Source organism: Hetaerina americana, unplaced genomic scaffold (genome assembly GCF_022747635.1).
Source record: "Hetaerina americana unplaced genomic scaffold, ioHetAmer1.1.p SCAF_12, whole genome shotgun sequence".
In the NCBI taxonomy this organism is placed as follows: Eukaryota; Metazoa; Arthropoda; class Insecta; order Odonata; family Calopterygidae; genus Hetaerina; species Hetaerina americana.
The window spans coordinates 1107404-1242343 of record NW_027286292.1 but is presented as its reverse complement, the minus strand read 5'-3'; the positions used below and the strand labels follow the sequence as shown (position 1 = coordinate 1242343).

The following is a 134940-nucleotide window of genomic DNA, read 5'->3' as shown; positions in this document are numbered from 1 at the left end:
GAACGGCTGAACCGATAATCATGATGTTTGGTTTTTTGATACGACTCATTCCAGAAGAGCAGAATAACCATTAAAATATCGTAAAAGTATGGCATCGTAAAATTTCGTATCGTATCGTCCATTTTAACTATATATGGTATTTTGGATTCATCTCACCCCAGAATAGCAGAATAACCATTACAATATCGTAAAAGTATCGTATCGTAATATCGTACCGTCGATTTCACTATTTGGTTTTTTGGATTCGTTTCAACCCAGAATAGCAGAATGACCATTTAAATATCGTTAAAGTATCGTATCTAAATACCGTATCGTAAAATATCTAATCGTATCGCTTCATCGAAGAAATTATAACGTCGGAGGGAAGGCGACGCGCTTCCTGTCATTTGGGACACGGCAATGGCTGAAGTAACTATTTCTGCATCTCCAAGTCAGATACACACATTATTTGCTATCATCCTTTCGACATGCTCCCCATCCAATCCACGTGACCCGCCAGAAGACATTTTACATCGAATTCGTATAAGTTCAAGAAATCTTGGTATGGAGGTAATGAGGAGATGCATAACCAGGCTTTGCTCTTGATTAAAGACGTGTTACCTCATGAGCGGGAGTTTATTAGTGAAGTTAGAATGGATGCACCGATTTCAATGATATTTTGTTTTTTGGATTCGTCTCAGCCCAGAATAGCAGAATAACTATTAAAATATCGTAAAAGTATCGTAAAAGTATCGTATCGTAATATCGTATCAATGATTTGTTTTGTTTATAGCAATTTAATGACTGAGCTTCGGAACAATATTAAAAACATTGAGAGAATTGTTGAGAATTCAACTCGAATAAATTCGAGCTAAGCCCAGCTCGAGTTGACACGTCACCATAGTGTCTGATCACAGACAACAAGCAAACATTTAGGTTACCGGTCAATTTTTTTGCTTCATATTATTATGCCGCGACGCAGAAGATCTAACCTTGCCCAACAAACCCGCAATGCAATTAGGCTTCGGAACATAATCAGCTCAAACATATGAACCCCTGCTGAACCCCCAACAGATGGAAGTATATGATACATTAATGACGGCAAGTGATCATGGAAATGGTGGCTTATTTTTCCTGGATGCCCCTGGTGGAACTGGGAGAACATTCCTCATATCATTGCTTTTGAACACTGATCTTGCGAGATCGGACATTATGGTAGTAGTTGCTTCTTCTGGCATAGTGGCCACAATGTTGGAAGGATGCTGTACGGCTCATTCAGCGTTAAAGTTGCCGTTAAACCTACAAAATTACTCTCAAAATACTCTAATCACTTGAGCTACCGAGGAAACGCATTGTAACCTGCGGGGGATAAATGCAACCAAGTGCCTTCCTTTCTTACTTCCCGATAAGGATTTAACTTTGCTGTACAGCGCACCAATTTCACCCTTCCTCTGCAAACTTTCCATATCCTCACACTGCGTCTTCCACCATGCTTCTTTTGCTTTATTTGTTGCCCGCCTCAATTTATTGTTCAACTCTTTGTACTTCATTTTGCCTAACTCTATATTTACATTTTTCCATTTTCTCCTCTCATCCACCTTTGTAATCATCTCATCCGTAATCCATGGTTTCCTAGTCCTTTTAGCGTTAACGGTTCCAATAGTGTCTTTTGCGGCTTTCGATAACCCTTTTTTGATACTTTCCCATTTTTCTTCTATAGTACTTAGCTCTTTACCATCCTCCATGATTTCCTCTACCGCCTGTTTGTATTCCTTCCTTTTCAAACCATTTAATGCTTCTACATTCCATTTTCTAACTCGCTGTCCCTGCCTTATCTTTCTGAAACGGACGCTTCATTTCATAACAACTAAATTTTAGTCAGAGTCCGCATCCGCTCCCGGGAAGCTGTGCGAATTTATAACACTGTTCCTAAACCTGTATCTAACCAGGATATAATCTATCTGATACCTTTCTGAGTCACCTGGCATTTTCCATGTGTACCTGCGTCTTTTGTGGTGTCTAAACCAAGTATTGGTGATGACTAACCCCTGTCTCCTGCAGAACTCAACTGCTTTCTCCCCGCGGTCATTCATCGTGCCTAAACCGTAGTCCCCACCTCATCACCATCTCTTCCTTCGCCTACCGTCGCATTCCAATCCCCCATCATTATCAAATGTTTCCCTCCGGGAACACACGCGATTATGTCCTCTAACTGTTCGTATATCCTATCGCCCTCTTCCTTTGAATGGTTGCTCGGTGGCATGTATACCTGAATAATAACCAAGTTCGACGGTTCTGCTTTTATCTCTACTAGTAGTATTCTATCCGTTACCTGCTCTATGTTGACTACGCTTCTTCCTAACTCTTCATTTAATACTATGGCAACCCCTCGTTGGCTCTCGTCCCCGCCGCTGTATATTATTCTATAATTATCACTCCAGTAATCCCCGCTATCTTTCCATTTCACCTCGCATAAACCTAAGATGCCTATTTTTCCCCTTTCCATCTCTCGTTTAACATTCTCCAATTTCCCTGTCCTCATCATTGCCCTAACATTCCACGTTTCTATTCTAACTAATTTGGTCTTCTTCTCCTGCGTCTTCTATCCTGCTGCTTCCGGTTTTCCCTTGCAAAGGTTTCGTGGGATGACGACCTTAGGATGACGACCGTGGAATGCGGACTCTGACCACAATTTGGTTAAAATGAAGTGTTGTATCCATTTCAAGAAGATAAGCCAGGGGCCGCGGTTAAGGAAATGGACTTTAGAAACATTAAATGGATTGATAAAACAGGCTGGCTTGCTATGTAGGCCGTAGAGAAAATCATGGATGAAGGAAATTAGCTGAGCACTCTCAAAGAAAAGTAGGAATACGTCAAAAAAGGGACATCGAAAGCCGCAAATAAAACTACAGGAACCATTAATGGGAAAAGGACAAGGAAAACATAGGTCACGGGCGAGATGATTAGAAAGCTAATTGAGAGAAGAAAATTGAAGAGAAAATTGACAGAACTAGGCAGAAGGAAGTGCAAAGAGTTAAACAATAATTTGAGACGGTCAACAAATGAAGCAAAAGAAGCATGGTGGAAAACGCAGGGGGAGGATATGGAAAATTTGCAGAGGAAGTGTGAAATCGGTGCGCTGAACAGTAAGGTTAAATTTCTATCGGGAAGTAAGAAGGGAAGATCTATGTTAAGAGTTAGAGAAAAGGGCGGAAAGATAATAGTTGACACAGAAAGGATTCATGCGAGATGGAAGGAATATATAGTAGAATTGCATGGTAAAGAACTTAAGCCAACAAGGTTTAATAAAGAAAGAGAATATGACGTAGAAGACGATAGCTTAGGTCCAGACATACTCGACGATGTGATAGAAAGGGCATTAAGGGAGATGAAATCAAATAAAGTCGTGGGGTGGACAACATTCCTACGGAACTACTAAAAGGTTTAGGAAAATTTGGTAGGAAGAGACTATATGGACTGATTCTTAGCATCTACGAGAAAGATATCTGGCTGGAAAACTTTATGAGAGCAGTGCTGGTTTCTAATACGAAAAAGATAAAGGCTACATCATGTGAGGACTACAGAACAATAAGTTTAATTTCCCATGCAGCTGAAGTGGTTCTCAGAACCATCAGCAAATACATGGAGAGCAAGGCAAATGATTACTTCGGGGATTATCATTTTGAGGTTAGAAAGGGGAGAGGCACGCGGGATGCCGTTGAAGTAATGAGGTCACTAATCGAGAGGAATACAGAAATCAGGATGTATTTGCCTGTTTCGTAGATTTCGAAAAGGCGTTTAATTGAGTTGATTGGGACAAATTGATGAGTATATTGCAGAAAATAGGAATATTTTGCAGAGACAGGAGGCTAATCCGCAATCTGTAGATGTCTCAGATTTCTCAGATTCAAGTGGGGAACGGGGAGTCCGGATGGGCAGTGTTAGGAAGAGCTGTTTTGTGAAAATTTATGTATACTACTCAATTTACTCGTGAAGACGCAATATTTCCAGTTTTCATTTTATTCAAAGAATTATTGTGAAAATTACCCATTGTTTGAAAAAAAGATATGCTTCGAGGAAATGCAAAATGCTAGAAAACTCGTGACTTAGATCCATGAACCGGGAATTAATTTAATTGATATCTGGCTGGCAAAGGGAAAGTTCAATCGTACGTATACAATGTATGAGGGAAAAGGTCCTCTTTTTGAACTCTCTATTAATATTTCATGAAAACATAAGCAATATACCGGCCGCATATTTTCGTAATATACTTCACCATCATAAAATAATACAAAAAATTATATACTAGTAAAATGACAGAAATTATATCATGCGATGAATGAAAAATAGCTTATAAATTGCCTTGATGATGTCGTCGGAACCGAATGGTTTGGAAAATAATTATCCAGGTAAATATTTGATAAAAAACCACCGCATATAATTATCAGATGGGCTGATTCCTCTCTGGATTCACACCCGTTTTATTCACACCGAACCTTACTGCCGAAGTACTCAGTGTCGTGGAATTGTGCCAACAATAGACCAAATGAGATTAAACCCATTCAAATATTTTCCTTTCCCCCTTACATCGGTATTTTCTTGAAAGGGAGAAAAAACGAAAAGAGTTCGCTCGAGTCTGGAGAGGGAACGGCAGAGCGCCTTCCCATCCAGGGGCCGACACAACCCCGCCGATCGCGCTGATTGCGAACTCCGGCCCGCACCTCCGTCGCCGCTGGTCATGGGTTTGCCCGCCGAGGGATTTCAATGGAGAACCCTGGCGGGGAAGGGAGAAGGGAAACCTGGCACTGGCATAGGCGCTCGGGCCCCCAAAAGTCTAAGAATTCACCAGTGGTTCGTGCTTCCTGATGTTCTCAACAGACTCTCCATCAAAATTTGAAAAAAACGATGTGGTCAAATTTAGATTCGTATGAGAGTATTTCGTTCTATGACTCTGCGATATGATATGCACGTATAAATTATAGTTTTGAATCTTAGTACGAAAAAAAGAATTACAATTTAATATTTCCATTGCCATTATTCGCGGAGCAAGGGAAAAAGTGAAGTGAGGATTATTAGAAGTTTTTGATAATGTTATTACCTTATTGATTGAGTTTCATGACTCGAGAGTTGATCAAATATGAAAAATACTTATGTACCTGTGGGATTCACTGAAAAAGAGTAAGTAATTTTTGTTCAGAAACTAGCTCCGTTCACTAAACCTTTATCTTCGCCAAATCTAACCTACCTCATCAGCACTGACATCTCCCTACAATACCTTCTCCAAACCGATAAAATCATGAATGGCATCCTCTCTGTCCCTTCGCATGTACCACAACCTTGATGTGACGGGCTTAAAATACATGTACTGAGTGAGCAAGCAGTTATGAGGCTTATGCACTGTGATGATCCATAGATCTGTGCTGGTTGGAGTAATGATAATTTCTCCTGGTAAGGTCACCGGTTTCTGACCCTACCAGGTGGAAGGGTTCGAGCCAATCTTAATATTGGTACACGAAGCGTTTTTTCTCTGGGATGCGGCTACAAAAAAGCGTCTGGTCCCTGAGGGTCGAATATTTTAATTATGATGCCACGTTAAAAAACATGCATTCATTTTGAAAACACTTTTGAGGACTGCAGCGGGAAACCACCTCACTCGCGTTTAAACATCCAAGCGAGTATAATGAGCCAAATATGAAAATGAGTCCTGGCACCCGGGGCATAGTGTAGTGCCCGGACGCGGAGTTTAAGTGCCTCGTGTGATAACTGGGGCTGTGAAACACTTCGATATATCGCGGGGCTGATGATATTGACTTTGATATCAAACGTTTGACACTGACTTAAGGTGTCGTCGAGATATTGTGGGCGATATTGATGCCGAAGTTGACATTGATATGGTCATCGATGTGAACATGCAAAGATCTTCCGTGACAAAACATTTAATAAATGTGAAAAAGAAACAAACGGAGAAATATGACATATATATTACAAATTTACGAATTATGCATTAGAATTGAGGGATTTCACGTCCGTCAATTATAACTCCTAATGTCTGCCAAGTATATTAAAGGAAATCATACAGAAATATGGTATTTTTGGGTTTAAAGAGTTCTTCTTCCGTCCAATCTAATTCTGCCTGAGTAATTATTTTGGGGTGAATTCCGACTGGTACGCTATTCGAAGCTAAATTTTCTGCGATGGGTGTAATGAGGTGATTTAACAGATGAGACGAAACGGAGACTGTATAGTGTCAACGCGACAGTTGATGTCAACCTTGACATTGCCGATATTTGCTATTCCTTCATCAACATGGCTTCTGATATCGTTTATATTGACATATCGAAGAAGGGCCGACATGGCACTGTTATCAAAAGGGTCGACATCGTGTCGCAACATCAAAAAGCTGACATCGCACTGCTCAAGCGAAGACCTCCGTGATGATTATCACGAAAAATCCTCTTTCATCCAGGAAAAGAAGGCAGAGGAACACTTAAAAGTAAAAAAATGCAATTGGAATATTAGGACGATACTGAGGCGTGGGAATTAGGAAAATATCAGGCAAGAGATGGAGATTGGTTATAACATATACATGGTAGGTCTGTACGACGTAATTTATAGATTAACGTATTTATTCGGGCGAAATTGAGACCACAAGGTCCCTTCTTCAAGTGCATAACAACAACAATAATAATAAGAGGAAATATAAAGCGTTATCAAAAAAGAAAAAATTGTAAAAGCATATAATAAATAAAAGAAATAAGCACAAGAAGTAATTTTGTGGGAAAAACCTTCAAGGGAGTTCAGACATGAAGACCCTAGTAAAATCTCACGGAGGAAAATACCCAAAAAGAAGAGGGGTGTGAAAAACCTGCGACAACCATGCAAGATAGTAAAAAAATTAAAGAAAAAAATAGATAAAGTACAATACATATATAACAGTGTGTCGTACAGAACAAAAAATATGGTAATACACATACAATACGGTATACAATGGAGTACAGAACAATAAATATGCATGAATATGCAGACATACATAATAAAGTAAAAAAGGATAACTATTCTTAGAGCAAGTTAAAGTTGATGGTCATTAATGGTGCAGGTAAAGAGGAATTGAGATGATATATGTATACCTGCATAGGAGTAGATCTATAAAGACGTGTTTTCGTCTTGTGGAATCATTTTAGTGTACCCGTTTTTGAATGAAGTGAGTGACCGACGATTTTTAATGTCCTTAGGCAAAGTGTTCCCGAGTCTACCGGCTGTTACATCAAAGGTTTGCTGTAAATTACTGTGTAATTTCGAGGTATTATGTAGCTATTATTTCCCCTGATGTTGGCTTTATGCATACTGTTAATGAAGACAAGTTTATCAGATAAGTACTTAGAGAGATATTTATTTTTGTTATGAAAGAGAAGTGAGATATATATACTAGTGGCTAGGCGATCAAGGACCAACTTCGTGCCCCATTTCCCAGTGAAGGAGTGTCGCCCCTGACGATTAGAGGGCCGTCTCTCGGGGTAAAGGGAAGGTAACGCTGCGGCGTGGATTGGACGCTGCGTAGGCAGTTCCTGTTCCCGTCTCCAATAGGTATCAGGTGCTGTCGGAGAGAGTTCTAGCGTATCCGCAGCCACTGCCCATACTCCGCGGGCGCTGCCTGCCGTAAGACCTCAGCGGATGGTAGAGTAGGGAAATTTAGTGTTAGGTAGTTCAAAAGCCCGCCATGTGATGGTCCCGTTGAGGGAAAGGGCGCGCCGCGTGGGCGTCGATCAACGGGTGACCACCTGGTGTATACCAGGCGAAGGAGTTCCTTAGGTGACGAAGGCAAATCGAGGCGACGGTCAGGGGCGCCGAAGTGCTCTCGGCTGCAGGTTGTGGCCCTTGTGGGCACCAACGACGTCACGGACTCCGAGATGAAGAATGTTCAGGGCGTGGGGGTGTACGCCTGGGTTTAACGGTCTGTAGCATTGTTCCGTGGGATGATGGCCGGTCTCTGGTTTGGAGCCGAGTGGAAGGCATAAACCAGAGACTTTGGCGATTATGCTCGGACATAGGAGCCTCCTTCGTCGACCTAAGGCCAACCCTCCGATCGTGCAGGACTCCCCTGAACCGATCTGGGGTCCATTAGACGGCGGAAGAGGCGAGTAAGGTAGCGGATAGGATACTTGACCACTGTAAGCCTTTTTAAGGATAGAGAGCAGGGCATTTAGTGGGTCGCTAATATTCAGGGCTAGTTCCATTAAATCATTCATAACCAAATAAAAGTAACGGGCAACACTGGTTTTAATACAGAAAGACATTTAACACGCACTTCTCCACGAACGCGTGCTAAATTGCCGCCAGAAATAATTACGGGTGTCATTCAAATAAAAATAATCTACCTATCCTTGTGCTAAATTGCAGAAGCCTCAAAAATAAAACTGCGGACCTCGAGCATATAATCCAAAGGAATGAAGACGAGATAGCCGAGGCCATAAACTTGATTGGCACTAAGTTTTAAAGGGGGGGATAAAACAAAGTTATAAGAAGGGAAAGAACAAAGAACACACACTAGGTCACTTGGGTGTGTTTAAGGAACAGTGACCCACTTATACCTCAATTACACAAAAAAGGCAAAATAAATAATAGTAAAAGAAACACACAGCCACTCGATCACTAGGGTGTGTTGAGTCACTCTCGTGAATCGCATTCACACCCACACACTCAGGGATACATAAGGATCCCTCATGCCAGTGGCCCGTCAATCACACAGATGAATGCAAAATTATAAGACGGATGTAAGGAAGCAGACAAGACTTACGTAAATAAGCAATCGCTCAATCACTCGGGTGTATCAGACGTTTGTGAATCTCACACAATCACTCGCTCAGGGCTTTCAAGGATTCCTCCTAAGCCAGGGACCCGTCAATCACACAAACACAAACAAAAAATTAGGAAATAAATATCGGGGGTAGGTATGTGCCAAGAGGAAGAGCGGGAACAGAGGGCAGTCCTTGACGGACTCGAGGCTAGTTCCGACAGCGTACGAGTGACCTCGGGGGTACCTCAGGGATGTGTAATCCTGATGCCGTTTCTTTTCTTAATTTTTGTTTACAATTTGAACTGCGAAGTGAAAAGTAAGATTTGGATGTTCACGGATGACACGGTGCTTTATCGGGAGATAATCTGGGGATGAGGATCGTTTAATTCTAGCATAGGATCTAGATTGCACCTCGAGATGGTGTTCAAAATGGGGATTGTGCTGAATAAATGTTCCGGGCTGCATTTCTTTAAAAAAATCAACGGGATTTATTTACAAATTAGCTCGAGTTGACCTAGAAGTAGTTGATACGGTAAAATATCTGGGTTTTACAATCACAAACTTGGGGGAACCCACATGCGTAAAATCTTCGGGAAAGCATATAAAAAAACTGAGATTTATTATACACATTGTTGGCAGAAGTGACTCCAAGGTCAAGGAGCGTTGTTACCACGCTCTTGAAAGGCCTCATTTAGAATATGCATGCTGTGTATGGAATCCGAGTGAAAAAGGCCTCATTTGAGATATTGAGAAAGTTCAACACGGGCCGCTCTTTTCTTTGAAAACTCCCGCGATAAAACGAAAAGCGTCACTGAAATGCTTCTGGAGATGGGGTGTGAATATTTAGAAGAAAGGCGACTCAATGCTATTATGCACTTGCTAAATAAATTCATATCCGCATGTTTCAGCGCCGGGGTCTCGCAAATTAATTGCACTCAAACATACATGGGTCGCTTGGATCATGTAAATAAAATTCGGGAAATACCTGTAGATGCCAGAACTAGCTAACTCAAGGACCCCTTCTTCCCACGGACAATACGGGATAGCAATTGTAGGGTTATAGATAGCAAAAATTCCGCTTGCCATCCAAAGTGTTTAGGGAATAATTATTTCTACCCAATTGCATGCACTTGCACTAGCCTCGTGTGTTTTTTTGTCGGAGCCTTTCCCACATGACCGTATCATAATGCCATTGAATAGTGTGGTGCTCTTAACATTATTGCTTGATCTGCTTTGTCCGTATTTAATTTTCCCCTTTCAACCCTTGTCCCTCTCCGCGGGGGGACCCTCCCGCTACCTACGGCGTTGCGTCACATTCCCTACCTGTGTCCTTAGGGGTGAGGGAGACCATTGTATGTTGCATGTCCAGGAGATAGTGGAATTTCGCCTTGTTAATTTTCAAATTCTAGCTTGCACGTTATTGGATACACTTTTGCTACATTCTAAGATGCATGTGTTTGTTAGTTGATATTTTATGTATTTGCATGCGTGTAAGTTGAAAGGGTTTTTGCCTGAATGTATACGCCACTGTGGCCGTAGTTTTCATGGATGTGTTGATTTTGCATGTGGTTTTGTTCTCATTTACGGGTGGTGACCTAGCACCCCCCGCCACACGCCCTTGCAGCGGCTTGAGGGGCATTATGTAGATGAGATGTAAATGAAAACCATCGGGGAGAACTGGGAGTAATAAGTAGGAGAACACTTAGGAAAAAGGTTGGCCCTAAGGAAAGACACTAAAGATAATTGAAATATTTGGGGATATATGATAAAATATGGGAAGAGAGCGAGGATAACTGGAGCGATATTTATAGAGCAATATACGTAGAGTCGCAGCAGATTTAGGAGTGTGTGTTGAACGTGGGAAGGAACCATTCATACTCCCGCACACTCATCCATACACAGTGTCCCATAAGTTTTAAGACTGTGGCTATCAACTCGGTACTACTTGCGCCATCTTCATAAAATTTTGGAAACTAGTTACTACAGACTTTCTCTCCCCCCATGCAAAGTTACAAGTACATCGGATTACATGCAGCTGCTCAGTAGCAGTTAGTGTGGTAGTAATAAAGTGGTCGCGATCATAATTTCACGATACATGAAAATAACTAACAGCGTGCCGTGATTACGTTTTGCTCTAAAGCTGGTAAAAGTGCGACGGAAACGTTCGAAATGTTGAAATTGGCTTATGGTGAATCTGTTTATATCTCGTGTTCCTGTTTTTCGGTGGTATAACCCCTTTGCGGAGGGTAGGGAGTTGGTTGAACAATACCAAAGGCCATACGTCAAGATGAGTAACGAAAACATCACAAAGGTCGCGGCTGTGTTATAGGACCCCCGTAATTCGAACTTTAGGTTGTAAGAAGAACTAAATGGAATACCAAAAACCAACATAAAACGCATTACTACGAACGATTTGAAGAAAAAAATCTGTGCGCGGGTACCGCGGCGATTAACCCTCAATTTTTGGTCAATAAAATGGTTCCTGTGTTCAGTCACCCACCGCACTCGCTTGATTTGAGTCCCTCTGACTAATTCCTTTTCCCCAAATTAAAGATGGACTTGAAAGGGAACCATTTTCCGTCAATAGACGAGATACAAGCCGGGACAGTAAAGTTAAACAGTATTTCAAAAGAGGAGCTTTAGAAAGGAATGAAAAGGCTGAAAGATCCTGCCAACATGTGAATTACTTCTAATGGAGACTATTTTGAATAAAACATTTGTTGACAACATTTTCGTAGTTTTTTGCATCTTTTAAAGCCACAGTCTTAACACTTACGGTGCACACTGTATACGCACACACTCGCAACTACAGAGGAAAATGCAACAACACACGTGCTCAAATCTACATTTATATAGTATAATACCCTGCAAGCCTTAGGGAAGGTTTGTAGTTGTGGGTGTATTCACACAGGACATACACAGCACACTAACAGACTAAGTCACGCGCCATGCATAAAAAATAACATAAAATGAACTAGTAAACACTTATCAGACTCAATAAAAATGGACATGGTACCACCAGCATTCCTAGTAAAGTCATGCAACAAGAATAATACGTTTCTTATTAAATATAGTCTCCACCACTTTAAATATACATATGTACGTATATATGCGTATGCGAAGGGGGACCCAAAAATAACAGGAATGTTGTAATAGATTCTTTAGTTCTCAATATAATTACATTATATTTTGTTCACCTTCAAAGTAAACCCCATTGACCACAATACACTTCTCAAAACGATGCTTCCATTGTTCGAAACATTTCTGAAACTCAATTATCGGGATGTCCTTTAGGCCTTCTAGCGATTTTTGTTTTACCTCCTCCACAGTGTCAAAACGCTGTCCTTTCATGCCCCTTTTGAGCCTAGGGAACAAAAAGAAGTTATAGGGAGCTAAATCCGGTGAGTAGCGGGGGGGTGGACAATCGATTGCATGCCGTTTTTTGTCAAAAACTGCATCACGAAGAGGGCGGTATGAGCCAGCGCGTTGTCATGATGGAAGAACCAGTCACCTGTGTGCCAAAGATCTGCTCTTTTCTTCCGGATATCTCCTTCAATCTCTTCGAAACCTCCAGGTAAAACTTCTGGTCGACAGTTTGACCCGGGGGAACGAACTCCGAGTGCACAATACCTCTGCAATCGAAGAAACAAATGAGCATTGTCTTGATTTTTGATTTCACTTGGTTCGCTCAACGCTCAAGCATCATCATCAGGTACCTGATGTTAAAATAATTGTATGTAAACAAAGGACAGTGGACAGATACATTGTATTCTTCATTTAATACCAACATCCTTATTCAACGTCCCTGTCATTAACTCCCTCCTCCTTATGAAAGCCTTTTTGACTAGTTCAATTCTTCTCTTTATGTCCCGAATACTTTGACCATTTCGGTGCAAGCACTTCCGAGCAGCAACAACCGCTATAGATTTTGCCCTCCTATTTTAATGATTAACTTAGCTTTTATCCTTCTCAAAAACCACATAACCTTTGCATAATTTTCAAAAATCACACTACCTTCCCAATGCACTCGGCATACTTGCAAACCCTTGGCTGACTGAAAACCTGCGTGCTAGTTAAGCGAACCTAACTGATTCTACGAATTCCCCGCCGACTTTCATTCCTACCTCCAGTTCTTCTCATGCCTCTTGAATCATTTCCTCCGCATATACGTCGATCACCGCCGGTGATAATGAACAACCCTGCCTTACACCTCTTTCTAACACTGCCCATCCAGTCTCTCTATCCCCAACTCGCACCTGAGCAGTCTGAGACATGTACAGGTTGTGGATTAGCCTCCTGTCACTCAAATCTATTCCTATTTTCTGCAATATACTCATTAGTTTTCCCAATTCACTTAATCAAACGCCTTTTCGAAATCTACGAAACAGGCAAATATGTCCTGATTGTATTCTTTATTCCCTTCGATAAGTGATTTTATAACTGCAAAGGCATTGTGCGTGCCTAGAGGAGCTAGGTTTGGAATCGCTCACGGAGCGAAGGTTAAATTACAAATTAAAGCTCTTGCATCAATTGGATAGAGGTCTCTTTAGCAGTGATGTTGAAAATGTATTACGTAGTACCCCCATCGCACAACGGTAGGAGTGATCATGTTAATAAAATTAGAGAGATTTAGAGTAAAACAGATTTAAGAAGTCATTTTCCCACGAACGATAGGGGATCATAATAACATTGTTGGACCGGTAGGGTGATTTCCGGGTAAAATTATTCTGGTGTACATTCTCCCCCCGCCAGTCACCCTTGCGGAAGCTGCCAGGTTATATAAATAGATAAATTAATTAATTAATAAAACTATAGAAAATTTCTAAACCCAAACTGATTATCCGCTAAGTAACCATTTACCCTAGTCTCCATCCTTTTGTTGATGATCGTGAGAAAAACTTGAGCTGCATGGGGAATCAAACTTATTGTCCTGTAGTCCTCACATGGTGTAGCCTTAACCTTTTTTTGAATAGGAACTGACGCTGATCTCACTAAGTCTTCCAGCCAGATTCATTCCCCAAAGATTTTACGAATTAGTCCATTTAGACTCTTCCTCACACCTTTCATTAGTTCCGCAGGAATGTTGTCTACCCCCACATCCTTATTTGATTCCATTTCCCCTAAACCCCTTTCTATCTCATCGTCGAGTATGCTTGGACCTGAGCTATCTTAATCGACGTCTTGCTATCTTTCTATTTTTAAGCTTCTATCTCTCTTGGATTTTTTCTGTTCAACTATTATCTTACCCGATTTATCTCTAACTGTTAACACAGAACTTCCCGATAGTGTTTTAATTTTCTTTTATAGCGCACCAATTTCATCCGTCCTCTGCAAACTTCCCATAATCTCGCACTGTCTTCCACCCACCAACCCTTTGTTACCCGTCGCAATGCATTATTTAACTCTTTGTATTTCCTTTTGCTAACTCTGTTTACATCCTTCCATTTCCTTGTCTCATCTATCTTTGTAATCATGTCGGAAAAACTAAAAATCAACACTCCCTACCTGCTGACATTTCTCCAGACGACCTAAACCGTATATTCACAACCCCACCGACGGAAGTCGACTTTAATGCAAAAAATGAATACTTATACAGTTTGCATAATTCTGAAACAACTTCAGTTTCTGCTGGAAGCTCATTCAAAATTTCTCCCGTCACACAAATGGAAGTCCTCCAGGCCCTCAAAAAAATCAAGTCCTCCTCAGATGGACCTGACGGAATTTCAGCTCTTCTCATACAAAAGTTACTTCCCATTGTACTTCCTGTTTTAACTCATATCTTTAATTGGTCTATTCTGACTGGAACATATCCCTTACTCTGGAAACGTGTCCTCGTCCGTCCCATCCCCAAAAAATCCACACCCACTAACATTGCTGAATACAGACCAATCAGCATTTTGCCTCCTTTATCAAAAGCATTCGAGAGACTCATTCACGAACAAATTTCAAAGTTTCTGAATGAAAATAACTTAATTGATCCTCTACAATCAGGCTTTCGGTCCTCTCACAGCACAGCTACCGCTCTCCTTAAAATAACAGATGACATCCGACTATCCTTGGATCGCAAAGAGGTGACAATAATGACTCTCCTAGACTTTACCAAAGCCTTCGACTCTATTGACAAAGATATTCTCTTAGCAAAACTTCAAAACCTGAATTTTTCTTCCTCGTCTTTACTGTGGATTCGCTCATACCTAAGTAACCGATTCGAAAGAGTCATTACACCTAATTCATCCTCTTACTGGCTTCAAATACTCAGGGGTGTTCCACAAGGATCTTGGACCCTTGCTTTTTTCCCTGTATATAAACGATATTAGTAAATGCATTTTAAATTGCAATCATCACCTTTATGCCGATGATTTACAAATATATCATCATTCCCGCCTTCAAGACCTACCTACAATTATAAACGAAATTAATGCAGATCTAGCTGCTTTGTCACCATGGGGAATAAAAAATGTATTGAAAATAAACCCAATCAAAAGTCAGTCCATTATAATCGGATACCATAAACTACATTCTAAAATAAGTATTGATAAACTACCACCACTAAAATTGCAAGGATCTATCATACCATACCTAAGGACAGTAAATAATTTAGGCTTAACCATAAATGAAACATTATCTTGGACTGATCATGCAATTGCTAACTGCAGAAAAATTAACCCATCCCTGCATTCACTGAAAAGGTTAAAGCACATTGCTCCCCCCTCCTTAAAGATGCTTCTTGGGTCATCTCTTCCCATGCCCCACTTTGATTACTGTGATGCAGTATACCAAGACCTTTCAGGCAAACTGAAAACCAGACTCCAGAGAACCCATAATTCCCGTGTGCGATTCATCTGTGATTTTAGGAAATACGATCATATTTCCGACTCATTTAATAGAATATCCTGGTTAAAGCTAGAGGGCCGCAGGCATTTACATATTCTTTCCATTTTCTACGGAATACTTTTAAACCACACACCCAAATATTTATACAAAAATTTCCTCTTCATCAGCTCAATCCACAACAGAAATACTAGGGGTAATAATCAACTTCTGTCCCACACCATCGCACGGAAATCTATCACAAATATTTTCATGTTACAGCATGCCGTCTGTTGAACTCTCTCCCAGATGACATAAAAAACTCTTCATCAACAACAACATTTAGAAGAGCACTTCACAAGTTCATTTTCCTCAGGTACTTAACTTAACCAGTACACCCTCCGTTATTCCACTCAGCTGTTATACAGATCACTGTGTCTACTTTTTTTCCCTGCTTTTTTGTTTTGTCATCTCAAGCGGTAGGAGTTTGCATAATTATTTTTAGAAATATCACACTTCTCATTACTCCGCATGTGTTGTCAATGTATTTAATTTCTCCAATTCAATTTCAGTAACTTAATAATATGTATACTGTGTAAAAATGATTGTTACCATGTACATGTATCTTTCCTCTAATTAATAGGGTTTTCGCAGGTTTTTCACACACCCCTTCTCTTCGTGGGTGTTTTTCCTGCGTGGGTTTTTACTAGTTGAGCAATGCCACGCTCTCCCTAGCTTTTCCCACAAACCTCATCCTTTGCTTAGACTTTTCTCATTTTATTGTACTCTATCTTCACTGTCATTTAATTTGAGTATATGTAGGTGTATTCTTAATTTATATATGTATATGTATGTATTTATGGGTGTATATGTGCGTAATTATTTATGTATGTGCATGCATGCATGTATGTATGTTTATGTGTGTATGTGTATATGTATGTATGTGTGGATATGTATGTATATGTGTAGGTATGTGTATGCATATATGTATGTATGTGTGTGTGTATATTTATATATATACTTTTTTCTTTTCGATGTGCAAAACTGTGCTAAATGAATTGGTCTGTCTATATGTATTTATGTGTACATATGAATCTAACTTTAAGTTTAATGCCTAATATAATATGTATACGACGATGGGTTAAATGGAAGAAGGGACCATTTGGTCTCAATTTCGCCCAAATTAAGACCTCTATCTATCTATCCGTGATCCATGTTTTTCCTGTCCTTTTCCAATTAACGGTTCCTTCATAGTATTCAGCTCTTTTCCCTCATTCATGATTTTTTCTAGCCTGCTGGAACTCCCTTGTGAATCCTGTTAATGCTTCTACATTCTATTTCCTAACCCGCCGCACCTGCCATATCTTTGTGAAACGGACGCTACACTTCATTACGACTAAATTGAGGTCAGAGTCCGCACCTGCTCTCGGGAAGTTGTGCAAATCGATCACGCTCTTCCTAAATCTGTCCTTAGCCATAATAATCTTACTGCTACATTTCTGAGTCACCTGGAATTTTTCATGTGTAGCTACGCCTTTCGTGGTGTCTAAATCAAGTGTTGTTGATGGCTAACTCCCGTCCCCAGCAGAATTAAATTTCTTTCTTCGGGCGGTCATTCTTCGTACCAAAACAGAAGTACCCCACCTCATCACCACATATTCCTTTGCCTGCCGTCGCACTCCAGTTCCCCATCGCTATCAAATGTTGTCCTGCAGGAACACATCTAATTATGTCCTCGAACAGATCGTATTCCTTATGATTGCTTCGCGGCAAAGCTTAGCGTCCCCCCCACCTACCCCATGTGATTCCGACCAATAGAAGCGGCGCGGGAAATTAAATTGCATTACTTCATGAACGCACCCTGTATACCTGAACAATGACCAAGTTCATCGGTTCAGCTTTTATACCTACAAGCAATATTCTATCCGTTGCTTGCTCTATGTTGAATACGCTTCTCCCTAACTTTTTATTGAATATTATGGCAACCCTCGTGTGATCTCGTTCCCTCCACTGTACATTACTCCATAACAACCACTCCAGTCATCCCCGCTATCCTTTCCTCTTTCCATCTCTCGCTTTATATTCTCTATTGTTCCTGTCCTCAACGATACCCTAATACTCCAACTTCCTATTCCAACTACTTCGGTCGTCTTCTTCTGCATATTCTGTTCTGCTGCTGTCGGTTTTCCTTTGCAAGGTTTTTGTGAGATGACGACCGCAAAGGCCTTGCCTCTCCCGCTGCCGGGAACGACACACAGTCGATTTGGCCGAGTACCGTGAGTTGGTTTCTCGTTGCTTTCTTCAATAGTGTTTTTAACGTGACACCGTCACTCAATGGCCGCCCCACTCGGGTCAGACGCCTATGCAGCCGCCTCACTGAGGAATAGCCGCTGGGTGGACTACCTTTCGTCTGGCTTTTAATCTTCGACCTATCTGGCATGGATGACCCTACTAGGAATCGAATATGTAAATGAAATGAAAATTTTAAGAAAAAACTACCGAATGAATACTTGTCACCTCAGAATTTCGTGAAAAGTTTAACATGATTTTTACAGCTATACAAAATCTCCTCAAAAGCCATCTCAATCGTCCAAGTGTTTATATTTGCACATCATCCATTAACTTCTTATTCATAGCTATATAGATGGCATCACTACTGCGTAGTGTGTCCAAAATCAAGCTACCTCATCAATATATCCGTATTAATGACAACCATACTTCCCTCATATTTCGGCTTATTTGATTGTCCATGCATCATCATGCATGCCTTAGCACAGATAAACAAGAGTTTACTGTATTTTTTGATAATTACTGTCACTTCAGAACGACACAGGTTTATGTTCTGATGGATGGTAGTTACAATTGAGTGTGATAGCACCACTAGCCTCCCATGGACCCGAGTGGTTAGCTGAGGGACTGGGACCCAGCCGGGGGAATTTATAAATACCATTTTCACAAAACTGGGCCCTCTCAATGGAGTGCAGTGGATTTATTGCACCCTCTGCACTTAGCCTCAGAACTGGACACTTAATTCAACCTTGATTGAATGGACAAGGGAGAGAATAAGAATTAAATAAACCGAAACACCATGGAAGGGCCAGTTGGCACTAACGCAAATACAGAGAATCCAGACTTTATGTGAGACCATTATTTGGTTGGAAAAAATTGATTTATTATGGTGTGGTAATAATGAATTATTACTTGATGTTGATCACTGCCTAAGTATTATTTTGTCTACAAGATGATGTTACCAAACAAGCATTAACTGGCCGTGTAATTTACAAGTAATTTATTTTAATATAGATGGTGTACATTCACTGCATAAAACATGCTCAATCTGAGACTAAATTACAAAAAAATAATAGGCTAATGTAAACAACTTATTTACAGAGATATAACAAACATATTTTGATTTAAAACAAAATTTAATTTAAAATTTGCTGCTGCCCACATTTAGGAAAGTTTCGCTTTTCCTACGTTGGGTTCAACTTGAAAAAATACACCAGGTTGTGATTATAAGTTTACAATTTGTAATGAAAATTGCACAAGTTATATTGAACCACAAAAATTCCAGCAAAAATAATAAAGCCTCCGCTAAATTTTTAAAAATTTTTCTAATAACTACAAAACTTTATTTAGAATTCAACAACAGCTGAATAGCCTGGTCAAAATTGGTAACAATAAATACAATCCAACATTTGTGGAACCCATTAACTTCCCTAACATCATGAGATGGCTAAGTATCACAAAGATTAGATTCCTGTTTCTCTAAATGGGCATTTGACAGTGCCACTTTTATGTTGTCAGAAAATAAAAAGTCAACATTCTGTGAGTATTGTACAATATAAACTGTACAATCAATTAGCACATGGCATTAATAATGCACATTGAAATATTACACCAAGCATTCTTGAATGCAGCACAGCCTTTTTTCAATTGAGTGAAGGAATTGGCGATCTGAGGAAATGGCTCAAATAGAAAAGTGAGAATTAAACATGGATAGTGGCATGAATAAATATGCTGCATATCTAAAAGATACTATGGAATTTTTTTGGGTTTAAATCGAGAGCAGTGCAATTATTACATCCATTATTCAGTAAAACCCACCAACCAGAAATTTGTCACATAGCTAAGGTTTTCTCTAACAGTAAAAATCTTAAAAAACTTAGCCACCTCACTTATAAACAGTAAATGAATGCTTTTAAAGATCTATGGGTGTCCAAAAATGAGCTTAAATGCTACAACACCAATTTCTTTAAACAACAATGTCCACTCCTTTTATTCTGGGTATAAAACTTTTCACAATGTCATCATTTTATGCATAATTATTGCATCACCATTTCTTATCAACATACAAAAGAGGAGTATGCAGCTGTGGGCTCCTTTTTCAGCTTTTGTACACAACACAGCACAAAGTAAATATGCAGACATTTCCTATTAACATGAGTCCATCCAAAATTTCAGAAGTCTTTATTCCCAAGGCATGATGAAATCTCTAGATGATTGCTTCATAAATATTTGGGCAGATAGTCAAGAAGCTACTGGTTTTTGGGGTTTTATGCTACAGAGATAGTTACCAATGACCACAATCCTTCACTAAATATTATTTAGATGCACAGCCTTTTTAAAGTTGCTTGTTGCATACAGCTACGCAACACTAAATCCTTATTATTCAAAGACCCTTGAAAAAAATCATTGAAGACTTAATAGAAGGATTGGTGAACTTTGAGTTGTATCACACTCCATTTGGTAAGCCTGGCGGCTGCAAAAGGTCGGAATACTGGAGCAATGCTTCCCGCAAGGAATGTGACACCTGTGATGAAGCGGTAGCCGTGCAATCCACCAAATAGGGGTACAAGCCGATGAGTTGCTCCCATGCTGACCTATCCACTGAGGTTTTAAAAAAAAAAAACAAAAACAAAAGACGTTAAAGGAACTTCGAGTAAAACTTCAAAAAATGCATACAATAAAAAATTTAAACCAACTTCAAAGGCTCAATAGGTGTCAAAGTTCAATTCTTCCCAAAGTCAAATGTTTTTAAAATTCCTGTATCAATGTGGGTACTAAGACCCCCCCCCCAGACTCCAAATAAAGATTTTTCACAAGTCGTACTTCCCCAGAGCAAACTAAGGAACAACTTGGGATTGCATATGGCGACAGATATCCATTCCTTCCGAGATCAGAGATGATACCAACCTCCAAGTGTTTCTCCTCTGAGTTAATAAACACCACCAAATAAATGAATTTCTGTACGGTGTGGACTGAAGCATGGATGCCTGTCTCATAATAAACAACTAAAATCCTAAGATCTGTTGCCTGGTATTTTAGAAAATCCTATCGCTTTGGATCCATCAACAATTTTCCCCAAAGATTTTAATGAAATATTTGAAAGATGGCACAAGCATAATCGTGTTCCTTAGTTTTATGTTTTTCTTTAAAAAACACGTTTTAACATGCTCGGTACCAAAGCACTTCCTCTTCTTCAACAGCTCTACTAAACAGTATCTTAAGGAGGAATATTGCACGGAGTGTGAAATGGTATTTTCTCATGCACCTTCTCCAATGTATGCTGTTCTTTTCCAGAACAGCAGAATAGTTTCCTGAGGCAGAAGAAGCCTTTCCCTTAACTAATTTTCCATTTCTTTCTCAGCAGAGGTAATTAGATTAGATACATTTTTTAAATAAAATTTACTATAAAATTAACACAACCCATACATGAAGTATGCACTTTGGCCATTTGTCATTAGAACCTATGATGAGAAAGATGAGTCATGATTTCCTTTCTTAGTTTATCTCTATGTTTGAGTTTTCCTCTCTTGTGAAGGGAACTTCAAAAGGGGGGACGGGGGCAAGGCCTCCTCAGTTGTTATCTCATGAAAATCTTGCAAAGCAAAATCAACAGCAGAAGCACCAAAGATGGAATCCGTAAGACGAAGGACTTGCAAAGCTAGGGCTTTGCTGAGAAGAGGAATATAAAGCCAGAGATGAAATGAGGAAATATGGATATTCTAGGTCTATGTGAGGTGAGATGGAAGGATAGCGGGGATCACTTAAGTGATAGCTCTAGAGTAATATATAAGGGAGGGGACGAGAGCCAATGAGGGGTTGCCATAATACTGAATACAAAGGAAGGAAGAAGCATAGTCAACATAGAGCAAGCAATGGATAGAATATTACTGGTAGAGATAAAAGCAGAACCGAAGAACTTGGCCACTGTTCAAGTATAGATGACACCATAGATGCTGATGTGATGGGGGACTACAGTTTAGGTACAAGGAATGACCGCTGGAAGAAAGCAATTGAATTCAGTGGGAGATGGAGGTTAGTGATCACCAAAACTTGGTTTAGACACCACAAAAGGCATAGATACACATGGAAAATGCCAGGTGACTTGGAAAGGTTTCAGTTAGATTACACTATGGTTAAGCACAGATTTGGGAACAGTGTGATCAATCAACACAGTTTCCCGGGAGTGGATGTGGACTCTGGCCACAATTTAATTGTTCTGAAGTGTAGCGTTCGTTTCAAAAAGACAAAGCAGGGGAGGCAGGTTAGGAAATGGAATTTAGAAGCATTTACTGTATTGACCAGAAAAGAGTTCCAGCAGGCTGTAGAGAAAATCATGAGGGAGGAAATGGAGCTGAATACTATCAAAGTAAAGTGGTAATAAATCAAAATAAGAAAAGGACACGGAAGTCATGGGTTATGGATGAGATGATTAGAAAGATAGATGAGAGAAGGAAATTAAAGAATACCAAAACAGAGTTAGGTAGATGGACATACAAAAGGTTATATTACGCATTGAAATGCGTAACAAATACAGAAAATTAGCCTGGTGGAAAATGGAGTGCAAAAATACGAAAAGTTGGCAGAGGGAGGATAACATTGGCGCACTATGAAATAAAGTTAAAACATCATCAGGAAGTAAGAAAAGAAAATCTACATTAACAGTTAAGAGAAAAGCCAGGCAAAATAAAAGTTGACACTGAGAAGATCCAAAAGATATGGAGGGAATACATAGAAGAACTGTCTGGTAAAGAACTTAGGCCAACAAGGTTAGACATAGAGAGAGCATGATGTAGATAAAGATAGCTGAGGTCCAGGCATACTCGACGTGGAGATAGTAAGCATTAAGGAAAGCATTAGAATGCATTAAGAGAGATGAAATTAAGTAAGACCATAGAGGTAGGCAAAATTCCTGCGGAAGGTTAAAGAAAATGTGGCAGGAAGAGTCTATATGGACTGATTCATGGCATCTATGAGAAAATTATCTGGTGGGATGACTTTGTTCGCTCAGTGTTAGTTCCTATTCCAAAAGAGGTAAATGGCAATATCATATGAAAACTAAAGAACAATGAGTTTGATTAAATATGCAGTAAGTGGTTCTCAGAATCATCAACAATAGGATGGAGTGCAAGGCAAATGATTACTAAGGGGATGATTAGTTTGGGTTCTCGAGAAGGAGAGGCGCACACGTGATGCCATAGCAATAATGAGGTCACTAATAGAGAGGAACATTCAATACAATCAGGATGCATTTGCCTGTTTTCTAAATTTCGTTCGTAAAAAGTCATTTGATAGAGTGAATGGGGAATAACTAATGAACGTTTGGCATAAAATAGGAATAGACAGGAGGGATAAGAGACATATTCCCCACCTGTATGTGTCTCAGACTACTCAGTAGCGAGTAGGATATGGAGAGACTGAATGGGCAGTTTTATGAAGGGGAGTAAGGCAGGGTTGTTTATTATCACCAGTGCTGTTTGACAACAATGTGACTCGAATGACTCAAGAGACATGGGAAGAACTGGAGATGGAAGTCGGCAGAGAATTTGTAAAATCAGTTAGGCTTGCTGATGCCCAAGCTTTAGTTTGTCAGTCGGCCAAGGGTTTGCAAGTATGCTGAGTGCATTGGGAAGGTATTGCGATTTTTGCAAATGATGCAAAGGTTATGTGGTTTTTGAGAAAGAGAAAAGCTAAGTTAATAGTCAAAATAGGAGGGCAAAAACTAGAGCAGTTGCTACATCTCAGAAGTGTTTTGAAACAGAATGGTCATAGTAGAAGAGGCGTAAGGAGAAGAATCGCACAAAGCAAAAAGGCTTTATGACAGGAAGGTTGAGCAAGGATGTTAAGAAAAGGCTTGTCAAAACTTTGATAGGGAGCATAGTTATGTATGGTGCGGAATCATGGTCACTGAAGCAGGAGGATAGACATGGGTTGCAGGGGATTGTTTGGAGAAATCATATGGAGGCAGGAAAAATGCATGAAGGGCATATTGATTGGCAGTGGGATGTTGAAGACTGTGATAGAGGGGAGAATGTTAGTTAGAAGGGAAAAAGGCAGGAATGGGATGGGATGTTGGATGAAATGAAGAGAAGGAAGTATATGGAGTTGATGAGGGGCTTATTGCACATTAGAATGTTGGGTTCGTGTTTTGTTAAAAGAAACAAAATATTTATTTGGTAGTAGTGTCCCTTCAAAACCTACGTTAACAGTTACATTACCTAATAATTCTTTTCTACCAAAATACCTCAACTCCCACACGCCCCAATAAGCATAACTCTACTACCACTCTAAGTGAAATTCATGGGATTTGAGGGTCTAAAGTTTTTGCAGTCCTATTCCCTCTAAATATAATGCATAATGGGTTAAAAGAATGGGTACCTTAATTGAACTTGAATTATTTTGCCAAAATATCACTTAACAGCTTGAAATACAATACAGGGTGCGGCAGCATAATTTGCTGATTTGAATTCAAATACTCTTCAGATCACAGTGTTATGCTGCTGTACCCTGTATAATTAAGTTCATGGTACGTAGTGACACTTTTGAATTATATCAACTTTAAAATAAAAAATGGACAAATGGACGTACTATGGAAATCCTTTGTCCTCAAGACTGAGGTGAGTGATTCATTCAGTTAGAATATTGGCCAACTCTTTTGCATCTTTAGGATTTTTCAGAAACATGTCCAAGCATAAATAATTTACCCTAAAACTTTCTACGTCATATGAAATTGAAAACTTGTCATAGTTTTCTCCAGACACCACCTTCACTGCCCATTTGATTGCATCATCTGACTCCCCAGGCAATGCATGTTATTTATTTAATTCCTTGTATATTAATCCTGATCTTTTGTGAATGAAACTGCTCATTGAAAATTTTCAGGCTAAAAAAGGAGGAGCAGCCATTTCATCACTGCACATGATAACTCTGATTTGCTGGCTTCAAAGTTGCCACCCACATTCCACCATTTTAGGCTAAAACAATTTACTCCCCATGACATCTTATAAATCAATATTTCAGCTCCAGCACTAAGAGACTACAAAAAATAAGTATGGCCTATTAACATCGATTAGCTCCAGAGTAAAATATAAAATCAAAAGTTAATGAGAGGGATATGGCAGTTACAAGGGCAAGCAAGTGGTGTGGGACAAGAGGGATGATCAAGCCCACGAGGTTGATCGGAGTAAAACACGAACCTTTGCTGGAAGGTGCTTTCTTTAAGGACACAACAAGCGTGGCAACTGCTTTCAGCACAAATGATATTTCTGACAGCCTGTACCTAAAACAATTGAAATATATTAATTTTTTACTTTTCTAATGTTAACTTTATTACGTTCATACTAGAGCTATGAGCAATTAGACTCGAGACAAATAAGTCTCAACATCAGGAATGAAGCATGCATTACAGCTCAGAGGCTAAAGCTGACTGGCATCTAACAGCATACTTTGCTCTCATGCAATATAGGAAGAAGTTTTCATGCATGACAAAAAATTTAAATAAAATGTATTTTGATATTATGACAAGTCTTTTTCATAAATTCTAAACATAGACAGAAATTCAATTTAGAGAATATGATCAAAAATATTTAACTATGTACACTAAAACTAAACAAAACATTTACTATTACAGATATTAGCTGACTGTCATTTGTCAAATATGCCATGAGGAAAAATTAATTAATTGGCTGGCACTTCAGTGCTTCCTCACATGCTTTGAGAAACAAAGTTAACCCACAGACTACTAGCAGAATATGCACCACTGAGTTTTAGATGAAACATTCGGTACCTTGGCAGGGGACATCTCCCGCTGAGACGCTCATCAGCTACATACTGTCTCAAAACTTCTTGGAATCGGTGGAGTAGCGCCGTGACAGCTAAACGACCAGCTAATCCACCTTCGATTGCACCTAAGTCACCCGGCTCAACACCATCCAGCAGGGAAAACTGCAGGAGGGTCTCAAAACAGGTCTTGGCAAACTCTTCACGCAACTTTTGCTCGGAGCTGTAGTCTATAAAACAAGGAGGAGGATCACTACATCTAAATGACCATTTGGAGCAAGAGAGGGTGAGCATGGCCATTTGAGCTGTGACTCACCCTGGGCTGTGGAGCCCTTTGCTTTTTCTTTAAAATTACAAATAAATCTCAGCCAGACTCTCATCTACCCTCATCTGTACCATATCTGCTTGTAAATGGTCATTGTACAGCCAACACATCATATTCAGTTTCAGATAAAAGAGCCATGATGATGATATCCAAGTTTCACCTCAATCGGCCCATACCTTCACTTAAAATGAATTGGTTGATGCTTCAGCACCACGGTGAATTTTCAATAAATAATCTTAAAATGTTACCTCCTAATAGTACTTGTAAGGCATCTTACAACATTACAAATAGGTCAACTCGAGAGTCACAACAATCTCAAATGTGTGCCACCCAGGGTTATAAAACATTTTTCTGAAACTGCTACACATTTCTTAACAACAGAGTCCGTTTCTTTGGCCTCGTTTCACACAAATGTAATAGTTTTTAAATGGAAGTGTCCTCAAAATGCAAACTTTTGTGTTTTTTTCCCTTTAAATTAAAGAGCATGCATTGTCAATTGCTGAGATAACCTTTTGAAATACTATGGAGAAGAGAATAAACTCTGCCGCACAGGCATGCAGAAGAGTAAAAATCAATGGTACAATAAGCCATGCAAACATTTATCAAGGAGGAAAAGTCTATTTGTCATTAACATTCATGTGCAACAAGCCAAAGTGAAGATATACAGTAACAGCAAAGAGTGGAGAAGAGAAGGAGAGTAAATAATTTACTTCAATAGCTATAAAATATCTTGCCTACTGTTACTCTATCAATGTACTTTTTTAAAAGGCTCTGCTCCAAGGAGAATTAATGGGTAGAAGATATTTACAAAATCATTGGGCAAAACCCATTCAAAACATACGTCTAAGGATTTATTACGGGAGCTATTCCAAAGCCTTCAATTTGAATTCTTTCAAGATTTTTCTTTATAACACTTAAATCATGATTATTAAATAATATACACTATGCATTAAGAGATCTTACCAAATCATCAAATAACAAACAGAAAAGCAACTCTCCAAATATTGAAGAGACAATTGTTTAATATTTGGTGTTTCCCTTGGGCACAATCGCAGTGGTCTTAGTGGGTTTTCCACTGGACCAGGGTGCGGGGAGCTGACGTTTCAATGACTAACTCAGCGTTCATACCAGATCATCCACAGGCTTCTATTCCTGACTGAGCCATATCTTGGCTCAAGACACAGAGACATACTTTAACCGAGACGCAGGGCAAGCACTCATGCAGGAGTGGCAGTAAGGAGAAAGAGTGCGGGCAGCCACCAATCATGAGTGACCTCAACCCAAGGGGAGGATATAAATGGACGGCAAAAATGATGACCCCATATCAATGCCCAGAGGATGATGATGAAATAAGTCATCAAAACATTGGCAGCTTACAACCTGACCCCATGGAAAACTAGCAAAGATATCAGTGCAAGTGACAATTAATTTATTTTTTGTGGAAGAGATGGGAGATGGCACTAACGGCATCAGAAAAGGTTTGCTACTAATAAACTTTATCTCTCACTAGTCTTCTGTAAAGTTTCAGCTATATCCATCACGTGGCTTCATTTTCATAGTTGATTGAAGCAACAAACTTCAGTTTATTGAAATGAAATGAAATAATTTACTTTGTAATTCCACACACGTTAGTATTTACTTTGTAATGGAATTACAAAGTAAATTATTTCATTTCATTTCAATATGTTATGCAAACTCCATAAAGTTAAGCCTCAGTCAACAAATTTTTTAAACTTCAGTTTATTTAGATAAAATGAAAAAAAATTAGTTTTGTGCACAGATTAATACAGTTCAATTTAAAAGGCTTACTTAAGGAAACAGATCAAGTTGAGCTGTATGAAGTCTATGGCACATCTGCTCCTGTATTTGCAACTGTTCAAAATTGGGTAAATGAGTTTTAGCGTGGCCATACATCCACAAATCCAAACATACAACACTTCCACTGGATGTCCTGAAAATTGTTCGGGACATCCAGTGGAAGTGACTTCCTCTGAAACGATTGACAAAATCTACAATATAGTCTTGAGTGGTTCAAGTATTAAAGTTAGCAAAACAGTCGAGGCCACATGGATACCATGTCAAATACGAGGTTGGTTTTGCACTTTTCCAAAGCAACCCTGGCAAGTTTCCGCATTGATACACGAGTATGGATGAAACATGGATACTGCACTCAAAAGACAAAGGAACAGTTGTAACAGTGGGTTTCTAAGGGCAATATGTTCCGAAGAAGGCTAAGAGAGTGAAATCAGCCAACGAGGTGACAGCCACAGTTTTTGGGATGCAGGCAGAATCATCTACATCGACTCCAAGCACAAGGGAAAAAGAATAAATGGAGAGCACTATGCCTTGTTAATGCACTGATTGAGCTGAGAAATCAAGGAAAAAAAGTACTCATGTAACAAAGAAAAAGTTCTCTTCAATCAAGACAATTCATGGATGCACACTGGCGAAATTTTATGGTGAAAATTATGGAATTAGCGCTCGAATTCTTAAAACATCCACCAAATTCACCAGATTTTGCCCCCCGGTGAAAGTACCTGTTCTCAACAAAAAGCTGCTCAACCTTAAAAAATAACATGATTTATTCCGTAAATGTGTACGTGCGAATATGCACCATATCTCTGAAAAAATAAATCAACTATTATTCTCGGCAAGTACAGATATGTGGTCTAAAAATTGCGGCATACTTTTTTATATTATTTATTTCATTATTATTTTTTATTTCCTCACTTGACAAAAGAACATCTTGGTGGAAAATGACTCGCATCGAACGAGGTGGTCAACACTAACATGCCTCTCTTGAAGGCCTTCCTATTGTGAAAAATAGAGAGATGTGCTTCAGAAGATTTGGCATAGTGCAACTATATACTAGCAGTGCATTCCGTCAAATGACTTCAGTGCATTGGGAAAAGCTATTCTGGCAGATCAAATGTCATAAGCTGAAAGTGGAAAAGGGGAGGAGGTGGAAGGAAATGAAGCGGCTCTGGGGCAACCAAAGAATGACTCAAACATTGCATAGTCGGGCATTATGGGGTTTACTGCAAATAATACCGCCTCAATTTCATCCCATCTTATCTTCCTATGGAGTGCTTTTTAATTGCTGGCCATTTGTACTTAAACTGCTAGCTGGCCTTTGCACCAACAGACTTAACAGATGGCAGAGAGTCACAACCATTTTGCTGAGGTAATGATATTCATGGGTTTCAAACACTGCCTTTTCTTGAGGTACTTAGAAAATAAATCTAAAGCAGAACTAAAAATAAGGGAGAATTTTAAACTACAATTACTGTCTCATTTACTTGATATGTACCTAATACAACAAGCACAATTTAATATGCACAGGTAAGATAAGCATTTGGTGATTGAGCGCCAAGGCAAGATTATCAAGGAAATGATGCCGATCAGTGAAATATCACATAACTACATTAGATAAATGAAAGAGATTAAAATATAACTCTTCACTGTGCTTTTGAGGTTTGATATTGTCACACTATCAGTGCTCAACTTAATTTCTGAGTTTGGAACAGTTCCTTGCAGTGATAATGGGACAAGATCCTTCAGTCAGCAAAAATCCTTAGCTTTGAAGCAAATAAATCCCATTCTATGCCTAGGAAAATCAAAGTAAAGAGGTCAGGGTAGTGTGAAAATTAATGCCAATGTAAATCTCTACATATTACTTAACTAACTAAATGAATTTAAAATTAATAACTGCTTTTGTTAGATGAAGTCAATTGATGCATTTTTGTTGAGTGAAAATTGAGAATAATTGTTTAATAGTCAAACATAAATGAAATGAAGTGACAACATGATGCAGGTATATCAGAGTGAATGTAATTACGCATGCTTAAGAGAAGGTACGAGGGAAGTGATGGAAAGTGAAGTGGGAGGGAGCCGAATCTTCACTGCAAGACATTTTCATGAGACTGCTACAGGATGCAATACTAATGGAGATCTAAAAGGTTTGGTCTTCTCAATCACATCTTTATAATTAGAAATCGCCTCATTGCTAAGTGCCTACCCATTCCACTCACTCATCCATTGGGCATCACGCATTCAAAAACGGTTCTAATTCTAAATTTATTCTTGCTAACTCTCATTCTTGGTTCCACTGGCTAGTTTATTAATACCTCAACGCTCATTTATCAATTGGCTGTTGCATCCATACAGGATATCTAATAAATTTCCACTCATTACCATAATATTCCCAACTACTTTCAAACAATCAGTCTCTTTCAACATCAACATCACTTCAATGTGACAACTGGTTTCATTACTAATCGGCTCATGCTTTTCACCCATTCCATTGGCATTTGAACCTTTCACGTTCTCAATTTTCAGCAACTACATTTGCGAACCCATATTTTACTCACAAATCCTGGAAAAAAACTAAATTGCCTTCCAGAACAACCGACTACGAATTAAATTAAAACGATTTTAATATGTGGCCGGGAATGTAATCAAACATTCATTCAACTCAACTCTGATTTCCTGTCCTGACAATAAGTGCAAAATAAGCAAGCAGAGTGCATATCAATTATTTTTAACATCAGCATTATTTATAACAAAGAACTTTTGAAAGATAAAAGAATACCATTAAATGCCCTTCTCAAAATTAACTATCCATCAATTTTCATTAAGTTAAATGATAGAAAATTAAACTTTGTGTCCCCAGTTCAAATATTGTTTGATTCATTACAAAAGACATTTGTTTACTAGTGAACTTGAAAGAACATATTTGTCAACATAGAATATCACCACCAAGGGAATACATAGATAGATAGTGGTCTTTATTTGGGCGAACATACTGGTTTGATAAATGGTTATGAAGCTATGTCTACAACCCAAAGCTGCATTATCACTTTATGATAACTTTTTAACTTTTCCACACATTTGCTATTGTTAGAAATTTTCACTTTGGCATGCTACATCATTTTTCCCTCAAATAGCAATCATTTACAACTCAAAAAGTGATATTTTTTAGATTGGACCAGAGACCAACTCCCAAAAACATAATAATGGGATTATCATGGGCAAATAGGACTTGTGCCGAATGAGTTAAGAATAAGAACAAACAATTCTAATGCGAGGTGTACATGAGGGCCATAGGCAGTGAGAGTCACCCAATAAGATTATTACGGGAATCGGTGAGGAGGCATGGGGAACTGCCATCACCTGTAGCCAATTCACCACCCTCATGTTGTCCTGGGGCATTGTCCGTCACAGTGACACCTTTAGTAGCTTGCTCTTCCACTTCACCCTGGGAGTGCTTTGCTAGTCCTTATGTATGCAAAAGAAAATGCTTTCTTTTAGAAGATGGAGACCACATGATAGTGAGGCACAACCTCAAGTGAAACAGGTAAATAGTTATTAAGCAAACGAACGAAGCAGAGAATGTGCAGTGAGAGGACCACACGGTGATACAATAAGTTATTTGATAGTATCTCAGGCGGGAAGTTCATTGCTCAGAACCTCAGATTCCATCATTTCAATGACCATTAATTCAATCACTGACTTGAGGTACTGCAAAATGATGCTGTGATATCATTTGGCACGAGCATTTTAATTTTAATACTGCATGGCATCAATGCATTGTCCTGTCCTGGAATGAAGTACATACATAATTTACTTTAGTAGTGCACTTTCTTGTTAAACACATTAAGGCCCAATCCTTTAATGCGGACTTTATAATAGCTTTAAGAGAGGAAAACAAGTCTATCATCATGTAAACACACACCACCCAACCAAGTCTGGAACTGACTGTAGTGCCAATTTCAGTGCACCCAATCGGAAAAGGGTGCACTGACACCAAGGATACCTGCAAAAGCTTACAGGAGCCTACGAAATATTTTAACCTCACAAATATACTTCGCAAGACTATTAACACAGACAGGTTTTCAAGCATAGTAGACAAAAAATAGATTCACTCATACTTTTATGAATGTTTTTCAGTCATCCGGCTCAATTTGTTTGCATGGAAGTGTGAAATTGCAAGTATACATTTGTACTTTGTGCTGAATTTTATTAAGTTCCTTGCTCAACTTTTACATATTATTCTATTACATCTGACTATGCTCCTCAAACTGAGTATGAGTTATGTATGACTAATTATTTGAGCTGACGCTTCATCGAATTCCTGAGGGACATGAATTCACATTTTCTCAGCAGATTGGATTGACTGTGGTCACCAAGGTAATGATGGTCGCACCTACTCCCTAGCAATGGCCTTGGCTGGCTTAGGCATACGTCATCCTGGAAGGTCTTCTCGCTTCACTCACTAGGTACGCAAGAATGGTTTGGTTGATCATTGATACTGAGTACTTCTCATGCATCTGACTGCAGCACTTGTGTAATTGTTCTGAAGGGCATTCAGGATTATTTGTCACAGATACATTAAATAAGCTATATTTACTCCTTCATGTTTAACAATCAATTAAAATATAAGCATTTCCACTGATGCAGTATACATATTCAAGTAAACATCCTCTTTGAGATGGCAGGACGATGGTTAACAGATCATTTAGTGTTTGGGAGAGCAGGGTAACACTCATTAAAAACATAACCATAAAATATGAAAATGTGTGCTGGCAAGTGTCACAAGGCTTACAAAGTTTCTTCTGAAATTTATATCAATAATTATAAAAAGGTTACAATTTGGATTATTTCTTTGTTATACCTGTACTTCCTCACTGGCTTGAATCCAGATCCATAAAAAGCCGTGGAGCTAGTTTTTTTCTGATAATATCTCAATTAGTCACACATTTTCCATGCCAACATTCCAATATCCTTAATTTTCAGATGCACAATCACTATTGCAGCATCCATTTTAGGCAAGCAAGTACTTAAATTCAATAGATGAGAAAAGGCCTCTAATATGAATTAGGGTGGATGCTTCACAACCCAGTCAACCAGCAGAGGATGCTCTTAACTTTCATCTACATGAATCCAACAAAAATATAGCATAATTCGACTTTTTTCTAATTAAAATTAAATTAAAAATCTGCTGTTGCTCTGTTTCACTGAATGATAAAAAGAACATTTTCCAGGAGATTAGAGCAACTGCCATTAAGATTAGAACGCACTATTTATTTTAACTATTTGATTACACTTTCTCTATTCTTTAACAATCTAAAGGCATTCTTGATCACCTAATAACAACATAGAAAGGATACAAGGGAAATATCATAAAGACAAACGGGAATATGTCCGTGCAGAGAAATGACTTGGTGAAACTAGTCTCTAAACTGGGACTATCATTTGCTCCATGGTATTCAGCAAAAAGGAAAAAAGCCCAAATTGACTCGGTGAGTTAGCCAAGAGGAATAACATGCGAGTGAAGAGAAGGAGTGCCGACCCATGGAGTCCTTGACATTTAGGCCAAAACAAACACACCACTTATTTAAAGTATTCCAAATCTTAATTTTTTCTCAATTTAGCAAACCTTTTGCCAATTTTCACCAGTTCCAGTACGTGTGCTCACCAGCGGTATACATTAACTGACCTCACAACAAAAAAAACCATTGTTTCCATAATGAGTTCCCAATTTTAGGTCATATTTTCCGACTCGCATTTCAAAATCACAAACTTTACCAATTTTTTCCTGATTTTGTGGAGCGATTGAGTTCTTGGTTGAATTCGCACCTACAACCCAAATTTCCTGACTTGAGTTGCCACCATGAAAAACAGTGCAGTCTCAGTTCAAACATTATATGTTTAAAAGTAAATTAAAATCACTTGCTGTGATTTTTTTTGTACAATTCAATGACAAAGAGTAAATGCAATTAGCATTAGCCATTTTAAAATATTTTGACAGATAACATTCGTTACACACGAAGAAAGAATCAAAAACTTTACGTTTCACAGGAAAGAATTTATTGCTATTGATTAGTTTCGCTACACTGTGGTATCAATCAGTCCAATTGATGCCATAATGTAGCAAAATGAGTCAACACAATAAATTCTTTCCTGTGGCTAGGGTAAGTCTTTGATTTTTCTTCTTGCTTTATTTTAAAAAGTCATTGTGACCTTCAAAATTAGTAATTCACTTACGACCTTAGCCATGTATTACATGAGGGGTGTAACCTGAAAACTTAAATCAGAAAAAAGAAGCTAGAAAAACATACTCAAAAAGTTTACGACACAGTTTATAACACAATAAAATCTATAGCAAATTTTTGGAATTCTTGACATATTTACTGAGATTACCCACCCAACAGCTCTAAAAGCTGCCTTCACTGGTACATGCTTCCCATACTTGAATAAAGTTCCTTGGTTTGGTCAACTTCTCACCCCAGTACTTCAACACTCGTGCACCCTTTTAATTCTGTCAACTCAATCGTCTACCACCACTTTCCACACCTCTGTTATTCTTTCTGTTACGTAATTACTTTCATGTCTAGGCCTTTCCTCTGCTTCAACACTCCAAACTATTCAACACCTGCAATACTTCCATTCTTCCATCAATGGTGACTGGCAATTTTAGACCTAGGCTCCATGACCCTAGGAGTCATCGGTTTTCTAAATCTAATAAAACCAACAAAAGAGAAGGATTTATAATCTAACGCAAGTCAACTTGAGCCATGATTGAGGGAGTAGTTTTGTTCTATCATCACTGTGCTATCAAAAGCTACTCCTTTTGGGAACTTCTGGTAGTTTTTGCGTTACACGAGTTTTTCAATAATTCCTTGGAAAATCCAAGACATGACCATTGTCATATCAGAAAAGGTTTGCTTTTGGTAAGCCTAATTTCTCACAACATTAATGTTGAAGTTTCAGCTATATCCACTGTGTGATTTAATTTGCATGGTCAATTGAAGCAAATTACTTTTGTTCACTTAGAAAAATTGGAAAAAATTAGTTTTGTGTGGGGAACATTGTTCAGGAAAAGGAAGTGACTTCCTCCAAAATGATTGACAAAATCCACAACATGGTTTTGAGTGATTGAAGAATCAAAGTTTGCAAAGTAGTCGAGGCCACAGGCATATAGTGTTTCCAATCTCCCAAGAAAAATTTGGTGTGAAAAAAACCTCGTCAAGATAAGTGCTACATTTGCTCTCAGTGAAGAATAAATGCAATTGTGTGATTGATTTTGAGGCTGGTTTGGTGCTTTTCCATCACAATCCTGCTGTGTTTCTGCATTGATACATGAGTGAGGATGAAACATACACTCCTACATGCCAGAGACAAAGAAACATTCAAAACAGTGGACAATCAACAAGGTGATGGTCACAGTTTTTTAAAGAGTTTCATGAAATATTTGTTTAAAATATTATGACAGGAATATTATTGGAATTAGTTTTAGGGATGCTTAATGAAATTTGCAAAACATTCTATCATCCTTTCCAAAGAGTATGACAGAATATGCAACTAAGGATGTACAACTACCCCAAAGGAAATATTACCTATGCTATTTTCAATATTTTTGGGCGATTAAGATGATTTTTAATTATCATTTGGTGTCCCTGTCAGGTGCAATTAACCACGTTTCAATTCGCATGCATTCACTCAGGTCACTTGACTGCTTTTTAATTAAAAATTAAACATTAGCCCAAATCACCTTCATGAACATCCGTGCAGCTTATGTAGTAGTGCTCATAACGTATTGGATACTGTAAATAGGATGAATTGTCTGTGTGTCCTGGAATTGGGGTCCGAAATGTACTGGTGATCATTTTTATGCAGTTCTTTCTTTGCTTATATATGGTTCCCGATTGCCTTACTTTGTCGAGACTTCTAGTGAATTGTTTTATTTTCATTTTACCTAACAAAATGAATCTTTTTCAAAAAGCATTTCACTATCACTGATGCCTCACCCCCACCAATTTCAGTCTTTGACTAAATTTTCTGATGCACACTGACTCTCAATCATTTTTCAAGAAATGCAAAAAATAAAAGTCTATTGGTGAATACTCTCCATTACAAATAGTAAATAGGGGTTCAAAAACCATCAATACAGAAATACAATGAAGAACTGATCAAAGCAAAATCAAAGCATTAGAAATGATATAGGAAATGCCAAAATAGCCTTATGTCGACTAGAGCAATTTCAAGCAAGATGTTAAAATAAAACTAAATTTTTTCATGCCACAATAAAATAAAATATAATTTAATTTAAAATTGTAGTTTTCAAACAAAATTAATGGCAAACTAAGATTAATTAATGAAATAACATTTTTCACCTAATAGGGGTGATCAGGGCACATGAATTAGTCAAATACCAAGAAAGCTTCAATTCCATATGAACTAATTTCAGTAATTTCTGGAGAATTTTGGAAAATGTAAGGTAACTTCTTAATTTTAAATAATCTCATTTTCTTAGGCATCCCCGCCATAATTTTAGTACAATCAAACAATTGTTTTAAGAATGCAACTGCGCAATATTGTACAAGTAGCACACTCCAGCCTACCATATTGTGGAGAAAAAAAATGAATTCTCTCAAATTCATTAATAGGTTTTACTGAATGAAAATGAGAGTGATAACCGAATTTAAGTCTGATATTTTCAAGCATAGTAAATGAGCTTAAGGCAGTGAATCACGTAATGGTTACACAAATAAGTCTTGCTAATGGATAACATTTACAAGAGTTAGTTGAGTACAAGTAATGAGAACCAGCGCATTGAACCAAAGCAAAGGAAGCCATACAAATTTTAATTAGCCATTAAAACAGTATATATGATTTTTAATTAAGCTGATGTATGAAAATGGACATAAGGGAATACTTCAAAACATCTTGAGGGAGTGCTAAAGGATAAAAAGAAGTCTCCCGACACAATCCCTCACCCAAACCAGACGACCCGGAGGCGGAGTGAATGGAGCCTTTGTTGAGAAGCACTATCAATTGCAGCACAAAGTCCTTGGGGATTGAATTGGAGTGGGGCATCACTTCATCCCTGAGAAGCTCAATTACTTCACAGTCAATCTCTTCGTCAGCACGAGTGTCCTCTGGAACTCGATCAGCCGGAGGTGAGCTGGTGCAAACATGTAATGCAAGTGAAGCACCATCAATAACACAGAGTCCAGCGAAATGAGCCCAAACAATTCAATGGTGTTTCAATTGGAGGCCTTAAATAGCTATTCTGGCTATTAATTCACAAATGATAGAGAAAATAATACCAAAAGATATCTTCTTCACCTTAATCAAAATTTTATACTTCAATGTCTTGGCTATGCAAAGAGTCAAAATGGAACACCATATGAAAGTTATTTTTGGATGCCAATTTCAACTACCAGGCACATATTCATCATTTAGCCAACAAATGAGTTCACTCTGCTACATGCTCAGATGTTTAAAGCAAACTGTTAATCAAATGGTGCTAATGCCCAAGCATCTTGGTGGATCTTATCCACATGTCACTTATGTTATCCTTTTTTGGGGTTCCTTTACACGTGCACTTAAGAATTTTCAAGGCACGGAAACCAGCTGTCAGCATTCCTGCAAGACAATACCCTCACACATCTTTTCTGAATCTCTCAAGCCATCCCTTACTCTGTATATTTTGTGAACAATAGTTTTAATCTAGGAAACCTGTATATCTCAATCCCTAAAAAATATGCTATGCATAATTACTCAATAATTATGGAAAATGACTCGATCCACGTTCAAATTGACCTAAGAAAAGAGTTAATCGACCAAAAGAGATGGTTGGAGACTTTTATTAACTTGCTAAGTCTGTAAATGATTCTAACAGCATTATATTCCTCTAATGCAACTTGCTAGTATCTCAAATACCATTGTATATTTTATGCACTATCTGTATTCACACATTTTTGTAGTTTTTAGACTTTTTATTTTTCATTTACATGTTGACATGAGATGAAAAAATATTATCATAATACTGTTTCCCAGCATTTCGGAGAGTCCAGAAGAAAGGGCTAAATGTGATTTGCTTTTTTGCAAATCAAATCCACATTCAAGCTTGGTTCATTCTGTGATATAAAAAAATGAAGATGATTCATGATGTTTAACAATGTAAATATAATTTTCTTTGAGTGAAGCAAATGCATAAATCTTTCAGTATTGGTTTCGGCATGATATTGCATTTTCATAAATCAAATTAATTTATATGGAAAAAATTGTTATGCCCAATGTATGTTTTGCATTGCTAGTAAGAGTCTGGAAGGAGTTAAGTTTATTAAGTGAGGTTCCACGGCACATTTAAGTCAACTACTTGAATGGCACCAGCATTAATTCTCACTTAATGAGCTCGTCTCCTTGCACGACCATGAATGAATTTCAGACTTCATTGAGAACCTGAAAAAAGACTAGCAGGAGACACGACAGGAGGTGAATGGTGCAGTGAAAAGCATACGTTTCAAAATTATCACTCTAAAATTATTAAGAGATTGTTCAAGAGAGAGGCTACAATGCCTCCTTCCAAAGTCTCTTCAAGCTTCACCATGTGATCTCGGTGTGTTATCTTGAATTATTGGCTTACAAAGACGGCGATTCACCGGTCTCTTATAATATTTTTTTGCAACCTCGTTTTGGAGTATAAATGTCAGATAGATTCACAATTTGCTATTTATTGGTTTTATGTTTTCTTAATACATATTCCAATGCTGTTTTATGTTGCAAGTCTTATTTTATTCTTGAATATAATCAATGGTTTCAAAGTATTTTCATCGCGCCATCTTCATTTATCGTGAAACCAATGCACATTTAGCGCTGGCTTATTTTGTCCCCTTACTCTCATACCCTCCCCTCCAGTTTGATAAAGTATTGCCGAGGCACCCACAGGGTCAACTACAAAAGTCATGTGCATTCTCTGGGAAAAATAGATTTATTGATCGTGCTAATAGAAATGCTTTAAGTTCTTCAAAATACTCTCCCCCTGCATCTTGCGAAGACGTGTCTGCCACACCCGGAAGGCACCCTGAACACCTCGAAGGGAATGCCTCTCAAGAACATTGTAACATGCTTTTGGATGTTTTCCACAGTCTCCAATGGTTTCCTTTCAGCTCTCTCTTCAGTCGGGGAAACAAAAAATATTCGCACGGAGCCAAGTCGAGACTGTAAGGGGACTGGGGGACCGCTGGGATGGTACTCTGGGACAGGAAGTCGGTAATGATGAAGGAGGTGTGGCTGGGGCATTGCCATGGTGGACCTTGATAGTGGCATCAACCATCTATCCAAAGCAGGGACATCTACTATCATGTGACGGTAAAATTTAGTTATGGTGGCTTGCATGCTCAAGATAATAATTTTGTTGGTTAAACACTTGTGAACACGAGTTTCACTAATTGTTTCCAATCATTACACTTCCCAGAACTCAATGAGGAAAGAAAATACACTCACAGCTCATAAAAAAAACAAGTTGAAGAAATTATGAACAGTAATAATGAAGTAACAATTAACTTCAAACACATACTTACTCCATTGCTACCTGTCTATCACTATTTTCTATGACAAAGACAAACGTGAGATTTATAAACTTAGCTCTAACCACAAGATTTTTCATTCCAAATCCTATTCATCTTGAACCAGACAGATCTTTTTTTGGTATTTTTCTTTTCTAGAGATGTGCTTTACCATGCAACTTATAAGTCATTAACTATCAACACTGCATCGGTATTATATGATGCATATGAATCTGGATCAGTGATCCTTTGTCAATATTTGTCCTTTGTCAGTCACTTGTTTTTTACTGGCTACACGCAAGGTTTATCTTTCCGAGCAGAATATTTTCCGCTATTCAATACTATGGACCATTGTTTCACAAGAAGCATTAGTTCCACCCCCGTAAAAATGGGCTAAAAGCAGTCAAAATGTACGTATTTCCCACAAATAAAAAATGTAAATTAAGCACAAGGAATGAAAAACGAGTCTCTTGGTACACATCTGTCTAGAGCATGTCCATGTTTCCCTTATTTTATATATGCGTCTATCGATTATCAGTGCTTAATCATGCATCCATTGTCACATTGATAACCAAGAATTTGCCATATACTCTTGCCAATCGGAGGAAATTAATCAACTTATGCTCTCCATGATCAAATCACATATTCATTACGTTAAAGTAACTGACTAAACTTTAAAGGGAAAAACATAATAGCCAAGGCTGAAAACTTGAGTTCATTTCACTTATTTTGTTTTCCCATTTTTTCATGGCCGTAGGTATGTTTGTTTTATGTTTATTGACTAATCTTTAACAGAAACTATGGAATAAATTTCTTTCTTTATATATTTACCTCTTAGGGAAAAGGAAATGATCCAAGGTTGATGCCAACTCAGGCCACATTCCAAGGAAGTGCTCAGGTTGTTTTCTTGCTAGAGGTAAACCGGTTAATAATACTGTAAGAAGGCTGTTTACAGCTAACTTCCAAGTTGAAGGTGATGGACAGCTGTACTTCATTCCCATTGGTACGTGTAGTGCCTGAAAATACAATAATAATCTTATTTTATTGGAACTGGGGTTTAAATAAACCTTATGTGGCTATGAATACATGCATGAGCACAACTAATGATGTCATTGGGAGCAAAGCTTTAGTACAGTTACATTTCAAAAATCATTCACATACAGGCAGTAGGTTGAAAAAATATTAGAGATAATTAATTCTTGAGTTGTGTAAAAATATTAAATGTTAGGTTAGATTAGATATCTGTCACAGAAGCGCTTAGTCACATGGCAAGAATATGCCCTGCTTGCCTCTTCTCCCGATATGAGCATTCTAATACCATGATCAAAGTGATCAGAGAATTTGACAGGGAGTAAAGAAAGAGTTTGATGTGTCCCCATGGTATGATCAAGCAGAATCATTGACATCGAACAACAAAAAATGACAAACTAACAACAAATGGTGAGTGTTATACATTGTTGAAGCACCAGTTTAGATAAGAAAACAATTCACAACAAATGAAGTCATCACCAACACAAGTGCCTATTTTAAGAACTTCCGAAATCCTTTCTGAACTGCTTGAAAAAATTGAAGAAATGCCGAGTAAAGTGCATCAAGCTAAAAGCAGATTATGTTGAAAAACAAATTAAAATCTACCCAAAACATTTGGTTTCCATTTTTTCCTAAGGACTTAATGAACTTATCAATATATTAGTCTTCATGCTCAATCTTTAGTAAATTCACTCATGATGGATTTTCCAACCTCAGTGGCAACAGGTTAATGTTTTTGAATGCTAATCCAGAGGTCTTAGGTTTGATTCCTGCCTACTACTATTTTTCTCTACTCAGGGCATGGTTGTTTTGTCTTTGTTGTAGTTTCTGGGAAAAAGTGCTGCAAAAGTCAACGTGGTTGTTTTCAGCAGAGTGGTTAAATTTTCAATGAATTGTGGAACCATAATTGATGACAGAAGAGTGAGATTATGGCTATTTAATAGTGAAATTCCTAGTGCAATCTACAATCTAAATAAAGGGAACATTACAATTCTTGGCCATTAATGAAAAGAGTTTCAACACGAGCATAATTTTAAATGTACATATGGAAGACATTTGTACGCAAGTAAAGCACCAAGTCATATTAAGTCATATTTAACTAGTAATTACTATGCAGAGTATCACAATATATAATTACCTGAATTATTTCTTTAAGGATGTCACCCTCGATAACCGGCATTTCCTGAGCTGTTTTTTGGTACAAGCTGACTGTCATGCTTAAAGACTTCTCACCAAACGGTACATAATTCATTGTAATCCATTCAGCCTGGAAAATATATCATAAGAAAGACAAAAACATGTTCTTTTAGATACATAATTCTTCCATAGCTTACTGGTAAACTAAAGTAATCAATATTACATTTATTGCATAATTAAAATGAAGCATGCATAGAATGGTTTAAGGCATCACTTTGTGGAAGCAATTCATATCGGAAAAGAAATATTTAGTTATTCCACGTATATGTAAGAAATAACTAAGAATTTCTTTTCTGATATGAAGCATGCATATTTATAAGTAAAGCAGACTGAGGTTATTAATGTGTTTGCGGAGCCTGGTTCTATCATCTCACATTTCACTCTCTCCCTCCCATCCCTCAATTGATAAAAAGTTTTTGAGGCAAGTAGATATTACCTTTACAAAGGCAAAATATTTGTATTCTAAAGGAAAATACGATAAAATTAACCAGAGTACGGGAATATCAAAATAGCCATGTCTAGTAAAAACAAGTCATTTATAAAATAAATATAATGGACAAAATATATTTAATTTTTTTGCATCTCTCTTGCAGTGGAGTGTCCAAATGTAATGCATCAGAGATAATGAGTACATATTACATGCATAGCATACACTTGCACATTATATGTATGCATTATAAAAATACAAACATGGTACATACATAGAGATATATTAGATTACACTTATAAAAAATTACACAGCATAAAAAATTGATTTATCAGTCGGGGAGAGAATCACCACAGTCTCTCGAGTGCATTGATTATGAAATGCTGTTACCTATGAAAGCTATTCCTATTAAATTGAAGTTATGGCTCCCAAATCAAAAAATGTTTCCCAGATTTAGAGACAGTGATAATTCTTGAGACAAGAGAATGAAATGGGTTTTTCCTACCCAGGATTCACTTGAATACACCGTACTTCCCGGCCCAAAAGATGCACTTTTTTTACTTCGTAAGTACATTAATGCATCTTATGGACCAAGGGCACTTGGGCATAACTTTGATATATAAGTGCCAGCTGATTTGACCAGGCAAGTACTTATATTCAGTATTTTTCCCAGTGACAAAGTTGTAATGGCAATCATAAACAATGGTTACCTTCATTACAAATTTCAATAATATCACTGTTTTGAGATAGCAGTAAGCAACAGAGTTTTAAAGTTTCAAGTTAGTACTTCCTAAAAGAATTTCCGTATAATTCATAAATTTATACATTGCAATGTTTAGTTACATCTCATTTGTGGTTCTGCCGCAAAAATAAATACGCATATGGCTGATAGGGATGTCAGCCCCCCCTGATACTTCATACATACATGCTCTCTCTCCCCATAAACTTGGGAGTCTACAGGAATTGAACCTTAAGCATTATGACAGATCAGAGGGTTATAAAGGCATAGAAAATGGTTGCTTTTGATACAAATGTCGATAATATCAAAATAACAAACTAAGCGGTGCAGGAAATGTTAAATGATAATAACCTCATGGGATCTTTTGAGAGGAGATTCTAATACGGGATTGCATTTTAACTTGAATTAGTGAATTCCCCTTCAGAACCCGGAAAAAAGTCAGCAGAAAGGGGTTTTGGCCCACCTCTGACAGAGAAGATGAAATGAGAATAGAGGGAGAGGAAGGCGGATTTAATAAATGCAAAGATATAAGTAAAAAGAATTACATCCATGCGCTCCCTAAATGGTCAAAGCTTCCACAGAAAGGGTCAATTGAATACGAACGAAAGGCTATGAGGTGCCAACTCCCAATGGTATACTGATGGGAAGAATGAAACGGCCATCAATTTCTAGAGTTTGCGATCGAAAAAGTCCTGGCGAAATTTAAAAGTGAGACTATCATAATGTCTCTTTAAAAATGTGAAATCAACAATGCGCTGCATGCAAGTGGAGATGACATATGCGTGTGGGGATAATGTCGACCCCAGTGAAAATAACTTCAGATATTATTTAGTGGCAGTGATGACAAATTTCTTGGATTTTATGATGGACAAATGTTGATATACGTGTAGCTGCTAAATTTTAAATACACATTTTCCGTTTTCTTCATATTAAATGTTCACATCAAATAGTTTGATCCTTTTTGTACAATACAAGTATTTTTCATTAACTCTAACCTGAAAAATCAGGATTCTTCTAATGCACTGATGCATCTTTTGGGCTGAGAATTACAGTACTTGAGATCTCACAATATTCAGGAGCCCCTTATATTTAGGCCAAAGCAGTAATTTTGTTTTTTTCAATTGATAAAAGAACAAGACATATGCCCATAATGTACAGGCACAACTAGTCATGTGAATTATGCAAGTGGTCTTTGTGTCAGTTCATTTCAATGACAAGTTGACAAATTTTATACTTTTATTAGTTTCATACTTACTGATGCACCTTTAATCTGCATGATATTTTTTGTTTCCATCTTCCCATAGGGCGGAGCTTGACAAGAAAACTTGCTGAAGAGGAGTAGCTGCCTGAAAATTGCAGTTATTGTATTTTCCATGCTATCAGGGCTAGAAAAGGCTTCCTGTAAAAAAATATCAAGAAATTATACATGATGTCACAAAAAACAGTAACATGGATGCATTGAGCAACATAAAATTAATGCTCACATCATCCACGCAAATACAGAACTGCACTACGTTAACCACTCATTTACATTCGTGATCACTGTGCTCTAAAGCAATGGCCTACGTTCGTCAGGAGAGGGTAGTTTCTTAATTAGATTTACACATTACCCACAACACATTTTATCAAAATTCAACAGTCTTGACATCAGGCTGTGGGATTAAAAAGGATATTAAGGCATGGGTGTTAAGCCATGAATAAAACTTCCCCTGTATCATCACATATGCTTAGGATTGGGCTGGTCCTGTAAGCACTGATGGCCACCGTAAGCCCGGCATTGTGGATTCCGGTCAAAGGTCGCCAAAAGGACTCTCTCCCTGAAGAGTATACATTAGGGTCATAGTCTTCTAAAATGCATCTTATGGGCCAAGGGTATATGGGTGTGACTTCGCCCTACAAGATACAAGCCAATTCACCAGGACAGATACTATCAAGTATTTTTTCCTGCATTAGGCATAAAAATGGTTGTCTTGATTTCAAACATTTGGTAACAACACTGCTTGGAGCCAGTACAAAGCAAAAGAGCTCTAATATTTCCTTGAGAGTACTTCCTAAAAAAATTACCAAATAAATCATAAATGTATACAATGTAAGATCTTTAGTTTCATCTCACATATGGCGCTGCTGCTGAACTTAGACTAAGTGTTGCATATAAAATTAAATTAGAATAACCTAATGGGATCTAAAGAGAGAAGATTGTCATCTGGTACAGCATTTAAACTTGAAGCCATGAATTACCCTTCAGAACATGCAAACAGGGCAGCTGAAAAGCATTTTGGCCTGCCTCCAACTAATAAGGTGATACGAGAACAGAGGAAGCAGAAGATGAATTTAACAAATGTAGAAATAAGTAAAAAAACTGAACATTCATGTGCTCCTAACTGCCCAAATCCTGAGGAATATCTGAAGAACGGGATTATAAATCACAGGAAGAATGGGAATTACTGTTCAAACAAAAATGATTTTATGAAGTGAAAAAATTAGTGATAGGTATGCTCATTTAAGATTTTGCAAACACTTGAGTGGATCGCAGTCCAGATGGCATGGCCACACACAGACAGTAGATCAACGGGACAGTCCAGTCCAGGGGACAGACAGACAGTAGATCCAGACAGTAGTTCAGCTCACTGAGGGTTAGTTATGGGGGTTGTCCTTTTGGTTTCCTTTCATGACTAGCAGGGACACTGCAGGAGTATTCTCTATCCCCCTACTCACGGGGATAGGCACGAAATATCTCACCCAAGTCGTGGAAGAGTAGAATATCTCCTCAGACCATCATCAATAGAATAGAAGAGTAGGATAAGAGCAAGCCAAAATATATGCAGAGAAATAAAAGCTGAATAATAAGGAAACAGACGTTAACTTCCTGTATGCATACCACACTTGTGGTATTGGCGAGTTTTTCTGCCACCTTATCCATTTCTTATGGCTTGAGTACAAGTTTTCTGCCTAGGAGAATTTTTCCATATTAATGATTTTATTCCCATATGATTCATTTAAAAGGGATGAAATTTATTCTTTGCAAATCAATACAATTTATTTGGATCATCAATTGCTGTAATGCCGTTGGCCATAAGCCACTGGTCAAACTAGTTATTATATTCCCCAGGTATTTGGTTTTATTTTTTCACCTACTTAATATGAAACTAATTAAATTATAACAATTTTTCCAAGATTCATTCAAGCAACTGCGACATAATTCTTAAAATTTGTCGATTGAACTTATCATGGCAGGCATTTTCAATGGTTATGGTACATAAAAGTTTTGATTCTGAAATCAAGGTCACTCGAAACAAAATTGCACTTTAAGCATTCCATTTCTAACAATATTTTAGAGCTATGTCTTACCTTTTGAAGGAGTTCCATGCTAGTCAAAACACCCTCTTGAAGAGGCGTTAAAGATATGTCATTAACTGAAGGCAAAATAAATGGAGAAGATTCACCATGGATAGGAACTGTCACAGAATTTTGAAGAACTTGACAAAGTTTTTGTAGATCAGTAGTAAAAAACCTGAAATGCAAAGAGGAGTAAATCAACAACAGTAATACAACTAAGAACTACACACATTTACTACACCCTTCAGGTCACTTCTTTTAGAATAATAACACATTGGTGATCTGAAAACAGGTACTCCATCTAAACCAACATATACTCCAAATATTTTATGCAAGAAACTATTTCCAGGGCTACTTGCATGTGCTTGTCCACGTGCTATGGTAGTAACCAAATGTATTAGTGCACATGACTTTTCCTTGTCAATATTATTTCACATATGAGACAAGCAGGCAATTATTTGGAATGAGAAATGAAGACATAAGAGAGTACTTCTGGGTAATGGATGAAACTTATCTAAAGTAAAGGAGGATTTTGTAAAAACTATTTTGTCACTCTTCAATTACAGAATTCTTGCATTATGTATGAATTATATCTGAAATAAAGAATGCATTACAATAAACAAAAATCCTGCATGACACAGCTGAAGTGAGCCTAACCGGATCCTTGGAAGTATAAGCGTTCAACTGAGAGGAGTAAGACCAACTCTATTGAATAACATTTCCTTAAGTCATATAGGATTGAGTAATAGGAGTAAGTTTCATTAGGTGAAACCAATATCAATCAATATTTTAATGAAATAATATGCTATACTACTGCCATTCAACATCTGCGTAGCTACTTTAAGTGATTTAAAAAAAATCACCTGAAACAGTAAATCACAATGATATTTGCACAGTTCAGATTAAGTAGCATTTTTCTCTGGTAATCAATTAAAAAACTGATGAAAGCTTACCCTTAGATCAATCAGGCAACAAAGATAAGAAAACAAAAATTACAGTAATACACAAAAATATGTAACAAATATAGAATAAAAGGTTGGTCTAAAAAATATCTAACCTTTGGTTAGGATGAAATGTTACATTTGTGATAGGTTTGAGAAAATAATCCCTTACAAAGAAGGCCACCCTAAGCACCTGCACATACTTTCAAATTCGAACCATCTTTTCTCTGCATGTTCCGTCATCTTGTACAACTGGAAATCTCATGGACACATAGTATATTAGCTCATGCAATCGCTAACAATCTGTGACTGGCACACACAGCAGTGGAGGGAAAATTCAGCCATTCTAACCAAGGAACCAATGCAGAGAGTGACACTGCCCTACCCTCATTACATGGGACAGGAAATTTTAAGGCCGATTCTTTTTAGGCAGGCCTATTAAATTCAATCCTTATCTCCAAGAGGTAGGGAGATTCTGTTCGTAAAAGCATTTAGATTTTTACTCCACCAATATGGATGTACATTCAGACTCATTAAATTACACAATTCCAGGTTTAAGGCATGCAAATCCAAAGTTTCACTGCATACACTTATAGACTTTGTCATTTTTAGCAGTCTGGAGACATGACTTCAACTCGCACTGGAGTTTGAAGGATAAAATAAGTAAGTGGCAGTCACTGAAATACATTGATGACATCATACTGGAATTAAATGAAGGAAAAACAGCATTTGCAAAACTCACTTTCCAAGAAAAATGTGAAATTTCAGAGGACGCATGCAATCATAATGTGCATTTCAAACTACACCTAGCCATGAGCTAGCTCTTAACAGTGCCTCTAACGTGAATTAATTGTGATGCGAACCCATCATAAAATGGAGACCCACTGTAATATTCTCTTGTATACAAATGCCGTATAGAACCACATGATTTATCACTGCAATTCAGCATGCCACTCACACTGGGTGGGCGAGATCGCATACAAACCTATTCTTGATGTGCTGGAACACAGCTGGAAACATCTGAATGAGAGCAGTAAGGAATGCTTGCGATGGAATATAAAGCTCCTCTCTCATGTCATTATCACTGGGTGGTGACGTACTTTCGGCACCAATGCTCAGCCATGCCCGCCATGCCACACCCCAAATGTCACCCTCCTCGGGATCAGGAACAGGGCACCCACTGCCCTCAGCACCCTTGTTCAAGTACAGGATCTCTTGGAATGACTTGAGGGCTGCCAGGGACACCTTGCAGTGAGGACAAGCAATTCATGTGAGCACTGGAGCAGTTTCTCATTCGGATCCTCCCCATATAGATAATAGATAGCTTCCTGAGCTAAGTATGTACATACACAGAGGTGTACTGACAAAAGGAATCAGTTTATCTTTTGAATTTTACCATAGATGTTTAGAATTACAATAATAAATGACAAGTTTTTTAACGTCTAAACAAATTTATGGCATATAAATTTTCCTACCTCATTGTTTTTACTGAGGGCAGAATTCTCAATGAATTCAAGAAGAAGAGACCATGCCCGAGGGAAGTCACCCAAATTTTGCAATAGTAGTCTTTTAGTGTTGAACACCCTGGCCACACCAGAAAGAGTCAAAACCTGCAAGCAAAGTCACACATGAAACACAAAACTCAATCAATTTGTCAAACAATATATGCACGATTAAGAGAGAGGCCTTACCTGAGTTTCAGCCCATTGCTTCTGGGCTGTGTTCCTTGAGTGATGTATCAAAATATTCCCTCCGGTATCAACCTTTTCACTGCTTGCAGAATTGGATAAGCTACGGACTTTGTCGAGTAAAGGAAAGAGAACCTGCATGGCAATGAGGAAAAGACAAAAATTATGGCATGCAATGAGATTTCATGTTAGACGACGATGCAAAAAAACAAATGTATGTACACAAATTCAACTCTAAATATTTAGGCGACAACATACAACAAATAAAATATAATGAATAATATAAAAGAACCAGTGGCAGAAGCATGAAATGAGAGAGAAATATAAATCAAAACAAACTTAACAATAATTTAGCAAAATCACTGCTCCCAGCATAAAGGGTGCTCTTAAAACATTGCATACACTTGGAAACATATAAAACTAACAAAAATTAGCCTTCTTTTTTACAAATAAAAGGAAAAAACTCTTGGCTTTCATACTGTAATTCATACCACCATGAAACGTTTTTAGTTTTTCGGCACTTTCATAGGTACTTAACCAAATGATGGCATCACCAACCACTTACTCATCAAAATAATGTCATTCACTGCTAAAATAAGTTTACTCCTAATACTCCTAAATTTCCGTGACATTTCCAAAGCTTTATATATATTAATGGGAAAACCTTTGCTTCATTTTTCCATCACAACATGGTAAATAAATGGTAATGACCTCAAATCATCCTTTTGAAGACCCTCTAAACACTTCGCTGATTGAATGAACACATTTATTTTTTTTATTTATTACTTCATTTATTTCATTTATTACTACATTTGAGTCTATCAAAATACTTCTGCCATAAAAATACAGTTGCTTCTGGAGCACCATACTTTTTTGAAGCATGGATATAATTATTATTTCCTGCTTCTTGAACTGCAAGAATTTTCAAATTTATATCTTAAATAATTAGGATTTCTTTGTGATGAGGGTAATAAAGAAACTTAACACTTCCACAATAAATTTATTGTGGTAGTGTAAAGTTTCTTTTTTACCCTCATCATGAAAGAATTCCACAAAAATAAACCTGAAACTGTTATGTTTAGGATTTTTTGGTTTACTTGGGATTTGGAGAAGTGTTTTTCTCAACATGATCAATATCCTTTTCTCTATCCTATTCTCTACCATTAATTTATCAAAGAGTAAATGTTCAGAAGTTATAAATACAAAAACACACTGGTGTAAGAGCTAATGCCACCAAAACACGAGACAAATTAAGAACCACAAGACAACGCATGTAAAAGAAAACTCAGGTATGACAATATGTTTGCTAAGCTATACAATTTAGCTTAGATCAATTTTCAATGTACTCCTCAAGATGCTTTTGGAGAATATTTGCACAATGCAGCATCCTAGCCAAAATGTCAAATTAATTTGCAATGGTGCGTTTACATAAATATATGACCTAATATGCAAGCAGAGATGTGCAATAACATAGTTCTGAGCTTACAGTACTCATCAGGTTATGATAATGATCAACACCGAAACCTGGGCCATGTTCTAAATAAAGTGCGTGGAACTACAAAGTCAATTATTTCATTTCAATATGTTATGTAAATTACATTAAGTTACGCCAGAGACAACAAATACTCATACATAGCATGAATGTCACATTAAAATGGATTGGAGAATAAAAATCACATTATACCTGGGCCAATATGGTAAGTACCAACATGGTGAATGAACACAGCATTTCATGGTGGGATTCCGTGATATCCAAATGCATGATGTTTGCAATCATGGAATGGTTTTACATGTTCTTGTATATTAACTATTTCTAATCTTCACTCCGGCAATTTTTAATCACGGACTACACACCTCTGTATATATTATGAGGAAACATTTTTGTCAATGGCAGAAGTTTTATAGCTCAAGAATTGATGCCATCCAATGCTCAGTGGTCATGAACCCACTCACCATTCCATTCAAAAAGTTTCAGTTATCAATTCCAAAGGACAAGCAATAACAAGGTGTTTACCAAATTAATAATGCAAGTTAGAAATGCATCAAGATGGTGTGATGTAAAACGAGAGGTACAAAGCATTCAGAATGAATGCTAATTACAACAACATCTTAACAATGGCTGGTGCTGTGAAAGCACATACAAGTTGAATAAATGCAACCTAGTCACCTGCCACAACACAGCCTGCCAAGTTGGCTGATGAAGCAACGCCCCATGAGCAGAAATGGTGGAAAAGAGTGTTTGGCCGGCAGATTTCCTCACAGCAGGGCGAGAGTCCACACAAAGATCTCCTAAAATTTAATCACAAGCATTAATTCCCTTCTATATATCTCATCTACAATTTATTATTTTGAGCGGAGGAATTATGAAACCTCTCTAAAATATCGGATAAAACATTAATTTGTCAACTAGTTGAAGGTTTTATCATAATATATCTACAGCCAAAACCTTAGGATGCTTCAGTCAAGGTGATTGCTGATCCTTATAAGGTCAACTCTGCATTTAAAACCTACTCCAACCTAAATAATAAAAATTAATAAGAGTTTGTGCCACTGTGATAAAGTTTACATCAAATGTTAAAAAAGAATGATTATTTATTAATTAATAATGCATGTAAAATTCAATACCTTGATTGAACCTTGCAAAAATATACATACATCTGTGGACTTTTTACTTATCAATCACCACTAGTATGATACTAATAGATCCATAAATACTGTTAAGACCCTCAAGGTAGTGATTAAAATTTGAAAACATGTGCTTTGTCAAGATAAATGAGGCTTTCAAGGACAACTCAAGACTTGAGGATACCTCAAGTGAAGGATAAAAAGAATGCCTATGGTGCCATAAAACATTTTGCATATCTGTGCACACTTTCCAATTAATCAATGCCTCCTAAACAACAAACTACAGCATATGCAGAGCACAGCCTTTGACAGGAATTCCACATTTTGAATTCCCTCACCTGGTGAATCCATTATCTCCTATACATACACACACACACACACCCTCTCTCTCTCTTGTCATATTACGTAAATTAAAGGTTTCACCTAAATTTCCACTAGCGTACTAAATAGGACCATATGGACTGAATTCCATATTCTAGTCTTTTTAATTTTTTAGACACTCAAACCCATGTCGATGTTTCTGTGAAATATGCTTTGTGATTTATGAAAACATTGTATTGGCACACAATATGATACCAGCACAGAGTATTAATTATTGGTAATATTCCATCATTCATTACATATCAATTTATTCTGCCATTTTAACATCAATCATCAATTCAATTTTGAAATTGTCAAATACATATTCTGACCGATGATGATCAATTTCCACTTATCAAAGATGATAGCAACCAAAGCATCAACACTTACATCCTCCATTACATTTAAGTGTTTTCCATACACCACAGACACCAATTAAAATTAAATTAAGGATTTTATGTCATTTTCAATATTTAATAGGACATGCATATTTACGGTTAATTTTGTTACTTTTCAATCAACATAATTTTTAATCCCAGTGTGTGTCATTAAGAATAAAGCAATTCACCATGGAGCAGAAAACAGCCATTCAAAAAGACAATAGGATGATGGTTAGGGGTATTTCCAAGAACTACAAAACATCCCCACCAACACATTCAACAATTCTGAAAAATAGAGAAGGTACCCAACAGCAAGCCAGCCACAGCCATAAATCCAACAAGAAAATGATTATGATGTACAATTAATGAGAAAGTTGACGAAGTCACACCCAAAAGGTTTTCACAGTCACCAAATTTCCACTCCCTGGCCAACTCCTATGTCTGAGACTCGAGCATTTTGCCCCGAGTCTTGGTGAAGACAGGTTTTCTGGATTTAAAAGTTAGCTGGAGAGTTTAGAGAGCACCATCACACATTCTATAAGAGGATATCCCGAAATAGTTATTAGTCTCTGCAGATGCCATTACCCTGCGGTAGAGAGAAAAATTAAAGCCACAAATGAAATGGATTACCACTGACTCATGACAGAGGGCTAAAGAGAGAGGTACTCAATATGAGAGCACAGTGGAGGCCTTAGTTTTCATTCACTTATATTTTAATTCATTTTTCTCAACTCCATATTGTCTACTGGATGCCTATTCTATCATTTATAACATGGCAATGGTCTCCATTGAAGTACTTGTTACACTTCCTTACTGCTATGAAGCTGAATTTACAACCGTTTTGTTGAGATAACATTCCCAACCAAGAATACAATTACTAAGTCCATATAGCTTACTTTTATTAATAGGACATGGATTGCATTTAAGTTTTAAAAAATCTCAAGGAATGTTATTAAATATATTATTAGTTTACAAAAAGGGAATGATGTGTTGCAGACAATTGAAGTTATGTTTTCAAGTAATCATAAGAACGGCATAATTATAGGTTTAATAATACATTGTGGCACATATTCCAATAATGCCACATCAAAAATGTCTACTAAAATTTAATAGAAATATATATTTTTCATATTGCACTGAGTGAAATTGAATTAAGAGAGTAAATTATGAAAGTTTTTGCATTTCATCCTGTCATAAGTTATTTTTGTGCATTAGAACTGGTCGACCCTATTACACGGTGGCCTCTCTGTACAACAATTTTTTACCTGAGTCCCGAGAAGTTTGTTACGCAGAGGCTTCGTTGTATTTGATTTAAAAGACTTATGCACCATTTTAAATCACAACTTTATACCATGAAAAATTTCCTCATTATGAGTGAAACAAATAATACTCAGAAACAAACAAGCAGCTCATCTCAGAAAACAAACATAGGAATTGATTCAGGATTAGAAATAATTGTTCATTTACATCTCAATAAAAACTTAATTGTAAAAAAATGTCCTTACCAAGTCTAGCATACAAGCACATCCATAGTTTATCAAATGGAGGCATGTTTGGAGTTCCTGGGAAGTCAGGAAAGACGTTTGAATCACCAGACAAGGAATGGCACAGCTTTTCTTGATTCTGATAAAAATAATCTGAAATATTCCACTGGAAAGAAATTCAATTCACATTGTACATTAATCAGCAAAAACATTGATTCAAAGTTCAGAATATACAAGTAAGGTACACATTCAAATAATACTAACAATTTCAGTCACTTTTATGACTGCTCATTGATATTGATACATAAGGATTACTTTAACACCATTTTTAACATATACATTCAACCCCCCGACATTCACTATTACTGGAGAGGATAAAATGGCATTCAGCAGAAGGGGGAAGCTGGCTTAGGGAAGGCGGCATAAGTCTCTCACAATGCTTGGTAAAGGACTTTCATTCAGAAATTCAAGTGGAATCTGCAAAGTCAGTCTCATTTAAGCCTGCTGGCACAATACCCTACTGCAAATTTTAACTTCCTCAATGTAATGAAATTGCTAAGTGACCATTTTTTCCATTCATTTTAGTGACTGATGAAGTTTTTGGCAATAGAACCATGATGAAATTTCCAATCCTCTAGTTTTTGCTTAAAATAATGATTTTTTACATTTCTAATGATATTTCATCCAAATAATCCTTGAGATTTGCCATTTGACAAAAGTCTAAGGCGAAAGATGGATGCACCAACACAATCACACACACAATGCATTGATACACACAGAACAAATTGAAAAACAGCATAGGCACTATATTTTAGAGATTTTCCACAGTTAAAGGGCAAATGTAGAGCTGTTTATACTCTTGGGAAACTCAAGCAGAGTATTAGAGAACTTATAAATCAAAGAATACATTTTATTTACGTTCAGAATATACACGAGCAAATGTAAGCTATGCACAAATATATTCTGGCCACTGGATTACCATAAATTGTGCCCAATTATCTTTAGCAAAAGGAAAATGAAAAAATAATAATTAAACCATCCTTCACTGCAAAAGAAAGCTCTCCAGGTTTACGTAGGTTTGTACATCTTATGCACACACTCTAAAATCATCTGATAAACAATAGGCGACTGATGAATTATCAACGCATCTTTAAATTTGTTATGAATTCATTACATCAGATAGGCATTAAATAATCTGGGTAACTCTTTAAAGTACAAGAGAAGCAAAAATTCACCCTTTGCAAGTAAGGAATTGATAGAAAACAGGATTCTCAAAACTCACACAGTTTAGGGATCATTTTCCAAATTTTACTAAGATGCCGTAATCATGAACTTGAATGTCCCATTATTAGTAATATTTAATATCATCATTAGAAGGTAAAGCTGAAAAATTGTCATTTTTGAATTAATTTTTCTATGCTTTTTTTGGAGTTTTGTATTTTTTACATTTCCATACCACCTAATCCTCATTGAACATATCATTAACAAAAGAAATGGCCATGCCACCATGCTGAAAATCTGGGAAATTGATTTTTACAGCTACAGTAAAAAACCAACCATTACATACAAGATTATACAGCACGTGTTGCAGCGCTCTGCAAATAGCTCCTTTTAAAGAACACTCGCTGGGTATGCAGGGAGAAAAAATTAGTCCAGTCACCTAATGGCAGATTGTTCTAATGAAATAAACCATGGCGATGGAAATTTTCTAGGGGCCAGTCCATATTTCAAATATGTGGCTATGAGGTCTGACTCACTCTTTTCACCGATGATGACAAAATTAATGACCAAGTTTTAAACATGCATTCAGTTTACCCTCCCTTCAAATGACACCGTGGGACAAGATGCATCAAGCTTCTTTTTATTTGAATTTTTCCTCAGATAAAATACACTTGTTCATTCCCAAAAAAGGCTTATATGTATAGCGAGTTTCACTGTACTGTGTGCTGCTCACTGGAGATGTTATTGGAAGTTCCGACTACAAATATACTTCCATTTAGGGCTCACAGGGACTTTATAAACAATTTTTGCCAAGCAATTTTTACTCACCATTAGGCCCACTGCAGTAAGAGAAATGTTTAATTCCTGAGTCTGAGATCCAAATTTGGCAGCAGTGTCTACACAATGTGGTAGACAACGCCAAGGCATTACAGGCAAAAAATCTGTGACAACCAGCTGAAGGCATTGAAAAGCAATACGAATGAGGTTTTCCCTGAAAAAAGATGTAAAATTTTAATGACAGAAAACTAAAGGGAATTAGAACCAGAATTAAATGGTCTCAAAAATTTCAACCAATTATACATTAAACCACAGCATGATCAGGCATTGTCTGGTCTTACTGTTAATGAGACAATGCTTTCAAGTCAGAGGCAGAAGACAACTAGGAATTAGACTAGAGGAATGCTATTAAGTTATTATTAAAAATCCATGAACAGTGAAGCCTCATAATAATGAACCCCAAATTAGCATAAAATTTATAAATTATTTCATAATCAAGACCTCTCCCCATAAATCAATGCATTGAAAACCTCTTAATTTACAAGGGATTTCAGGAAAGTCCATAATGAGAGTATCCATCAAATCACATCAAAGACCAATAGTAAATTCATAAAGTCTACTCTCTATAACTTTATATATATATATATATATATATATATATATATATATATATATATATATATATATATATATATATATATATATATATATATATATATATATATATATATATATACATATACATATACATATATATATATATATACATATATATACATATATATATATATACATATATATATACATATATATATAGATATATATATACATATATATATAGATATATATATACATATACATATATACATATACATATATATATACATATACATATACATATATATATAGATATATATATACATATATATATATATATATATATATATATATATATATATATATATATATATATATATATATATATATATATATACTCTATAATGTTTTCTAGGTTCAACCTCTCCAGTATGGAATGAGGGGTGACAAGCCGATTCGTGGGGAGTTATACTTACTGTTAAGTATATTTTCCCTCATCTGGCATACAAAATACTTGTCACTATTACAAATTTTGATAAGAACATTGCTTTAAGCCAGCAGTAAGCAAAACATGTTCTTGACAGTACTTCCTAAAAACATTCTCAAATAAATCATGCAATGGAGCATCTTTAGATTCATCTCACATGTGGAGCTGCTGCAAAACGTATACACACTAGGCTAGTGGGGATGTTGCCCTCTCTGCTCAAACAATGCCTCTCTCATGGTTAACTCAGAGTTTGCAGGCACTCTACCAAATGTACGCAGTATGATAGCATTGTTCAGTTTATAAGATATTCCTCTCTATTTAGTGTGCTTTAATTGCTTATATGCACAAAAACTAAACGTTGAATAAAAATTTAAAATTAGAATAACCTAACGGGATTTAAAGAGAGGAGATGCTCATATGGCATTCAAACTTGTAGTCGTGAATTACACTTCAGAACATGGAAGCAAGGCAGATTAAAGGTGTTCTGGCCCACTACCAACTGAGAAGGTGATACAGAAATGGAAGAAGCTGAAGATTGATTTAAGGAATGCTGACATATGATTGCAATTTAAGCGAGAAAATTAGCAAGAGACATGTCTATTGCCAATTCGGATGGGACAACATCATGGTGCGAGGGATTCATAAGGAGAAATGATCTGGGCTAGCAGAGTCGCACTAAAATAGGACAAAAACTGCCTCATGAATACAAAAGAGAGGCGATAAAATTCCATAAATGCAGGTGGTCTTCTGAGGAGTTCTTCTTTGTTAGTGTGCAATCAGCTTGAGGTCCAGAAAACGGAGTTGGCAAAAATCCTTGCCACTTAACAGAATGTGCATCTTGCTTTGATTCTGGTGTATTATCTTTGAAGCAAAGATTAAATTAAAGATTGAAGCTCATAAATGAAAAAGAAACACTTTGTTCCAATCCACCACTTTATTACAGGTACGACTAGTTTCGACGCTACGGCGTCATCCTCAGGTACAAAGTGTTTCTTTTTCATTTATTAAAATGAACTTCCACAAAGTTGAGGCTGAAACTATTGAACTAATTGAAGCTCATGCATAAATTGGAAGGGCATCTCTTTGGCAGAGACGTTGAAAATGTATCATTGCCCTCATCGTACTACGATTGGAGAGATCATGCCAATAAAATTAGAGATTAACAATAGCACAGATAAATTTAAGATGTAATTTTTTCCACAAATGATTAGGGATCATAATGGCGTTATCCGACAGCGGTAGGGTCATATTGGGGTAAAAATTAGTCTGGTGTGTATTCACCCCCTGCCACACACCCCAGCGGTGGCTGGCAGGGCACATAAATAAATAAATAACTTCTCAATTGCAGCCTCTGGACATTTCAATCAATTAACTGCTCGAGAATATGTTTGTGTTTCATAGTGGATTAAGTGGATGGAGGCAACAACTCTTGACATCACACACACAGGAAGAATGAAACAGCTGTTGATTATGAGTTCATGTGTCGGTGAAAGTTAAAAATGACATTGTATGAGGAAAGTGGCAACTTCTGCGAAAATAACTGCATACATGATTTTGGCAGCAGCGATGTAGAATATCTGAGATTCTACGGTGAATAGATGTTGATATGCTTTCAGTTATCAATTTTTACAACGTAACTATTCAATTTTCTTCTAAAATTACTAACATAAAAGAACTTGGATCCTTCTCTGTGTTTTCCAAGAATTTTTCACAAACTACTCCATAAATATAAAGACATAACAGATATAATTCTGCTAAAAAGACAACGAAAAACATCCCTAACTACGAAACATTACTTCAGTGTGTCTAAATTTATTGATGACAAACATGACAAGTACAAGCAAAATTCAGCCTATGTAAATATGATGTGTGTGCATAAATATGATAAATATGTGTATTTTTTCTCTGCCTATGAATGCTTTGCTGAATTCTTATTTTTTTTAATGATGTGCCCTCTATTGCTGTTGTTCGCCAATCCTTGGACTAGTTATTTTTATCATCATAATTACCAACTGTTAACTAATGGATAAAAAAGGAGATACTTACCCGTGATGATCAGAAACAGCACCAATTATACCAAGAACTATTGGCCACCCATGAGACAAAGTCTCACCAGCTCCATGAAGCACTTGTAGCACACACTCCAACTGGCGCTGCCGAACATCGCCATGAGGCACAGTCGACAGCTCTGACAATGGGCCAAGTAACAAAGTTTGAAGTTTCTGTGGGGAGAGCAAAATGAGAGTATTCCAATGAATTTGATAGCCACTAGTATTTTATACTGCCATATGGAGAAAATCAACAAGGACTTAATTCGCTAACCCATTCAACCCATTGGTATCAGCTGGATATGACCTCTCATTTCCTAGGGGTCAATTGCTTCACATTTCACATTTTACTAAATTGATTTTAAAAAACTCTGCCGTCAAGCTTCGAGGACATTAAGTGACTAAGACACTCAACTCACAAAATTACACTACAGGATTAAATTCCATTCGTTGAATGTTATATTGGATGATGATTGGAGGAAAAGGGTAGCAAATCATGAAAAAAAATTATGTCCCAATACTTATTGAATACAAAAAGGCCATTTCAAATTTTCTTCTCAATTGTTTAACTGCAAATGGTAAAACCATAGGTTTGCTCTTTGTGAAAAAAAACCAGAGTGGAGAAATATTTCTATTCTGATCACATTAGAGTTGAGATTGAATTTTCTGTCCTTGCCAAAGAAATGCAATTCTGAGGGTAGAGTGAATTCTTCTCTTACCCAAGAGTGGCTGCAGTGAAAAAAATAAAATGCATCTATTAGGTATTCAATGACCTGCACTGTAAAAACCAGAGATACTTGTGCCACAAAAAAACCTCAATTTTGCAGTTAACTGCCACATTTTATGGTACCTCTGGTGTAAAAAAAAAAGATAAAGTGGGCAAAGGCTAGTCAAGTCACCTGGTTTTCTCGCAAGGGAGGTTGATATTTGTGCTGGAGGGCGGCTTTGACCAAATAAGTGACCGCTTCCACTCCCCACTCCCTCATGCGTATGTGAGGGTGCTGGCAAACCTCGAGGAGGTGGTTGGTGAGAGGACGCCACAAAACTTCAACCCTCGGCAAATTAACCAATCCAGTTTCGAGCAGCTTGGCAACGGCAAAAAGTGACGGCTCCTGCAGCAAAAGAACGAGCATATTCTAAGGAATAGCAAGAAGTCAACGCTGCAATGGTGAAATTTACCATTGGAAAATCACATAGTTGCTAATGCTGCAGGCTGACAATCCTGCACTTTCACAAATTGAAGAATACCCTCTTTATTATTAACTAATATTGGCCCATATTTACAGAATAAGAATTTGAACACACAGGCCTATTTCTTTAGAAATGGAATCTTGTCGTGTTGCCTGGCATATTTTTCGTTCATTTGTATCGCAAATATTCCACTATGAAGGGTCTGACCTGATAAATACTTTTTCAACAGGCACTTTGTATTCGTATTCATTCAGGAAGCAAGTTATTTATGGTTACTTACAATTTAACTCCAAACAGTGCCACATGCATTATCACACGTAATAGAATGGACCCACAACCAAATTGAGAGTAAAATAATTTACGTGGAGTTTTAAAGTTTATAAATGGCAATGCTGAATTTTAAATTACTACCATATTTCAATCAACCACTGAAGATTTTCATGAATACATACCCTATTGGAATACGCCAGCTCCATAGCTTCATGTGAAAGTTTACAAAGGGCATCAATCAAATGATGAAGGGCAACATCATCCAAGTATTGACTAGACTCAAAGAGGCGGCTCAGCATGGCAGAGAGAACAGGCAGGTCTGCCATTACTGCAGTTGTGATCACAGCATTGGCATCTGCAGTCGTTCTTCCAGCTTTGAGACTTCCCCCCGTTGACGGTTTCAAGCCCAAAATCCACACGAGGTGCTAAAACAACGGAAATAGTTTCATGAGCAAACACAAACATGTGACTCCTGAATGTAAATCCCTGAGACAAATGCATATAGATGGGTAACATCACATTTCATGAATAGAGGCTGATGCTCGATTTTTTTAGAGACCATAATCATCCATGACTTTTGAGAGAGAAGTATTTCTACGCTATGAATATGCAATACATATTAGCCCTTATATGTTAGCCATAGGCCACCTCGACAAAACTCCTAGTTGAGGGGGTTCGGAAGGGTACTTGAGGAACTGATAATGCGATTCTGCATATTATCAATTTCAACACAATTTAGTTGTCAGTTGATTACTTCAATGCTTACCATACTCATGAGCGTAAGTTTTTGGACATCAAAATAATGCGAAGTCACACAATTTCAGCAAAATAACATGGAAAATACACAAATACATTTATATCAGGATACAAATTGAATGGGCAAGTCTCTTGTTAGAAACCTTATCAAAAATTCCCACCCAGTTGGTCTGGACAGAGCTTGGCCATGTAGAGCAAGTAATTAATTCAGGGGCCATGAAATGGCAATATTACTGTCTCTAGTAAAGCTGGACCCCAAATTATGATCAACATGTAGGTCAATGCCATTGCAGGACTAATGGCAGATTACTCTTCTCTGCAGCATACTGTAAACCCTCACTGGACTCGGTTGATCCGGACCCGACCCAAATAACCCTGATAACCATGCTGTGGAGGTGGTTTATTAAAGGGTTATGAGAGGCAGTACTGATGCAGAACTCTGCCAAAAAAATTTTAATGTGTTTGCAATTTCCTATGAATGCAGTCAAAAATAATAACAATATTCCACTCGTCTATTTTAAATAAATTTTCAACCATAATTTTGGATTTTGGTAATATGTGAGATGCATTCACAGTACTCATGCGATAATTATTTATCTACGTCAAAATTAAAGTCATCAAGCACCTATTAATAACAACCCTAAGTGGTCACTGTCAAAAAAATTTCAGGTAATGCCAAGGGTTTCCTTTTAAACCATACGTGGCCAAAATGTCAAAATGGAAAGCGTGCAAATGTAATACCTCGCTGCTTGATTAAGAACTGGAAGGCAAGGGAGCAAATAGTAAGGGGATCTCAGCCTTTGAACAACTTTATTATAACACTGGTTTCTGAAGAGCTACAAAAGATATTATCCATAAACTTTTCACATGCTTCATCCGGCACCAAGAACATATCCACAACATAATCTTCCCACGACACTAGCATTCTTTCATGGCTGAAAGGTATTCACGCATTCACTACTCCTGATGAGAGTAAAAAACTGAAATTCGATACTACTCTAGATAAACATGAGCCTGTTGTGTATGGAAATGAGATTTTTTAATTCATCAGAATTCAAGGAAATGCAAGGGCCACTACACGGCAGGTAATGACCCTGACCGAAGGGGCATGCACAATTGGCTTAGTGTGAGGAAATAGATACACTGTGAGATCTGAGAAAATGAGGTCCTTTCCTCAAGAGTGTAAGGGGGAAAGTACGACAGTAGTAAACAGGGAATAACATGCTTCTTTCAGTAAAAAGATGTAAGCAAGTGGAAGAGAGAAAAAGAGAAAGTTTGTCCAGAGCTCACTACAGGGAGATGGAAAAGGTGCGCTCTTAAAACAGGAGAGAACATGCTTTTCATCTAGAAAAAGAGTGCATCAATTTTCCTAGCATAAATTTGTTGACGGGGATTCGATCCCAGATCCCTTGATGTCCAGCCAAGTGCTTTTGCAAGTCAAGCTACCTTAAGAGTCATCCGAGATTTCAGAATGTAAGAGGACACCTATGTACATGATTTTTTGGTTTTGAAAATTGTTCTATTATTATGTGCATTAGTGGACAAGCCCGTTAAATCTTGCCGTTGTGGCATCCCCAGCAGTTTCTTTGAATTTCATCTAATGTAAGGAGCAAAAAGTAAGCCCATTGCTTCAGGAGCAGCATAACAATAGTGTCACTATGGCCTAATAAAAAACAAAAAACTTGGTAAAAATAAAATGATAGAAACTTAACATTTCCTTAAAAATTCCTGATTATCTTTCCACACAGCAGGCAATTAATGTTGTTTCCTCAAGGTTTTGTCATTAAAATCAATATTTTAGACTCCCTCTGAGTCTAATGTCTCCTTCCTTATCAGACATATGGCATACAGTGCTGAGCAGCCTTTTACTGTAAGCAATTGTAGGTGGAACACACAGATACTTTATTGCCAAATGTGTAAGCCACTAAAGAGGCTCATAGAATAGAGTTAAAGCCTACATTTTCCTCTTAAATGAAATTTGAATAGTATGAAATTTAACCTGAAGCAGAGGCATGATTCTCTTTCCTGAAACTATTAATCAAAGACTGATAAATCCCAGATATCAGTGCATGACATTGAACATCCATTTCATCACAATTCAGGTCGCTGAACAATCTTACCATAATGCTGTAATAGTGTCTAGGCTTGATCAAGTACTGGACCTGAAAGTAGGACCAGGTTCATTGGACAACAAATTACTAGGGACAGGAGAAGGAATTCTGACAAGATAACATTTTAATGACCATGATTCTTGTGACCCAAGGAAGAACCAGTGAGATGCTCAGCTCCTTTGAAATGTAATTTTAAAATAACCCTATTCGAGTTGGTAGCACACTTTTCCCACATTTGGGCATTGTAAGATGTTTTCTTAGGTTTGAGGGGGTGGACCACAAATTATATGTTTAGTGCACAGAGTGTATCATCAACATCTATTGTGAAATTCCTCCTAGCATTTGAAGACCCTTCATTTGCATGTGACAATTTTTACTGAGAAAAAAAATAAATCCAGGGCGGCAAAACAGAACTTAAAATTCATTCAGGATCACAGAACATGAGGGCGGACCGGCACCGTCGCCTGCCCTATAAATGGTTGTGGTTCATTTTTATTCTCTCCTTTTTTGCATAGCAAAGAATTATTTTATTGGGAGAAATTAACACTTGAACCCTTGTTTTGCACCAGGACTTCTGCTAGCATGCATATAAAGTTGCAAATTGGTTTCCAAGCAAATAATTTTTCCCTTCCACTCCTCCCTTAACCCATCCAACCTGGTGCTTCTACCCCCTGCCACACACCTTTTTGGTGGATTTTGGAGTATTTAAGTAGATGTAGATATGAACACATGGAGTGGGAATTTGCTCAGAGGACTTCACAGCAGGTAGTGGTTGGTTATGGCGGACATAGTCAAAAGATATTAAATTTTTTTAAAAGAATATTTAAGCGACAATGCATTTAATTATCTTAATAATTGCATTGCTATTAAAATTTTGATATGCTTGGAATAGAGAATAGCCCAGATGATCTGTACGTGGACAATCAAGAGTTTACTGTATTTTGAATTGCATTCACAATCATGTCATTGATGGCATCATTAGTCATTACATTAGTCAAGTGGATGCTACGTATTTGAGTTCAATGGACTGAAATTTTGACCCGCTATTCCAACCAAATGATTAAACCAACAAGCAAATAAAAGACTCCTGAACACTAACGAAAAGCTGTTTGTGCAGATGGTAATGGTAGCCACAAGACAAGTTGAAGAGTGTGTGGCAGGGGGAGCATTTTGACAAACTAGAAATCTGAAGAGGCTAATAATGGAGGCTATAGAAGTGACGCTCCGTGTATTCCAAAAGGAAAAAATATAGGTGCTTCTAATTTTGATAATGCCCCTCACATCTTGGCATTGAAACTTCGTGCAGTGAATGAAAAATAGTAACTTTGTGATTCAACTGATTTTTCAGTGGAATCACAGGGTTACCATTTTTCATTTCCAATATGAATCCATTCCATAAAGTTATGCCAGAAGCCATCAATTATATTCATGCAGTAAGATTTAGTGCTTTTCCACCATGCAATTCCATCATTGTTTCACCCAATGGATCAAGGGATGGCTATTGGCTGAAAGAGGCTGTGCGATTAAATTTTTTAAGTGAATTTCATACTAACTAGAGTAAAACTCCTAAATTATTAATTTGAATCAAAATGCTCCATCACAAAAATCACCAACAAATCCTCTCCTTTTGCTATTCATTTGTCAACAACTGATTAACAGAATGCATTGATTAGAATATCCATAATATTTCAGTAACAACAAAAAAAACAAAAGCGCATATTGTAACTGTGGATGGCAATAAGAATGACATGTGGACAACAATGACCATGCACTCCATAATTACAACAAAATAAGAAAACCGGAGCTTTTTCCTGAAGTTTAATTAAAATTTAATTTAATTTTATCTAAATTAAATTTAGCGACTCATAAGTTTGACATTAATGCATGAAAATAGATCAAATGAATGGGATAATATCATTGTTTAAACAAGTACAAATTACCCGTGTTTTAATCACTGTTAATGAGAATTATTGGTGACTTAATTTTTTGGAGAAATATGCAATATATTTTTTATTAATTTAAAAAAAAATATTAATTCATTTTCAATTGAGATTATTTTTTATGCTCAGCAAGTCTAATGCAGCATGCAGAATCACCTGAAGTCACTGATCAAGGGCACACACAATAGCAGAGGGAAATACTCAACAGCCGTGCTCACATATGACATCAAGAGCCAACATTTTTTCTTACGCAGACTATCACATGCCCTACATAGAACGGATCAGTGATGCACAAAACCAAGATTTCTAATGATTAGCAAACCAAAAATTGGCATCATAACTGCATACATGAATGGAATGTTTGGAAAACCAGAATGAACTGAATGAGACTCATGACGGCTAAACCCCGGATTAAGTAAGAACATACTTGCAGAGTAGTGAGAACTAAATGCCAAGCTGATCCCAATATGCTTCCATGACAGTGGGCTAGACTTAGCAAGGCACGCATACACTGGAGGTTTTTTGCTGTCAGCATCACAGGTCCCTGCTGGGCTCCTAAGGAAAAAAGAAATTTTTCCATCAAGTTGTGCTCCATCATTATTGTATAAAAATTACTGAAAATATTTTCCATCATTTTTCTTAATCTTCAGATACAAGGGTGAAATAAAGACATTTAAGTTAGATTTTTAAAAAATAATTAAATGTGATTCAGAATGCAATGCGTAAATGAACCTAACACACAAATACATGGACTTGTATAAATCAGAATGATGTTATTTATCTTATTAATCTTTTGACTCTGCTGAACGGATCATGAAAAATTGGAATGTAATTTTAATGCATTCTCCTCGAAATACCATTGATGCACTTGAAAAACGACAACATGAAACATGTCTTTCGCCAGAAGGGCATTTTTAAAGGGGAAGGCAAAGCTCACCCAGTGACATATGCATTCAGGTTACCATTCCGGTTAGCATTCAGGTTGTGGTTGAGCTCATGACAGTTTGATCACCCATGCCCGGAGTCTTGAATGACCCATTACAATGGAAAGTTCCCACCACACGGAATCACATTTTGTAACCTTAAGTGAGAGTTCTAATCAAGTCAACACTGATGCTCACATGATTCCACGCAATTGAAGGAAATATACATTTTCTGGTGTCGAGGTAATCATTGTCTGCCATCAATAGAGGTAACGTATGCCACATGTATAATCATTCCAACAGGGTCGGATGAATAACTGGAGCGGTTATGAGTCAAGCTGGATCCCATGGGCACTCAGGGTGACACCAACAGTGTGCGAACATCATGCATTTAGGGGAGGGGGGCTCATTTCTTTAACTGGGCTGAATATGGAGTCCCGTTGAATTCCAGCAACCAGAAAATCACATCCCTTGGATGTCTGCTGGGGGTGTACAATTGTACTCATACCGAATTTGTACCCAGGAGCTTCTAAGTAGATCCAAAATGCTCTATTACAAACTGAATTTGGATTTAGCTCTGCAGATTGCTGCTTTTGTTAGGTACCACTCCACTAGAATGATATTTAACATGATTGAACTGAACAATCCCAATACAGCTTGAAAACATGGGGGTTTCCAGAAAATTTTTATGACTTTTAATTTGATAAGTGAAGAATAATCTCCATATGGTTCATATTCTTGGGAAAATGAAATGTTTGTTGCTGAGAGGCATTCTGCTTCACTTATACTCGTCTCCAAAACATTTTCTGCGTAGTGGCAGAGACATATTTAAAACCCCCAAAAAAATATTTTGTGATATTCCCATAAATTCTATAAGTCAAGTAGTAGTAGTTTTTAGGGTGGGCGAGTGACTGCTGAGGTCATTTGCACCATTGGGGATGGACAGGAAAGGATGAAGGGTGGAGAGAAACCTGGCGTCGCCATTAGCCTACTCTTTACGAAAGGCGCCAAGGGGTCCGCAGTTTAACGTCCCATCCAACGGACGGCGTACTCAATCAAAGTGCCCTCCACAAAGCACAAGTAGGGATCGAGATACCTCTGAAAAATATTCAACACCGCCGGGATTTGAACCTGCATCCTCTGGGTTCTATAAGTCAATTTCTTTATGATAGATAGATAGAGGTCTTTATTTGAGAGAAATTGAGACCAAATGGACCCTTCTTCTATTTTCTTGGAGCAAATACAAAAAACATACGTGCTCTTTTCATGCTTTTGAGCACTGTGATCTGACACTTTTTCATTTTCTAATTTGTAAAAAAAAATTAAATTTTTATGTGTTCCAAGAGTCACTAATTAGATTCCAGTATAGCATTGGTGGCTACCATTGCAAGGTGACACACATTCAATACATTTTTCATCCACCTTCAAGTCAAATGGATTTTTACAATTTGAAATTGTTGCATTGCAATACGCATTACAGGATAGCCCCGTTAAAAGTTGCTGCCACAAAATCTACTGCAGTTTCTTTGAACAGTTGGTTTTCGCCCACTTCTGAGGAAGACGCTTTTTGCAGTCGACAACACACAATCGTGTGGAAAATATCTACGCTACTTTTATTTAAAAATATGGAATCTGATATATTATGAAGTTCACCCTCCGAATAGTGCCCAAACTAGAGCAACTACTGAAGTAACACCAGCCAGAAAATTTATGATGCACCCATTTTAGGTCACCTCATTGAAGCAAATGTTATGGCGGAATGGCTGAGCAAACAAAGTATTTATGTGAGGATGGAAGTTACTCAGGATAGATTGGGAGAGAGGAAGTGAGGATTCCCTCACCATCCCTTGCTGAGATAGACCTTGAAGGACCATCCTTACAAGGGGCACAAGAATTTTAAATCCAAGGAAAAATCAGGATACGCACCAATAGGTAAGGAGGCAGTGGGTAATGGAGTCCCAACGGCTACAACCTGCTGTCGATAGTCATTATCTCCATAGGCACTAAGATTGTACTGAGAGGTCATGTCCTGGCTATTGGTGCGTGAATGCCCTGAAATGGTGGAAATGTACACAATTAAAATATTTACCAAAAGGGCATACTAGTTCAAGAGTCGGTGTGTTACTTCGGTAGGATACTTGCCTCTCCCTGAACCTGCTCCTTGAGGCATTGCATTCAACACAGTCAACGCGTAATGTGGTGGGAGGGAGGCTTTACAAATGGCTGTTATGAATGCATCCCTGGGAATTTGCAATTCCAGACGACCACAAAGACTAGCAAACGTTTGGATGGCTTTTAACACATTTTCTGAGGCTGATTCATCCGTGCTGAAAAGACAAAAAATCATATATATCCATATGGTACGAGTGGTGCAGATATGAGTGGCTACTGTAGCAACAAATTAAAAATGGAACCGCCAGGCAACTCGATCATTCCAAGACTAAATCACACACCAATGCCACCAACACTTTAATGAGAAAGGAGCACCTATAAACAATTATTTACATTACCATGCATAAGTAATGTTTCTTCGTAATACATAAGTCTGAAAATTAATTTGCTTGCCTGGTTGGGAACACACCAAGCAAGACAATACGGAGTTTCTTTTCTCTTATAATTGTTTGTATAATTAGGGTAACAACACACTAAGTAACATAGGTGAGGTCCAACTTGGATTACTATTCAGAAAATTATGAGCTTGGATGAGCATGGATAGCACTCCATGCATTTAAATATTTGCATCAGCTTTGTGAGATTTTGTTTCAGGTAAAGCATCAGATATTTTCTCCACACAGTGGAACAATGCGACTGCTTTGATTTCCCTAGGCTAACTGGCATTTTTATTGGCTGTTTCTATATGGGGGGGTGACATGGTATGCTCTGGCTCCATCTATTCACCTGCCCCTCTGCAAGGACCAGAACAGACTTCCCACAGTCATTTGAGATCAACCTCGAAAACTGCTAACATTTCCACCATACAGCAATAAATATTATAAAAATCATGTAAACCCACAAAATGTGCACTAAATCATAAATAATGTTTTCCCGGATATATTATGAAATCCATCACGTAAAATTCCCACAGCAATGGCTACACCAAAGTAAAAGTCATAGGGATCAGCTAATAATTTATTAGAAAATCACCATTACTAATAATGAAAGACTGATATAGTGAGAAGTTTTTAGGGATAATTGGCACTTGTTTGAAGATCTCACAGTGGTTAATTCCAAAAATTTTTATTCCTCACCAATGATGATGGAATGAACAAAATTTGGATATTTAAATACTCAAGGCATGAAACTGCAAAACACAGAAATGAGGTGATACATATCCTGGTTTCTCATTGGAGTTTAAAAAACTTGAACATGTCGACCAAATCAAAAACACAGCATAATACGGCTGCCTTTACAGCTAACTATTTCAATGTTCTTTCCTTGATTTTGTGAACTATTGATTGTGGGCGAATAAAATTATGGAATACATAGGATGTAGAAGTACAGAACATTGATCTATTATTATTGTATATTTGCACTTAGAATGTGGGTCGCGCTAGTCCAGGGGTGAAGCATTAAAACACTGACCGGAGGGCCCAACTTTGATTCCCAAGCAAGCCTCTCTGGGCACCCTCAGCTCCACTCAAGCTGTGTGATTTTCCGGGTCACAGATCTTCCTGGGAAACCATAACTGGCACAGGGAAAGGAGCTGGCCCCCCTACTCTGGTGTGTGAATTTCACATGCCGTCGGGCTTAGTACTGTGTGAATTCCACCATCACCTACCAAACTGAACTTCTGGTTGAAAGACCGATGACAAAATTTATTTGTGCTACCTGAGAGCTACTACATCATGAGATAAAAAGAGCAAGACTATTGACCAAGGCTCAAACTTGACCGAGCTTACTTTCCATTGTTTCCAATGGAGTTTCATTAAGGAGTTTCTCGAAGTAATGCCATCCAACATCACAGCCAGGAATAAAAATGTTTTCTTTCACACTCCTCCTACCTAAGTTTTTCTGTTCTGTCCTCCATCTTCTGAAAATCCCTATATCTGTATCATCCTTCCGTGCAGTGCAAGCAGCACTTTATCTTGTGAAGGCTTTTTTATTGTCTTTGGGGTACCCCTCACCAACTATAATATGCCTAAGCATAATGATGAATAAATTGAAGCTCTTCATGGAGCTGTGTATTAAAAATGATGGCAGTACCCAGTGAAATGATTCAACCCAATGCTGTTCCCAAGGTGGTTTCCATATAGAAAGTCAAAGCACAGCACATCTTCACTCTGGATGAACAAATATCCCCAATAAATACTTCTTCTCACAAATAGCTATGAATAAGGGCTGCCTGTTGCTAGGTTAGAGTTTGCCAAACTATGTTTCATAAAATACAGATTATACTGCATTTAACAAGTATATATATATTTTATAATTGGGCCCAAATTCACAACTCCATCAAAAAAAAACATTAATAACATACCTATATACATATATTTAATGTGGAACTTCAACAATGAAAATTATCAAAAATGTTTCTTGTTACATATCACATATTTTTAACTGAAATTCTAAACTAATGATTGATAGAAAAACTAAAATATACTACCTTGCATCAATTAGGGGACTCAGAGCAGCCAACAGCCCACACCAACTGGAATTTATTAGTTGGCAGTGCAATCGATTCTCCTCGTCTGTGGCAATATATTCTATTTGAGTGGGCTGCCCATCACCGCTGGGTAGAACACATTCAATTGTAATTGAAATGGACCTTATGATATCCAACAGACATGCATATGCGATGGATATTCCATATCCATCTGGAATGCAAGGGGGTTCAATCTTATCCAGCATCTCAAGGCTGAAATTATGAAACCAAAGTAAAAGGAATAAATTAAAGATTTATCCTTATATTTAACAAGATTGCATGCAATTTATCTAACAGGATAACTCAGAAAACCAACATAAAATTACATAAAAACTGCTAATGAATACTTTATGCATTTACTATATGCACTTTCTTAGTATTCAGTCAAATACTAATACAATATGTATCAACCAAAAGCAATGGTGTGCAACAATAGCTTACACACACAATGAATTTCAACATTTGATGAAACAGGGCGAGTCAGCATTACCTGATGGTTACTCCCTGAGTCAAAAATGTCAGGCAATGCTGACTCACTTTTTATGATAAAATGGGTGGTGCAGAAAAAGTAAATGCTCCAAATAGCAATCTGTACAATAAAATCTATATAATTCATGAATAAGTTAGTACACAACAATCGCAATATTTTAATTGTACATGATTTAGGATTAAGTAAACTCTCAATTATCTGTACTGTTATCTCTTCCCAGTACTTAGAAATTTTAATGAAATTAAAATCATTAAGATAATTACATTTTTTGAAATTTTGATACACTTTACGAAAAATACAAGTTTGAAATGCCTAGGCTTTCTTAAAAGCTTTTAATCTCCCAAAATCAAAATTTGTCAATAGCATTTAATATTTTAATTTACATTTGTGCAGTATCTATACTTTCCCATAATCACTTTCCTCGCATTCATAAGCACTGGAAATCCCATATTCTCCTCTAAGGCAAGCAAGTATATGGCTTCAATAGGCAACAAATACATCATCAACTATCTACAATGCATCATTTTAATTGGTACCATATAATTAATATGAATCTGAATTAGGAATACTTTCTCAATTCATCATTAGCCAGTATTTGTGTTTTTCTGGCTCTCTTAAAAATAGCCCATGTTTTATTGACCTTCAATTCAGGAAGGCAAAGACTTTGGCTTGGAGGCAAACACTGGCTCATTTCTATTTACTGAAATGGATTTGAATGGATCACACTCTTCTACATCACTCTTCCCACTCCTTCCTCCCTCATTATACTCCCAAAATGAGAGAACACCCCATGGGCTTGTGCACTCAACGTGAATGCTCAAACTGTTCGGGTGAATGATATAAGAAGCAAATTTCAGGGGAAATTTTACTTTTGTTAAGTTCACATTCTCTCTCCGAAAAAAATGTCCTTTATAGCTTAAAGAGTAAGATGAAATTTGAGAACTTCTTTTGAGAATATCAGGAACTAAGTGGCATTCATGGAAAACAATGGTAAGCAGATTTCTGAAGTCATAATTTCCTGTGAATTGCATGCTATTTCCCATCTTCCTTTTCATCGACAATCACAAACTCCAGGAAATTTGGACCTCTTTCAAAAAATCAATGAAATATTAAAACAATTGGTTTCCATTGCAAATATGAAAACGGTTTAAATTAAAAAAAAACAAACAGTGGGGGTAAATTCTGTGGGCATACATTTTAAGGTTTCACTGCAAGCACTTGCAAGAAATATCTTGTTTAACATGATGATGACGATAAATGTCAACTGTCAAAATATGTCAACTGAAAAGCGGCAACTTTTAAACATGGCTTTAGCGGTGGTTTTTGTAGTAATAAACAGAACATGAGCAGATTTTCCCATCTCTTTGCTCAGCTGTAATCAATAATGACTTGCATGCATAGAGTGAGTAACAGTGTGAACTTGTAGCACACCCATGCTCTTTTGGAGTCTCGACACTCACTATGTAGCCTTGGCCTGGCCACAGGGGAAAGTGGTGACCAGAGGCAGCCACACGCCACGGGAGAAGAAGCCCGGCTGAGGAGAGACACCAGGTCCCACTGGCATGCCAGCCAACAATGCTGGCGGTTGACCCTGGGCCACACTGGAAGACCCTGCAACAAACACCTTGTCACTTCAGTCTGTGGGCCAACAATGGGTGCAGGGTTGCCAGGGGAGTAGCTGCAAGCTCTTGAATAATTCAGCTGATTTACATTATGACCTGCAAGCAGCCAAAAGGGTGTACTTTGCTTCTAAACATGAGGAAGATGTAAATATTTGGGTTCCACATTTGAATTTCTTCACTCAAACACTGCTTCCTAATCAAATTAAAAAAAAAATTATTGCTAAAATGTTTTGTGTGAACAGTTTCATATTATTTTGCCATATTGTATTACTGGAATAACAAAATCAACACTATGCAATAACACCGACTAGGCTTTCAATCCATTAATGTACTTGAAGGTACATTTCAGCATCACAGTTATGTAGTTTACCTCTGTGAAGATTAAGGAAAACAACTTCCAACTTGTCTTCAACACACTCCCCCACAGAGCATATCACTAATTTCATATTTAAAGAAGCAGTAGTTTTTATGGGAGGCGACCGACAGCTAAGGTCATTTGCACTAATAGGGATGGATGTGAAAGGAAGGGTGGAGAGAAACCCGGTGTTGGCATTAGCCTACTCTTGTCAAAAGGCGCCAAGGAGTCCGCAGTTTATCATCCCATCCGACGGACATCGTACTCCCTCAAAGTGCTCTCCGCAAAGCACCTGAAGTAGGGATTGGGAAACCATTGTTAAACATTTGCTGTCCCCAGGATTTGAACCTGGGCCCTCTTGGCGAGAAGCCTGTATGTTAACCACTGCAACATCCCAAACCCCCATATTAAAAGAAATATTATAGCAGTCTCAATTATAACTATCCATCAGGACTTTTTCTACCACAAACATAAGAAATAACGGCCGTTTCATTCTTCCCGTAACACAAAAGAAATGCTTGACTGCCATTGTAAGGAACTCATGACAGAATATCGACGCATCAGTATTCTGTCACAATTTGGCACCTTACAACCTTCCTTTCCCATTCCAGTGACAGTTACAGTGGAAGTTTCAACCACTTCAGAGCACATGAACTAATTTTTACTCATATCTGCATTCACTTGATCCACATTCTGCTCCCTCTATTCTCGTACCATATTTCCTCCTAAATCATATTTTCATTTCACCTCTCCTTTCACCTAAATTCCAGTCCCCCACCACTATCAAATGTTTCCTTCCATGATATTTCCAATCATTTTGCCCATTTGATCAAATACGCCATCTACTTTTTCCACTCTATGACTGCTTGTGGGCATATCCACCTGGAATACCACTAGATTGGCTGGGTCTGCTTCTGTTCCTACAAATAATAATCCATCATTAACTAGCTAAATATACTTATCTCCAGGTTCCTATGAATCACTATGGCTACCATATGTTGACTCTCCGGCCCTCTGCTTTGTATTAATCAATAATTATCACTACCATATTGGCCACACCCTTCCCTCTTATTTTGCACAGGGCCCACCACGTCTATACTTCCTCTATCATCCTGTTCCCTAACTTCCCCGCCCTCAGCATCCCCCTAACGTTCAAAGCCCATATTTTCAAGATGGTATTCCTCATGTGTCTTCTTTTTTGATGCTATCCACTTTCACGTGATATGGTATCATTTGAGCACAGATTTAGGCATAAGACTAAAACAGATTGACTACAAGTCAACTGTCACTAATTTACACTACTTTGCTATCACACCAACAAAGTTATAATGACTTTATTATTGTACTTCATGGCAATTTTTCCCTCTCCTCATTACTGTCCTTAACACCAAAAGTTACCATTTACTTATAATGACAAGTCATTTTTTTTGACTTGGCACAAAATTTTGCACATCCTGATGGAACTAATTTTTCACTGAAAATGACAGCTAAGCTAAAATTTAGTTTCTTAGATGGTTAACTATGTAGATTTAAAAGGAATAAAAAGATATTGACCACAAACACCATAAAACTTACATTAATCCATAATTTATACTTATTTCCCTTATCTCCCGAAACAACCCGAGGAAATTTAACGGTACGTATTCACAGCCATTCATTCTTGAAGGAATAGGTACTTCAAAAGGTATGTTAAATCTTTACATAGAGGCCCTCACACCCCATTGTTTTTCTTTCTGGGCTTTATTCCTGCTTCAAACCTGGGAGACTCAAAGAGATCCATTTTGAAAAGCATATGCCTACCCTGAGAAGACCAGTAGAAACTGACCAAAATCCTAATGGATATCAACAATATTGCCCCACCAAGTTTAACTTAAGGTCCTGCTCTTCTCCCTCAAGTAATGTTAGTCCAAGAAGTACAAATTCAGCCCTTACCTGAGCTACCTGGCTGACCCAGCAATTGTGGATTCACAAAAAGTGACTGCACGTAAGCTCCCAGGGAGTTTACAATATCTTGGAATATGTTAGTGGCATGTGCTTTGAGGTCATAACATTCACAAAATGACTTAAGGAGTTCTGGCTGGACTGTCATTTTATGTAGCACCTCTAATGCCAATGACCGCTGCCAAACAGGTTTGTCTGGATCCAAAAATTTCACTATCAGTGACAAAAATATTTCACACTCCGTAACCTGGAATTGGAAAATATGTACAAATCAGAATGATACAGAATCATGAACAAGAATGTCCTTTCAAGATTTCAATGCAATGCAGGAGTTACAATCTAAATGAACATTTCTTGAGTGACACCGCTTAGGTCAAGTGACCAATGGGAATTAATGCACAGCAGGTTTTCATTCCAAGATTGCCAAGTTACTTAGAGAATAAAATTAATAAATATTCTTCAGATACTGAATCACTTCACGTTAAATAAATGACCACTCAGGAAAAGAGCAATTGTACATAGTCTAAACTACTGGAAGTAGACAGCGAACATTTTCACAAAATTTGACCATGCTGGGATATTGTCACAGAATTCAATGCTGATCTTTAAAGAAAAATTTGGATTTTCCTATGAATGCCGGTAATGTGGAATTTACAAAGTTAAAATGAGGAATTTCTAAAAAAAAAGTGGTTGATAAATGAAGTATATATCAATAAAATACTTTAAATACTAATATTTCCTACTTGTCAAAGCCATTGGTTGCCAGTTTTTTCAGAATATACTTCCTAAAATTAGGAGACTTGTTCAAATGAATAAATAAGCTATTTTCCCAACAAAAATATACTTCCAATTTATACATCGTACTAATGCTCACACTGCGTTTACGAAAATTCCCTATGTAATCTTTAAAAGAGATGAAACTGCTACACTAGCATTTCATACATTCACTTTTAGGGCTCTCACTACTATATAGTCCCCCCGAATTCACATCTGAAGCATTTCCCGCCCAAATACCGATTCGTAGAGATTAAACATTAAGTTCTGAGTACCCATATGAAGCACCCATGGATAGTCAGAACTGCAGGCTGACATTTCCCCTCATGAACAGAGTCCCACCTTTGGAAGTTCTATGGATAAGAAGTGGGTGTGTCACCAAATATCACCATCTGGCCTGTCTCCTCTTTCACTCTTGCCCTACTAAGCCATGTCCCCTTATGGCTTCTCCCTCACTTTTCACTCTCTACAGAGCCAGCCCCAAAAATATGGATCACTATGCTCATGGTCTTTTCCAACTCAAAAGGTCTTATTCATGAAGTGTGTGCCTCAGGGACAGTGTGAATGGTGTATTTTAAGTTGGAGTCCTTGAAAAGCAGCAGAAAAGAGTACACAGCATCAGAAAGGGGATCTTTGCCAACTGGAGGCTGCACCAATACAACACACACTGCCTTCCTCGTGATTGAGTACCTGGCCAGGTGCAAGGTGGCAACATTACCCTGGCTACTCTACAGCCCCAATGTGGCACTGCCATATTTTTTGTTCCCAAGAACTAAAAGGAGCCTGAAAGGAAACCATTTTGGAACAATGGATAACGTCCAAGAATACCCACAAAAGTTGCCAACTTTTTTGGATTGAAGTAACTTTTGAAGATTTTATTCTGAAACATTTCAGACATGTACGAGCAATCAAAATTACAATAAATGTTGCAATTTTGCATGGGTAACAGGAGAAAGAGTGTTAACTATGATCATATGTTTTTTAAAAAAAATTAACTTTACATACTCTCATTGCCCAAACCTGAGGAAGCTCGAGGATCAAATGTCACTTCATTTGCAATAAAAATGTAATGCACAACATGCCAATCAGTCTCTGAGACCATCTACACATTTTTTGCTTATCAAAATGACCGGTTGTACAGAACATCTATTTACCAACTTTGTATTTTGCATAGCTCACTTTTGAATTATTGTGAAGGTCAAACCAAATTAAATAAAAAGCTTGTATTTCTAAATCAGTAGGGCTACAAAGAAAAGAGATATAGAGAATAATACTTAGTCCCATTTTAGCTAGATTCACTAAACAAACAAGAAATAAATTTGATTCTAAAAGTTTATTATGCAGCCAACATTTTTGAAAAATTACAATTTTAACTAACAGAAAAATTGAAGAAAATGTGAAGCAGTAGATCTGAAAGACTAAAATTGACCTGAAAACTAACATTCAACTTTATTCCTTTTTGATACAATGCAAAATTGAAAAGTTTTTCTTAGGCTTGAATTTAAGCCAACAGTTGGTTTTTTCAATTGTAAATTGTGACAAAAAACATAGGCATATTCAGGAAAATAAGGTAATAAGGCAAATGGTAAAAATATAAATTATGTAAAGCATGTAAAATAATATTAACCTAGGCATCTCAAACTCATATTGGTGCTATAAAATAAATGGGCAGTAAATGTTTTTATCAATTTTGTGCAAATGGGAAAGCTGAATAAAGTACAACCAGATGTGTCAGAGGAGTCAATGAAAAGACCTGTAGGCATCCTTCAATGTAATGCATTAAGTGTTTCAAGGAAATGACAGAAAAATCTATATGCTCAGTAATCTGCTGAAGTTTACACATATTAAACCTGAAGATGGGTGAAGCAGCCTGAGAAGTCTGATTTGGGCCACTGAATGAACCTATCACCTCTTGGAACCAACTTAACAGGGTGGGAGGGAGAAGCTAAATGATTATGGAGTGCAGAATCACGCAGACCAAGGAATGTAGAAGACCAGATCATGAAGATTCAAATATTATGCTTAAAAAATAATAAGAGTAAATACACGGAAGATGTAAGAAGACATATTCTAGTGAACTTAATTCATTAGAGACAGGGATTACTGGGTAAGCAGTGATCCAAAAAAAATGCCAAGCATTGCCCCTGCAAAAAGCAACACAAGAAAAACACCATAAGATTACTATTGAGATTCTTATGAACATAAAAATGGCCATGTTGGATTGGTTGCATAAAAGTCTTTAGGTTTATGCTACTGATGGGTTTAAGAACTTAATTTATATCCTGTTACAGCAACTGCTTTCACATTTATATTTATGTGTAGTACATTACTTATGGTACAGCAACTATCTCTGGAGAATTGCTGGAGACATTCTGCAACTTTGGCTAACACCAAGCCAAACAGCCAAACAAGACCCATTATACCCATCCGCAAAGTAGTATTCACCCAACTTCTCTCCAGGGCAAAAATTACCAAAAAAAAAACATTTCAGGATTTACAGAAAAGTCCACTAAAAGGTATTTCATAAATTGACCATTGTTAAGCTCATGACTTCAATATAGACACCCACAACAGAAAATACACAACTGCATGATTTTCTGACTTAATATTTACCACAACCACAGTGAAAAAGCAGAGCCCATGCAACATAGTTCCCCAAGCTCTCTCTGCATTCTACTGGCTTTAAAAGCTCTAGCATTATATACTGCGTGTGACACATGTGCTCCATCAGCAACCTAGGAGCCACTATGGAGAATTTTGCAGGCATTTTTCGGTGACAACTGAATTAAAGTTAGTAATTTATTCATTTGACTGCACCTGAAAAATTTTGCAACCCCTTCCTTGGAAATCACATTCCAGTTGGGTCGGCCACCCCTTCATTTAATAAGTTTACATAGGGTCTTTCCCATACTTAGAAATGTGATGAAATTTCCAAAGGAGCCCACTTACGTTTTCTTATTTATTGCTACCTGATGGACTGCATGCAAGTCAAATTTCCCCAGCAACTGCCAGTCAAAATTTTCATAGTTTCCCTAAGAGCAATAGCAAAACTGGATCGGCACTTTCATTCCAGAATGACTAGCACGAAGAGAAATAATAAAAGAACTAAAAGAAGGTGAATGATATACACCACATAGTGATGGAAAATAAAATATTCATTGAACTTTCTTAACTGGTTGCAGGAAGGGGTTGGGATATCGAAAGCTTCTGGGCAGATAAGAGCCTTGGAACAAGGTGAAGCTCTTGAACAAGCGATAAGTAGCAGACCGTGGCTAATCAAAGGCATCAACAATTAATATATGCACCTAAATTAAAGTATTTTGAAAAGTTGAGGGATGACACCAATGGGGACTATTAGTGTTATCTTCACTTAGTAGATCTCTTGAAGAAATAAAAAACACAAAATTTATACCTGATCAGTGATACTCTTCCTCTGTGTTCATTAATTTTATGAATCAAGCAAATCAAGTGATTTAAAAAAATGGATAAAAGAAAACTCAGTGCTGATCACACATTACTTTCTAAAAGGCAAGTCACCTCAAGAGACGAAAATGCCATAAAATCGATAAACATTGTGGTGAATGCATGCCTTTGATTCAAAGGTTTATAAGTGGCTACAAAGTTTTTGGATCAGCACAAGTGTTGCAGACCATTCTGGATGGCCTGTTGACGCTTCTACTCCAGCAATCATCGACCAAATCAATTATATGGCAATGGATGATAGAAGATAGAAGGTGCGGGACATTAATGCCACAACGCATCTCCAAACCATGAGGAAGCAATACACAAGATGGGTTCTACGACCACTGACAGTTGTCTAAAAACAAAATTGAGTGACTTGTCCCAAGGCTGGTTTGCAGCCGTTTCAGCAAAATCCACAGGACTTTCATCATTATTTCATCACTGCGGACAAAGCATAGATACAACACTGCATCCAGGGAACAGTCCATGAAATAGGTGGCCAGTGGGGAGCCTGCACCAAAAAAGGCAAAGACTTCCTTCAGCTGCGAAGGCTATGACAACTACTTTTGTTTGGATTTTCAATGAATAATCTCTAATGGCTATTTGGGAAAGGGTTAAAATATAACAGGTTTCTATTATTAATGGTTATTAGATAATTTGAAAACTGAGCCATAGGAAAAACGCCCACGATTGGCCCACAAAGAAATCCCTTCCCATCATGACAATGTACACACTAAATCCAGCGCAGCTGCGGCCATAAAACTAAAAAAGGTGATGATTCCAACTCATTTCCGATCCCACCTATTCTCCAGATTTGGCTGCCTTTGACCACTCGATTTGGCAGGGAACTCTTCTCCATTACGAAGAGATGGCTGGCAGTAAGGGAATTTATTTAAACGAGGTGAATGCGAAAATTAATGCAGGCTTGGCAGGGCTGGAACAATCATACTATTTGGAAGGATCAACACATTGGAGAAGCACTGGACTAAATTTTGAGTCCTCACAAGGAGCTATACTGATAAATAAAAAGGCTTTTCCCAAAAAAATTTACTTCTTTTCATTTTTTCATCGAATTTCAAAAACAGCTTGGTAACTATGTAACAGTGCATAACAGGCGCCATAAATATATAATTTAATCAGTAATGGTCATGCTGCCTTGTGCTTATCTTAGATGACCATTAGCAAGACTCCAGAAAAGAAGAAAATCTACACGACTTTTGTCATGAAGCAAATTCACAACATAATGTCCACAGACTTTAGTCACACTGTATTTCATGTTACCGAGGGCTGTCATATTGTGGAGTGAATTTCCCCCATGTTGATGAAAGTTTCAGCAACGTAATGAGTCATGTGCTATGCCTGGCCTCTTTTTTTCTGGAGAAGATAACAGCCTGTACCATAATGCCTTTTTCACAGCAATAGTGCACTCAAATTTATGCAAATAAACCACACTATAAATCATTTGAGAGATTTACGGCTAGCTTAGTAGGCAGACACTGCCTTGCTTTAATAACCCATGTAATTTCAGGGAAAAGTATTTCCTTAACCTGTAACATGCCACTTGTCAGTGAAAAAGCCCCAAATGATAAAGTGAAAATTTAAAAGTAAGTAATTTTTTGAGAAAACATGACTACTTTGCAATTACACTTACCAAAAGACTGTGGTATTTCTGAATTAAAATGGACACTACTCGAAGAAGCCTCATACTAATTGGAAAATATGGCTTGTCCAAAGGCGTTGCTGGCTGAAGATTTGCAGGAACAGTATTACGGTATTTAATATTGGGTGAAAATAATTTGATAACAAGTGCACACACACGCTCCTTCAGTAAAAAACAGAATTCAGGATGCTGAAAAATAAACAAATAACACAGTATTAAAAAATATCATTTGTTATTTGAAAGCAAAGAAACTAAGCATCCTAAAAATGTATGGTATATTTACTTTTTCATCAACACTAATTCTACCAATACCCCTCTCTTACTGTTCCACAATTGATAAGAAAATTAAGGGCCACTGACACAGGTTACAACCATCGGCTTTGCAGCCTGCAGCACTTGAGTCAAAATTCTTTTGATTGAGCGCTCTTCAATAGTTGAGGAAATGCCATAAAAGTGGCCCACTAGTTTTTATTGTACATGGAAAATACACTACAGAGCACAGGCAAAAAGGAGTCCAGGAGTCCATACCTCAAAAAATACAGATGAAAAACTGGTCAAGACTGACTCCAGCAGTTCAAGCCCAAAGGTGCGTGTCATTTCAGTCATGCCAATGAGCCAATACGGCTGATCAGCATTCACCAGCTGAACTAAATCCTGTTCAAAATAAAAGGAGTCACGACATGAATATAAATTCAAGTCCACACAAAGCAATGCTCATGACAACCTGCTTACCCAATGTCCACCTAACCAAAACAAAACAATTTTCAATTTATCGTATTTTCAAATATTATCATTCAATTATGACGAATTCTGAATTTAATTTCCCCAAATTTATTTTCATTTGCTGCACTGAATTGCTCCTTAAGTTTTCACAGCTTTTTACCCTACTTCATTATATTTTTTTTATAATTTCATTTCATTGCAAAGGAAGAGCATCAATATTTTTGAGTGATGCATGAAACAATCACATTCTCTCGGCAGAAAATGCTACAAATTTTTTCGGAAGAGATGCAAGGGATGACAGCAATTCTCAAAATATTTTAGCCCTTACATCTCCCATTCATTGGATTTCCTCTGATTTATGTCCAAAAATAGACTTTTAGAACTTAAAACTAACATCAGCATTTAATTTCAATTATGTTTGCGTGGGCCTCAAATAAAAGCTCCCCAATTTTCAGATTTGTTTCTTAATACACTGGACATGGTCCTTAAAAGGTAATTGCATATCAAGGGACAATTGAAAGTACACTAAATGAACGCCATGTAATGTACCAGAGGCCTTGCCACTCCACCATTCAATACAAAAAACTGTACACTCGGCAGTTAAAAGATATCTTTAAACAGCATAAAAATGAGGGCATGCACATCCACAAAAATCACAGCTTGAGGCCGTATTTCATGCCTGAAGGTATATACAGAATAATTGATTTGAAAACCAGTAAAGACAGTCCCTTTAAAGGCCAAACTAATACCAATATTTTGATCAGTTAAAAAAAAGACCTAATATGAACCTTCAATGCTTTTGCCAGGTTTCATTCATTTCAGAGGCAACAAAAGATTTGCCCATTGACAATTGCACATCAATATTACAATAAAGTTTTCTACATGCCGAGCAATCTTTCATCGTATCATAGCGATTAGATTCAGCAATAATGTTGGCAGTGAGAAAGAACTTTTTATCAGTAACCAACTATATATATAAACTGTTCATCAATAACCAATAAAAACCATCAAGAGCTCTCCAAACAGAATTATTCCCAAATTACTACTTCATTTCTGTAAATAATGAGAAGATATGCACAATTAATCAATGCTATTGAAATTTATCAAAATTTTCTCAGGCAGATTTTGAAATGATGAGAGCCCAAATTCAAATTATAGAATGTTTTCACTAATAGTAATCATCATGATTTCTTTCAATTATTGTTCAAATGAAATGATCAACTAATCTGGTGATACCAAAAAAGTCCATTTGCAACAATGTAACTATTTTCTTTCAAACTTTTATAAATGAGAGAATAGGAGTTATCCGATGATGGCAATCTGTTTTTAAACAGTTGGCATAAATTAATTCAATTGGATAGCATACCAGTGTTCACAAAAACATCTCCACCTTGCCCAAAATGTGACGACCACCTAAGTTCTAACGTTAAAGATATTTAATGTACAACAGAACAAACATGTACAAAGACAACTCAACAACATTCACCTGAAACATCAAATATGCATCGGCAGCACATGGCCTCAATCCTTTTGGGGCGACATTACTTGGAATTTTAAGTTCTTCTAACTGGACATCACGTTGAACTGTATCCTTCTCGTGGAAATAGTTGTCTTCTGCAACTACCCGTTCAAATACGAGTGAAACAAGCTGCCTCACAGTTGCACCAGCTGTGTTGATAGTGGTTGAGTCCTTAGTGAAATGCAAACGAAAGCAAAGGACCAAATTCTGGAATACAAAGTGAAGTACGCATTGAGATGTAATTAGAACATGACAAAAAACTACTCACACTCAAGCAAATGGAGTTTACAAGGTAAATTTTGCAACTCTGAACTAACTGCTTCAAACAACCCTAATTTATCATCACCTCCTCAATCTTATAAACAAATCAAGATTTTCTTGTCCTTCAATGGCCTCAAGCTCCAAGGCAATTGCTTCCTGGCAAGATGACGATCAAAGCATTCAAGTAAAACATGGATCTCAACTTTGGGAAATATAACTCATTTTGCTCTGATTGATGATGCTTGCGGCCCTAATGCCCCTGGGGTGTCCTTCCTTTACGTCTTTTATGGGTTATATCAGCCGAGTGAATACAGAATCCAGGACAGAGGCATGGCTAAAAAATCGCAAACCTTGCATCGGCATGATGCACTTGGCTGCTAACTAAACAACCCAACAGAGAAAAATCATTCATCAAATGCTAACTCTTCAAATCTCCTGAACCAGTTGATGCTATGAAGGCTGTCCCTAAAGATGAAGTCTCCCTTGCCAGCAAAACTCTTGATTGCCATTCCTCCTTTAAATATTTTATAGTTGATGTGTTATCCCACATTAGATACATCTGCTTCAATGTTCCATTAATGAAATATCTAATGGCCCTCTCACTACTTGCTGTAACCTCCACTTGTGCTCATTTAACATCAGTTGTTCCACAATAAACCCACTTAATCACTTAAATTAAACCAGTCAACATATTAATATTATTGTGCAAATGCCTCACCAGTACTGCACACTTTTTTAACACTTCCAAACAGCACAAGCATATGCTCTTAAACTTGACCATATAAAAAATACAATTTAATTTTCCGGTTGAAAGAGTGTATAACGAACAATCATTAGAACCCCTGCAACAACAAATGTAGGTGAAATATGGCACATTTTGATCAGACATTCTACTCTTTAGTATATAAATGAAGACTAGAAGTACAGTTGTAAGGAGCTAATCAGGGAGGGCCTGTGACACCAAGATTAAAATCACTCTCTGGTTCACCAAACCTAACTATACACAGTCCATGAGATTTTACATACACCAGTTTCAATTGGGAAACCATAATCACTCATAAGGGACACTACCACCCCGAATGCCATATAGGCTTCACAACAGAGTTGCTAATTATAACCTTAAGTGCCTTTTTATAATCGTCACTGGTTACCATACACGAAACTAATTTTAGGGGCCGACATCTCCGAAAGGAGCTTAACTTGATGAGTTTTTCTTCGCTAAACAGTCTCAGATTAATGACTGACAGTTTATAAATATACCTTCAACTTACCCGCGCTAAAGTATCCCCATGCACTATTGTGTTCGTAGTTAGGAGTAAGGTGACTGTCTGCAAAACTTTTACCTCTTCCACGCCTGACTCCATTAGTATCCACAAGGTATCAGTTATGTAACGGGCTCCTTTTTGATCAACAGTTTGTTGCATCATGAGCCGCTGAATGATGCCCAAACATAACTGCAACAAAATCAGGAATGATGTCATGTTAAGGGTTAAACTAATCACAAGAACGCCCCCATTCATAGAGCACCACTCTCAGAACTTACTCGAACGATTTTAGTATCCTTGGTTTCACACCCTTGCACCAGTGGGTACAATATTTGGTTAACTATGTAAAACACAGGGGTTTGGGGATTGGCAGCGGCATTCCTTAATTTAACAATTCCTTCTTCGCACGACTGCCGATTTAAAAAGAAATAAGTGAAGAACAATTAAGACAGGATATGATTGATGGGCTACAACTAGTAAATTTCAACTGCCGCTCTATGATATCAATTGGAAAAATTTCATTCCCTAATATATTATGTATGCGGTTCCTTAAGGTGTACTCCGGTCTCATTGCAAGTACTTCCCACAGAAAAACAATGGGTCGTGTCAATTCACACTCATGACACAATCGCTACACTTAAGCTAATAGCATACATTTAGATATGATATAGGCTTTAATTTACAATACCAAAGGTTTAAAAACCGATAATCTTTCGTTTTACATTTAAACTAGCATCAGTTCGCGGAAGAAACAGCAGCCGTAAATGACAACACACAGAGAATCATCGCGAAAAGTTTGAATGAAACTAAGAACAACATACCTCCTTTATTTGAGGATACTTTTTCTTAGTTTCTAATGACACATTTTTTAAGTCGTTTTGCAATGCATCCAGAAATTTTTGAGCAACATCGCTCCCTGTCGTTCCGCCCACAAACGCCATCGTCTCTGAAGAATTTTCGGGTAATGTAACACCTTCTCCCTCCTTAAAAAATTACTTAATATGCTTAAAGGAGCTATGCCATTATACACTTTTAGGTTCGCAGGCAACAAATAAACATTCTTCCACATTCCAACCCCATAACGTAGGATTCGGGTGAGTTGGCACCATGGATAATAAACCTGTGCCAATGGTACAGTTGAGTACGTTGAGATCGTTGAGACACACAACGTTTAAATACGTAAACAGATTAACAGATGACGATCGCTTGATACGATCGCCGCGACTTTGCGGAGTACGCTAAAAACTAAGGGCCACCATTAGTTTTAGTATATATGCTAATAAAAAGAAGGCTTTTACAATAGAGGTCCTGCCTTTAAGTGACCGACTCAATAAATGGGTGTAATGTTTTAGTTATTGCACTAAAAGTTGGCAGTTGTCCATTAGCATCCCTAGGCAACGGTCCGAGTTGTGCGAACACCACTCTGGCGCTGAAACACCAGGTCAGAATAGTGAATTTGTTCAAGCCGAGACCGCTGCCGTTTCGATACGTCATTTGCTCATGCGCGGACAGCAAAACCGCCACAATCAAATGGACTTTGACGCAAGAGCATTGTTGGGGTGCGCTTTCCTAATCGATAGTTATCAGGACAAGGTAGTTGTAGTGATGAGGATGGATTTTTCTTCATCAAAAAGGGATGAAAATGATGAATTTTGTTATATTCGCTGTAATAGTTGCAAGTAAAGTACCTGTCGCACGTTCAGAAATCAACACTATTTCCTGCATACATGACTATGTCGGTAGAGTAATTCCGCAAGAGTCCTCGCAGAAGTTAAACTGAATTTATAGTAAACATTTTTATTTGCTTATTGTGCTATTATTGAGGACTGCGTATTAGCGTGGTATATCCAGTAAACGAAGCCTCTTCTCAAGTATTTATGAGGCAGATGAGCTAGAAAATTTTACGATATGCAATTGATTGAATTCACCTGGGTAATAAATAGGTTAAATTTACATACTAAAGGCCTAAGTTTTATGTGACCTTTGCAATTTAATCGATTTTTTGCGTCCATGCCCTTCATAAATAAATAACCAGAAAGATTTAAAAACATATTAATAAATCTTGGACTCATCAGAGAAAATTTGCATTAATGTGTACATACATTCATTATTTGATATCATTGGTTATGTTGACTAAATAAGAGCAAGTTATATATGTTTCAAAATCAACTGAGCTGTACTCCTTGCAGGTGAGAGATGAGGTAAGTTTGGCAGCGCTGATCCGAAATGTAATCAAGGAACTATGACAGTTCTTTTAGTCCGACGAATGGGGAGGGAAAGATTCAAGCGATCGAGACCACACAGCAAGAATGCATTACACCTTTTTCAAAGGATTATTGAAATGGTAAGAAGCACTTGTTGTGGCAAAGGTTGCGAAAGCCACATTTGTTTTTATAAACTGTGCGAATTTCCTAGACAGGGAAGTTTGAGCATAATTGCAGACCTATGTAAATATATATAGGTATATGTATAATCTAATTCACACATTCTGTAAAAGGAAGTTTCCATTTCAGCCCAAAGTTATTGCAGCTATGTACTTTATTTTATGAATTTCAAATGTATTTCTGTAAAATAGTTTATGCGTACTAAGAATATCTATATTGACAGCTTTAAGAAAACATATAAATGGCTACACCATACAATGCTAAAATGTTATTTGATTGACTATTATAGTTGTAATAAGGGTGGCATGGTTTAGCTAAAAATATTTGGACCCTATTAGTGAATAAAGAATAAGTATACATTTGCACATAAATTGCATGATAGAGGAAGGGTGAAGGGATAAAAATGTAGATGGGAGGGAAAGGGAAGTACAGCTTTCAGGGTCAATCGTTGGCTGTTGGGGTTTGTTATGGTAAGGGGGGATCCCCCTCTGTGGGGATCACTGGATATGAAAGAGTAGCATACATATAGGAGGTCGGAGTGGGAGGAATACAAAATATCATTAGCAAGTGCATCCTTGCCATGGACACAAAACTTCCTACTCGCTCCAATGCATCAAGTCTGTGGCCTTTACTTTCACAATGGAGAATTTCAATCTCAAAGTCACTTTTGTGGTCTTTTGAGTTTGATAAGGTGCTTTGCAAAAAGGGATATTATGTTCCTATCATCTACAAATCTTAGAAGCTCCCTAATTATTTCTTTGAATTTCCATCCCATTTGCCTAATTTATTTAGTGGAATATTCCAAGCTCTTCAATTCATTATTCAACTGCATTCCACTCTACTTGTCTTAGGGAACTTTGTCTTTAGCGTGTGAGATTAGGTTCTTAAGGCATGAATTTTTGTAAAAGGCAAATTTAATTTTATCTTTTGGTAATTTATTCATTGCTTTTTGAAAAATATTCCCTAGATAGAGAATTTGTTGCCATTTGGCAGTAGGATCTTTTATATATTCAGGGATCTAAATGTTGTTTACTGCTATTTTAGTAAGTTTCTTGCAATAAAGTTTATTTATTAGTTCTTCTTTATAGCCATTACTAACTGCTTTCGATTTAATTAAGTTAAGTTTCCTATTTATATTTGAATCTGACATAGGAATAGAGGCTAATTGGTGGTTCATTGCATGAAATGCCAGAAGCTTTTAGGCAAAGCAATGCCTTGAAATAGAAATAATTATTTGGTTCGCATGCATTTTCTTCCAAAAAATGGAGAACACCAATCCATCTTTGTCTTTGGAAAGGGATTGGTGGAGGAAATATGGGGAAACTTTTATCTCTTTTTCACATGTGAATTGCGCATTAGAGTGGAGAGAATTTATATGTACAAAAAACTTTCCTATCTGCCTTTTGAAACTGTCTATGCACAAAAAATGTCTATGCATCATCGATATATTTTAACCAATAAAATACAGTATTAATGAGAGTGTGAACTGAGGGAAACAAAACTATTTCAAAATGGTCCATATTAATATTGGCCAGGAATGATGTCAAGGTAAGTCCATGGCTAAATCAATGGGTTGTTGGAAATATGTACCATTAAAAATTAAATAATTTAGGGAAAAACTCATCTTTAGTAATTAACAGAGTTCACTAATAACAGGCACTGGGATGAATTTCCAGAAGATGATGTCCTTGGTGAGGATCGTAGCTGCCATGGGATGAACAGTGGCAAAAATGTCTTGGCATTAGCCAGGAAATCCTTGATCATTCAAATGATGACTGAAACTTTTAAACAACAATCATCACAGGCAATGGAACCTGCACCCATAGTTATGATACAGAAAACAAAGCCCAGGCTTCACAGTGGAAGGGACCATCTTCTCCATGACCCAAAAAAGCTTAGATGATCGAATGTGAAGGTGATGCTGATGTTATCTTCGATTGCAAAGGGAATATTTATTATTAATATGTCCTCAAAGAACAAAAAGTGAATGGGCAGCACTATATAAAGGTTATGACAAGGTTAAGACATGCCATGTTGTAAAAGATACCACTAATGTGGAAAAATAAGTCTTGGTGGTGGCAACATGACAATGCACTATTGCACACATCATTGGTTGTTAATGAGTTTTTGGCCAATAATAATAGTACATCAGTGATCCCCAGCCATCCTAATTCCTGGATTTTGCTCCAGTAGCCTTTTTCCTATTTCCTAATTTGAAATCCACCTTAAAAGGATGTCATATTGAAACTACTGAAGACATCTGATAAAATTGCCGTGCAAAATTAGAGGCTATCCCAAAAGAAGCTTGCTGGACAGCATTAGAAAGCTGAAAAAATTATTGGTAGAGTCGAATTGGCAGCCAAGGGCTGTATTTTGAAGGTATTAAGCATGCTTAATTATTTAGGTAGCTTATAGAATCAAGTATTTATTCAAACAGTCTCATCTATTTTGAACAGACCCTGTAATTTCCATTATCAACATCATCCTAACTTTCATTGTCATTCCCATTTTTAACTAAATCAGTCATCATCTGCCTTCTCTACTGTGGTTATTGATTTTCAAGGATTGTATGGGTACATTACTGCAGAAGCCTCACTTCTCTTGGTGCTGGGAATGACATCTGGCCCATCTGGTCAAGTCCCATAGGACCAGGACCCAATGTGAGAATAGTTTCCATTAAAACAATTTTTGGATAAATAATTTAGATGGCTTCCTGTAGACTTCTTTATTGGTGTTTTTAAATGAAATCATCATCCCACTCATATGCCTTTGCAACCACCTTTTTGAGGACAGACACTGTATGGAACACCTTCAAATTTCTCATACTCTTCAACCTATCTGGAATGGTTGAGCATATTGTTTTTCCTGTCAGAAAAGCTCTGGGGGTCATCAGAATCAACAAACCATTCCTGCCCATTAAGGTTGTAATAATTAGGTTAATAAATAGAATTTATTAGGTATTATCTTCCTCTCCTTTGAATATTGTCATTCAATTTCTTGAAATGTTCAAAGCATTTTACCAAATTTTCTTTGACTATCTCAATTTTTCACCATTCTTCCAATTTTGGATTTTTTTCATATGATTGAAATCACTCATGTTTCCTAATTATTCACAATCAGGTACCATTTTAGGTTTTTCTTTGAAGTGAGTTTCCACATGTACAATAAAACTTGTTTAGAGAGCCCAGAAAAAACTGTACAATGCAGGACAATGCCAATAGCAGAAAAAGGAAAATTTTTCTATGAAAAACGTTTCCATTTTACCTTGTCTTTCCATTGTAAAGCCAGATAATATTCCCAAGCAATCCATGATTTTAATGCTGAAAACATCATTCATCAAAATACTCCTTCACATGCACAATGCTTGAATAAATTTCAGTCAGCATTCAACCTTCTATCACAAAGAATTTTATGACTGCACAGTATTAACTTTTTTCCATTTTTAACAACACACACAACAACTGAAACAACAATTTCCTGCAGCAAACTGCTTGAAATTTCACATGGCATCTACTCACAGCCCTGCCCAAATGAGAGAAAAAAATCATGTTAGTAGTGATGATATACATGAGATTGACTAGAACAAGAACTTTTCAAGGCACCTTAAAGGGCATTATTACGCATATTAATAGTGTTGACCTCTTTTTCAAAATAAATATTATCTCTTCAGGAAGACATGATATCATTGCGATTGAAGAATAGGGCTAAAATATGTAAATGGTAGCTGAAAAATGAATGAAGGTAGGTTCAGGGCAGCAAAAAAATAGCAAGAGGCACGCATTGAATTTTGGGACTGTGGCAAATCCAGAGCATCATATGTGACAAATAAAAAGGCAATGATACTTATTGCAATGTTGTCCTGCCTGAAGAATGCTAAACCGGGAGAACACATTCTTCTATGGCTGGGATTGTTCCATAGCCCAGCTGGAAATTGTGACTCAGGAAAACCACATATTCTCAGACTCAGTATCTGTGATTCACTATTTCTCTTTTATGGCATATTTTGAGTTGATTCTGAAGATAATATAAGAAGGAAATATTAAACTGTTGAAACTCACTTGCTGATTATACTGCATTCTCCATTCTCACTTTTAAAGTGAATCAATTATAAAATGAATCAATTTTTCCCACATAAATTAATGTTGAATTTGATTATATATCTCATAACCAAAAATAATATATGCAAAAGGTTTATTCAAATTCAATTTTATACACTTAGAATGGCTCTTTATCTTCATCTTTTTTTCATGCGCGGGATAAACTAACCTGGAATACATTTTCAATTCATAGACTTGAAATAATTAATTTATGATGTATGATACATATCCAAACCTTTCCAATTAGAAATCCCTCGGGAGATATTTGTTTTTGGTAATACTGGAATATTTTGTTCAAAAATAACTTAAAAAAGATCAATCTCATTAAAGTTAAAACCTTTTATGGCAGGTCACCCTTAGAATTAAGTAACAAGCCTCAGTTACAAGCTTCTTCAATTCATGGTCTACTCTGTTTCAGGAATCATATACTAATGCATTCTAAACTCTCTATTGGATGTCTCATAGTCCAGCAAAACCCAATCACTTCACTAAGACTTTTGCCTTACCTTTACTGCAATCAACTATTGGATTATTATGTACTTAAATAACTTGAGTCATTTGGCAATTTTTACTTGCACAATAGGAAAAACAAGACCTCCTCTGAGTGCTGACAGCTAATATAGCATAAAGCACAGGATTGGATACCTTTCTTCTCAGTGACCTCCTTCTTTAGGATAGAGCTGGCTTGTATCCTCACTGAATGAAGAGAGCAGATGTATCTTTTGCCAATATTAATGACATTTTTTATTATTTTATATTTATTGTGTTATTGTCTTCTGTCAAATGTCATTTAGTAATTGGGTGAACTCATTAAAAATAAAATAATATTTTATAAAGGTTATGTATATAAGGGATCTTCATCAATATTACATGAATAAGTATTAATATAAGTATAATAAAATATTAAATAAGATTGTAGTCATTAAATTTTTTAATTTATTTTTTCCTTGAATTATGTGACTTATTTTACATGAGGATAAATATACTCTGGAGCACATAACTGAAAGAAAATAGGTTTCAAAGTTCAGGTAATAACTTCAAGCCCATTAAAAAAAACATGAACACAGTAATCAACCCAAAGGTCGGTTTGGTAGGTGATGGTAGAATTCACCCAATACTAAGCCTGACGGCGAGTGAAACTCACACATCAGGGTAGGGGGCCAGTTCCATTCCCTATGCCGGTTATGGTTTCCCAGAAGGATCTGGTACCCAAAATATCATATAGCTTGCGTGGAGCTGCAGGTGCCCAGAGTGCCTTGCCCAGGAAATGAACCCAGGCCCCTCCGGTCAGCAGTCCAACGCTCCACCCCCTGGACTACCACTACCCACCATTAGTGAAATTAATTAATGGTGGGTTGCAGTATCAATTAACCCACCATTTATAAAAAATAATGGCCAATAAATATTTTTGAAATAATTTAAACTATTTTGACATATTCATTGATGCATTTTTTCTATCTATTAAATAATTATAAATAAATTATATCTAGAGCAAAATTGTTTTTCAATTTACTTTATTTTCCTCTAAATGAAAATATTTTAAAATGTATTTGGTCCGTAAAATAATGTGACTTCCATTCTTTGGATTCACTTACTGCCCAGAAGAATGGAACTACTTCTGAAAAACTTGAGCATGAAATATATTTATTAAATGACTAAATTTTGACTAAATGAGCAATATTTTACCAACAGAAGAATAGTACAAACAATTAATGCTGTTTCAAAACTACTTTCCTTAAACCAAAGAAAAAATATCTTTCTTCATATTTAATGAAATAATATTAAATGTCCAAATTTCAGGTTTTGTAGATTTTATAGTATTTGTCAAATAAGCATCTAAAAATACCTGTAATTACATTTGATGCAAAAACTGTATCCACTTATAATGGATCAAAATCACTCTTTTCTATTATTTATATAAAAATAATTTTTATTACAGTTCCTTTCTTTGGGCCACATGAAGGCATTGGAGCTGGCTCTGAATTTACTGCTACCTGAATGGAATGATAGGAACATTGATTTTGGCATGAATATGCACAGATTAACCTTTGACACAATTTAACTGTGACTCATGTATGGTGATTGGTTGATTGCCTTTGTGGAGATTTACACCACATTCCATTACATCCTCTAGAGAGCTGGGTAAGGAATAAAATTCCGACAACTATACTTTCAGGTGGTCTTCTTTACCAATACTCTTGCTCAACATTGGGAGGGCTGCTGGTTATATATTGTGGAGTACCTATCCTGCAGACATAAAATCTACTAGATCATATCCATGTAGTTATATTATAATTATTAAATTAAAATCATTTTCAGTTAATAAAACAAGATTAGAAAAGGAATGGTATGGGTGAAAAATGAGGACTTCAAAAATGTTGAATGGAATAGTAATTCAGTTTAATGAAAGATTAATTAATTATTGGGTGGTAAGGGATTTAATTTTTGGGATGTAAAACAGGTTCCCACCCAAATAATCCCTCAAAAATATGCTACCAAAAATGTAAAATATTTGTAAAGCAGAAGAAGTGTCACAAAAGAATACTAATAGAGGAGTTATTTTCTTTAATTAATTTCTTGAGTTAATTTATTCTGATGGGATGAAAATGAAATTATGACAACATGCAAGGTTTGTAAAAAGTATCAGTTATAATTTTTTCCTGACATGTGTGAAGTGCTGAATTCAGACCATTGTTAAAGTATGTAAATTATTGCAGACAGTATTGATTTCAATAAGATGACAGTGCACACCATTACAACTGAAAATCTGCACTAAACTCATCCCAAAGATCTTGATAAATTAGCAATAGCAGAGTCAAGTGTCTGCTTGTAAAGACCTTCTGCAATGGCATTGCAATAATTTCTCAATCTCCTTACAGCCCTGACTTGGCACCAGCAGCTTAGCACATAAGTGCTGTCAAAGAAGCTTGCTTGCATACCCTTAAGGACCTTCCGGAATCTGTCTACCCAGGAGCCTTTGATTCTTGGAAAGCCTCGGCAAACGTGTGCCAATACTTATGGGATGTACTTTGAAGAATTTTAAGGCAGCTAACAATATTTTAACTAAATCTATTTTTCTGATACTTTTCCCAAAGCTTCATAAACAAAGCATGTTATACATAATAATCTGTAAATCTAACAAAAAAGTATCTATACAAGAACCAACACATATAAACATAATGGAATTTACCATGTAGCTTTAAATAGTACTCATGCAACAAATATCCAAAAAATATTTCATTTCATTTTATAGGTCTATTTGTAATAAGTGACATTTGAGAATTAATAACCATATTTTCCATCCTATTAATCACTCTACCTCTCCATGATGAGGTTCAAGTAAAATTTGGTTGATGGTTACTTTAAATTTTGAATTACACGGAATTCATACAGAACTCCCAGTGGTTAGCTGCTAACATCTTCTATGCCCAAATAGTGAGGTAACAATGAATTCAAGTTTCTTCAGCTAATGCTAGATTAAGTTTTGGCCAAAGGTCAGCTGATTTACTTGGTGCCTGTGGACAAGATCCTGAGGGAAAAAAATGATGTCAGTATCATAATTCATGAGCTTTGAAATGCTTCAGAGCTTTCTAAAATTTTTAATCGATAGATTTTCAAAGCAACAAAATATATCCTCATGCATGCCATGATTTTCATAGAATCCAGCTTCATTTCAAAATATTGCTTTATTTCTTGTTTTTATAAAAAACCACATTTTTTCCTATTTGGCTGACAAAATATCCCGTCAAATATTTAGAAAGTTTAGAGGCTACAATAATTTTTACATCAAATTGCATAGTGTGCCTAGCCCCCGCGTGAGCCGGTGGCCGACGCCTGCGGTGTCGGTCCCCCACCCCCATTGAGCCGTAATGGCCATGCTTGGGTGGGAACTAGTATCCGAGTCGAGTCACTTGTAAGCCTTGCGTGCCTGCTCACTGGGCAGTACAGTGAAAACGAGCATAGGTCGGCGGTACGAACTTCCGAGCACCCCAGTCGGGGAGTGTGGTTCAGGTCACACGTTGACTCCAGAGATAGTCCGGGGGTTCGTTCATTCCGAGTTCGTTCCTTGTAAGCCATTGAGGCCGGTTTTCTGGGGGAATGGCGGAACTAGGACCGTCGTACCGTCGTAGAACCCCACTGGGGCCTGCGGCCCTGGTGTTCGTCGTACCTATGACTCTCTTAAGGTAGCCAAATGCCTCGTCATCCAATTAGTGACGCGCATGAATTGATTAACGAGATTCCCACTGTCCCTATCTACTATCTAGCGAAACCACAGCCAAGGGAATGGGCTTGGAAGAATCAGCGGGGAAAGAAGACCCTGTTGAGCTTGACTCTAGTCTGGCACTGTAAGGAGACATGAGAGGTGTAGCATAAGTGGGACCTGTAGTTCCCTCGGGGACCGCAGTCGACGGTGAAATACCACTACTTTGATAGTTTCTTTACTTACTCGATTCGTCGGGACCGCGTCACGGTGTTCTCGTTCCAAGGGTGTCAGGGTCGCGGGCGATACTGGGACGCAGGCTGTCGCGGGACGGTCGTCCAGGCCGGGGGGTGACCTTCGGCCTGCGGCGTCGTCTGTCAAGAATTTTCTCCAGGATTATATACCAAAGAAAATCACCACCTTGAACTTGTATGCTACTATTTTATGAAATTTTATCAGGAATTGCATTTATCATATTTTTAGTTTTTCTGAATAATATCGTACTTTTTTAATTTAGTTTGTGAGCATTCATTTTTATTAAGAAATAAAGAAATATATTTTGGATGATTTAGAAATACTGGAGGATAACAAATAGTTTCAAATGACCATTACTCCCCTTCAGTTGAATGATCCACATGGTAATGTTTTCACCAATCCTACAAATATATCATCACTACTTTATAGTCATTTTAACAGTAAATAAATCAGATCTAATGCCTGAAAGAATAAAACTTCCTACAGGGTTCGTCCGGAAAATAAGTGTACTGAGCTCAGGAAAAAAAATTTATTACACTTTTACATATCTTAAGCTAATATTCCTCAAAATAGGACCCTTGTGAGTCGATACACTTGTTCCTGGAACGCTCCCGCGAAGGCATCATCGGGAACCTCTCGAAGACACGTCGTCACGGCCTCTTTGACGGCGTCCAAAGTCCCGTATCGCGTTCCTTTCAAACTCCTCTTTATCTTCGGGAACAGAAAGAAGTCCGGTGGCGCCAAGTCCGGGCTGTAGGGCGGGTGCGGCAGCGTTGCCACGCCGTGCTTGGCCAAGAAGTCCGACAAGACAAGCGCGGTGTGAGACGGCGCATTGTCGTGATGCAGCCGCCAGATGTTTTTGATCTGTAATTGCTCCCTAATAATCTCGTGCACTATTGTTTTTGGCACATTACACTGCTCTGCTATCATCCGAACACTAAGACGACGATCAGAGTTCAGTATATCGCGAACTTTTCGCACATTTTCGTTGGTGAGTGTCGTTGATGGGCGTCCAGGCCGTGGTTCGTCGTCAACCTCTTCTCTGCCCTCCACGAACATCTTGTGCCGCCGAAAGATCATGTTTCTGGACATGGCTGACTCCCCGTAAGCCTGGTTAATCATACCGACAGTTTCGGTAGACGATTTCCCAAGCTTTACCGCAAATTTGATGGAATAACGCTGCTCCAAAAACTTCGGCATCGCGTTCCGTGACGTGGGTCGAGCGTGGAGGTTCGCGATAACAGAGCTCCTCACTACACCACAGCTCAGAGCCGACTGCCTTTTTCAGCGTCGCTTGCCAACATACCCCCCTCCAATCGCAGCCCGTCAGAGCGGTGCTGGGCGCGCCTGGAGCGGCGGGAAAAAATCAGTACACTTATTTTCCGGACGAACCCTGTATAGTATCCCAAACAGTAATAGGTTTCATCTTATATCTTGCCAGGGAAAAGAGTTGGGGACTACAGTAAATAAACTATTTACAAGCTGCTGTCCTGGAGAAGATGAAGTCCTAAGTTCTGTGACTAAATTCTTTTGTCCTTTCATCAAAGAACCCATACTCTATTTAATTAATGAATTTCTATCCCAAGATATTTTCCTAAAACCTCTCAAGAGTTTGAAAGTTATTCCTATCTATAACAATAAAGGAAGCCATAACAACCCTAATAAATAAAGACCAATTGCTATGCAGTCAGTGTTCCCTAAAATATTTGAAAAAAAGATTTTGAAACAGACTTACAGTCAATTTCAGTAAAAAGAATTTATCAACAAGTTCTCAATATGTATTCATGAAAAACAGGTGTACCATTTGAGCCACATGTGAGGCCATAAATGTCATTTTGACCTCTCTTGATAGTAAGAAGGAGGTAACCAGCCTTTTCTTAGATTTAACCAAAGCCTTTGACTCAATTGATCATAGCATTCTTGCTAAAAATTACAGTGCCATGGAATAATAGGGGTACCAAGGCAGTGGATCAAGTTATATTGAAAACATTTTGGGAATACAGTCACTATAATAGTCAGTGGCTATGAATACTTTACCAAAAGCCAATCCAAAGCTATAGGAGTGCATCAGGGTTCCATTCTTGGGCCAGTACTTTTCTTAATTTATATTAACGATCTACACTCACTTTTAATTAGAGTAAGCGGGATTGAATGAATTCTATTTTCTGATGATACCAGCATATTAGTTTCTGCACCCTTCATCAATAATTGAACTTTAAAGAGTGATTCAGGAATGCAGCTTAGACTGGTGCTAAGAAAGTAGATTGAAACTGTACAATGAAAAATCCCAGGCCCCACATTTTCCTCTAATTCTATTCTAACCCAGTCCTTCATTACCAGACCGGATCCCCTATTGACTGGGCATTTGCCCTCAGTTTTAACGCTGCTTCGGTGTGACAACGTCCACCCCTTCAGCGGCAGTGTATGTGCAATTCGCACAGGGAAAACAATGGCGATCGAATGTGTAAGTGACGAACGTGTACCTTTCCAGTATTAGTGAAGGAGAAATTGAAAGAAAGACCTCTAGTGGGTTGGCAATTGGCCTTAACTTAAAGGAAGAACTAAAATTAGCTTAATTCTAAGGGCCGAGACATTTTGCCCAAAAACTCGTCAACAGGACGGAAAAACATTTATTAATCTAAAAACTTAAAATTAACTTAAGACTCTGGTCTAATTATTGTCTATATAAGATATTTTTTTTCTCTTTTGTTCTGTTTTTTTTTAAATATTGTTTTTTTTCCATTGGATACATATATTATTTTCTTTTTATCCTTTTTTTTTCTTTACTTTTCTTTTCAAAAGAAAACTCTTTTTTTTTAACATACAATGAAAACAAAATGGCAGTTACACAATGCCTTGAACATAAAACATTAACCCTAGTTCAAATACATTTTTAATTTTTGAAACATATAAGAAAGAAAGTCATAGGAAAGAATTCGGTAATGTTACCGAAATAGAATTTCTTTTGGCAGTCTGTAGCTCGGACGGCGTTTTCTATGTAGGGAGTAATCCCATATGTTTTTTGTAAACGTGTTTTGTGGAAGGGACCTCTCGAGTCGTTCAGCTTGCGCTCGAATGAATTCGTGTATTTTAGGTATTTTGTGTGCGTTTCTGATCTCTTGTATTGGGACGAGTTTACTCTGGTTTGTGAGGTAGCGAAGTATTTTATTCTGGAATGTTTCTAAGCGTATTCTGTCTGTTTTTGTCGGGTTCCCGAAAATTTCGCAACCGTACAGCATCCTGGGACGGATATATGAAAGGTACAATCTGATTTTAGTTTGGTGCGTGAGGCGCGATTTGGAGCACAAGAGTGGAGACAGAAGTGCTCTTGTGCCCTGAGCAATATGTAAGGCATGCTGTACGTGCGTGGCCCATGTCAGTCTGTAGTCGAAGTGTATCCCTAAGAATTTGGTGAGAATTTCGTCGGAATACGCACGGATTGAAAGGTTAAAGGTTTTTTGGGAGATAGTTTCGTTTCCTCCGAAAGTCGACAACAACACTTTTTTCGGCATTTATTGTGACCTTGGAGTCTACGGTCCACTTTTCAAGTAAAGAGAGGTGGTTTTGTATTTTTCGGAAGGCACACGTGCCGCTCCAAGATCTCGCCGCGATAGCAGTATCGTCGGCGAACATGAAAGTTTGAGTTTGTGGAGAAGAAGGAAGATCATTGACATAGCAGTTGAAGAGAGTAGGAGATAATATGGCGCCCTGCGGGACGCCACAGTTTATCTGTTTCCCGGCTGACAGAGCTCCGTTTTCGGCGACATGTATGACTCGTGAAGCGAGAAAACTTTGAAACATCTTGATGAGATGTAATGGCACCCCGATTTTAATTAATTTCAGAAGCAATCCATCATGCCAGACTTGATCGAATGCCTTGGCCACATCCAAGAACAACACTGCAATGTGTTGGTTGTTCTGCATGCCGTGGCTGATAAACTCCGCCAGTCTGAGTATTTGAAGGGAAGTAGAATGTCCTTCCCGGAATCCCATTTGTTCTGGCCTAATTACGTCATTGGTCCGTAGGAAGAGGTCTAGACGGGCTTTTAAAATTGATTCAAACAGCTTAGAGATAGATGAAAGTAAGGAAATAGGTTTAAAGGAATTGCCGGGTCTTTGTCTGGCTTGGGAAGCAGGCACACTTTTGCTATTTTCCAGGAATCTGGAAAGTAGCAAGAGGAAAGACAGTTATTAAATAAGCCCAGTAGGTGACGAACGGCCGGCAGTGGCGCGTTCTTCAATTGCCTGTTTGAAATGTCATCAATACCCGGGGCTTTTTTCGGGTTTAAGTACTTTATTGTCATTCTAAGCTCCGTCTCAGTGATCGGTTGGAACGGAGGAGTCGGAAGGAGACCTAAGCTACTTACAGCAGCCTCGGCCTCTTCGTCCTCCTGCGTCCTCGGCCAGTAGGTTTTAAGAGTCATGGTTAACATTGTATAGCATATATAAACAGTATAAAATATACAAACTCCGATGTAGATTTTTAGTAGTGTAGTGGCTGTGGTGCGTATGTATTAGCTTTCCGATCTCTGAAAATTCCCACCCTTAACCACCATCTTTAATTTCCCTCCCAGGATTCCCTGATCCACACTTCCCCTCCCCGCCCATACCCCTTTCCACTCGCATGAATATTTTCAGTCTTACTTGAAGAAGGTCTCGGAGAAGGCCGACAGCTCAAACAATTTACCGCATGAGTGTCCTATTAAATTTTGCTATTTTATTTCTGTTCTATTGTGACGTCCCAGTGTTGTCCTGCTCGTGTGAGTGTTTCCGGATAATCCATATATATATATATATATTTATATTTATATATATATATATATATATATATGTATATATATAAATAAATAAATATATATGTATAAATAAATAAATATATATATATATATATATATATATGAATATATAAATGTGTGTGTGTATATATATATTATTGTTATTATTATTATTAGGTAATCTACCGGTTAACGTAGGTTTTTGGGTGGACAAAATTACTAATTCAACAATTCATGACCCCAAGTAAAACACAACATCCCCCCCTACCTCAGGTCCCTCTTCAGCTCTGAGTACTTTCTTCCTCCCTTCATCCGGTCCAACATCCCTATTCTGTTCCTTCCCTTTCCTCGTTTTCCTAACATTCTCCCATCAATTGCAGTCTTCAACATCCCGCTGCCGGTCAATATCCCCTTCAGGCACTTTTCCTGTCTCCATGGGATTGCCTTTTTATTTCTAGAAAACAGCATAACCATTGTATAATTAAATTCATTCTCATCCCCAAATCTGTCGGACTCAATTTCCAATTCACTCAGCAATGCTTGCAACCCCTTGGCTGACTTGGATGACAAACTAAAGCTTGGTCATCAGCAAACCTAACTGATTTTACGAATTCCCCGCCCACTTTCATTCCTACCTCCAGTTCTTCCCATGCCTCTTTGATCATTGCCTCTGCATACAGGTTGAACAGCAACGGTGACAATGGGCAACCCTGCCTTACACCCCTTCCTAACACTGCCCAGCCGGACTCCCCGTTTCCAACCGACACCTGAGCAGTCTGAGACATGAACAGGGTGTGGATTAGCCTCCTTTCCCTCCCATCTATTCCTATTTTTTGCAGAATACTCATTAGTTATTCCCAATTCACTCTATCAAACGCTTTTTCGAAATCTACGAAACAGGCAAATAACTCCTGGTTGTGCTCTATATTCCTCTCGATTAATAATCTCATTATTGCAATGGCATCACGCGTGCCTCTCCTCTTCCTAAACCCAAACTGATCATCGCCTAAGTAAACATTTGCCCTTCTCTCTATCCTTTTGTTTATGATCCTGAGCACAACCTTGGCTGCGTGGGATATCAAACTTAGCGTCCTGTAGTCCTCACATGATTTAGCCTTTAAATGTTTCGGAATGGGAACTAAAAGCAATCTCACAAAGTCTTCCGGCCAGATTCCTTCCTCATAAATACTACGAATTAGCCCATATAGCCTCTTCCTCCTACATTTCCCTAAACATTTCAATAGTTCCGCGGGAATGTTATCCACCCCAACGGCCTTATTTAGTTTCATCTCCCTTAATGCCCTTTCTACCTCATCGTCGAGTATGCCTGGACTTAAGCTTACTCCCTCTACGTCATGTTACTTTTCTGTGTCTAACTTTATTGGTCTAAGCTCTTTACTATACAGTTCTTCTATATATTCCTTCCATCACTCTTGGATCTTCCCTGCGTCAACTATTACCTTACCCGTTGATCTCCCTTTCTTACTTCCCGATAAAGATTTAACCTTGCTGTACAGCGCACCGATAATACCCTTCCTCTGTAGACTTTCCATATCCTCGCACTACGTCTTCCACCATGCTTCTTTTGCTTTATTTGTTGTCCGCCTCAATTTATTGTTTAATTCTTTGTACTTAATTTTGCCTAACTCCGTGTGTACATTATTCCATTTTCGCCGGTGCATCTTTGTAATCATCTCATCCGTGATCCATGGTTTCCTAGTCCTTTCGGAGTTAAATGTTCCAATAGTGTCTTTTGCGGCTTAGGACAACCCTTTCTTGATACTTTCCCATATTTCTTCGATAGTACTTAGCTCTTTACCATCCTCCATGATTTCCTCTGCCGCCTGTTGGTACTCTTTCCTTTTGAAATCATTTGCTGCTTCTACATTTCATTTTCTAACTCGCCGCCCCTGATTTATCTTTTTGAAACGGTTACTACATTTCATAACAACTAAATTGTGGTCAGAGTCCGCATCCGCTCCCGGGAAGCTGTGCGAATTTATCACACTGTTCCTAAACCTGTGTCTAACCAGAGTATAGTCTAGCTGATGCCTTTCTGAGTCATCTGGCATTTTCCATGTATACCTGCGTCTTTTGTGGTGTCTGAACCAAGTTTTGGTGATAACTAACCCCTGTCTCCTGCAGAACTCAACTGCTTTCTCCCCGCGGTCATTCCTCGTGCCTAAACCGTAGTCCCCCACCTCATCACCATCTCTTCCCTCGCCTACCGTCGCATTCCAATCCCCCATCACTATCAAATGTTTCCCTGCAGGAACACACGCGATTATGTCCTCTAACTGATCGCATATCCTATCGACCTCTTCTTCCTTATGGTTGCTCGGTGGCATGTATACCAGAATAATAACCAAGTTCGTCGGTTCTGCTTTTGTGTCTATTAGTAAGTATCTCTCCGTTGTTTGCTCAATGTTAACTACGCTTCTTCCTACCTCTTCATTTAATACTATGGCACCCCTCGTTGGTTCTCGTCCCCGCCGGTGTATATTATTCTATACTGATTACTCCAGTAATCCCCGCTATCTTTCCATCTTACCTCCCATAGACCTAAAATATCTATATTTCCCCTTTCCATCTCCCGCTTTATATTCTTCCATTTCCCCTTCCTCAATATTGTCCTAACATTCTACGTTCCTATTCTAACTAATGTGGTCTTCTTCTTCTGAGTCTTCTATCCTGCTGCTGCTGGTTTTCCCTTGCAAGGGTTTCGCAGGATGAGGACCGCGGAAGCCTTGCCTCCCCCGCTGCCGGGCATGGCACACGGCCGATTGGGCCGAGCCCCGTAGTTGCCAGGACTCAAAATCTCTGTATTGTCCATCATCTAAATCTTGTGAATGATAATTGAGGTGGTTTCCCGTTGCCTTCCTCAATAGTGTTTTTAATGTGACACCATCACTTACTGGCCGCCCCACTGGGGTCAGACGCCATTGCAGCCGCCTCACTGAGGAACAGACGCTGCGCGAACTACCTTTCTTCTGGCTCCTTACCTTCGACCTATCTGGCATGGGTGACCCTACCAGGAGCAAATATTATTACTCCGGCCAGCCCAGCTCTAGGGGTCACCACCACGGCCAGGTTGAAGTCCGGGGAGGGGATATATATATACATATAAATATATATATATATATGTGTATGAAGAACATAGGGTTTGGGGAGATCATATATATATATATATATATATATATATATATATAAATATATACAAACATATATATATATATATTTATAAATATATACAAACATATATATATATATTTATAAATATATACAAACATATATATATATATATATATATATATATATATATATATATATATATATGTGTGTGTGTGTGTGTGTTATTGTGTGTTTGTATATGTAATTTCAATGTCCCATCTTTCGACTCGAGCACATATAGTTTTGAAACGGGGGATAAAGACAAATATATCTGCGAATCGCTATTGAATTCTTTTATGTTGAACTCCTTGAATCAACTTACCATTTCACTAACTATGGGTGGTAAAATCTTATTTTTTTAACAGCAAATATTCCCGAAAAAGTCTTGACTATAGAAACTATAAAAGGAATTAATGACTACAGGGCAGTAAATGCTAAGTTTTTGCTACATGGGGTACGAAATAAAAAGCCTAAAAGAAAACATTTCCTTTAATGCTCAAGGTTAATGGAAGACGCATCGTTATCCCTGAAGAAATCATGTAACCTTTTTAATGCCTTGCACTTGGCTCGAGATCTGCGGTCTACGGTCAATCCTGGGGATGAGGCTGCGCGATGGAGAGCATCGCATCAACCCCCTCGACTCAACCCACCCGCTTTACGCCTGAGTTCAATTCCCCGAAGGAATCCAGAAAATTTTCAGATCCACAGTCCGCGGCATCGTCCGCGCCAAAATGAGCCACGACCCGCATCCTGGAACACTTAATGCACGCAACCGCCGCTTTAATCACCTGCGTTGCATGGGGAACGCCGCCACTATAGATGCACCAGGCCGTTACGCGCTGGGTCACACCCTCGTGGTCTCTTTCACGAAATGGGTCCATTTATCGTCTTACTTTAATTTTTCATACCAGTAGAAACCCCCTTCCCTACTTTCACGGTTTCTCCAGGGTTTGTTATCTTAGGAGCAGGAGTAGGAGCTGCAGATACAGCATCTGATACCTGTTGGAAAAGGGAATGAGGTTTGCCTGCACATCTCTCATCCCTCGCCGTAGCGTTAAACTTTACCCGCTATTGCGCCACACAACCTTCATATCAACCGGTTTCTGGAATGACACCTCTCCCACAAATATAGTCGGAATCCGGGCAGCCTTTCGATTACTCCGCCGCATGTTGCATTCGGGCGAACCCGTGCGGCCGCATTGCCGCGGCGAGTTTTCGGCTCTCTACCAAGAGTCTATCTCTTCTGCGAAAGAGGAGCTTTCCCGCCAACCTTAGATGGAAGCTCAGTAACGATAACCTGCAACGCGGATTCATCATGTCATCCAGAATGGGAAAGAAGAGGCGGACGTATCGGCTGTGTGCTCCGTGCCGTGAGAGTTTTGGGTTGGGTTAACATTTTAATAGTGAATAATTTATTCGTCAGAATTTTAAGAAATGTTCTGTGTGCTTTGGTGAAAGTATCCTGCTACTATTTTGTGCTAGTAAAGTGTCTATCCTTATTTTTGCAAGCTCGGTAGAGTTACAGGAATTTGGTAGGAATCTGTTTTGGATCTGTGTGAATTTGGTGCCCATCAGAGATTTATTTTCGAAAACTGGAACACAAGGTTCTAACCGAAAGTTCCCTTTTTATGACTGCGCTGTCATTGCTTAAGTCGATTATTTTAACGATTAATCCTTGATTATTTATGAACGAGCACCTTTAGTGTGATTTTATTTATGTGACGCGGAACATTGTAACCGTTACCTTCAGGCATGATTGACAACCCACTCTCTTCAACTGGGGATGCGTACCTTTCACGCATAAGTAACGAATCCAGTACTGTAAGTGATACCTTTCGCTGCATAGTTGGTAACGAGAAAATTAGTTCATCAAAGAAAGGTGAAATTACGAAAGAAATTAAAAAGCTCGTAAATTTGTTGTCTCAGGCGTAACTTTGTGGAATTTGCATAACATATTGAAATATAATGAAATAATTGACTTTGTAATTCCACACACTTCATTTAAAAACACGACCCAGGTTTCGACGTTGAACGTCATCATCAATAAATTTGTTCAGGAAATTAATGGACACGGATCAAAGGACGTTAGGTAAACTAGAAGCCAATGAGATCCATATCAGAAATAATTATGACTATTTAGGGGTATTATTTGAGAGAAATTAGATTCATGCCTCCCCAAATCATTAGGAACCTAGTTATTTCCCAGCATTACAGCCACCCAGAAAAGAGAGAAAAACGATAAAGTAACACTTCCAGGCGGGAAAAAATACCGCACAATACCGCACAGAAGTTGTGATCTACCCATTCGAGGACAACATAATCTTAGACACCCGTGAGAATATTATGGAGATCATGAAGTTAATAGACCCCAGTATTTCAGGAAAAAAATAAAAAAATCAGTTGGATAAAAGATAAAGTGATAACTGAGAATCCTGACGTGGAAAAAAGTTGTAACAGTTCCCTTGCATTAGGGAAAACAAACTAAAAATACAGAAAGAGGAAAAGAATAAACCGAGAATGTGCTTAATGGGCGTCAAAACATCTGTTACCGATGAAAACCTAGTCAACTGCATCAAAAAACAAAATAGCCTCACCGAGACTGCCCAAAACACTTTTTTAGTTTGGAAAACCAGAGAGTGATGGAATAAACTGTGTCATAGAAGTTGATCACATTTTTAGAAAAATTCTAAATAGCCTTAAATGAATATATATTGGCTACAACTCACATAGGATCAGTTTACTCACATTAGGCTCACAAATTGTTACAAATGCCAAAAGTTTGGTCATATTTTCAAAGCTTGTAATGCCTCTACCTCAGTATGTCAGCATTGCTCTGGAGACCATATTCTAAGGACTGCACAAATTTAGATTACACACCCACTTGTGCCAATTGCCAGCTGGAGTAAATTGAAGATACATCCCAAAAAGCAAACAACTATGCATGCAGTGTCTACCAGAGACGACTTCGGAATTTAATTGAGACCATCGACTATGGAATCGACTGAAAACTGCTTTAATATAGCTCAAATAAATCTCCATCGGGCTAAAACACCAACTGATTAAATCAGAGTGATAAGGGAGTAACTATCCGTCGACATATTCCTGGTCCTCATAGGTGCATGCGCAAACCAACCAAGAACCACTGGATCCTTCCGGGACAAGAAATGAAGACGAAGATCATTCCTGCAAGACCCATATCAAGAGCCTTTGCCACAATAATTGTGTTCAACGAAGACTTGGATCTTTTAGAAAAAGGCTGCTTCATTGACGAGTACATAGCGGTAGGTCAAACTGATAATACTTAATCCTTGTAAGTGCCTACATCCCACCAAGCCAAGATATCCCACCATTCCTAACCCAAATCCAAGCTATAGTTTAAAACCTTAAACAAAAACATATCATTGTATCCATGGACTCAAATGCGAAGAGCGGAACCTGATACAACCAACTTCAGAGAAAACAAACTTGAAGACCTCTTGTCATCATCCAACTTATTTATATTAAATGAACCCGGCGAACCGCTCAGCTTACAGCTTAAACGGATGCTCTAACATCGACTTAACTCTGATCACCGCATCATTACTAGAAGAAGTCAGAGCATGAAAGGTCATAGGAAACCAGATCACTACTGACCACAGACTAATCACCTTTAATATTATAAACAATAAAAACACACCAAATACTAAGATTAGATTCAACTTTGGAAGCACAAATAGGGAAAATTCAATGGAAAATTCTTAAATAAATAAGCTATTATCAATAGAGATTTACTCTGAACCCCAAAAATTGAGCATTTTGACCTCCGCATAGACAGATCAACCACAGCAATTACAGAAACCATGAACGAAAACATACCAAAATACACTAAAACAGAAAAGTAAAAACCCTGGTGGACCGTGAAGCTGGAACACTTGAAAATGAAGGTCAATAAACTTCGTTCCAAATATCAGGAGTAGGGGGAAAATGTTTGTCCTGGCGCAGGTTTGACCTTGACATTCCAACCCGGAACTATCGGTCGCAGAGAAAAACAAATGACGTCACGTGAAAGAGGGGGGCATTTGTCCTTCACAGGCAATATAATTGCATCACGTCAACCCAACCCACGCAGGAAAAATCATCCTGGCGCAAGTTTCACCTTGAAACTCAAACCCGGATACATCAACAACTATCGGTCGCAGAGAAAAACAAATAACGTCACGTGAAAGAGGGGGGGGCATTTTTCCTTCATATGCAATCTAGTTGTACGACGTCAACACAACCCATGCAGGAAAAATCATGACCCAAGGCCATCGCCTCTTATATCTCCAGAACTATCGATTGTAGAGTACGACAAACGGTGCCAAGTGAAAGAAGAGGTAATTATACTTCAGATTAATGCCTTAAAGTGTCCCCTTTAAATTGAAAAATATATAGATTTCATCAATTATCTCGTTTATTTCCTATCAAATACCCTAGTGCTGCAAATTACAATTGGCGGATAAAAACATAGGATACACACCATCACCTCTGTCCTATCGATAACCATTCCAGCATCCAGTATAGGACCCGCCTTCTAGAAAATCCAAGATGGCGTGTTTCAGGAACGGCTTCTCGTATCTACTACCCTAGTGCTGCCATATCCCATTTGCAGTTACCAAGATCTTAACAAGTGAGGTTGCAACGTGACTCCTCCTCCCACTTATGTATATAACTAACCTCTTCCGAAAAGAAGCTCATTCTCCGTCAACATGAGCGTGAAAATTGACTTTTTATGTGCTCGCTTGGGTGACGCATATCTGCGCATGAAGCGAATAGAAGATGAGGATGCGTACTCAATATGCATCCCGAGAGAAAGAATTGAAAATACCGATTTTATGCTATCAGTTTCTTTCCTAACTACGTACTACTGTGTGTTCCGACACCAGAACCGTGAGTTTGATGTCGTCGGGCAAAAAGTGAAATTTTCCGGCTTTCAAGATGGAAGTGGGAGAGTCGTGAGATTCAACATCACCCAGGCATCTGACATCTCCGATCCTGAGAAGCGTCTAAAGGCCGAGGAGCAGCTTCCCTTCATTTGGCTGGACGTGTACGAAGCACATCGCCCGCAATCGAGAGTAAATGGAGGAAAATATGTTCTAGAGCGTCGAGGAAGAACTGAGTTTGACGGTGGATCGCAATTTGTTAGCAAAGGAGATCGCGTGGAAGTTGACGGAGTGAAGCCAGTTTGCTACACGGACCATAAAGAATCGAAAGTGCGATACTGTACCACGGACCATATCCGAGGCACCCGCCTGAGAGTGATCAAATTTGTACTCAAATTTGAAGATGAAATGTTTGTATATTAAAGTAAATAAAAGTTTATTATTGAACATTTTTTTTATTACTCATTTTATGGGATATAAGGTTAGAAATAAAACACGGATACGGGTTTTACATAATTTATTAAAGCATACATACATTTTTTTACTGGTTTTCATTACAATTATAATAATTTTTGCATTTTTTATTTACAAATTTTATTTTGAATACACCATTCAGCCAACTTGAAACAGTTTTTTCTTGCACATTGTGTGGTATTCTGGTGTGCAGGTAACAAGCATCCCTCATGTGTAGTTAATTTCTTGAGCGAGGGACAGCCGTACAGTTCGAGATTAGCAACACAAATTCCCTCGGGAAGAAGACCGTTTAAGAAAGATGCCTTTTGTACACCCTTGGTATATAAATATTTATATGGCCTCGTATAATTGGATAATACACTCTCCAAATCAGAATAATCCACGTCTCCAGAATATTCCGTCAAGCCGTGATAATTGTTACGCAGCCAAGTCGCCTCTTTAGTATAAAGAATTCTCGCCGGCGATTTAAATAGCCACGTATTACAACATTTGTTCTGGACAGCGATGATTGCCAATTCCTTGACAATAAATTTTCCATCGCTGGTCATAAATCCTTGAAATTCGATAATGGCACTCATCGCGATGTATGTCCAACTTACAAGGTTTTTACACCCAATGCCAGGGGTTGAACTTACATCAAGACCTTTTAACTTACAGAACTTTCATTCGTGCCAGAGGTTAAAAAGTCTTACATTCACATACAGGAAGTCAAATACTTTTAGCCATCAGCCGAATCATACGCAATGAGTACCTTCTCCAATTCAAGCCTCTGTATATCGCAATTTGCAATATTATTTGCTAATTTATTCGCGAGAAACTGTTTTATTTTTTGACGACTATCCAAAAGCCTCTGGAGAAATAGATTTATCAGTTTGAAGAGTTGTATTAGAGCCCCCCACTCATCACCATTCAAGTTGACGGTGTTTTTCGTTAAAATGCTTTTCACAACCAAATGTCTCTTCCCAAAGTAATTTGCATATGCCAAGCAGGGTGACGTTAACACACCTTTTTCTCCCTTATAAAAGTACAAGTTTACAGTCTCTATCGAATTCGAGATGCTTTCCCATTCACTTTGTGAAAATGTTACACTTTTTTTACCGTTAAATTGAACCACTGATTCAAAGTCACTTCCGTAACCAATGCACACGCTCTTTGTCTTTGCCTCATTCAAATAATACACCGTTTGAAGAAGTAAATTGTTCAAAAGTCGAGGCGGAGAGCAAGTCGAATGTCCAGCAGGTCTCTTTCTCTTCACCGGTGGTGACTGGAGAACCGCATCCACTGACGGCTGCATCACGACTGAAGTCTAGCGTGTATTAAAATTGCTTAAGAGATCGGCGATGGAAGAGGGGATGGGGAACAGTCATCTGGGCAGGGCTCAACCTCAGCCTTGAGGCGGTTGTATTGGAACCACTGCGTCAGCGAGTGCGCGTTTCTGAGGGCACAAACGCTACTGCGCAATTTATGACAGGGATTCAGGCAGGAAAATGAGGGGAAGGTGCATTTCTCAGGATGGGGGCAGGCCAGCTCCTTTTCCATGCAAATGAACGTGCGCCCCGTGAGATCGGAGAGAAATTCACACTCTGCTTCGCTAAATGCGTAAAGCCCCGTGGCGCCCTCTATGATGGCTTCCAAAGCTGGGGCCAACTCGATGTGTGAGATGAAGCCGTGCTCAAACGAGGTCTCCTCGTTGCAATGCAGTGGATCTTGAAATCGAAGCTTCTTTCCTCCAGCTGTGAGCTTTCCATGACGACGAAAGCTGCCCCAGAAGAGACGATTGCTATCCAAATCGACGGCTGCCATCTCCGTAACTCCCCCCTTTGAAAAGCACACGGCCACGATGATCTGCATCCTTTGGCTTTCTCTTCCGCAATGGATGTTTTCCTCACCAATTCGTCCTATTTATTCTGGAACAGCACCGTTGAGCTCTAGGGTGACATCTGACGCGTCGTAGTTGGTTGAAGGTTAGACGGAACAGCTTCAAGGCTCGGCAGTCGTTGAGATGGGGGATGGTTTTGTGGAATTGGTTGAGGAATTTGTGTAGTTTTTGTCCTAAAGATTTACTCGCGGTATAGAGACAGCAGTATTCACCGCAAATATCCGAATGAAAGCTTTGAATTTGTACGCGATTTTGAGTGACTGTGAATGGTTTTAAAAATTGGCGTACGTTCGCTACGAAGGGAGGCAGACCATAAGAATCAAAATACTCGGCTGAATGATTGTCCAAGTATATCCCCACCCAGTGAGAACCCGGTAAATTAGAAGGATCTAAATTAACTATGTAAACTCCATTTTGAGGTGATTTTGGTAACCTATCAGAAGCATAGACTCCGCGGAATATTTTAAATTGTCTTAATAACGTATCTATCTGCACGCTATCCATGACTAAAAGTTTGCGATAATGTTCCTGTCTTTATCTATTACCAATGTAGCGTCATACTCAGCAAAAAGCAGACACGTGACTGTTTTTGTCAACTCTCGCTCGAATTTAGCCTCTATTCTCACCACACCTCTGTCTCCTAAACTTATATGATCCTCATTCCCAGAATTGTCGGGGGTTAGATCAAAGACTAGCATGAAATAACCGTGTCCGAACATCTCGTACGTGATTTGATTACCTCTGTCAGCGTGCTTTATTCCAGTACCCGAAAATAATGTATCGTACGCACGTGCCCAATATTTTTTCCCGTAGAAATTACACTCCAAACCTTCCGAAGGAATCTGAACACCGTTTACAAACATTGAAAAATTCTCCAATGAATAATGAGATAAGGCGAACGGATTCCTCATCACACTGCCCGCATATGATTCATTATCTACCATTGCAAAAACGATTGTGTTAGGTATCCGTCCAACAATAGCATTATCGATATTCAAGGTTCGACCTCCGGCAGGTATAGTAAAAGTCTTTAGTTCAGTTCTTTTGTAATGATATTTCGCATTTTTCCCACTTTGTAATATTTTACTATGCGCCACCAATATGGACGGATTGATTTCAAACTGTTGCACGGAAAGAGTAGCGTCGAGAATTTTCAAAACTCCTTCTTCTCCCTCCATGAGATAGAAGGAGGGAGGTGCAAGCATCAACCTAATTCCAACATCGACTCGATCCAGCAATAGTTGCGACTGATTGAACACGTCCACGTGCAATTTACCAAATAGTTCCACCTCGGTGCTATTCTTGAACCATGATTTTCGTTTCGTGTACCCTGCATTGGAAGAATCCGTCTTATCGATATCATTTCCCGTATCTAATTCCCAGCCTACATTACGCAGGTGCGTTCTGCTCGCATCGACCCCATAGTTTAACGCGTTTTCGAAAAAGCTCCTATAGTGGTAATTATCCTCGGATGGTGTGACAAGAGTTCCATTGAAATATACATTACACTGTTCAAAGAGAGAATGGAGAAGATTGTTGACGACTCCCGGCTGATTGGTATCACTATCGGTAAAGTCAGTTAAATTCTTTTTACAGAGTTTCACTTTAAGTCTCAGATAAACGCTATTCAAGTCCTTGTACGCATCTCCAGAATCTTTTATTAGAAATTCGATAACGGATCTATTATCCAACGAAGAGATGGGTTTATATGATATAAGTCGCTTCGAGAGAATGTTCGTCTGTATCGGAGGATTGGGTTGGAATATGTCCAGCGAACTCAGCATGTGCTCACTCATTATGAAAAAATATCACTCAGCGCGACCTTTCCTCGTTTCCGCCTTCTACTCGAATGCTGTTTTTTCTTACCACCAACGGGTTTTATTTTATTTAGCCTTGGACGTTTAACGAACCTCAATCGTCCACCAGTCATACCTTTCAACTTATCCTCGGCCTTGCGTTTCAAGTTCTGCCCCGCCTCGTTTATTCTACTGCGCAGTATATCCTTTACCGGTTTAGTCCCAAGGTCCGCGAGAGCCGCCGCTCCCGCACTCGCTGCTTCCTTACCCACACTTTTCAGTCCGCTGAATAGTAATGGCTTAGCAAAACGCCACAGACCTGCGAGAAAACTTCCAATACCTCGTCCCTTTTGTACCCTGTACGAAGCTCTATACAATGGCCCAATCTCTCCCCCCACCTGCTTCGCATAATAACTGTAATATCGGTCCACCACCGATGCCATCTCGACGCAGAATGATAAACTAACGTGAATTAGTTCTTTTTTATAAAGTGTAACACTATTATAGAGCTTTGCTCACCACTACGAAAAGATATGGGCTCACCGAGTTTATCACTCAGTAGAATTTCGATGCTTTCGATATGGTTCTTCTCAAAGGGGAAATAATATATCGGATTGAATGTCTGATATTCACCAATTTTAGTATTCAAGATGCGTACGCATCGACTGAGCGAATCACCCACAAATTGCGGTTTGATTATATCTGTGTAGACATATATGTTGGAAGAGGAGTTTGCTATGATTCCTTTTACCACATCGCTTTTGTTTATTGCATGTGCTTCCTTCGCTGCTAGTATGGATATTATACCTGATATGTCTCCACGAATGTAATTTCTACTAATCGTACTAAAATCTGACAGAGTAGTAATAAATAAATCTCGAAAGGAATTATACGTGCCCGGAAGTAAAGTGTAAGTAACGTTTTTAGCATTAATTAACACGCCAGGTTCTATACGCTCACTCAATCCTGATACGTTTTCAGCGAATGGAAGATCATCATTATTCGCATTAAAGATTTCCGTTTGTACTGCTATACGTTTCGCTTTATCTAGTTCGAGGAATGGTTTGACAAATGCCTTACCTAGTGATTCGTATGCGCCAGTAGGTACCACAAAGAACGAACCATCTTTTAATGTAATTTTAACGTCGCTAGATTCATACTTTGGTCCTCCTCCTATTTCTCCGCGAACTAATCCCTTTTCATTTCGCGTTCTATTATCTTTAGAAGACGCTTCTTCTTCCTCCAAAGTTCCAGCATCTCCAATTTCCTCTCTAACTTCACCAGAAAGAATATGAATAGATGGAAGGGAAATTTCCGCCAGACCTACGTACCAATCATCATTCATCAAATCGATACGATGACTCAATTTTGTTTTGTAGTTAGCTATCGTATTTCTCGGATAGAAATCCCTCGAACTGTCGCTAGGTAGTGTAAGATAAAATTCGTTCATAATGTACGCACGGAGGATGCAGGAATCCAAGAATTAAATGAGGATGGGTATCCTTCCCACTTGACAAAGTATTCCAATTTAGGTCCACTCCCTTTACGTTTCAAAACTTTTTCTATCCTATATTCCGTCTCGGAGGACACATTCACCTTGACTAGTTCTTCCACATAGAAACTACCCTTTATATCCTCACCGTTAAGGTCCTTCAATTTATATGTCGGTATTGACCTCGATCGATCCACGTCCGCGATTTTGAATATTTCACTAGTATAGTTTGGAGTGTATCCTTTGGTAAATGGAAGTCGCTCCTTACTGATTCTCACATAATCATTCGCGTTCAATTTAAAATCCTTGCTAGTAAGTGGTTTCCTCATGTGACTAGCGATTGAAAATGCATTTTTTGCATTCACTTTGGAGGGTGCGATACCTGTGCTAGAATGAACGCAATTGTTATAACTACTAATGAGTTTTGGGAGCACATCGACATATTTGTAGGTTGTGTATTTCGTGAAATACTTGTACATTTTAGACTTTAGCGTGCGATTGAAACGTTCAACGAGGCTAGCCTTAATGTCCGGATTATTTGTGGTGTAAAACTTTACCCCTCGATTCGAGAGAAAAGTTTTAAATTTACTATTAACAAATTCACCCCCTTTATCGCTCTGAATTTTCAATGGTTTGCGTTCGCGAAATATAGCCTTAAATACTTCAATTATCTCCTCCGGCCTCTTTGTCCTCAAAGCTTTCGCCCACGCAAAACGAGAGAATAGGTCTATTATAGTCATAATGTAACAGCACCCGTTGTTGTATTTTTTCAATCTTCTCAAATCATTCAAATCGCACTGCCAGCACTCAACAATGTAAGTTACGTTATAGTGATTTCTGGGGAACCTTTTCCTCACCGGTTTGTGTCGTGTATATGCCTCTTGAGATTCTAACCACTCACGAATCACCTTTCGGCCTATTCCCGTAGCTTTATATAATTTTTCAACCGATGAAAACCCGGCAGGGTGCTCTGGGCTATTATATATGTTCTCAATCACGTCGTGTCCCAATCCGGACCGTATGTCTTCGGTTTTCTTACGCGCTCGCTTTTTCTCGGAATTTTTCTTGGAGACGGTAGCTGTTGTTTTCTTTCTCGCGATAGGTTTCGTTTTTTTCTCGTTGACGTTACGCTTTCCATTCCCCCTAGCCTTTCGTGTATGCGTCCCCATGTCGAGTCTAAATCTTTATTCAACCTTTTCACTTCTGCCAGAGTTTTTCTCAATGCGGGGATTTCCTCTCTCTCGTCAGCAACTCGTGACCTCGTTGGTGTTTCTACCAAGGACTTGACTATTGGAACGTGTACGGGGGAGTTTATATCTGAGACGGCGTCAAGGTATTTATCGAGTATTCTTTTATACAAATGCCACTTATCAATATCCTTTATACTTTTCTTAACCAACACACCTTTCATTTCCTTGTCCAATGTACTCAACCTAGACTTTACACGACTTCGATCAAAAACTTCCGGAGTCACGACTAGCATCTTACGCAGGCTCATTTTCCCAGCAGGCTACCGATGACACCGCTTAAAATTGATCCCAGCAATAAGGGTAAAAAACCACCTTTTTGTACGAGCAGCGCACGTTTCTTCTTCACACTCGCCCCCCGCACAGCTAACTTTCTCAACGTGTTACGATGCTTGGATAGTTTTTGTTTTAACCTATTATCTATCTTATGGTTCCCGTTAAGTGTATTCAAACAACAATCGCAAATGGCTTTGATCAACTCGTCGTCCGAGGTTTTAACAATCGCAGTGCGAAGTTTTGGTTTTGCTGATTTTAAGACGTGGAGCAAATGTTTATTGTTCTTCAATCTTTTCATCGTGTAGGGACATGTAAACTACAGTTGCCCCGTCTTTAGGAAATATTTTCGTTCTAAAACGAAACCTCTCGTCTGAGTCCTGACCAAGATCCAGAACCAAATAACCGAATGGTTGTTGTGTAACTTGTTTATATACCCTCTCCAATTCCCCCGATTTTTCCGGATACACCTGCCTAGCCAAGTGACCAAATTGCGACCAATCTCTAGGATTCTTAAAGACAACGATATACTTGGAATTTAGCGAGATGTTTCTCGCTTGCGGGTTTTGATAAAAAATATTCTGCGTAATTAGGAAAACCGAAATGTTAAAGTGATGGCTTCCTCTAGTGAAATGTTTAGAGACGTCTTTGCTATAGGCCCCTTCGCTCATTAAATCATCAATCACGTACAACGTTGGCACACCACCAAATTCTTCGAAAGGCGGTATTTCGGTTCGAAATTGAACGGGTATTCTAATGCTTGGTTCACTTCCAGGAGCACAGCACCATACTATTTCACGTGTCGGGCTATTCACCATATAATCTAAATTTTCCAAAAACTGCGTGACAAATGTGGTTTTCCCGCAGCCTGAGGGACCCGCGCAAATACAGGTAAACGGATGCTTCCAGGCTAACGTCATGGTTAACACTGAAATTTAGATTAAAAATATCTTTCTTTTATAATTTCAATCGCCGTTAAAAGCATCATTATGCGTTCGTTTTCGTGGAATTTTATAGTGACCCCACGCAAACGTTTTTATCCCGTCTTCACAAAGGTATCGCTTATCGTTGGATGCATTCAGCGTGACTTTATTCATCTCCATGGTGTAAATATTATGCATTTTACTCCGTATCACGTTCATTTTTCGAAATACCACCGAGTTCTCTCGGAGACATTGTACATAGTCGTTAAATTTTAAACCTTTTTCCTTAACAACTTTCGTTATTAATTTTGCTTTCTTCTTTTCTTTACCTCCCTCTACCTTGAACGAATAAAGTTTACTACGTAATCCGACAAAATGTGTCATTAGGTTTCCATCGCATTCGTCCTTGAATTTACCAATTACTTTTTTATTTTGTTCAGAAAAGCAAAAGTGATCCTTTGGATAATTCGACGTGTCAAATGCATCTAGGTTCCCCAGAAAATCCCTATACACATCATCCGTTTTTATTTCATATATGAAGCTATCAGTATCGGTGTAGGCGAGGGATATATTTTCCCCGTATTTCGGAAGCATTGTTCTATAATGAAAGTTATACATTAAAGTCTTACTCAAGTCCAAGACACAGAAACCTATATATATAGGTTTATTAATTTTTATGACTGCCTTCCGCATGTGAATGGCAACTAAACACTCGTGAAAAATCGTCCTATCCAGAAATGTTGACTTATTAATTAGTTTTTGTAGTCTTTTTTCGTTTACCACTAATTCCATATTCATACGTTTCCTCACGTTCTCCATTGTTTTCCCAAATACTGCATTGTTCATCAGTTTATAGAAATCCTTCTCAAAATCATTGACTGCCATTTTTCTTTTCTCAGTGTTCAAATCAATATAGGTCTTTAACCAAGGTGATTGACTAAACCTGATTACTCTATGCACCTTCTTCAGCACCAGTCCTAGTTCTAAAGCTTGTTTCAAGTTTACGTAATGAATTACATATTTACTCTTATTTTCGAGAGTTGTTAGCAGTTTTTTATGTTTACCGCCAGGTGGTGTCTTGTTTTCCGGGCAAAGAGGGAGATCTGAATGTGTATCGTGTAGCCTATGTGGGTGCTCATAATCAACTTCGAGAATATATCCAGTTTCACTGTCTTCGGGAACATTTTCAACGTTTAAATCATCAATTTCTGCCTGTGTTAACCATCGAAATTTACCGTAGGGAAGGGGTCTCGAAAGGGCCCACCCATAGAGATTGTTAGCGTCTAGATATGTCAAATAGGTTGGACCTGAATCTGGGTCATGACTTGACATGTATCTATTGTTCGATTCGCAGTACCTTTTACAGCATTGTGAAATTCCTCCTCGGATGCCGTTTTCAATCATTAGTATCATGTCGTAGTCAGTCAAAAGCTCTAGTTCTATTTCAGTGTATTTGAGCATTGCATCAAAAGTTAAACCTGGAGCAGTATAATACCACGCAGGATCTAGTTTATACGCGCTGTAGCATACGTCTCGAAAATTTTCAAAAACATCAGCTAAAAGGGTCACGTCGCTTTTCAGATAGACATCGCTGTAATCGCCGAGTGTTTCACATTCAAATGCGTCCCAAACATTTTCTGCATGCTGATAATCTTCGTCAGATACATATTCATCGGTCAGTCTGTTGTAAAAATTATCCTTTTCCGGGAGCAAGGTTTCATCGAGTTTATTCAACGAATCAGTGTAATCATAGGGATAAACCCCCTTTCGTGTAACTAAATTTGTCTTTTCACCGAATATTGTGCTTGTGCATTTAAACTCTGTTAAATTGGCAACCAATGAAGCTAGAGAGGTAGGCATGAATCTAAACGTGTCAACAAACCGAATTTTGAAATTTTCCGTGATAGACTTAGAAAAAGATATATATTTTTCTTCAGAATTTGGAATTATAAATATTTCCCTGTCATCATAGTTAAGCTCTCGTACGATGAAATGCCCATCATATGATGAGAGGTTATGAATAAAGATTGGAAGGAAATTCGGCATTTTATATTGAATGTTACAAAAATAGTGCGCAGGTCCTCTATACTTTCCTGTCAAATGATCATGGTCTCTAACTTTATTCTCGTTCAATTCTTTACCACAAATGTGACATGCGTTTGCAGTTTCAAAATCTGAGTCTTCCTCTGGAGTGAGAGGATTCATTGGAATAATATTTTTGTAAAGTTTACAAACTTTTTCAGCCTCTTCTTTCATCCGTAAAATGAATACCCTAGCAGCATTGGGACCTCGGTACAGGTATGGGTCCTCGCATCCCTCAGGTCCCACTACGATGTAACTAAAGCTGAATGGGGTATGTCTCTGCATTAAATTAGTATAAGATGAGTAAGGATAAGGCTCGCAGGTACTAATATTTTCCAGAAGACATTCAAAGTCAGCGTAAATGACAAAAGGTACCCGAAAAGAATAATTTAAGTTTGTGAATTGTAAACTTTTATTGTCCTCGTCAGGTAGAATGATTTTACTCGGCTCGCCTGTACCTTTACATAGCTGTTGATGCTCTTCTAGCCTGTGCTCACTCTGGTAATGTGTGAGGCAGCGTTTGCAAGTGAATATTCTATTAGAATGCTTCGTAATTTGGGAGTGAATCAATTTATCAAAATTCCTAATCCAACAATAGTGAGCGGTTGTTTCGTTGCTAATGTAAAGGAGGTCGCGATGATCCTCGAGCTCATGATCTACAATTTTTAGTGGGTACACGAGGTTCTTATCTGTCAGACCAAAAACGTTGATTGAAATATTATTGACACGTTCGAATTTTGGAATATCTTTCAGCTCCACCGGGTACGCGATGCAGTCCCAATTGTAACCCATATGGCATGCTCGTGTCTTATACTGGGAAACTCTTTGAGGATCCTTATCGATATTTTTGGCCCAAATGGCATACTTAAAGCAGTATTGATCATTATTTCTGATATTGATAACGGATTTAGTATTCCTAATTTTTATAGGCAGCTCAATGAATTTTGATCCTCGAAATGGCGTGTACTTGTTTATTCGCAGTTCTAAACCTAGCACATTTGATAAGGCCCATCCTGAACCTTTAGCTTGAAATTCGGACTTTTCTTTTAAAAGTTTAGAAAATGTCTCATTGATTACTTCCTCAATTTCATCTGCTAACAATAACCTGCGATTGTTGGTTTTGAAGGAAGCGTTCATTTCATCCCTCTCACCCTTTTTGAATTTGCAAATTAAAACAAGATTGAATTTAATGGCACTATTTTCCACTATTTGATCACTTATCTTTTCGATCATCTGAGTTTTGATGTTATTGAGAAATGAGATCACGTCCTGTTCACCATCTTCCACGGGAGTAATCCAAAATGTTTTCAGTCTGGAACGAATAGCTGATTCAATTTCATTGAATCCCCTCCCTATTTGCTCGTTGATTTTAATCCGGTGCGCGTTGGTATTCTCATGAGGCATAGCCTCGTCAATGTCATAGAAGATTTCACAGTAAGTGCAAAATTTTCTTCCCTTTGCCTTATCCAGCGCATTTTTCATTCGATTATACGTCCCCATATCAGAAATGTTATCGTCATCAAACACTATTTTCATATATATGTCACTTAATGCCTGTTCTAATTCTTCCGAATTGTGATAGCTACCAGCATTGTAATTTTCTAGAATTTCTTGGATAGAGGGCATGATTAAAGGTTCTTTGAGCTGTTGCTGAAATAAAATAAAAAAATGATACGTATGAAAAAATACATTTTCATCTCATTACATTAAGTGCAGGATCTTATGGTAGAAAAACCTCGTAACGAATATCATCTACTTCATAACCCCGTTCGAACAGAAACTCGTATTCTTCTGCAATAGTATATTGCTCAATATGATTAAACGTAGTGCGAGGTATTGAATCGGATAAATGGTACAAGATTATGTCAACTTTACTCTGCAAACAATGTCTAAATGAGATACCCGGTGATTGTCTCTTCTCCGTCTTAACGAATGCGCTTTGAACAATATATTTTGATAACTTTAATAATGATATTTTATATAGTGAATTTACGTTAGACATTGCTGTATATATATTACTACTACTGATTTGTTAACAAACTATGCAATCCTATTGATAAAATCAATTATGTATGTATTTCTTTTAGGTATTGCATATACCCTAAGAAATTAATGCGATTATTAATGATATGTACTTACTCCTGACGTCAATGAATACAGCTGATGATTCGGGAGGTGAAATCGGTCCGTAATAGCTCTCTAAGCTGCTCTGGAGGAAATGGAAACTTAACTCTCAGAAGTGGAGTTTTATAGAAATAAAAGCTAATTCCCTCAGCGGAACACCCGTGCAAGAAGGCCACCTAGTTAGAATCAAGTAATGTCATCATCTGTGCATGTGCTGGTCTGGATGTGGATGGAATTAACTAGTTCAGCCATTTGAATTATCCACCGACGCAACCTAAGCATGTGCCAAGGTTTGCGGAGTTGGCAGCTTCTACTGAAAAAATGCAATGCTCAATTCCGAACATCCGCGCAAGAAGGTTACCTAGTTGAAATCAAGTAATTTCATCATCTACGCATGTGCTTGGATGGAATTGACTAGTTCAGGTATTTCCTTTCAATTATCCTTCGACGCAACCTGAGCATGTGCCAAGGTCTTTGGAGTTGGCAGCTTCTAATGAAAAAATGCAATGCTCAATGCCGAACATCCGAGGACATGCAAGGAGTTGTTATTGAAAGAGATTAAGGAGGATGAGGAATCTCTCAAGGATGTTGGGATATGTTCAACGAGTGAGGTCAGCGGAGTGAAAAAAAACCCACTCCACTATCCGATCTTGCTTAATGCAACCTCCTCCTCTAACTTCCTAGTTTTAGCACGTAGCATGATGCTCTACAGAAGCGTTCCTGTATATAAACCCTCAGCTTTGAGTCTCCATCATTCAACACCTGGCAGAGATCTACTACCATCGCTATTATCCGCTCTCCTCTGATCATCGCCGCTCATTGCCGAATTGCCGAATTGCACCATATTCCAGTCTTGTCACCACTCCTGCACCAAAAATCATCATCATGGAGGCTACTACTTCTGCTTCTGGGTAATTATGACTTAGAGATAATTAACATTATTTTAAATGTTATTTGAATATGGTTGAGGAGGGGTCTTAAATATATATATTTATCATATTAAAATTTTCAGAATTTCCATCATCATTAGGAAACTACACCCGTTTGCAAGTACCCCTATGCCATGCTATGAATGCCCTGCTGGATATGATATTAGTGCTGTCCAGTGGGATATAATTCCTAAGCGGGGGCGGGCTTTAATACCTTGCGGATTCTCCCTTGAAATCCCCAAAGGATTTTACGGGAGACTCGCATCCCGCTCTAGTCTTTCGCTGAGGTATGGGATAGAAGTTGGGGCGGGTGTAATTGATCGTGATTATAGAGGGGAAATTAAGGTTCTCCTCCATAACCATAGTGATGAGGATTTTTTGGTGAGAAGAGGAGCTAGAATATGTCAAATCATCCTTGAAAGAATCGCTACAGATGTTTCATTTGTAGTGTCTGATGACGTTACCTCTAATAGTAACCGAGGACAGGGTGGTTTTGGCAGTTCTAATCACCCTCCAGTTAATTGATGTGAGTAACGATTAATATATATATATAAACATATGATTTATTGTATACAAAGTTTTCGTTTTTACCTTTGTAGGATGGAGTCCACCCCCTCAACCACGACGCTTAACTGCACCCCCACTGTCAGCGTCACCACCTCCACCTCAACGTCACCCGAAGCGTTGACCTCTTCATCAACTTCTGTGGTAGCTTTTTTAACTGGTTATATCAAATTTTAATAATGCTCGAAGTGTAATTAATATCTACTGACGGTACCTATTTTTATTCTGGTAGGCTAGCATCCGGGAAAGATTCTTTCGGTTGCAGGAGGAGGGGTCATTTCTGAAGAAGGAGGACTTGGAGGAGGAAACCCGCTACCGGGTGGAGAAGGTGGAGAAGATGACCACCCGATTCGGGGAGGGGGTGGTGGCGACAATCTTTTTTCGGGGCAGGGAAAAGAAAATTTTTCTCCCCCGAATGTTTACAATGACGATGGGGGAGGTTATGATATACAATTATAGTCAAGAAAAGTTTTTTATATTAAAAAAAAATAATCAAATAAAAATTATTTGAAACAAAATGTTCGTTTTAATATATATTATGAATTTCAACAATTTTGTATCCCTATTCCTTAGAGAAAACATTATATATTTGGTCCACCTATTTGGTATATCAAAGTTTTAGAAATTGGGAATGTTATACCCTCATGTCTGGTATCGTATAGAATTGTAAAAATGGTACCTCAATTAGGGATTTTTCCATACCCTTAGTTTTCCATTGGTAAACACTTATAATTTTACGGGTAATTCCATGCGGAATAGATAACTAAATTTTCCCTGATAAACTTTCAAATTTAAACCATATTTTTATCTAGAGGGTTTTTTTGTAAACGCCACCGCCTAATTCTTATCCTTTCTTTTAGGAATAGTGACCTACCTATTTGGTATATCAAACTTTTAGAAATTGGGAATAGTAAACACTTATGCTCGATATCATATAGCATTTAGAAAAGGGTACCTCAATCGCAAATTTTACTATACCCTTATTACCCTAGGGTAAACCCTAATATTTTTACGGGTAATTCCACGCGGAATCGGTAGCCAGCTGTTTTCTGATAAACATTCAAATTTAAATCATATTTTTATCTCTTCAAACAACGGAGTTATTGAGCATAATTCCCGAAAATTTCGGCTTTTTTGGCCATAGGGCAAAAACCGCTGGTCCGATCGGTCTGAAAGTTCTGGAAAATACTCAGTACGTTAGTACTGAGTACCCCCACGCTGCTCAACCCGCTAAGGGGTACATAGGGGGTGTCCTTTCGACAATGATATTCCCGTACCCTGAAAACCCTTGGATACCCTGGAAAGGGTTTCCGGTTTTCTCGCCGGGATTCGAAGGCGGGCATCGAGAGTGACCCATCTTCACATTTGCTCGCTTCTAGAGCGTATAGAAAAAATGAAAAAAATCCGAAAAGCCAATTTGGCTAACGGGTCATACTTACCCCACAGCTTTTGGTGTTAGCCCCACGGAGGAAGTTCTCATCTGGAACCCTACACGATGATTAGGTGGGCCTATAGACCGGGAATATTTCCCGATCTGCTGGCGACTTCCCGCCGATCCGTCCCATTTATATACTGCGTAGAAGGTGTAGTGGAAAGGGAAAAAGCTAGGGGTGAGGGATGGGCGTTTCCCGGTTAACGCAATTCTACTCTCTCTTCATGATCCCCGCTTTAAATGTCAATTTCCGAATAGGAGAAGGAGACTGATTAATAGGTATAGAATGAGAGAATAACAAAGCGGAATTGAAGAGAAATAGCGGGATTTTCAAAAATTAGGTCTTGAGAACTTTAATTAATTTTTTACGGGCTTATTTAAAGTGCTATCGAAAAAATGATGAGGAACTTTTTTACATATAATCACGTTGTCGTTTGATTATTTTCGTTAATTTGTTGTTGTCGTTATTATTCAACGAGATATTTGATGAAATCTATATATTTTTCAATTTAAAGGGGACACTTTAAGGCATTAATCTGAAGTATAATTACCTCTTCTTTCACTTGGCACCGTTTGTCGTACTCTACAATCGATAGTTCTGGAGATATAAGAGGCGATGGCCTTGGGTCATGATTTTTCCTGCATGGGTTGTGTTGACGTCGTACAACTAGATTGCATATGAAGGAAAAATGCCCCCCCCCTCTTTCACGTGACGTTATTTGTTTTTCTCTGCGACCGATAGTTGTTGATGTATCCGGGTTTGAGTTTCAAGGTGAAACTTGCGTCAGGATGATTTTTCCTGCGTGGGTTGGGTTGACGTGATGCAATTTTATTGCCTGTGAAGGACAAATGCCCCCCCTCTTTCACGTGACGTCATTTGTTTTTCTCTGCGACCGATAGTTCCGGGTTGGAATGTCAAGGTCAAACCTGCGCCAGGACAAACATTTTCCCCCTACTATCAGGAAGGTCTGATGGAAGACAAATATATCCTTAGAAGCATTTGCAAAGTCAAACTAAAGGAATATGAACTTAAAGTGAAAGAGTCTAAAAACAAATCATGGGAGAATTTCAGCTCCCGAAACCTCAAACCAAATGCCTAGGGACTCATTTATAAATTGTTCTCGGGAAAAATGAAGCTACTGACCATCCTTGGGACCACCCTCAGGGACGTCGTAAGTATTCTTTTGTTGGAGGAAAAAATCATGCTCTCCCTCGACACTGCTTCCGGACGACACATTCAACTACAAGGAACACGAAGATATCAAGAAGGAATACAAAAATGAATCCCTGAGTCTGAAAAACTTGATCCTTTCTCGGAAGAATTTCTCCAATATTTGGTCAGACTAAACCGAAAAAAGCACCTGGGCATGACCAAATCCACGGCCTTGTTATCAAAAAACTTGTAACGACCATAACAAATTTTCCAACAAAAATTTACAACGACTGTCTGCTGATATTATACTTCCCCGTCACTTGGAAATTAGGAGCCCTGCATGCAATTTTAAATCAGAAGAAAAAGGCAATGCAGATCCCATCTCTTTTCGTCTTATCACACTCCTCCATGGCCTATGGAAAATATTTGAAAGGTTAATTAAAGAGATAAAAAAATTCGCGAGGACACGCTATATCATCCTAATCAGTAGGGCTTCAGGGAAAACCGAAGTACATAAGAAGCAATGAAAACACCCTTAAGTAACTTAAATAATAAAAGTAAATATACATAAGTGATTTTTATTGACATAAAAAGTGTATTGGACTTTTGTGTGAAGGCCTTCTGGCCTTCAGGAACTTAAAACACTAGAAATTCCTACATACCTAATTAGAATCTTTTCAAATAATTTTACAAATAGAGAGGTCGTACACAAAATGAAAACCATTTCAACAAATAAAATAATCTCCAGGGGCTGCCCACAAGGTTATGTTTGGGCCCATTAATATGGAACCTTATTATTAACCAGGTCTTACAGAAAGAATTCCTTTATCTATTGAAGCTAACAATGGGCAATAGTTAATAAATTGGTAATTTTAACAACCAAGATAGAATACATGGTCGTTGGAAATAAAATGTCTAGGAACCCCACTGTTAAAATCTACAAAAGCAATATCCAACGCACATAAACTTATAAGTAATTGGGAATCGTGCTGGACGAAAAAGTAACTTATCTAACCCACATTAGTTTCATAATCTGTAAAAACAAAAACATTTTATAACTGCCCGCAGATAAAGCAAAATTAATTTTGGAACAGACTTCATTCAATGGATAAACAAAGTGGTAGCAATACTCATTGTTATTTAAGGCTGCTCCACGTGGGGTCATAAGATTAACTACAGCAAAATCGAAAGAAAAGTTAGAGAAGCACAAAAACCGTGCCTCTTGGCAATTAGCTAAGGTTATTCGACAATGAGCACGAACGCACTATGTTTAATTACTGGACAACTACCTCTATCATACAAGGTCATCGAGAGAATTGGCATAATTGAAGTCAAATCCGGGCAAGGCACTACATACTTCAATTCCGAGATCGAATACAATGCCGCTGTAAGCAAAAAAAAACAATTTGAAAAATTTGCTAGTGGAATAGAAACTGGCAGAATTCCGATAAGGTCTTCACACTAAAGAAATATTCCCAGGCATCATTGAAAGGCTGAAGCTAAAATTTAAACTAACTAACAAAGCGACGAAAATCCTAACCGGCCACGGACATTTTGGACATTACCTCAATAAAATAGTAATATCAAGGACTAATTTATGTAGCAACTGTCTAACAGAAGACACCGTTAAGCATAAAATAGAAGAGTGCTTACAGTATGAAAAACCCAAGTATGAAATTTGGCACAGCACAGCTTATAAGAAAACCGATATACGTGAGATTGTGCTATTATGCCTTAAGCATAACTAAGGATACAATACATTTAGATAATTGCAGAAAAAAATGCATGAACTCCTTTCTAATAAATGACATTTATTAAGTTACATTCATTGCCGGTTAACCCATTGCATTTATATACACGACTTGTTAAATGCCAAAATAAAATAAATGTAGAGCTTGTTTATTGTGTAAATAAAATTGTATATAATTGTTATTTTAAGTTAACGTGCATAAATGACATTGTAAATCTTAAAAGTTTCCTAATTCAGCTATTAATTGTATTGAATTATTGTGTTGTGTGTTAAATTTTAATGTTTTTTATGTAATGCGGGGGAGCTAAAGCGAAAGTAGGAATCCCTTTATAAAATGTAGTTTGCTTATACCATATAAATGTTTGCAAGAAATAATCAAGAAAGGTTTGGAAGGAGGAGGCAACGCCTCCTTTCAAGCTCTTTTCTTTTATTACATGCAACGAAGCAATACGGACCCCTAGAGCCACGATACGAACTCATTTGCAGACATCCTAATTCTATCGAAAATGCAAAATTTTTAAATAACGAATTTGTTGAAACATAGAAAGTTAGAAATGAAATAAAAATAAAATTACAGGATAAAAAATTTGTGGGATTGTTTTCAAAGTTATTAATTGTTAAAATTCAGATTGGTGCATTTATATTTGTGTATATACTCTATATCCCATTGTTACATTCAATAAGATCTCTACTGGTGCGTTCGGTAAGAATTAATGGTTTCACCAGTTCGAACATTCATTGTTGATGCAACACAGAATCCAGCTTTAGCAAGGATGTGAACGAAGATTGTACCGAACTGCAACAGTACACATATTGCGCAGCTCCTGACAACAATACCCATATCGTTGTCACTTGTTGCGTATAGATGTCAAATTCGTATTCGAATTTATAAAATGAAGGATGTGTAACGTATCGTGTGACTACGGCGTGCTAATGACCATCAGGGCAGCTCAGGCAAAATCAGTATATGACTCGACTTCAAAGCTCACGGCGTTTCGCATGTAGCACACGCATGCGAGGTTTTAGTTCGGCGACAGTCCCACATTCCCACAGTCGACGGTGGGCAAGGGTAGGCCGGGATAGGATTTGAATTGCGCATGCGTAACTTCAAAATCCAGCGCACGGGCTAGGCGGGCAAAATAGAGCCGAGTCCATAACTTGGGTTGAATTGGGTCTTACCCATGAATTAGGCGAGTTGGCCAAGCTTAGGTGGATATTTGGCCACCTGTGTACGACTCCTGCGCGGGAGCTTCTCTAGTCTTGGAACAGAGCTCAAAGCACCTCTCAATAGTCGATTGCTTGAATTTTTTATGAATTTCCTCAAGACCTACCCTACCCTAAATTTCAAGTCAAAGCGCAATGTGTGTTCAGAAGCGATCGCATGGCCAGCTTAAGACATTAACACATATTTCGTACTGCGTTTGACGTCCCACTTGGGTAGGAAAATATAAGGGTAGGCTGAAAACTAATGCACACATGCTTGTAGACTACAAACAAAAGGACATTCAGAAGCTATCCTGGTGGTATGTGAAAGGAACATTCCCCCTCAACACACTTACGCAGGTTTGAGGTTGTTACATTCATTCAGTGTATTTTGAGAAGCGGAAGTATGGATACGTATTCTAGTGCTATGTCAACGCCAGGTAACTTTTCTTTTTCTCTAATCCAGGACTTGACAGCTGTCTTCACCTCATCATCTGAGGTCTCTTGAGTTGAGGAAAAAAATAAAAATCACAAGAACAGGGAATAAGGAGGGTGTAGAAACGATTCAAATTTCAGGTTTCGCAGATCATCTCCGGTTGCGCGCCAGAAGTGTGGATGAGCATATTCATGCTGCATGATTATTGGCGCTAAGCTGCATTTAACACGAAAAATTCAACGTCGGATGTGTTCAACAATCTGTATCTACTGAGAAGAATTTACCGTTGCCCCTCGTTCCAGAAAATCGATCACATAAACTCGGTTAGGATCCCAAAACACAATCAATAGAAGTTTCATCAACAATTATTGCTCTTTCAGACGCGAAACTACGAAATTTTACCACCCATCGATTAACAGTTGACCTATCAACAGCATTGACAACACAAACAGCCTTTAAGTGACAATGAATCTTTGTAGAAGTCACTTATGCAGCAGTTAAAAATTCGACAGCAGCAGTCTCTTTAACTTGCTTTGACATAGCACCATAACACGTCTCCATAGTTCCGTACCGTATATCCTATCAACCTCTTCCTCCTTATGATTGCTCGGTGGTTATACCTGATCAATGACCAAGTTCGTCGGTTTTTCTTCTACCTCTTATATGTGTGTGTGTATATGTGTATATATATGTATGGCCAGACATATATACATATATCCCTTCCCGGAGTACAACCTTGACGTGGTGGAAGGGCTTGTACGTTCCGATGACCCCTAGAGCTGTGCTGGCAGGAGTAATAATAATTGCTCCTGGTAGGGTCACCGATGCCAGAGAGGCCAAAGGTTAGGATCCAGACGAAAGGTAGTACACGCAGCGTCTGTTCCTCAGTAAGGCGGCTGCAACGGCGTCTGACCCCAGTGGGGCGGCCAGTATGTTATGGTGTAAGGTTAAAAACACTATTGAGGAAGGCAACGGGAAACCACCTCAATTATCATTCCCAAGATTTAAATGATGGACTATACAGAGATTTTGAGTCCTGGTAACTACGGGGCTCGGCCCAATCGGCCGTGTCCCGTGCCCGGCAGCGGAGGAGGCAAGGCTTCCGCGGTCCTCAACCTGCGAAACCCTTGCAAGGGAAAACCAGAAGCAGCAGGACAGAAGACGAAGGAGAAGAAGACCACATAAGTTAGAATAAAAACGTGGAATTATAGGACAATGATGAGGACAGGGAAATGGAAGAATGTAAAGCGGGAGATGGAAAGGGGAAATATAGATATTTTAGGTCTTTGGGAGGTGAGATGGAAAGATAGCGGGGGTTACTGGAGTGATCAGTATGGAATAATGTAGAGCGGCGGGGACGAGAACCAACGAGGGTTTGCCATAGTATTAAATGAAGAGGTAGGAAGAAGCGTTGTCAACATTGAGAAAATAACGGATAGATTCTTACTAGTAGAGACAAAAGCAGAACCGACGAACTTGGTTATTATTCAGGTATACATGCCACCGCACAACCATAAGGAAGAAGAAGTCGACAGGATATACGATCAGTTAGTAGAGGAAGTTTGTAGATAAGTTTGTAGAGGAAGGGTGAAATTGGTGCACTGTACAGCAAAGTTAAATATTTATTGGGAAGTAAGACAGGAAGATCTATGCTAATAGCTAGAGAAAAGGCGCGTAAGATAAAGGTTGACGCAGGGAAGGTCCAAGAGAGATGGAAAGAGTATGTGGAAGAACTGTATGATAAAGAACTTAGACCAACAAAGTTAGACATTGAAAAAGAACATGACGTAGGAAGATAGATTAAGTCCAGGCATACTCTTCGAGGAGATAGAAAGGGCATTAAGGGAGATGAAGCTAAATAAGGCCGTGGGGGTGGATAACATTCCTGCGGAACTACTGCAATGTATAGGAAAATGTAGGAGGAAGAGTATTTGTGGGCTGATCCGTGGTATTTATGAGGAAGGAATCTGGCCGGAAGACTTTGTGAGATTGCTTTTAGTTCCCATTCCGAAACATTTAAAGGCTAAATCATGTGAGGACTACAGGAACATAAGTTTGATATCCCACGCAGGTAAAATTGTTCTAAGGATCATAAACAAAAACATATAGAGAGTAGAGCAAACGATTTCTCAGGGGATGATCAGTTTGGGTTTAGGAGGGGCATAGGTACGCGTGATGCCATTGTAGTAATGAGATTATTAATTGAGAGGAATATAGAATACAACCAGGAGGTAACTGCCTGTTTCGTAGATTTCGAAAAAGCATTTGATTGAGTGAATTGGGAATAACTAATGAGTATATTGAAGAAAATAGGAATAGATTGGGGGGAAAAGAGGCTAACCTGCAACCTGTACATGTCTCAGACTGCTCGATTGCGGGTGGGGAACGGGAAGTCCGGATGGACAGTGTTAGGAAGGGGTGTAAGGCAGGGTTGCCCAGTTTTACCGTTGCTGTTTAACCTGTATGCCGAGAAAATGATTAAAGAGGCATGGGAAGAACTGGAGGTAAGAATGAAAGTGGGCGTGGAATTCGTAAAATCAGTTAAGTTTGCTGATGACCAAGCTTTAGTTTGTCATCCAAGTCAGCCAAGGGGTTGCAAGCATTGCTAAGGGAATTGGAAATTGAGTGCGACAGATTTGGGGATTAGAGTGAATTTAATTATACAAAGGTTATGCTGTTTTCTAGAAATAAAAAGCCTAAGGTAAAAATTAAACTAGGAGGCAAAAACTAGAGCAGGTAGAACAGTTTACGTATCTCGGAAGTGTTTTGTACCATCACGGTCAAAGTAGCAGGGACGTAAGGATAAGAATTGCGCTGGGCAAAGAGGCTTTTACAAGGAGGAAGGAGTTGATGAATGGGACGTTGAGTAAGGATGCTAAGAAAAGACACGTAAAAACTTTGATATAGAGCGTAACTTTGGTATGGAGCGTACGGCGCGGAAACGTGGTCGGTGAAGCAGGAGGATAGACGTAAACTGGAGGCTTTTGAATTGTGGGTGTGCAGAAGAATGGAGAAGGTGAAATGGACAGAGAAGAAAACTAATGACGAGTAGTACTAAGTACTTGTTGTGGTGGGCGAAGAGGGGTTTGTTGGGAGAAATCCTATGGAGGCCGGAAAAGTGCATGAAGGGGGTATTGATCGGCAGTGGGATTGTGAAGACTGTAATAGAGGGGAGAATGTTAGGCAAACGAGGAATGGGAACAGATAAGGTTTGTTAGACGGGATGAAGGGAGGAAGAAAGTACTTAGAGATGAAGAGGGACCTGATGTAGAATTGGAGACTTGATTATGTGTTTTGTTAGAAGTTCCAAAATATTTATTTATTAGCTGTGTCCATCCAAAAACCTACCTTAACCGGTAGATTACCTAATAATATAAATAAATAAATAAATAAATAAATAAATAAATAAATAAATAAATAAATAAATAAATAAATAAATAAATAAATAAATAAATAAATAAATAAATAAATAAATAAATAAATAAATAAATAAATAAATAAATTAATAAATAAATAAATTAATAAATTAATAAATTAATAAATTAATAAATTAATAAATTAATAAATAAATAAATAAATAAATAAATAAATAAATATATATATATATATATATATATATATATATATATATATATATATATATATATATATATATATATATATATATATGTATATATATATATTTGCGTCGAGGTAGTCCAGTGGGTAGAGCGTTGGACTGCTGACTGGAGGGTCCCGGGTTCGATTCTCTGGTAAGGCACTCTTGGCACCTGCAGCTCCACCCAAGAAAAAGTGATTTTTCGGGTACCAGGTCTTCCTGGGAAACCATAACCGGCACAGGGAAAGGAACTGGCCCCCCCTTCCGATGAGTGAATTTTCACACGCCGTATATGGCTTAGTACTAAGTGATTTCTACCATCACCTACTAAACCGATCTTCGCGTTGATTACTGTGTTTATGGCTATATATAGTATATAACCATATATAGATAAATATATATATATATATATATATATATATATATATATATATATATATATATATATATATATATATATATATATATATATATGTATATATATTTTTTTAAGGTAATCTACCGGTTAAGGTAGGTTTTTGGATGGACACAACTACCAAACAAACATTTTATTACTCCTAACAAAACACAAAATCCATCATCCTACTCTATCAGGTCACTCTTCATCTCTGAGTACTTTCTTCCTCCCTTCATCCCGACCAACATCCCTATCCTGTTCCTTCCCTTTCCTCGTTTGCCCAACATTCTACCCTCTATCACAGTCTTCAACATCCCACTGCCGGTCAACACCCCCTTCATCCACTTTTCCTGCCTCCATAGGATTGCTCCCAACAAACCCCTCTCTTCGCCCAACATACCAGGTACTTCCTCATTTGTTTTCCTCTCTGTCCATTTCACCTTCTCAATTCTTCTCCACACCCATATTTCCCATATTTCAAAAGCCTCTAATCTACGTCCATCCTCCTGCTTCAATGACCACGTTTCCGCGCCGTACATAGCTACGCTCCATATCAAAGTTTTGACGAGTCTTTTCTTAACATCCTTACTGAACGTCCCCGTCATCAACTCCTTCCTCCTTGTAAAAGCCTCTTTGCTTAGCGCAATTCTCCTCCTTACGTCTCTACTACTTTGACCGTGTTGGTCCAAAACACTGCCGAGATACGTGAACTGTTCTACCTACTCTAGTTTTTTCCCTCCTATTTTAATGTTAAGCTTAGCCTTTTTCTTTCTCGAGAATCGCATAACCTTTGTTTTATTAATATTGATTCTCATCCCATACCTGTCGCACTGAATTTCCAATTTACTCAGCAAGGCTTGCAGCCCCTTGGCTGACTGACAAACTAAGGCTTGGTCATCAGCAAACCTAACTGATTTTAAGAATCCCCCGCCCAGTTTAATTCCTACCTCGAGTTCTTCCCATGCCTCTTTGATCGTTTACTCTGTATACAGGTTGAACAGCAACGGTGATAATGGGCAACCCTGCCTTACACCCCTTCCTAACACTGCCCATCCTGACTCCCCGTTTCCCACCCGCACCTGAGCAGCCTGAGACATGTACAGGTTGCGGATTAGCCTCCTTTCCCTCCAATCTATTCCTATTTTCTGCAATATACTCATTAGTTTTTCCCAATTCACTCTATCAAACGCTTTTTCGAAATCTACGAAACAGGCAAATACCTCCTGGTTGTGTTCTATATTCCCCTCGATTAATAATCTCATTACTGCAATGGCATCACGCGTACCTCTCCCCTTCCTAAACCCAAACTGATCATCCCCTAAGTAATCATCAGTACTCCTTCCATCTCTCTTCGATCTTTCCTGCGTCAACCATTACCTTACCCGCCTTATCTCTAACTGTTAGCATAGCTCTTCCTTTCTTACTTCCCGATAACGATTTAACTTTGCTGTACAGCGCACCGATTTCACCCTTCGTCTGCAGACTTTCCATGTCCTCGCACTGCGTCTTCCGCCATTCTTCTTTTGCTTTATTTGTTGCCCGCCTCAACTTATTGTTCAATTCTTTGTACTTCATTTTGCCTAATTCTGTATTCATATTCTTCCATTTTCGCCGCTCATTTATCTTTGTAATCATCTCATCCGTGATCCATGGTTTCCTAGTCCTTTTAGCGTTAACGGTTCCAATAGTGACTTTTGCGGCTTTAGAAAACCCTTCCTTGATCATTTCCCATTTTTCTTCGGTAGTACTAAGCCCTTTACCATCCTCCGAAATTTTCACTACCGCCTGTTTGTATTCCTTCCTTTTCAACCCATTTAATGCTTCTACATTCCATTTTCTAACTCGCCGCCCCTGCCTTATCTTTTTGAAACTTACGCTACATTTCATAACAACTAAATTGTGGTCAAAGTCCGCATCCGCTCCCGGGAAGCTATGGGAATTTATCACACTCTTCCTAAACCTGTGTCTAACCAGGATATAATCTAGCTGATATCTTCCTGAGTCGCCTGGCATTTTCCATGTATACCTGCGTCTTTTGAGGTGCCTAAACCAAGTGTTGGTGATGACTAACGCCTGTCTCCTGCAGAACTCAACTGCTTTCTCCCCGCGGTCATTACTCGTGTCCAAACCGTAGTCCCCCACCTCATCATCATCTATTCCTTCGCCTACCGTCGCATTCCAATCCCCCATCACTATCAAATGTTTCCCTGCAGGAACACACGCGATCATGTCCTCTAACTGATCGTATATACTATCGACCTCTTCTTCCTTATGGTTGCTCGGTGGCATTTATACCTGAATAATAACTAAGTTCGTCGGTTCTGATTTTATCTCTACTAGTAGTATTCTATCCGTTACCTGCTCTATGTTGACTACGCTTCTTCCTACCTCTTCATTGAATACTATGGCAACCCCTCGTTGGCTCTCGTCCCCACCGCTGTATATTATTCTATACTTATCACTCCAGTAATCCCCGCTATCTGTACATCTCACCTCGCATAGACCTAAAATATCTATATTTCCTATTTCCATCTCTCGCTTAATATTTCCCAATATCCCTGTCCTCATCATTGTCCTAACATTCCACGTTCCTATTCTAACTAATTTGGTCTTCTTCTCCTGCGTCTTCTGTCCTGCTGCTGCTGGTTTTCCCTTGCAAGGGTGTCGTGGGCTGACGACTGCGGAAGCCTTGCCTCCCCCGCTCCGGGCACGACACACGGCCGATTGGGCCGAGCCCCGTGGTTGCCAGGACTCAAAATATCGCTATTGTCCATCATAATTTTTCTTGGGAATGATATTTGAGGTGGTTTTCCTTTGCCTTCCTCAATAGTGTTTTTA

At 38.1% G+C, this 134940-nt stretch overlaps 1 protein-coding gene across 3 annotated transcripts; it reads right to left on the bottom strand.

Moving 5' to 3' along the window:
- Positions 1–18863: 18863 nt before the first annotated feature.
- Positions 18864–85702, bottom strand: mon2 (Mon2 homolog, regulator of endosome-to-Golgi trafficking). 3 transcript variants are annotated; one of them, XM_071582587.1, is made up of 30 exons: positions 85388–85702; positions 84845–84976; positions 84573–84755; positions 83008–83247; positions 81327–81452; positions 80790–80987; positions 74894–75149; positions 72445–72595; positions 70456–70707; positions 67998–68182; positions 67782–67907; positions 65360–65487; positions 60308–60550; positions 59564–59776; positions 58663–58838; positions 55584–55746; positions 53556–53700; positions 50853–50974; positions 48689–48820; positions 48473–48607; positions 47983–48242; positions 46069–46231; positions 43976–44119; positions 41496–41624; positions 40160–40344; positions 36752–36939; positions 31146–31250; positions 25656–25878; positions 25066–25148; positions 18864–20473 (listed from the first exon to the last, which is right to left on the bottom strand). In XM_071582587.1, the coding sequence occupies exons 1-30, from the start codon at positions 85505–85507 to the stop codon at positions 20319–20321; spliced, it is 5061 nt and encodes a 1686-aa protein (XP_071438688.1). In that variant the 5' UTR covers positions 85508–85702; the 3' UTR covers positions 18864–20318. The 3 variants fall into 3 exon arrangements, with proteins under 3 accessions (XP_071438688.1, XP_071438689.1, XP_071438690.1); XM_071582588.1 differs by lacking the exon at positions 31146–31250; XM_071582589.1 differs by lacking the exon at positions 25066–25148 and having other exon boundaries at positions 20364–20473.
- Positions 85703–134940: the final 49238 nt, after the last annotated feature.

Bases quoted from the DNA above. Each gene is read 5' to 3' on its own strand.
- mon2 (XM_071582587.1), bottom strand. From the start codon at position 85,507: ATGGCGTTTGTGGGCGGAACGACAGGGAGCGATGTTGCTCAAAAATTT. The intron at 53,701-55,583 runs GTGAGTAAAAAT...ATTTCTTTCCAG, and splicing joins TTACTGCAGTGGGCCTAATG to TGGAATATTTCAGATTATTT. The intron at 25,879-31,145 runs GTGATGGCAGTT...CTTGTTTTATAG, and splicing joins GGGTGGTGAATTGGCTACAG to ACTACAGCTCCGAGCAAAAG.